General features: G+C 62.2%; 2 protein-coding genes across 2 annotated transcripts; one reads left to right on the forward strand and one right to left on the reverse strand.

Moving 5' to 3' along the window:
• The first annotated feature begins 705 nt into the window (after positions 1-705).
• Positions 706-31253, forward strand: ARHGAP23 (Rho GTPase activating protein 23). The gene is given in 25 exon segments (XM_050912073.1): positions 706-756; positions 14510-14689; positions 17957-17981; positions 18953-19045; positions 19459-19537; positions 19660-19714; positions 20581-21067; positions 21070-22044; positions 22797-22952; positions 23098-23209; positions 23301-23358; positions 23521-23658; positions 23759-24058; positions 25229-25290; positions 25659-25786; positions 25961-26079; positions 26161-26316; positions 26820-26898; positions 27313-27386; positions 27509-27598; positions 27768-27893; positions 28044-28085; positions 28202-28295; positions 29813-29844; positions 29958-31253. Coding segments are annotated over 25 exon segments (4743 nt in total). The 3' UTR covers positions 30990-31253.
• Positions 31254-35483: 4230 nt separating this feature from the next.
• Positions 35484-92860, reverse strand: SRCIN1 (SRC kinase signaling inhibitor 1). Its single transcript, XM_050911941.1, is given in 24 exon segments — positions 35484-36064; positions 38589-38726; positions 40705-41107; positions 41170-41605; positions 41608-41971; positions 43868-43996; positions 44738-44890; positions 45007-45161; positions 45383-45632; positions 45997-46309; positions 47188-47335; positions 48385-48515; positions 48789-48964; positions 49219-49397; positions 49749-49792; positions 49998-50090; positions 50468-50888; positions 50891-51296; positions 51725-51818; positions 52003-52201; positions 52577-52769; positions 67866-67889; positions 81743-82026; positions 92743-92860. Coding segments are annotated over 24 exon segments (4977 nt in total). The 3' UTR covers positions 35484-35938.
• Between the last annotated feature and the right edge of the window lie 21626 nt (positions 92861-114486).

Here is a 114486-nt window from a genome sequence, read left to right on the forward strand (position 1 = left end):
CCCGGTCCCTGGGTGTCCCATCCCTGTCCTGGTTTCTGGGTGTCCCTTGCCTGGTCCCGGTCCCTGGGTGTCCCCTGTCCATCCCTGTCCCAGTCTCTGAATGTCCCTTGCTTGGTCCTGGTCCCTGGGTGTCCCCTACCCATCCCTGGGTGTCCCTTGCCTGGTCCTGGTCCCTGGATGTCCCATCCCTGTCCTGATTTCTGGATGTCCCTTGCCCGGTCCCGGTCCCTGGGTGTCCCCTGTCCATCCCGGTCCCGGTCCCTGGGTGTCCCTTGCCCGGTCCCTGGGTGTCCCCTGCCCATCCCGGTCCCCGGGTGTCCCCCGTCTGTGCCTGCTCTGGTCCCTGTCCCGGTGCTCCACCAGTGCCGGTTCCAGTCCCGCTGTCCCGGTGCCGGTGCCCGCTCCGGTGCCCGCGGTCCCTCCCGCCGGGGCGGGCCGTGCCGTGCCGCGCCCCGCCCGCTCCCGCCCGCCGCCGCGGGCGCCCGGAGGAGGCGGAGCCGTAACCGGGGCCGGGGCCGCTGCCGGCCCAGCCCGAACCGAGCCGTGCCGAGCCGAGCCCGACCGGACCGGACCGTGCGGGGCCGGGCCGAACCGGACCGTGCCTTAACTGGGCTGAGCCAGGCTGATCCGAGCTAAGCCGAGCTGAACTGAGCCGAGCCTTACCAAGCCGGGCCGGACCGAGCCGAGCCCGGCCGCCGCGCCCCGATGAATGGGATCGCCTTCTGCCTGGTCGGGATCCCGCCGCCCACCCCCGCGGTGAGCGATACTGGGTGGACTGGGGAGGCTGCGGGCTCGGGGTGGGGAGTAGAGGCTGGGAGAACTGGGAGATACTGGGGGTGTGGGGAGCAGGGACTGAGGGTGCTGGCAGTGCGGGGATGTACATGGCGCCGAGGTCTGGCAGCGGGGCTGGGTGCTGGGCGATGCCTGGGCTCCCCGAGGCCCACGGGTGCCCTGGGAATGTGCCCGGGACCGGGGCAGAGCCGGCACCCTGGGGTCAGGGGCAGTGGGGCCAGAGGGGTCTGGCTGTTCACGCAGGGCTGCGTGCCACGGGCAACGCTGGCCGCGGCGGCTTGTCCCCGGTGCCCAGCCAGGGTGGTGTCGTGGCAGGGCGGTGGGGCTGAGGCGCATGGATCTGGCCACGGGGCTGAAGGCAAGACCCTGGGGCTGGGCTTCCCCTTCCCCGGGACAAGACCCGCAAACGCCCATGCGTGTTTCCTCTGAAACTCCCGGCTGGGCTGTCTCCTTGGTCTGGCTGCTCCATCCCTGCCAGCTCTCGGCACTGGGCAGGCAGCAAACCCCCCCCCCCCCCCCCCCCCCAACATGCCCATGGCCCCTCGAGGTCATGTCCTGCCCCTATGGCTGGCTCCCCCAGCTCTGAGCAGCCCCCCAGCCTCGAAGCAGCGTGGGTATTTACAGCACCGCTGACCCGCGCTGTGGATGCTCCTCCCGTGGCGTGGGCATCGGCATCGCCTGGCGGTGCTGGACCGGAGGGCGCTGGGGCGATTCCCGTCTCCCATGGGAGCAGCGTGGTGCCAAGGAAGGCCAGCCCAGCCGCCGGCTAAAACCCCATTTCCTGCCCGTTTCGTGCCAAATCCCGGCGAAGGCATTGGGTGGGGATGGGGACGGCGCTGGGGGACCTGGGGCTGGGGTCCGGTGGCGGGGGCCACGCCGGGGGTAGCGCCCGGGCGGGGATGCGGGCCGCGGTGTCGGACTGGCACAACGCCTGCTAATTTGAGCAGAGGTTGCACGTCCTCGCCCCAGAGCTGAATTCGGCCTCTGTTCCTCAGTTCCTGGTTATTTGAACTCGGCTTCCTCGGCCCGGCGATGGGGCTAATAACCAGCCTCAAAGGATTAATTGGGGTGTGCGAAATGGTTCAGATATGAGGAGTGCTGCTCGTTGCAGCGGCTGAGCATTAATCATGGTTTCTCTTCAGATTCCTCCCTGCTTACTCCGTACCGCTGAGTGCTGGCATTCAGATTTTCGGGGGGGGGGGGGGGGGGGGGGGGTGTCAAGTCTCTTGAAATCTGCTCTTCTGCTGCATTTTGGGGTGAAACGTGCCCTCTTGGGGAGCAGCACATGGAGCATGGAGGCTTCGCTCGGTGCTCGCCTGTGCCTCCCACTCGCTGGGTGACTTGGGGGGCACTGGGTGACTGGCGGGGGGGGGGGGGAGTTATTTAACCACTGCTGCCTCCTCCTGCGCGTCCGGGGAGGACGGTGGTGAGGAAGGCGCTTTGCAATCCTCCAGCGAGGATTTTGTGCTGCGTCAGCAGAAATCCCGCCCGACGGCCGCCCCCGGGGCTGCGTGGCAGGGGCTGCGCCCCATCGTCCCCGAGCCTTCGCCCGGCGGCTGCTGCCCTCGTCCCCGAGCCTTCGCCCGGCGGCTGCTGCCCTCGTCCCTGCATGGCTGCTGCCCCCCTCCCTATTTACTGGCGCTGCTCAGCAAATTGAGTTTCTGAACGCCTTCCCCCCCCCCCCCCCTTTTTTTTTTTCTGAACCCTGAACTTGAAAGACAGGAAAAGCCTGTGCTCGGGGCTGCTGCCGCAATCCTGCCTTGCAAGCGCGAAACCTGGCACCAGCGCCGGGTTGGGGCACGCAGCGTGATGCCATGCAGGGGTCCGGCTGGGCACGTCAGGGTTTTTGGAGCTGTGGGTCCCCAGTTGTGTGGAGGGCTCCGACCTCGCCGCCACTGTGGTTTTAACCTTGACGTGTATCACGCGCTGTGCCCGGCCGGCAGCTCTGGCATCCCTCTCTCGCGCCGCGGGGGAACTGATGGGTGATGTGTAGTGTCCTAAACCCTCCCCGGGGCTGGCAGCACTGCCCGGGCGCCGTCATCTGCAGCGTCAACTGCCAAGGAACCACTGCCGGGCGTTATTTAGGGCTTGGGGACCGTGGTCTCTAGGGGTTTGATGTTGCAAGTCTGGCAGGGGGGACATCTGGTGACAGCTCTTGGTTTGGGTTCCGAGTGTGGGGGCTGGCTGGCATGCCCCTCTGCAGGGTGTGGGTGCTGCTGGGGTGCGGGTGGGTGCTGCATGAGGGGGTACTGGGAGTGCTTGGAGCCGGCGACTGGGGCTTCTCCCCGGTTTGTGCGGAGCCACTCACTGGGAGAAAACATGGAGGGATGGGGAGGTCATCCTGGGAAGCCGCCAAGCCCTGGGGATGGTCTTTTATTCTCATTGAAGGGGAAAAAAAAAAAAAAGATTAAGTTTCAAGTCGGTGCTGTCCCATTAATAAGCCAAGTTTGTCTTCAGTAGGCAGCAAGACCTGATTTAAAAAGGAATGGAGATAGATGACCTATTTTAAGCTCTCAAGTTGGAAAATATCGACCTGGCTGCCTCGAGGCTGCGAGCGGCGGGGCCGGCTGCACGAGCTGTGCCATGCCATGCCATGCCGCGCCGCCTGCTCCCAAAACCTGTCTGGCTTTCCAGGAGCCGGCCTGGCTTGGGATGCCCCAGGTTGCAAACCAGAATGGCTGCTTTAAACCTGCCGCCGACCTCCTGGCCACGGCCCAGACGTCTCCGGCACTGCCTCAGAGCACCCGAAGCGGCTGACTCCTTTTCCGCGGCTGCTTATCCCCAGGATTTCATTAAGTCTCCCCTAATTGCCTTCTCGGGCCGCGCCGCAGCGAGCACACCTCCGCCGACGCGGCTGCGTGTTGCAAGACCCGTGGCGTCGCGGTCCAGCAGGTCGGTGCCGCTGCCTCGGTGGGAATCGGCCGCGTGCCCGGTGGGTTTGGTCTCTGCTGTGCAAAGCCCTGGGGTCCCCAGCCCCTGGAGCACATTGATTTCCTGGGATGGGAGGATGCTGGGACAGGGGGGGTCGGTCCCGCTCCCCAGCCGTGCTGGGAAAATGGGAGCTGGAGGGCTAAGCTGGAGCTGGGCCCTCCCCAGGGAAGAGGGGGGTTGAGAGTCATTGCAAAGTGGCCGAAATGAAACGCCGGTGACCGTGGGGACTGATCCTGCTCTCGCCCTGGGATGGGACCCAGCGGGGTCCCCTGGCCTGCGCCTGGAAGTGCTTTGCTTGCTTGAGACCCCATTGCAGCAGGAGGGAGCCGGGGCTGCGGTGAGCCGTGTCCGGCCCGGGGTAGGGAGTAGGTTCCTGCCATAATCCCCGAGCCCAGCCGCTGGCACAGCCCCAGGGGGCCGAGTCCCCCCACGATGGGCAGCCAGGCAGGTCCCGGCGCTCTGCGGCCCCCCTCTCCCCTGCCACGCATGGGGCAGGACCGGCTCTGCCGTAAAATATCCACCATCGGTGGCACCCCCAGGGCAGCACCCACAGACCTGCTGCCGCGCACCCCGGGGTACAAGCGTGGGAGTGCCCGCGGTTGCCATGCCCTCCCCTCTGCCAGCCACCCTGCCGGCAACAGTGGGTCCCTTGATGGGGCCGAGCGCGTGGGGCAGCCCCGGGGCGGGTAGGACAGAGCCCGGTGACTCCAGGGGACAATCGCGCTATTGTGGCACATAGTGAGCTCTTTTTCTGCCGTGCGAGGCGGGGGGCCGGGCTGCGAGTGCCAGCACTTTCGGGGTGAAGCGTGGTCCCCGCCGGGGCTGGCGGTGACTGGTGTGGTGCCAGCGGCGGGACGCTGATGTTCCTGGGTGGAGGGGGGCAGCGGCGGGGCGGGGAGGTGATGGAGGGGAAGACGGGCTGGCCAATTTGGCTTATGGACGCGTGTGGGCTCCGGAAAAATGTTGGGCTGCTCCTAATCTCAGGAAAACACCGTCGGGTGTCGGTGCCAGGGCTGCAGCGGGGCAGGAGGTGCTGCGGGAGCGCGACTGTCCCCAAAGCCGTGTCCCCAAAGCTGCCTCCTGTCCTCGCTGGGGCCGGAGGGAGGCTCAGGACCCCGCTCGCCTCTTTATTTTCACAGTCCAGCAAGCGATGCAGGATTTGGCACTTCTCCTGTGCATCCCCCCCCCAATCCGAGCATCGCCCACCCCTGTGCTCCCTCCCCAGCCCTCAGGCTGGCCCTTGTCTGCAGGCAGCACCCCAAGGAGGTGCAAAGGGGGTCCCCCACGTGTGTGAGGGGGTGCAGGGCCATGGCCCCCACCCTGGGCCCCCGGCCTTGAGCGGGGCAGAGGCTGGAAGGAGCAGGCAGCCTTCCCCTGACCTCCCCGGGTAGGATTTTCCGCCGTGGAGAAGCGGGAGCAGAGCGCAAGGTGCCTCTCGGAGCCGCCGGAGGAAATGGCTCATTGTTAGCCCTGCTGAAAAAAAAGAGACCCAAAAAATTGCAATAATGAGGCCAGCTTCTATTTGAGGGTTTCCATGGGAAAAACAGGAAACGGAATCCTGTTACTTTTCTAGGGCTTGCTGCCGATAACGCCGTTTTTAGGACAGGGCAGAGAATGAGGAGGAGGAGCTGGGGATGAAGGCAGCCCCAGCAGCGAGCCCTCTCGGTCCCGCTTCCTCGTGGGCTGGGATAAAACTCCTCCTTGGTGTTGCTCTGGCTCGATGTTTCCCAGCCTCTCCGGCGTAGGGGCCATCGGGCACGTTCCCGCTGAGCTCAGACCTGGTGTGGCTCCAGTGCGTGTCCCCAGCCCGCGTCCCCACCTCGGAGCCACTTTCCCTGCTGGTACTGTGTGTTAAGGACAAGGCGTGCGGGCTGGGGACCCATGGGACCCGGGGCGGGGGGCACGGAAGGGGCTGGCGCAGCCTGAGGAAGAGACCACAGGGCTTCGCCGCAGGGCGATGGCAGCACTGTAGGGAGCCGCTGCATTAGCAGGGGATGCAATGTCCCCAAAACTGCCTCTGGCTGGCAGAGCTGCCCCGGGATGCGGCCCTGGGAAGCTGTGAGCATCCCCTCAGCCCTGCGGGTCTGTCCCCTGTGGGTCCGTCCCCTGTGGGTCCCTCTGCTCTGGGGCTGGAGGTGCTGCAGTGGGCTCTCGCAGGCAGAGCGTGGTGCTGGGCATTCGGGAGGGCTGAGCCGGAGCCGCATCCTGCTCCGGCATCGTGACGTGGGGCCGTGAGCGGAGGTGGAACGTGAGCCAGCAGCGTGGGCAGGCTCCACGTGTACGCACTCGCATCGATGTGGTGGCATCAGCCTGCGTCACAGCTACCGGCACGTCTGTGAACGGGGACGATCCTGCCCCAGGAACTCAACCGGGGATGCCAGCAGTGGTGGGGACCGGCACAGGCAGAGCCATATGGCTGGAGAGCCACAGTGGGCACCGGGGCTGGCAGCCTGGTGAGGAGAGGTCGGAAAAGGGGATGAGGCTGTCTGGCCACATTCCCAAATTTCTCTCGATGTGGCACCAGGGACCCCTCGGCCGGGCGAGCCGGAGCCCTCTGGAGCTGCTGCTTTGAGACGTGGCAGGAATGAGAGCCCTGCGGAGCCGGGGCTGGCATCCCCGGCGCGGAGGCTGCCAGAAGGGAGCTCAGTTTGGTCACGATGCAGCCGGGAGGGGACGGAGCCAAGCGGGGACCCGTATGGGCTGACGACAGGGCTGTGAAGGAGACGCTGTCAAGATAAAAGTTTGTGTTGGGAAGGAACAAGGCGATTTCCTTCCCCACGTTAACACCCAAACTGGAGTGGGAGGAATGTCAGAGAGCCAGTTTGCAGCTCCTCCGGCCTCCTCACCACTCCGCTTCTCTTTGGTGCTTGGCTCGGTGTCACCCACGAAGCGTCGCCCCCCTCCTGGCTGCTTCGGATGATGGGGATGCAGGTGGGGGTCCCCAGCCGGGCAGGTGGCTCCGGCGTGGGGTGGGATTTGGCAGCAGGTCAAGCCGTACCCTTGGCAGCGCCCATCCAGCCGCTCAGTGCTGCCAGCCCGGCATCTCCTGCGAGACCCCTGTCCTGTGCCATTCCCGGGACTGGCTGTGAGGATGGGGAGCCCCACGCCTGCGCTTGAGCCGTGGGTCCCAGTGGCCGTCTCTGGTTCGTCCGCGGGGTTTGCCCAGGCACAGCGGTGCTGTGAGCGGCTTGGTGGGTGCTTGGGTGCTGCCGACAGCTGGGCGGTTGTGGAGCTGGTGGGAAAAGAGGACAGCGTCCGCTCGGCAACTTAGTAGGTGCTCAGAGCAAACCCTGCCGGCTTCACCCATCCCAACAGCCAAAAGCCATTTGTGGGGTTTCCTGCCCTGCCTACAGACAGTGCATCCATCCCGATAAATCCCTGCCCAGGCTGGGACATGGCACAGGGGCTGCCGGCAGCCCGGATGGGTACTGGGAGACATCTCTCCCAGTTTCTCTCCATCGCTGAGGTGTTGCTGCCTACTCTTCCCAGTGCTGCTGCTCCCGCATGGGATGTGCATCTGCTCCCCAGCAGCTCCCAGCCCACCTCCCTCCCACTCCTTGGGGGATGCAGCCGTGCCGTGCCGGAGCAGGGGCATATCCCAAGGGGCACGGGAGCATGCACCGGCTGTGTGCAAGCAAGCAAGCAAGCACGCCCCCAAATCCCCGCTGAGCTGCAAATCTTCTCAGCCCTGGTTTGGGTTAAAGAGAATTAAAATGCTTTCTCCTGTGGGGCAGTAATCCCGGAGGCTGGGGCATGGCCAGGCGGGCTGCCCGGCTGCTCCCGGCACGGTCACCTGGGTGCTGACCCCGTTCTCCTGCCACCACGTCCCCTGGGCCAGGTCCTGCTGCTGGAGCATCCCCACCTTGCCTGAGGTGCATGGGTGGGTGCAGGCAGCCCCTGCCCGCAGGGGAGCGTCGGTCTCTCCTCCCTTTGGGGGTGCTGCCTTCCTAAATGCCGCCTGAGCTGGCTGGTACCGAGGGGTGCGGGTGGGACCCCTGTCCCCCCTTCCCCACCGGGACCCGCTGCAGGTGGGAGCAGGCAGCAGCTTCGCCATATAAGGGCTGGAAATCGGTTATTGTCTCAACGTGGCTTTCTCCTCCCTGAAAATCCTATTAAAACCTCATTTTTCTGACCCTAATCTCAGCTCGCCGTTCGGGAGGGATTAGCGTTTGCCGCCCCCGGCCCTGTGCACTGCAGGCTCCGTGCTGGAGAAACCTTCCCGCGCGGAAAGCAGTGCCGGAGGAGGGAGGTTGGGGCCGAGCCCAGCACACCGTGGTGGCGGCAGGACCGGCAGCTGCCTGTCTCTCTGTCCTCTGTTCCTGCCTGAAGCGTGACGTTATCCTCGCTGCGTGCCAGGGGTTGCGATGGCCCCGCTGGCAGGGACCCACGGCCACAGCTGGCGGGGCCAGGACATGGGGTGGGGGGGGTGTCACCCCCAGCCGGGACCACCGGGTCCATCCTGCGGGTGTCACCGGGGCCCGAGCAGGGTGGGAGAGGTCTGGGAGCAGCAGCCATGGGGCAAGGGGATGGCATCGGTGCAAAATACAGAGAGCCCCCCCCCAGTAAAGGCAGCGCTGCCCGGGGTGCTCCCTGCTGCTGGTGCAAGGGAGGGCAGAGGCAGGCAGCGCTGCCTTTGCACGGCTCCTCCGTGCCTCAGTTTCCCGGCAGGTTTGGCTGGGGGTGCAGGCAGGGAGGCAATGCCGGCAGAGGGCCCTGGAGCCCACCGGCAGCGTGGGCGCGTGTCCCCACGCCTGCGCGCCTGCCCCAGCGTGCCGGCAGCGGCGGCGGTGCATGCCGGGAGCGTGTTGCCTTCCCCCTTGCTCCTGTTTGGCTGCATATTTAGGACACTCCTGTGCAAAACACAAGTATGTTGGAAGGCGTCCAGGCGCGCTCGCATTCCTCGGGGTGGAATCTGCCCCCGCGAACGCCGCCTGACCTTTCCCGCTTTGGGCTGCGGGAACAATCCTGGGGCCCGTCCTCCCCGCAACACCCCCCCCCCCCCGCCTCCGGGGGCTGGGGACCCCTTCTCCAGCCGGCCCCCGCACTCCTAGGCTGCTGGGGCAGCTCCTGCCCGCTTGCTCAGCGCTGCCAGGAAAGGCATGAGCAGAGGTGGCAGGATCAGAGCCGCCGTCCCCAGGGCAGCCGGTGCTGCTCCAGCTACCCCGGGACCCCCAGCCGGAGCCAGCCCGCCATGGCAAGCTGCTCTTTCCCCCCCCTTTCAGGTGGAAAGCGAAGCCCCCCAGGGCGGCTCCCGTGGGAGACCCCCAGCACACTCACTGGGTGACGTTGGGGTGGCCGGGGGAGGAAGGCGATGGCAGGGATTTGGCTCCCATGTTTCCCCGTCCCAATTTCTCCCTTGGTTGCCGGTGTGGAAACACCGGGACAGTGTCATGGGGTGCGCTGGGGGTGTGCAGCCGGGTCCCTGGGGACAGGGCTGCAACCAAGCCAGTCAAGCCAGCCCCCCGGCGGGGCTTGGGGCAGGCGCTGGGGCTGTTTTGGGGCAGAGCCATGGCACCTTGGCCAGGGTTGACACTGGGGATGTGCTGAACGCCGAAGCGCTGCCAGCATGCAGGGTGTCCATGTGGCATTGCACCCCGGGGACTGTCCCCTCGCTGGTGTCCGGTGCCAGCCTGGCTGGTGGCTGCGGGAAGCGGGTGCGTGGCATCGTACTGGTGGGCTGGTCGTGCTGATGGGGTGGAGGGGGGGCAGAGAAGAGGAGGGGGCCACAGCAAGTGGGGCGGCTGGCCCCGAGACTGCGGGCTGCAATCCCAGCAATGCCCGGCATTTCCCCGGCGTGGCCGCACGTGCCTCTCCTCGGCTTCCAGCACGGCAGGAATGCGGCGCGGGACCCCCTCATGTGGGGACGGGGACAGGCAGCGTGGGGGGAGGCAGGGCAGGGGGACGCTGCCCACCCACAGCCCCTGCCCGCGTTGGGTGTCCGCGGGTGCCGGGCTCACCGAGGTGCTGCTGTTTTCCTTATTCTTCCCATGTTTTGGCCGCTGCGGTGGAGAGCAACTTGGGGGGCATGAAGGAGGTGTGGGGTGGGCTGGGGAAGGGTGATTTGTCCCCCTGGAGCAGCGGGAGCCCCCAGGCACCGGTGACAAGGGCAGTTTGCCGTCCCTGCCTGTGGGCTCAACACTGGGGAGCCAGGAATGAACTGTGGGGGCTGGTGGCTCGGTGCCCAGGGGACAACAGGGACCCGCTGCGCCTGCAGCCCTGGGTGTCCCCCAAAATGGGAGATGGGGCTGGGGGGGACTCTTGGTTCGGCTCCTGGTGGGAAGTGTCCTTGGATCCACTGCCTTTTGCCACAGGCACTGAGCAGGGAGGTTGAGGGGCTGTGTCGGTCCCCGGGGGGCTTTGTCGGTCCCCAAGGGGCTGTGTCGGTCCCTGGGGTGCTGTGCCAGCAGAGCCTGGGGCTGGATACGTGTCTCTGCTGCGTGGACTCTGCTGGGTGCTGGGGACAGAGAGGGGACCAGGGGTGTCTTGGAGTCCCCAGTGGCTCCCCCCTTGCAGAGCCCCGGTGGTGGCTTGTCTGCTGACCGAGCAGGGGGGACACTTGCCATACCTGCAGGCTGTCCCCCTCCCTGTCCCCGGCATCGCCCAGTGCCCTGTGGAGAGCGAGTGGAGGAAGGAAGGAAGGGGCCGGGAGGAGGGAGAGGAGGAAGCGGGGAGGGTGGGATGCTGCCCGGGGTGATGGAGGAAGAAGGGGGCGGATTAAAAAAAAAAAAAACCAACAGAAGAAAGAAAGAAAAAAAGGGAAAGTCCGGGGGCAAAGTGACACCGCAGGCGGCGGGGGCTGGCTCGGCGTGGGGGGCGGTGGGCTGGGCACACTGATCCCTGCCAGCAGCTGGAGCCCCAGCCTGCCAGCCCAGCCGGGGCGTGTGGCCGCCTGCCCTCCCTCCCTCCATCCCACCCTCCCTCCATCCCGCCCTCCGTCCATCCTTCCATCCCTCCATCCCACCCTCCATCCATCCCTGCACAGCACGGGTGGCTGGGTGGGGGCCGGCTGCCGCCCATCGCGCCGGGGCTGCGTTGCTCGCAGGGGGTGTTCAGCGAGCAAGCGAGCAAGCGTGCGAGTGTGCGTGCAGCATCGCCGGGCTGGGAGCACCACACGTCGCCCGAGCCATGCGAGACGGTGCAGCCGGCCGCGCACCGCCGCCGGCAGCCGGCCCCCACCGCCACGCTACCCAACTCGGGGGCTGAAGCCAGAGAAGGAGACGGTGAGCCCATGGCTGTGCCGGCTGCCGGCTGAGAGCCCACGCTACTGCATCTTGCCTGCCGAAGCCAGGCCCGGACTGCGGCCGTATGGTGGAGGAGAGCACAGGTGGAGGGGAGCGGGGGTCCTGGCAGGTGCTGCGGGGCCCCCCCCGGCCCCCGCCAGCCCCCAGCCCCGTGGCGGTGGTGAGCAAGGGGCTGTGGAGTGTGGAGCGAGCCAGCAAGGGCTGGCGCTTCGAGCGTGCCGTCGGGGTGGATTGCAGCTTGCCCGAGCCCCGCTGCATCTGGCTGAGCAGCCTGCGCCGGCACGCTGCCGCCCCGGAGCACCGCTGGCCCCCGGCCCCCAGCCCGGCCGGGCACCCCCCCGCACCGACAAGTGTCGCCGGGTGAGAACCGCGTGCCGGAGACGCTGAGTGTCGCGCCTTGTTTTGGGGTGGGGGAATGCTTTGCAGGGGAGGGCAGGGGTTGGGGGGCTCCCCCCGGTGCAGGGGGGCTGGTGGAGCTGGGTGGGGTGAGGCTTGGGGCAGTGCTGGGGCTGTCATAGCTCCCAGGCAGCGATGTGTCCCCTTCGTCCCCTCCTGTGCTGGAGGAAGGGCTGGGGTTGGGGTCCAGGCTCGGGGGTCCGGGCTCCTGCCCTGCCGGTGGCTGCGAAGGGAGGGCTGGTAGCTGCTGGCAAGGGCAGGGCTGTGCCCGGGTGTTTTGCTCCTGCTGCCCTGCTCGCCATGTCCGGGAGGGGGGACAGATCCTGCCCCCCAGGAGGGTTCTGCAGGAGTGGGACACCGGCGGGAGCTACCTGTCCCATCGTGTCCCCATGGGGGGAGCAAGGTGGTGCGGTGATGTGGGGTACGGGGACCCCGTAACGCCTGTGCTGGGGGGCAAGGGACCTCGCAGGCATTAGGGCTGTCTGGGTGCAGGGCTCCGGGCGGGCAGCGTGCCCAGCCCTGGGCTGTCGCAGGCGCTTGCACGAGCCGTTCTTGCAAGGAGCAAGGGGCTCCCCCCCACCCTCGCTGCCCGCAGCCCTCATGGGACGGGGGCTTGGGGGAGCCAGGCTAACGAGCAGGACAGAGCTGGTGGGAGCACAGCGGACACCGCCGGGCTGAGGTTAAAATAAAGCCAAAAAGCCGGGAGGTAGCTGGTTCCCTGCGGGGAGAGGGGACGGGGCGCTGAGGACAAATGGCTGAGGTGACAAATCAGGTGTCAGCCCCGCTGCCAGGGGAGCTGGAGCATCTGCGGGGCCGTGAGCCTGCGTGGGGGATGTCCAAGCCCACAGCTGGGGGCTTTGCAGCCCAAAAAACTCCAAGCCAGGGTGGGTGAAGAGGGAAACTGAGGCACAGAGGTCCGGGATGGTTTGCTCTGCCCACCCCCTTGCAGGGCCCCTTGTAGGGTCTCTGGGTCTCTGCAGTGGGTGATTTCCCCTGTCAGGCTGGGGGGACAAGAGGGAGCTGGGATTCGGACGGGGAGAGGCACCACGTTGAGGCTGTAAAAATCCCAAAGGAGACTTAAATCAGGGCAAGTCGAACACCCGTCCTTGGCAGTGGGGTCAGGGTGCTGGGTCCCTGCGTGATGGGAGCATTCCCAAGTGATCCCTCCTCCACCGTGAGTTACGGGACCTTGGGATGGAGACGGAAAGCAGCCTGGGAGGGTTGTTTGCAATGCAGGTATCTCCTTTTGCTTGGCTATAAGGCCGGATTCAGGCTCACGGGACCAGGTTTGGGGGACCACCGATGCTGTAATGGGTACACCACAGCTGGGGACGTGTCCCCGTGTCACGGGCGCACCGGAGCCGTGGCTCCGGCTCTGATGCGCCTGTGACACGGGGACACGTCCCCATCCCTGTGGGTCGGTGCTGCTGTTGGTGTCTCCACCGATCCTACCCTCTCCGAGGCTTGTCTGTGCCGGTTAAAATCAGCAGGGCACATTCAGCTGTCAGCTTAAAAATAATCCAGCGAGCCGGCGGCCGACACAATGGAGGGCGCAGATGGGGACAGGCGCCGCGCCGGGATGCTCGTGGCCTCGGGGTGAAGGGACGGCGGTCCCCATGGGAGCGTGGGGCGCCCCTTGCCATCTGGTTTTGGGTCACCGGTTGGGGTGTGCACGGTGCAGGGAGGGCTTGGGGGCTCATGGGGAGCTTTGCCCCCTGTATGGTGCTGGTAGTGGGGTTTTCTGGCTCTCCCGTGACGGCGTTTGGAGCATTGCGGCTCTCTATGTTTTGGGGTATCTGTGGTGTCCGTGAGCACCCAAAGCCCTTGTACTCCCCTGGGTTTGCTCTCGGTGTGATGGAGCGGGTCCGCGGGTGCTGTGCCAGGGTGACGCCTTATGGGCTGCAGTGCCAGAGCCGTGCCCTCACCACAGGGACCCTGTCCCCAGGGGGACGGGACCCCCAGCCCCACCTGCAGCCGGGCCCCGTGCGGGACGTGCCGGCACAGGGCGTGCAGCCTGGCCCCGCTGAGCTGCCATCAGATTTCCCCACCGGCAGCGAAAAGGCCCACTCAGCACAGGCGCAGACAAAGGCTTTTTGTGCCTCGTCCCTTTGTGCGTCCCTCTCCCCTCCCCGCTCCCCGTCCATCGCTTCAACCGAGACGGCGCCTGAATTTTAACACCCTCGCCCCGGGATGGGCTGACTCCGGCTGCTGCAGCGGGGAAGGAGACGGCACTCGGGCAGGACCCCGGTGGATCCCCTCCCGCCCGGCTGCGGCTGCCCTGCCTGTCCCTACCCGCTCCCTAGTTGCCAATTTCTCCAGGTTTAACAGAGCTGGATGCTGCTGGGGCATCGGGCAGGGCTCTCTGCTCCCTTTGGCCATGGGGCTGCTCCTGCCTTAGCAGGGCTGGTGGACACGCAGCCAGATGTGCAGCCAGATGTGCAGCCACGGAGAGGAGCAACATCCCTCGCCGGGGCTGTGCTAAACCCTCCCGAACTCAGCCAAGGTGTCAGGGCTCCTGCTGTCTCTCCAAGCTCCCTGCCCAGGTGCCAGGCGAGGTGCCCACGGCTGCTCCGGCTCTGCCGTGGCCCCATTCCCCCTCCCAACACCGGCACCGGGGGCTGCGGGACGGAGCCGTGTCCCTCTTGGCCCCTTCCGCTGCTCCAGGCAGTGTCCCCTGCCAGGGCCTGATGCGGTGCCAGGTCCCTGCCCCATCTCGGGAAGCATCACTCATCCAGCCGCCTCCCGGGCGGCTCTTTCCGGCTTGCCCGAGGTTATTACCGCAGCGTCATCGGAAGGGGACCTTTTGTCCCTGGCCGCCCCCATCTCTCCTCCTGCCGCGCTGCCTCCTGGGTCCCATCCAGATCCCCCAGGCACAGCTTTCCCCCCCCCCCCCTTTTTTTTTTAATTTCCTTTCCATGCATCTTCTCCCAAAAGGTCCCATACGGGGAGTCTCGAGGGATGCTGGTGGGGTGGTTTTCGGGGGCTGGAATTTATTGCCGTGGGGCTGGGAGTAGGGAGGGGATTCTGAGGAGTGGAGCGGCTTTTCCAGCAGGTTTCAGCCCCCAGCATGGGGCTTTGAGGGGGCTGGGGGGGGCCTGACTGCCTACGCTCCCCCCCAGAAGTAACATCTTCCTCCTCATCCCCTACAGCCAACGCCGGGCCGGAGAGATGGGGCATCCCCAAATGCCAACGCACCCCCAGAGGGGCCCTTCCCCTGGGTGGGCCCGAAGACGGTGGTGCTGCGGAAGAGTTCGCAGGGGGGGTTCGGCTTCACCCTCCGCCACTTCATCGTCTACCCCCCGGAGTCGGCGGTGCACTCCACTGCCAAGGTAGGGCTGGGACCTGGGGGGGCTGGGCTGGGGGGGGGGGGGCTGTGGGGACCCCCGGGGCTGCTGGAGCAGGACTCCGAGGTGCCGTGGTTGGATGCAGGATGCTTGTGTACGAGCTGGGGGTGGGCAGGGGGGGGTGCGGGGAGCTGCGGAGCGGACCATCCATTGCCTGCTTTGTTGGGGTACCCGGGGCTGCCCCCAGCTATGGGTGGCCCTGAGATGGAGGAGCCCACGGAGCTGCTGGGAGACGTGCTTTGAGCGAGGAGTGAGTCGGCAGCGCCTCCGGAGACGTCCCAGAGCCTGTGTGGCGGGGGACAGGGCAGTCTGCGGGAACGGAGAGAATGCCTCAGCTCCGAATGACGGCTCTGGCATTCCCGGGAACAGCAGGAAAAGGCACTTCAGAGTCCCCGAGGCCAGGGAGAGGCTCGGCGCAGCGGGACGTTGCTTGAGCCGAAGCAAACCACACACGGCCACTGCAAAGCTGAGCCTGGGAGCGGGCGATTCAGAGGATGCTGTTTGAGCCCTTCATCGCAACCCTCCTGCTCTGACCAGCATCACCTCGTCCCCTCGGGCGCCGGGAAGTGCCAGCAGGCCCTCGCCCAGCGAGGGGCACATGCCGGGCCTCGCCGGTGCTCGCCGCCTCTAGCACAGCAGATTTACGGCTCCCAATTTCCTGGCTGTCAGCAGGAGGCTTTGGGCTGGATCTGCCCCGGGACCCGGCGGCTGCGATCGCATCTTGGCTCAGCTGCAGCCCGGACGCTTCCCAGGTGCTGCCTTTTGGGGGGAACCAGCCCCCAGGTTGGCCATCGCCTCCTGCCCGCTCTGAGCCGTCGAGAAACCCCAATCCGGGCAGCACCTTTTCCCTCCAGGATGGAGGGACCCTGCGAAACCACCCAGCAGCTTCCAGCGTGGACCGTGCCCTCTGCACCCGAAGGCGATGAGCCAGCTCTTCTGCCGTGCCGGCTCCAAGCCCCCAGGGTTTGAAATCCCCCTCTCGCCCCGTTTTCTGCAGCGGCAGCTTTGTGCAGATGAAGGGAGAAGCGTCTGGGAGCCGCGTGGTCCATCACAGCCCGTTCCCTGCTCCAGGGTGGGCAGACCTGGATGCTTCCATCACCCCCAGAGCTTCGCAGCTGCCTGCAGCCCCACAGCTCCGGCTGCCCCACAGCTCCGGCTGCCCCACGGCGCTGGCTGCCCCACTGGCTGGTGTTGGCTGCCTCCTCCCCGCAGGCAGGGAACTGCAGTGGGAAGTGAGTCACAGGGTGGGGAGAAGCAACTCGCCGGAGTCCCCGCTCAGTGTCCTCTGTCACAGCGCTTTTCCCAGGCTCCTGATTCTGCTTCCCCAAATCCTTCCTGCCTGTACTTTCCTGCCTGCACCGCGAACACGGACCTGACCCGTCTCCAGCAGCGTGACTCTGCAAAGGAGCTTTTGTCGTGGGGATGGCCCGAAGCTGCTCCGAACCAACCCCCTCGCTTCCACCTCTCCACCGTCCTCCTAAGGCATCTTCCAAGAGCGAGGGACTGATCCTGCCCTGTGGCGCTGGGCACCAGGGCTGAGCCCCGCCAGGGCGGGAGCACACAGGGCCGCGTGGGAAGCAGCCAGATCAGCACCGGGAGGCGGAGATGCTCTTGGAATGAGGCTGGGAATAGCTCCCGGCACCCGTCTGAGCCAAAGCCGGTGCTCCTGGGCTGGCGGGGCAAGGTGTGGTGCGGCTGGCTCAGCACCCGCGGGTGCCGGTGGGCAGCCAGGTCCAGGGGCTGAGTTTCGGTGGGGTTGACTCAGCAGGGAGGGTGACGGCAGAGCTGCGTTCACCACGCTGTGCTTTGGCACCGCCGTGCCCAGCCTCCGCCCCAGCCCTGGGACTGAGGCTGCCGGGCTGCCCCGGGGGCCGGGAAGGGCTCCGGGGTGCCGCAGGGCGAGGAGGGGCAGGGAGAGGGGTGAGTCCATGCCTCCAGGGGCCCTTGGTGGCCCCACGCTCCTGCCGTGGCACCGCGGCAGTGACTCGGTGCGTGGGCAGTGGTGCCGGCTGTGTGCCGAGGCGGCGGGATGTGGCTTTTCCTTCCCACCGTGCAATGGGCACTGTGGAGAGATGCCTCCAGTCCCCTCCTCCTCCTTGCTGGGAACGTCCCCCCATTGCACTGGGATGGAGACTGGTCCCTTCCCAGCACCCTGGAGGGACCTGCCCGCCCTGGGGACATCGGGGCTGTGTCCCCGCTGCCCTGCACCGGCTGGGGGCTGGGAAGGGAGCTGCGGCTGGCAAAGCCTCTTGGCTGGAGCCAAGCTTGTGGCCCCGCCACGGAGACGGCAGGATCCGGCACTTGCAAAGTGAGGAATCGCCTTCCAGGTGCCTGGGTCCCTCCTTGGGACCCGCGCGTGAGGCTGAGCAGCCCAGGGTGCAGCCGGCTCCGTGGCAGGGCTGGGGGCTCGGCAGTGTGGGTGCAACTCCACGTGGGTGCCAGCACCCTGTGCACTGCCCCAGCTTGGGCACCCCCTGGGCAGCGTGGCTCTGCAGAGGGGTCCCCACGGGAGGATGTGAGTGACAAGGGTGGGAGCCCACCGACGCAGTTTCCACCCCAAGGGACAGAGCCGCATGGCTCCCAGTGCTGTCCCCTGCCCGTGGCTGGGAAAGAGGGGGCTGGGACCCCTCTGCCATCGCCCCTGCAATGCCCACCGCAGCCCTGGCAGCCTGCCCCATGCAGCAGGAGGCTGCAGAGATGGCCCCCCCAAAGGGACACGCTCCCCCCACCGAATAATTGCAGGGCTAAATATAGCCCTGCCGGTGCTCCTCCAAGGACGCCTGCGGAAAGCCGTCCCCTTCCTGGGGATCCCTGCCACCGGGACCCGCTGCCCGGGTGCTGCGGTGGTGTGGGTGCCAGCGGGCACCTCCGTCCTTCCCCCAGGACCCCACTGCGGGGGCTCGAGTTCTCTCCAGCCAGGCTCGGTGGCCCGGGAGAAGGGTGAGATGCCACCACAGGGCTGGCTGGGCCCCTTCCCACTCCCCTGCCCCAAAACCGGCCCCTTCCCCAGCAGCTGGGTACGGGGGGCTGCGGCGGGTCCCGCTTCCCTGCCCGCCGGCGGGGCTGCGCGGGCAGCCTGGCTGGATCCGGTGTCAGGAGGTAATTTTAGCCGGGGGCGGCGGAGGGCAGAGGGACGTGCAGGTCCCGCAAGGGGCTTTGTGGGGCTGGCACCCCTCCGGTCCCCTCCCGGTCCCCCCACCATGGCTGCCCTGGCCTGGCCACCAAATAAGTGTTTTTCTCTTCTCTTGGCAGGAGGAGGAGAACGGGAACCGACCAGGTGAGCACCGGCGCTGTGCCGCTGTGGGGACCCCCCACGCGGGGGGATGTCGCCACCCGGATCCGTGGGCACAGGGGTCTGGGGGGCACACGGCTGTCACCGGTCACAGCGGGTGTTGCAGTCGGGGGATGCTGTCTGCTGTCTCCACTGGCTGGCACCGCGGCCCTGAATATCGGCTGGCGGTGAAGCGGTGCAGTGCTTCGGTGGCAGCTCGGTGGCACTTGACGCGGCAGACGGGCTCGGTGTCCCCAAAGCCCTTGGGGGGTTCGCTGGACCTCGTGCCCGAGGGGATCTGTCCCGAAGCCAGAGGGGCTGCGGCGTGGCCAGCACTGGCCCCCGCGGTGGGTGGCTTGGCCGAGCGCGGGGTGTTTGGAGACGGGGACATGGCCCTGCTCTCCTCCCAGAGGCTGATGGTGACATGAGTGAATGTGAAGGCGTCGGAACAGATCGGTGTGCCGGTGGGGTGACGAGGCGCTGGGGCTGCGCTCCCCAGAGAGCCAGTGCAGGCAGCGGTGACCAGACCTGGCACCCAGTGCAGGCAGCGGTGGCCAGACTTGGCACCCAGTGCCCATCGGGGCTGGGGGGACACTGGCCTCGCTCCGTGTGGTCCCTGGGGGATTCAGCATCCCTTGTTGGCACCGTCCCTCTGCCGTCCATCCACCGCCCCCCCAGCCCACCCACCCTCCGGTTTCTTGCAGCACCCGATGGCTTTTGCTCTTGCAAAGGAGCGTGGCTGTAGCCGCGCCGGGGAACAGCCACGGCTGGGGGAGACGGGTGCCGGGGGGCTGCCCTGAGAGGGGGGCTTTGCCCAGGGCAGGACCCGTGCTCTGCAGGTCCCGGGTGCAAGCAGGGCAGCCGTGCGTGGGCTTGGGGAGGCGAGGAGGTTACTGCGAGGGGCCAAGCATGCTTCTTGCCGTGGGACGGGCCTGGCTGTGCCGGCAGCTCCCTGACACTCTGTCCCCGGGGAGCAGGTCCCCCACGGAGCCGTCTGGAGCCCATGGACACCATCTTCGTGAAGAACGTGCGGGAGGACGGGCCGGCACACCAGGCTGGGCTGCGCACCGGTGAGCGGGGGCATGCGGGGCGGCTGGGCTGGCAGGCTCTCAGAGCTGGAGATGGCTCCAGGCTGCTCATGGGATGCATGCGATGCCCTGCCTCCTCTGCCAGGGGCTTTCTTGCTTGTTTTGCTCTTTTTCTTGCGTTCCTTCTTTTTGCTCCCCCTTCTCTGCTCCCTGGCACTATGGGGGCTCTGCTCTCTTGTCCCTGGCCTGGGATGCTCAAAGCAGCATTGGGGTCTCCATGGGTTAGGCTGGTTTTGGGGTCCCCACGGCTCCCCTTGCCACACAGGACCTGGCTCTGCCCCTGGCAAAAGCCCTGGCCATGTTCAAACCCTGCTGTGAGCGACCGTGGGGACAGCCAAGTGCCACTACCTCCCCACTGACTTGCAGTGACGCTGTCTTCTCCCCCTGCTCTGCAGGGGACCGGCTGGTCAAGGTAAATGGGGAGAGCATCATCGGGAAAACCTACTCGCAGGTCATCGCGCTGATCCAGAATAGGTGAGTCCCTTCCCGAGGCTGGGAGGAGCGTGGGGACGGGCAGAGCTGGGGAGGTGACATGAAGGGGACACGTGAAGGGCCGACCGCGGCCGGCCTGACCCCTCCGTCCCCTCTCCCCGCAGTGACGATGTGCTGGAGCTCTCCATCATGCCCAAGGACGAGGACATCCTCCAGCTGGTGAGTTTGCCGGGCGGGTGCCAGGGACCGGGGCTGGTGCCAGGGCTTGGGTTCCCTCCTGTGGTTTTCCCAGGCTGTGCCAGCATTCCCACCCCACCAAACCTGAGGAGCTGGTCTGTCCCTGCCCACACTCCTCCCGCGCCTTGGGTGAGGGTGGCCAAGTGCCCTTATCTTGCTGGGGACGCTTGGGGACAGTTGGGGACAGGGCCCCGCCAGCATCCCTGGAGGAGCAATGGGTGCAGAAATGGAGGTACTGGGGGTGGTCTGGGGCAGGAGGGATGGGGGACATGACCCATGTTTTTTTGGGGGGGCATCCTTGGGCATAGCTGGAGGGTGAGTTGCTCTGGGTCACAGGGTCTGGCTTATCCTTGGAGCACCCCAAGCAACCCACCCCAGGCTTGGCTATTAGGTGGCACCACTGCTTGGCCCCAGCCTGGGGGACCCGCTCCCATTGGGCTGGGGGGTCTTACAACCCTGGCAAGGGGTGGGGGGGGTCTCACGTCTGTGCCTGCCCCGGACTCTGAGGATCCCCTGGGCGTGGAGTCAGAGGCGCCTGTGAAAAGTGAGAAGGGAGAGCCGGGCCCGGCCAGCCGTGCCGGGATATTTTAGGAAGGAGGGGAGGGCAACCGGGCGCTGCGTGGCGGTGGGGAGAGCGGAAGGGCTGGTGTTGGTGGCAGCGTTGCTCAGTGCTGGGGGGACCCCGTGGGAAAGTGGGACCCGGGGGGGGCTGCAGCCAGCCCTGCCCAGCTCACCCCGACGGGGAGGTTTGCTCGCGGGTTGGGGAGGAGCAGAGAGCATCCCTGCGGTGGGAACGGGGGGTTGCGGCCCCGGCCCCCCCCACCCTGACCCCCCGTTCCCCCCCACAGGCGTATTCACAGGATGCCTACCTGAAGGGCAACGAGCCGTACTCCGGTGGGGCACAGAGCATCCCCGAGCCCCCTCCCATCTGCTACCCACGGAAGACATACCCCTTCCAGGCGCGGGGTGCCGAGCCCCCCCCGGGCCAGCCACCGGACACCCGTGCCCACCGCCCCGCTGCCACGGGCCCCTCGTCCCCGCTCAGCACGGCCACGCTCGCCAGCACCCGGAGTGAGGCGGGTGGCAGCCCCGCGCACCGCCCCGATGAGCCACAGCCCGGGGATCCCCCCCCGCGCCCCACTGCACCCCACGGGCACCCTGGCTCCTTCTCCCGCACCGGCTGCCCCAGCAATGTCGCATCCTCTCTGCCCGACCGCTATGGGATCCCCCCCGCCACCCCTTCCTGCTACGGGGTCCCCAAGCACCTCCTGGAGCACCGGACTCACTGCGGCTTCAAGGAGGGTGTCGGGGGGCTGGCGGGGGCCGGGCGGCCCCCCGGGAGGCAGCGGGCAGCCAGCGGGCACCCGGCCGGCAGGAGTGCCAGCAGGCTCTGTCCCGCTGGTTTTGTAGCCAGGAGCCGCGGCGGAGCGCCTCGGAAGAGCGACGGCATGCCATGCCGCCCCGCTACCGCAGCGTGTCCCAGGACCGGCTGGGGGGCTCGGCGGTGGCCCCCCGGGGCTGGCCCCACAGTGCCTCGCATGACACCCTGCTGCAGCCCTCCCGTGAGGGCTGGGCGCCCCGCGCCCGCTCCGACCACTACCTGGGCAGGTACGGGCACTCCATGGAGGCACTGGAGCCCAGCGCCCTGCTCTCCCCTCACCTCGACCGCTCCGCGTGGCCACCTGAGAGGGTTTGCCGGGCCACCGGCGCCGCCGTCAGGCAGCCCATCCCACATGGCTCCTTCGCACCTTCCTCCTCCTCCTCCTCCTCCTCCTCACGGGAGCCGGCGCCTGTGCAGAAGCACCCGTCGCAGCCCAACCTGCAGAGCGCGGATGATTCAGGCTACATCGGCTACCGGAGCTACAGCCCATCCTTCCAGCGCCGCACCGGGCTGTTGCATGCCCTCTCCTTCCGTGACCCGGCTTTCGGTGGCCTGCCCACCTTCAGCATCTCGCAGCGGCCGGCCGCCCCGCTCCCGGAGAGGGTGGTCCCCGCCGTCCTGCCACCCACCGGTCCCCCGCCGGTCCCCACCGTGCCCAGGGAGCAGCGGCCAGAGAGCAGCCGGGTGCCTGAGCAGCCGGAGGAGCGGAGGGAAGAGGTGGTTTTGCGGCAGAAGCCGCCCACGGGCCGCAAAATGCCACCCCCGCTGCGGCAGATGAACTTTGTCTTCCCCGAGGGGGTGAAGGAGACGGACATTTGCGACCCCCCGCCAGCCAGCGGCAAAGGGGAGAGGCCGGCGGCCGAGCGGCAAGGCCGGCGCGTGGCTCCCTTGGCGGCCCCCGAGGACTCGCTGGCGTCCATCCCCTTCATCGGTGAGTCGGGGTGGCACACCGGCGGGGGGGGGTGGCTGCCTCTGGGAGGGGGGTTTAGCAAGTCCCATGCCGGGGAGGGCATGTTTTGGGGGACAGGGCACGTTGCATGGTCTCAGAACATCCGTCCGTGGCCAGCACAGGGATGGGAAGGGGCCACACCAGCAGCACCCACCGTGCCCAGCACCCCAGAGTGTCCTGCACCCCTCTGGGCATGCTGTCCCCAAGCAGGGCTGCAGGCGTTGGCAATGGGGTGTCAGGCTTTGGGCTCAAGCAGCCTCATCCCTCCCTCTGTTGTCCTGCACCCGCTGCCCAGCCCCTGGTACCTCTTACTGGACACAGCTGGGTGTGAACTGGAGCCCTGCACGCTCCTGCCCTGCTCCAAAGTGGGGACAGGGATGCGTCCGGGATGACCCGCTCCGTGTCTCACTTGGGATCTCCCTGCCCGGCCACCTCTGCCCGTGGGGACCCAAATGGGTCTGGGGGAGCTGCCAGCTCTACCCCGTGCCTGCTCCCAGGGAGGGACCCCAGGGCCGGAGAGGGAGGGAGGGGATGGGGTGGGGATGGGGGGGCTGCGGGGTTGCTCTGCGCGAGGGTCCGGGTGCACCGGTGGCTCCTGGCTTTGCTGGGGGTGGGAGCATGTCCCCACCTGCAAACCCACCACCTACCAGAAGCGCTGGGGGGGTCCCAGCAGGGACTTCCCCTGCCCCGTCCTGCCCCAACCCCTCTCCCAACACTGCCCACCCCTCTCGCAGACGAACCCACCAGCCCCAGTATCGACCTGAAGGCCAAGCACGTCCCTGCCTCCTCGGTGGTCTCCAGCGCCATGAACTCAGCGCCCGCCGTTGCCACCAGCCCCTCCTCGCCCACCTTTGCCTTTGCCCTGAGCCGGCACTACTCCCAGGACTGCAGTAAGTGCTGGGGGGGGGGGGGATGAGAACCGTCCTGGGGGCCACAGTGGGGGGCAGGATGGGGAGGAGCAGCCCCTCGCCCTGGAGCTCTGCCCCATGCCCGCTGGGCTGAGCAGCGTGTGCTTTGCCCTTCTCCCCCTCACAGGCAGCATCAAGGCTGGCCGCCGCTCGTCCTACCTCCTGGCCATCACCACCGAGCGCTCCAAGTCCTGCGATGATGGTCTGAACACATTTCGGGACGAGGGGAAGATCCTAAGGTAGGGCTGGACCGCTGCCTCCCAGTCCCACCACCGCATGGCTCCTGTCCCCTCCCCACCGTCCCACTCACGGGGGCTGCTCTCCCCCCAGGAGGATGCCCAGCCGGGTCCCCAGCCTCCGCATGCTGAGGAGCTTCTTCACCGATGGGGTGAGTGTTGGGTGATGGCGAGGGCTGGGGGTCCTGGGGGTGCCCCCCGCCTGGGTACCCCTATAGCAGGGTGGCCCGGGGTTGCTCTGCCTGGCTGGGGCACCGGTGGAGCAGGGGGTGCCGATGGCATCACCCCAACGGTGCCCTCCGGTCCCCCCGTAGTCTCTGGACAGCCTCGGCACGTCCGAAGACGCCCGCTCCAAAAGACACTCAACCTCCGACCTCTCGGACATCCCGATCAGCACCGTGAGGAAGGAGGGCTGGCTCCACTGCAAGCAGATCCTCACCAAAAAGGGGAAGGTAGGCGGGTGCTCCCCCCCTCCTCAAGCCCGGCCGGCAACGCGGGGACCCCGCCACGAGCATCCCTGAGGTCCGTGCCCCATCTCCCTTCTCCCCGCAGAAGGTCGGTGGAGGCATCCGGCAGTGGAAGCGCGTCTTCGCCGTGCTGCGCACCCACTCGCTGTACCTGTGCAAGGACAGGCGGGAGGCGGTGACCTGCGCCCCGGCCCCAGGTGAGGAGGAGCCGCCGATCAGCATCCGAGCGTGCCTGGTGGACATCTCCTACAGCGAGACCAAGAGGAAGCACGTCTTCCGGCTGACGACCGCTGACTTCTGTGAATATCTCTTTCAGGCAGAGGATCGGGAAGACATGCTGGCCTGGATCAAAGTCATCAGGGAGAACAGCAAGGCCGAGGGCGAGGTGAGAGCCACATGGGGCTCCCGGCTGCCTCTGGCTCTCCCGGCACTAACCGCCTCGGCTCTCTCCGGCTCTTTGCCTTGTGCTGCTTCCCCAGGCCATGGCCGGCCCCTGCGTGGCCGGCCAGTGTGGGGCTCGCTGGTCCCGTGCCGTGCTCCCAGGGGTGCACGGGGGCTCGCGGGTGCTGCGGCGTCCAAGAAGAGCGCGGCTCTGCCAGCCTCGGCCGGGGCAGGGCGCGCCGGGGCACTCGGCAGCATGGCTCTCCGTGCGCCGCAGCGGCGCTTCCAGGCAGGGTCGGCACTGGATGCGCCGGCGGCATTTGGTCGTGCGGTGGGAGAGGAGCGTGCGTGGCTCTGCCGTGGTGTGTTGTGTCTCCTTTGGTGGAGAGAGATGTGGCAAGGAGCTCCCTGCCTGCGGTGGGCATGGTGCCCGAGTGGTGCTGCCGGGGCTGGCACCGGGTCGGGGCTGAGCTGTCGCTGGGCAGCCGTGGTCTGTGCAATGGGTCGCTCGGGTCTGAGATGGGGAGAGCGGCTCCCCGGGGCCGTGGGCTCCAGCGGAGGATCTGTGGGGCTGGATGTGCCGGCACTGGGCTGGCCACGCACCGTCTCCCTGCAGTGCCGGGATGGCCTTGTTTGGTTGCAGCAATCATGCCAGGGTTGTGGCAGGCTCCGGCCCTGGAGGGTGCGTTGAGCTTGGAGTGGTCTCTGGTTCTCTGTCGCACAGCCCCGCTCTGGAGGGTGCAGGGAGCTCGACGGGGCTGGCAGCACCAGCACAGGGAAGGTGCTGCCGGGTCGGAGCATGTGAAGCCGTCTGGGCACCCGCTGGGGCTGTGGTGCCGCTGGGTGTCTTTGGATGCTGCGTGGTACAGCGGCTGCGCCTGGCGCGGGCAGATGGAGGTGTGCGTGCCGTGAAGGGACGCGCCTGTCCCCGAGCCTCTGCGTCCGGCTCGGACCCCGTGTGCCGCCCCATGCTGTGGCAAGGAGCGCCTGAGACCACAGCAGGGTAGCGAGCGCTGGCGGGCACCGGCTGTTTCGGGGCAGCAGGGAGCCGGTCCTGCCCTTGCCTGGTCCTGCCTGGCCCCGCACGGCGCCCGGCAGAGCGTGGACTTGCCCGGGGCCTCCGGCGGACGCGCTGCTCAAGCTCTCCCTTCCCCTCTTCTCTCTGCCTCCCCAGGACCCCGGTTTTGCCAGCCAAGCGCTTATCAACAAGAAGTTAAACGACTACCGGAAAGTGAGGTATGGACCCAGGGGCGGTGGGCACCGAGACCCCCGAGAGCTTTATTCACCTCAATTTTAAAGTGATGGAGGAAAGCCAGTGCCTCCCTTGATGGGGCAGTGCCGGAGGTGCCAGCTGCACCCGGCTTCGCTCGGGGTGCTGGCGGGGTCCGGTTCAGCCAAACCGGCACTGAGCAAAGGGTTAAAGCGGCTCAGTGCTCCCCAGGGGCCCCCGTTACCCGGTGTGGGGTGCAACCCCATGGGCACGGGTAGGATGCCGGGCAGCCCAGGAGTGATGCCGGTGTTTGCCGGGAGGTTTTGCCTGGGGACCGTGCACCGGATTGGTGCCCCCGACTGTGCCCCGCCTGAGCCCTCCGCTCTCCCCGCAGCCCGGCGGGCACCAAGCCCGATTCCTCACCCAAGGGCTCTCGTGGGCTGGGGATCCGAGCCGAGTTCCTGAAGCAGACGGGAACCAGCGCGCCCCGGTCCCCCAGGCAGGATGCGGCCGTCACGAAAGGTAGGTTCCAACCCTGCGGCGTGGGGCACCCCGGCATGGCAAACCCGGGGGCTTTGCAAAGAGGGGGGCCTCACCCCAGGGCTGCCATCATGCTCGTCCCCGTAGGGCAGCACGGATGCTCTTCCCATTTATCCTGGCTCATTAGCAAGCAATCCTGTGGGTTTTTCTCCCCAGATGAGAGCTGCTCCCAAAAAGCCCCGTGGGGCATCAACATCATGAAGAAGAACAAGAAATCTGCCCCCCGGGCATTTGGCGTGAGGCTGGAGGACTGCCAGCCTGCCCTGGACAACAAGGTACGGCCGTGCCGGCGGTGCCAGCCCTCGGAGACCCCGCACGGCCCCGGCACCTCCATCATCCCCTTTCTGTCCCTGCAGAATGTCCCCCTGATCGTCGAAGCTTGCTGCAAGGTGGTGGAGGACCGAGGGCTGGAGTACATGGGCATCTACCGCGTACCCGGGAACAACGCGGTGGTGTCCAGCCTGCAGGAGCAGCTCAACAAGGGAGCCACCGAGATCAACCTGCAGGACGAGGTGAGGGCAGGGTGGGCTGCATGTCCCTGTCCCCATCCTTGTCCCCATCCCTATCCCCATGCCTCTGGGATGCTCTTGGGGCTGTTGTCCTGGTCCATGGCTCTGTCACCATCCCTGTCTCCATCATCATCCCTGTCTCCAACGTGATCATCATCCCCATCTCCATCATCATCCCTGTCTCCATTGTCATCCTCGTCTCCATCGCCGTGACCTTCCCTGGCGTGGCAGGGCCGCCTAGCGGTCGGTGGCAGCAGTGTAGGTGGCAGCTTGGGGACACATTTGTCCCCTTGCATCCCACCACATTGCTGCAGTGGCACAGAGCTTTCCCTGCCGGACACAGGGTGGGGACAGCCATCCTGCTGTCCTCATGGCCATGGTGGTGCTGGCTGGTGTCCCCCTCGGTGTCGGTGGCCTGGGACTCCCCTGGCTTGGGGTCTCTCTCCTCCTGGTGCCTGGGTTTGCCCGGCATGGTCCCTCTGAGCAGTCTCTTCTCTCCCCCGCAGCGGTGGCAGGATCTGAACGTCATCAGCAGCCTGTTGAAATCCTTCTTCCGAAAGCTGCCCGAGCCCCTCTTCACTGACGGTGAGTCGCTGCGCCCCAGCTGTGCGCTTCCCCTGGGGCCATCGGAGCCCCCAAAGTGGCCACAGATGACCCTGTGCCGATGGCCACGTGTCAGTGGCTGGTACCAGGCTGACCAGCAGCCCCAGAGCCCGTCCCACCCGTCCCTGTGTTAGGGACAGGTCCCCAGACCCTACGACAGAGCGAGCCAGTGCCCACCCGAGGTGGGGGGCTCTGCAGACCCCCTCTTCACTGAGTCCCCTGGGCCAGCCCTTGTCCTTTGTCCTTCCCTACCCCTCTGTGCCCTGTCCCAGGGGGACCCAAGCAGCACCCCCAGCCCCCTCCCCAGCGTCTCTGGCTGGTGCATCGGGGTCCCTGGCCCCAGGGGGTGCCCGCTCCCCTCTGCCTGGCTCTGACCCCGCCATGTCCCGCTTTCAGATAAGTACAATGACTTCATCGAGGCCAACCGGATCGAGGACGCTAGCGAGAGGATGAGGACACTGCGGAAGCTGGTAGGGAGATGGGGCAGGGGCTGGGGCCGGGGGCACAGCCTGGAGCCCCCCCTCAGGGGCTGGTGTGGGTGGGAAAGGCAGAGGGGGGTGAGCAGAGAGGTGACCCCCATGCCTCCCCGCAGATCCGGGACCTGCCAGGTCACTACTACGAGACACTCAAGTTCCTGGTGGGTCATCTGAAGACCATCGCTGACCACTCGGAGAAGAACAAGGTACCGTCCACCCACCCCGGGCTCTCCTGAACCCCTGCCCCACCTTGAGCCCCCCCAGCTTGGGCTGAGCCACGGCTCGTGGTGGGGTGGGGAGGGAGACGGTGCCTGATGGAGCGGCGAATGCTGAGGGGTGGCCACGGGCAGGCACTAACCCCGGCTCCGGTTGCAGATGGAGCCCCGAAACCTGGCTCTGGTGTTCGGCCCCACGCTGGTGCGGACATCCGAAGACAACATGACCGACATGGTGACGCACATGCCAGACCGCTACAAAATCGTGGAGACCCTCATCCAGCACGTAAGTGGCATTGGTGGGCGGGCGGGCATCGACGTGGCTGGAGGAGGGGACTGATCCGCACCCCAGGCATGGGGGACGGGGCTCCCCGGCCGCGCCAAGCTCCCACTGCTCCTCACTGGTCCGTAACCCCTCTCCCATCTCCCCCCACAGTCGGACTGGTTCTTCAGTGACAAAGAGGACAAGGGTGAGAAGGTGAGTCCCACCCCCGCCGGGGGGTCTCACCGTGGGGCAGGGGGGGTGCAGAGCCCCGGTCGGGAGCTGGGGTGCTGTCGGCAGCCACCTGACCGCTGTACCCCCTCCCCTTGCAGACCCCCGTGGATGAGAAGGAGGCTCAGTCTGTGCCCAACATCGAGTACCTGCTTCCCAACATCGGCAGGACTGCGGCGCCCGGCGATGCCGCAGGTGAGGAGCAGTGTCCGAGGCACCAGCCCCTCCGGTCCTGGCACCGGGGCACCCCGGGGCACCTCTCCAGCCGCTCCATCCCCCCGTGCTCACACCGCTGCGGGCAGCCAGCCCGGCTCGCCGTGGCCACGGCAAACCCGTGCCTGCTGGCGCGGGACGTCCCGGCGCCCTCCTCACTGGAAAGCGGGGACATCCCCCCTGGGGGTGCCAGCAGAGCCCCCTCCTCGCCCTCTCCCGTCACCCTTCTCTCCGGTGGCTGCTCCTCGTCCCTCTGCAAACCTGGCCGGCCACGGCACCCCGGCAGCCCGCGGGACCCCTGCCCGCGCCCGCTCCCCTGCGCCGGCCCACACTGCCAACCTGGAGACCGGGAGACTTTGATGTTCGACTGATTTCTTACGTTCTTTCCTTGAACTTCTCTGTGCTGTCCTCTTCCTCCTCCTCCTCCTCTTCCTCCTCCAGCGGACCTCCTCGAGAGCTAGAGCGGGTACAGTGTTGATCCTGGGTGCATTGCTCACGCACTAACTCCTCGGGGTGACCACGAGAGAGCGGGAGCCGGGGGTGGTGGTGGGAGGGATGGGGACCCTGTCCTGCCTGGCCATTGTCCCCAGGGTCCCCAGCATCAGGAGGGGCTGCCAAGCCCCTGGGGAAGCCCCAAATCATTTAACCCTGGTTCTCCCACATTGTTGGCCGGTGCCTCTGGTGGTGCTGGGGCTGCTGTTGGCAACCCCCAGCAGGGATAGGTGCTGGGTGTCCCGGGACCGGCACACTCAAATGCTGGCATATTGGGGGTCCCAATGCCCCAGGGAGGGTCAGCACCCCCTTTCTGCCTCCCCCTCTCTCGTCGTCAGCAGCTGCTAACCCCATCCCGGGGCGTGCGGGGCGGGAGAGGGTGTCTGTTGTCTTGTCCTTGTCCTTCACACCGCGGCAGCGGAGCCAGGGCTGCCTGTCACCCCCATGTCCCCACTTGCCCCCTAACCCCCCCCCCGGGAGCTGGGGCAGCCCCACGGCCTGTCCCAGCCCCCTCCAGCACAGCCCGTCCCAGACCCCGCTCCGAGGCTGGATGTGGTATCGAGCTGGCTCCCCATGCCCCGTCCCAGTGACGTGGCGGTGGCAGCGCCGTGCCCAGCCCCGGTCCCCTCTGTGCCCCATGGCCGTGGGAGGGTTGGGGTCCTGCTGCTGGGGTCCTGGCTGTGTTTCCCGGCTGTGTGTGCCTGCGTGTCCCCCCCTTACCCCCACTCCTCACCTTGGGGCTCTGCAACAGGCGAGCAGTGCCAGGGACCCCCATGCACCACCGGAGCCCCCCCAGCCTCCTGGCATCTCCTGCAGCCGCCGGCACACGAACCCGCTCGGCATTGGCGTCCCTGCCAGGGACCAGCCGGTCTGATGGCCTCGGCATATCCCCATCCTGGTTTGGGAGAATGGAGCAGCATCCCCCAGCTCTACCCACTGAACCCCCTCCCCAGCACACACCCACCCCGGGAACCTGGCTAACCCCCCCTCTCTGCTCTGCTTTACAGGCTCGACCCGCAGCGGCTCCGCCAAACCGAAGGTAAGAGGATCCCGGGCTGGGGGCTGGCAGGGAGGGACACAACGGCTGGGGCACAGAGCCCGGCCCTAACCCCGGCACCACCATCCCTAACCCCGGTGTCACCGTCTTCCCAGGGCACGTGGCCATCGCGAAAGGCGCCGCCGCACCGGGACCTCCTTGCCATCCCCTTCGTCTCGGCCGCCGCCCGCAAGAGGAAGAAGAGGAGAGAGGCCGAGGGCGTCGGGAGCAGCACTGACGACGATGCGGAGCGCAGGGACACCCCAGGTCAGGAGCAGGAGGATGAAGGGACCGTGGCCACCCCACCAGGACCTGGCAAAGCCCCCCATGGTACCGGCGCCGAGCCGGCGGCCCCCAGTCCGGCAGCCCCCAGCCCGGCTGGGATGGAGCGGGAGAGCTCCCTGGAGCCCGGGGGTGCCGGGTCCGATCCAGCGCCGGATGCCCGCTCCATCGTGTCGGGCTACTCCACCCTGTCCACCATGGACCGCAGCCTGTGCTCCGAGGTGCAGTCGGTCGCCGGGAGCCGCGGGGAGGAGGCGGACGACGAACGCAGCGAGCTCAGCCACATGGAGACGGACACGGAGAGCCGGGAGGGCACCCAGCCCCGGCCGGGGCAGGCGGATGGGGCGACCGGGGATGAGAACAAGGGGCCCCTCGGCCGCCCTTCCTTCAACTCCCACCGCCTGATCCAGTGTGACACGCTGGCCCGCAGGAAGCTGGGGCGGCCCCGGCCAGCCGGTGAGACCCCGGCACCCACTGGGGAGGACCAGGGCTGGGTTCCCCCCGGGCGACCCTCGCTGCGGGAGCAGCTCCGGCAGCGCCTGCGAGCCTCTGCCGACGACATGGGGGTCCGCTTGCGGCGAGCCCACTCCCCCGAGACCCGCCGCAAGAAGAGCAGCTGGCGCCGGCACACCGTGGTGGTGCCCGGCGGCCTCAAGGACCTCAACTTCAACGAGTGGAAGGAGCCGCGGGGGCTGGAGATGTCCCCGGGACCCTGCCGTGACAAGGACTCGGGGCTCAGCAGCCTGGAGTCCACCAAAGCCCGGCCCCCGGCACAGCCCGGTGCTGCCGGCGAGGTGCCGGGCACCAAGAGCCCCCCCGGCAGCCCCGGCCCCCCGGCCCCCCTACACTTTCCCCAGTGTCTCTGACCTCCTGAGATGCCCACCCCTGCAGCTTCCCCCCCCCAGCCAGTGTTTAATTTAAGGACTCGCCTTCGTTCTTGTATTTAATTGTGCTCTGGACAAGCTGCTGTTATTTAACGAGTCTCCGTGGCCCCTGCGCCGCGGGTGGGACAAAGCCACCTCGTCCCCCTTGCTTTGGGGAGCGGCAGGGTCCCGCGGCAGTTCCATGCCGCAGCCTGGCCCCATCCCATGGTCCCCCGGCCCCCGGGCAGTGCCAGGAGGGTTGGGTGACGGCGGGGGGGGGCTCATGGGGACTGTCCCCACCCCGGGCGGTGGGGGCCCTGCTGTCCCCGGCCGCAGCGGTGCGAAGTGCGGGCGCTTCCCTGGGTGCTGCTGCCGAGGCTGCCCTCGCCGGAGACCTTCCTCACGCTGGGGACCTCGGGGACCTCGGGGACCTCAGTGCCATCGCACTGACCTCGGCGTGCTCTGCGCCGCGTGCGCAGCGGGGTTTGGGCTCTGTGCCGGGGTGCGGCTGAGCCGGGGTGGCCCTTGGCACAAGAGACGGGGTCCCTTGGGCTGGGTGTTTGCATGGGAGCGGGTGTGACGGGAGGGGCTGGCACAGAGGGGCTCCCTGCAGCGGAGGTGGGGGGGACGGGACACCACACTGCTGTCCCCTGCAATGCCATGAGCCACAGCCATGATCTGGCAGCAGCTCAGGACCAGGCGTGCTGCCCGGCATGGCACGGCACGGCACGGCCCCCTCCCCAGCCCCGCTCCCCTTCCTACCCCTCCCAGGCCAGAAGCACTTTAGGAAGGGGGTGCGGTGCCGCTGCCCGGGGGGGGGAACACGTGGCTGCTGGGGGCACGGGGACCCCCAGCCTCGCCGTGCAGGCACACACGTGCCACGGGCTCAGGCGGCCGCTGCCGGGGCCGTGGGGGGGGTGTGAAGTCACGTCACTGTTTCTCCGTGTCGTTCTCATACGTTATGCAAATATTTGCTGTAAAGTTTTTTTCTTTTCTTTTCTTTTTTTTTTTTTGTAAATATTGTCTCTGACCGTGTAACATATTACAAAGGATTTATAAGGATTTTTTAAGAAGTTTTGCTCAGCTGAAAGGCCAGCCCCGACCAGGGGACGTGCTGGACCAGTGTTGACTTTTTAAACCCTCCTGCATGTGCCCCCCCACCCCCGGCGTGTTGTTTGAGTCGGCCGCGGAGCCGGTATCTGCAAAACTGCAAAAAAAAAAAAACCCCAAACAGACCCTCAACAAAAACACCCCGCTTCGGATGCTGCCCCCCCCCCCAGTCCCAGTCTATATATTGGAAATAAACTGGTTATTCAAGGAGGTGGTTTCCTACCGTTCTTGCTTCCCCTGCTTGGGGGGTTCAGTACATGGACCCCCGTTTCCCTGTGCCACGGGTCCTGAAGCACCGGCAGCATGCAGGGAAGGATTTATCCCGGCTTTTCTATGAGCCTGGGGGGGAAGGAGATGGATCCCCCCGCACCCGCTGACCCATCCCCAGGGGATGTGGGACTGGGGCGGTCTTGGGGATGTCCCACCCCATCACCAGCACAGCGACACAACAAGAGACCAAACCTGGGGGGAAAAAAGTGCCATAGAGGAAAAAAAAAAAAAGTAATTTTATTAAAGCCAGACACTCTGATATAGAAAAGAAAAGTAATAAAGGGAAAAGAAAAATAAAAAGCAACCCTTTGTCATCGGAGTTTGCAAGTTACAATGGTCACGTTGCGCACAGAACTACCCATGGCATCCACAGCGACACAGGGACAGCGATGGGCACAGGGCGGGGGCGGCGGGGGGGCCAGCCCCCCCCGGCCCCCGCCTCCGCCCTGTGCAAGGCCTTTTTTTTATTTTTTTAATTGTTTTTTTTTCTTTTAAAACAGTTCACAAGAAAATTCATGCTAAGAGACACACGACGTTGTAGAAACCCCAAAACAGCCTCTAAAGAGTATTAGGAAGTTTTTTTTTTTCTTTTTTTTTTTTTTTTTTTTGTCCTGTTAAAAGTCGTAGCCTTTTTTAAACAACATCCAGACGAGTAAAGCGGGGTGCGCATGCAGCGGGCGCCTCCGACACATGCACGATGCAGGCAGCGCTTGGTTGTTTCTTTTGTTTTGTTTTTTTGCCTTTTTTTGGATCATTTTTGCAACATTTTCCTTTTTTTTTTCATCCTTTTTTTTTACTTTTTTTCCTGGTTTAAACCAGAATCACGTTTTTTTTGTCCTCTTGCTTCAGCGAAGGCACCGGGGTCGGTGCTGATGGACGATTTGCATGATGCCATGAAAGGACGGACGCACACGCACGCAGAGACACACGCTCACGGAGAAACCAGCCTGATGGGCAGTGGGGTGGGGGGGGGGAAGAAATGGGTGCAAGCCAGCGCCGTGCACCCCCTCACCCAGCACTGTGCACCCTAGCACCCAGCACTGCCCTCCTGGTCTGGAGGTGGGGGTCCCACAGCGTGGCACCCACCAGCAGCGATGCCTGGGAGGGGGCTTCTGGCACCCGTGGCAAAGCAGGGGTGCAGCAAAGGGAATGGAACCCCCCCCCTCCCCGACAGCTGGAGCTTGCTCCCAGTGGGATGGGTGTCCCAGTACACCCACGGGTGCCACTGGGATGGGGCTGCACTAACTACAGCCCACTGACCCCTTTGCACCCACATGTCTGTGTCCCCAGGGGGCTCGGTGGCACTTGTCCCCCTCACACCCCCAGGACAGCAAGGTGATGGGGTGGGTGGGGGGCTGTCTGCAGGTCCCCCTCCATGGGTGCTGGCAGGATGGAGGGTGGCATGTCCAGCCCCGCGGGAGCACCGGGATGGGTGTGGGTCGGAGGGGCTGTGGAGGGGGGGACGGGGCTGGGGGAGAGGGGGGACCCCCCCACACACCCATCCCGGCCATAAGAAGCTGCGGCTTTGCTACAGTGTTTCACTTTGGTACCAAGAAAAAGAATTAAAAATTAAATAAAACGCATCAAGTGACTGCTATTGCTGCTGGGAGGTGGGTGCTGCAGCACCCCGGGAGCCGTCACCCATGGGAGTCAGCGTCCCCAGGGGCACCCAGCCCCTTCCACCCCCTGCTCCAGCGAGGGACAGGGACAGGGACGGGACAAGGAAGGTGCTGGACGGAGGATGCAAACTCAGCACGAGGGCTAAGAAGCCGCTAGGAACCGACCCTCTCAAAATCACAAGGAGCTATAGTCTAACCAGGGAAGAAAATCCACCCCCTAATATACCAGACGTGAAGAGATTTATTTCTTTTCTTTTCTCTTTAAATATTTATATATATATTTATATTACGTATATTATATATATATAATATGTAAATATATTTTTTAAAACAATATAAAATGTTAAGACACTTCACTTAAATGTAAAGAGTTGCTTTTTGCAATCCAAAGAAATTGCATCATGATTTTTTTTTGGTTTTTTTTTTTGTTTGTTTTTTTTCTCTTTGTTATTCAAAAAAGGCTCGTTCTTCTGTACAAAAATGATTGATATACAAAAAAAGAAAGGGGGGAAAAGAAGAAAAATAATAAAAAAAACCAACCCAAGGACGAACTAGCCAACGAAAGGAGTGATTCGATCTCGTGTTGCACTGCGGCTGGGCTGCGCTGGCGGCAGCGTTGGGTACAGGCACACGCAGCGCACACGCACACACACGCACACCCTGTGCACACCCGGTGCACACCCGGCTCGGCTGTGCTGATGGGTGGTGGACACGGGCAGGCATCACCTGGCCACGCACCCCGGGGACCCCCCAGGTCCCCCAGATTTGGCGGGGCTGGGGCTGCTCCCTCGGGGAAGGACCACGGGGTCACCGGCTGTGGCATGGGGTCCCCGTCCGGCACCTCTGCCGCAGCGGGGGGGGCTCCAGGGACCTGTCCTGCCTGCTTGTCCCCAAGGGTGTTTGGCGCTCGGGAAGGGGACAGAGGTCCGGCGGGGTGTCCCTGTGCGGTCGGAGCTCCCCGAGCATCACAGCATCCCTCTGCCCCGGCCACTGCGCTCACCCAGGCAACCATTTAAAGTGCTACGTTCCAACCGAGGGTGACGGGCAGCCCGACTCGACCCGTTTCCACCCCCTCCCCATTTTACATCCTCAGCCTTCGGCCCCTCCGGCACACCCGGGCACCCTGCGGTGCCGCTCCCGGCTCCCTCCTCCCCAGCCCTCGTACCGGCCCCCGTCCCCGAGGAGAGCCCGGGCTGACGGCTCGCGGGTGGCCGGCGGCAGCGACACCCCCCCGGGATGGCACCGACCCCTCGGCCAGCGAAGGATGCAGCCCGGCCGCAGTGCCACCCGCACCCACCGCCGAGACCTGGCTGGAGCACCGAGCATCCTCTCCTCCGGGCGGGTCGGCGTCACGGATGCCGGGATGCTCGGCGGCGGCGGGGGGCGAGCGGTCGGGTCGGGGGGTGTCGGGGACGTCTTCGGCAGCTGCTGTTTCCCACCTTTCGACGGTGGGATGGGTGCTGCCCGCGTGGGCAGCGGGGTCGGGCGCTGCCCGGCGTCCTCCTTGCTTGAAGCTGGTGAAACGGGTGGAGTGAAGCTCTGAGAGCTCTTAAATAAACAGAAAACGGCAGGGTGGGAGAGGGGAGGGAGGGAGAAAAACCAAACCAACAGCAACCCAAACGAACCGAAAAGAAAAGGAAAAAGTAAAGAAAAAGGGAGGAGAAAGAGAGAGAGAACAGAAAGTGGCTGGTTGGCCATTGCGGAGCGAGATGGGAGACAGAAGTCAGGCCGTGGCGGAGCAGAGGCGAGACACAAGTCGGGCCGTGGCGGAGCAGAGGCGAGACACGAGGTCGGCCACATTGGAGCAAGACATTGAAAAAACAGAAAGAGAGGGACGGGTGGCGATCCCTCCAGGTGCCTCAAGAAGACAAGTCCCAGGGAGGAGGAGCCCAAGGAAGAGAGAAGCCCGGCCCCAGGAGCAGGAGAGCGGTTGGGTGGAGCTGGCAAGGATGCTCAGAATGAGATGGAGGAGTTCCTTGCCCCAAAGGAAGTCAATACGGGGATGGATGTTCTGCCAGATGCGGGTTTTTCTGAGACCGCGGGGGAAGTCTCACTAGCCTCTTTAGATGGTCTAGCGGCCTAGAAAGAAAAGCAAGATTCAAGGAGGAGGAGGAGGAGGAGAAAGGGGAGGAAAGTCAAACAGTTTCTTAAAAAAAGACAAAAGAAAGGAAAAGGGGGGAAAAAAGGAAAGGAAAAAAAAAAAACAACCAAGAACCAAACAGGAGTTTGTTCAGAAGCAGCATTGATTTAGGCCTGAGGTCAAGCAGCTGGAAAAGGTCCACCACAAACAGAGCACGAGATGAGCTGGTCCCACGCGTTACTGGATGGGAAGGGGACGTCCCCGAGAGGAGGAGGAGAGAGACGAGAGAGAGACAGACGGACAGACGGACATGTGGACAGACAGGCACACACAGAGGCGGGTGGGCGGAGGGGAAGGGGAGAAAGGCGGAGGGGGGACAAGAAGGGCAGTGTTAGACCGGGCGTGCACGCCGCGCGGCACAGCGCCCAGCTCCGCCGGCCGGTGCCGGGGCTGCCGCGGAGGTGCCGTTCAGCCGAGCGGGGCAGAGCCTCAGCAGCCCCACGCCAGCCCCGGCTCCTCCGAGAGGTGACGGTGCCCACCCCGGCCCCCTGCGCCCACCGCGCTGGTGTGATCCCCACCAGCAGTGACGTGACCCAACCTTACTCATGCAAAAGCTGGTCCAAAGGGAGCCGGGGCGTGGGGAAGGAAGGATGCTCATAAACCCTCCCGGAATGGGGAAGAGGGCTCCTCCGGCCCCCCCCGCCCCCGCTGCAGGGGGGTGGGCTGCTGGGCAGGGGCACGGCCAAATCCTGCACAGGGAGGGCAGTGAGGACAAAAGTGCGGCAGAAAACTCCTGGTTTGGCCACCCCAGTGAGGGCAGCGGTGGGTGCCAGGGGCCGGGTGACCGATACTGCCACGGGATGCCCCGAGGCGGGGCGAGGAGGAGCGCGGTGACACTGGACAGCTGGACTGTGCTGGTGTGTGGCCTCCAGGGAAGGGGACTTGGTGGCCTCCCTGGGGTGCCCGGGGCCAGGAGATGCTTCCTGGCCCCTCGGGACTCCCGGCACAGCCCTTTCGGCCAGCGTTTCTCTGCTCCCCAGCCGCGGGCAGCCCTAGACAGGGGGCAGAGGGAACCCCCCCCGTCTCTCCCTGATTCTGCAGGGGTGTGAAAACCCACATGCACGCACGTATGCTGGGGGGGGCTGGCAGGGAGACCCTGACCTCAAGGATGGACCCTGCCCGGGGACATCTCGCCACTGCCCTGGGATCATCTCAGTTGCGGTCACGACAAACAGCACCCGCGCGGCTCCGACCCGGGGACGGAGCCGCCGAGGTGGGGACGGGAGGGGGCTGAGCCCTCTTGCTGGAGCCGGGGCGGGGGAGCGAGGTGCCCATTTTGCTCATGCAACATTTGCCAAAATTGCATGGAATCCCTCCCAACCCAGCTCCAGGCAGCTGGGAAAAACCTTCAGTTTATCCGACAGGGTTTATGGATCCAACAGAATGAGCAAAATCGGGTTTATTGGGTGGTTTGGTAACGCCAGGCCACGGAAGGGGATTGAGACACAGAGCGGGGAGCGGGGAGGAGAGGATGGGGTGAACCCACTCGTGGTGCTGCTGCCCACTGGGGGGCAGGAGGCGGAGGGGAGGGGGGAGAGGAGAGGCGAGCGGGGTGGAGGGCAGCGAACTGGCTGTGGTTACCTTGCCTGTGGCCTGAGCAAGCTGGAGAGCCACCGCCAGCACTGGGGTGTCAGCAAGAACAGAGGGGAGTGAGCCCCGCTGCCCGCGGCAGGAGCGGTCCCCGGGGACGGGAGAGGGGTGGGTGCTGGGCCGGGGGGGACACACACACCATCCCATCCCAAAGTGCTTCTCTTCCAGCTGCTGTGGCCCCCCCACCTCTCCCCACGCTGCCGGGTGCTCCGGTACCATCACCCTGCCCGCAACACCCCTCTCCCATGACGAGCTGCTTCTGCGGACGTGGTGTTCGGTGCATGGAGGGTTCCTGGCTCTCTGAAACCTCCCGGGATGGGTTGGGCAGCCCCAGCCCCGGGTACGTGAAGCCCCTTGGAGCCCCGGTGCCAAGCACACGACTCTGCAGCGCTCATCACCGTGACCAAAATGTTCTGCAAGGAGGTTTCGGGGTCCAAGTCGAGGGGACCAACGCTGGGGCTCAGCCCTGTCCATCAGGGCCGTGGTGGCACACAGGGCTGGGGGACAAATGACTCTGGCTTCAGCCTCACATCACACTGGTGATGAATTTGCCACTCTCAGCACAAAGTCGTGTCCCCATCCCCAGCAGCCAGCTATGGAAAACACCACGCTCGGCACAGACCAGGGCGAGAGCCCCTCCTGCAGCCCAACAGCCGGGTCCCCGCACCCCCAGCCCCACCGGGCTCAGCCAAGATGAACGGAGACACCAAGAGAGCCCAGTCCCTGAAAGCAGCACCCGCAGGGTCTCCCCTGCCCACCACCCACACCCTCGCCCCGTACGAGGCAGCAAGGGAGATGCCGGGGCCGTGGGCAGCCTGCGGCTTGCCCCTGCTGCTAGGAGAGCCGGCCAGGACGGTGCTAGAGATAGACTACCTGCTGCTGGCCCTGGATCCGCATGTACTCCATCCGCTGCTTTATGTGCTTGCTTTTGTCGGGGCTGCCCTGCTGGCTCTGCTTCAGCCGGGACGCCGGGTTCACCACCTTCATGGCTGGGATGGAAACGCCACCGCTCTGTCGCGAGAGAAAATTTGGGGAAAGGGGTTAAAACCAGCAGGTGAAAGCCCCCATCGGCACCGTTGGCAGCTGGGCACTGCCAGCGCTGGGTGTCGGATGCCTGGAGCTGTGCCGAGCCCCTGCGGCAACCACCGTGCCGTCCTGCCCAGACAGCCCACGGCGGCAAACCCAGGCAAGGACAGGGACACCGGCTCCACGTGCCAAAGGAGCCCTCATCGGGCAGCGCTTTGGCGAGCTCAGAAACCAGCCAGCACCGCTGCAAGGCAAAGAGGGAGTTAGGGGCAGACACGGCAAACACCGGGAGACCGAGGGCAGGAGGAGAGCATCCCCGCCGGGGCAGGGGTGCATGGCCAAGAGAAAGGAAAAGAGGCGATGGCAGGCAGAAGCAGATTCCAGGTGGAAACGGCGGCAGTGGGAATACAGGGTTTTTATTAACTAGCTGTGCACAGATGGAGATACAAAGACTTGCAAAAGCAGCAGCGAGGGAAGCGGTACCTGTACGCACGTTCCCTGGCACTGCAGGTCCCTAAAGCAGTGCCCGCACGGGAGCCCGGACAATGCCACACGCCGCAGGCTCGCCATGCGTCCCCCCACTGCCTGGGCACCCCAGATCCTCTCCCTGCCATCACTGCTGCCTCCTGCCTAACCCGTGCCGGGCCTGGACCAGCTGCTGCAGGCAGCAAAACTGGCAGTGCTGATGCTGCCCCAGAGACATGCAACTGCTGCCCAGCTTGCACCTCCGACAGACAGGCCAACAGGTTATCGCAGCCAGGCCAGGTTAATAAATCCGTGCAGGCAGAGCTCTCTGCGCTGCCTGTCCTGCCTGCCCTGCTCTGTGATCCTCAGTGGTCCCATGGATGGGACACAGGGACTCCTGTACCCCACCAGCACAAGGAAATCCAGTTCCTGCCTGCACCGCACCTTCTCCAGTGTCCCAGCATCCCTGGCACAAGCAGGCACTGGATCTCAGCCTTTGCAACCAACTCGCAGCATCTTGAAAGGCGGCACAAACCTGCCCTCTCCCGCTCTGCTTCAGGACCGACTAAGCCAGCCCCAGCTGTGCCGAACTCTGAGCTGAGCTTTGCTTTGTGCATACCCGTGCACGTGCCAGCCACGGCCATAAATCCATCCCACAGCTCCGCTTCTAGTTTGCCGGGCTCCGGCGGTGCAGCGGGAGCTGACAACAGGAGAAATGCAGCTACACCCGCTTGACGGCCCATTCACCCAGCGAGAGCACCGCAACGGGGCCGCGGCGTCGCTGAGAACCGAGGCTGAGATAATTGCTGCAAATGAAAAAGGAGATTTATTCCCCAGCGCTGACTGTTAATAAAGGAGCAGGCTGACGTCGGAGCGGCTGAGGGCATTTTCCCCCTCTTTTCCCAGCTATTCAGCCAGCCGAGCGGCTGCCGCGGATTCCAGCAGAAACCAATTTGGATGGCTTTGGGGAGCCCGCGCTGTGATTTAATTAGGAGAAACAGCTGCCACGCTCAAACTGCAGTTCGTTAGAAAAGTGCTTATTGCAAAACGGCAAAACAAGGGACGCTGCTTCGTCACCCGGCGCACCCAGCCCTCGCCGGCCCCATGGGATGCTCATCGCCGGCCCGTGCTCATCAGCAGCAGCGTGCTCAGCCCCAAAATCTGCCAGAGGAGAAGATACCAGATAGCCAGGGTCTAATTCGGTGCTATACACAGCAAGGGATGGGCACCCGGTGGCACCGGCACTGTGAGGGGCAGATGGCAGCACTGCCTGGCGCTGCCTGCCTTTACGCTGCCGACTCTGCTGCCTGCAGTCTCACTCCTGCCTGCCTGCACTTCCCAAACCCATTCAAGTGACAGGGAGAAAAGGAGATTTGTTTTCCACCTTGGCTCTGCCTGGAGGTAGAGTCACAGAGAGGGAGCAGGTAGAGGTGGAGGAAGAGAGACATCAGAGTGAGTCCGGGGCAGAGCACAGCAAGAGGGATAACAGAAAATAAACCTGCGGAGTGTCGAGGGGGAGCTGCGGCTTGGGTAGCAGAGGTGGCTTGGTCTTGCTTGGAGATGGAGCATCATCTTTGGCCTGACTGAGGTCCAGGGCAGTCCCATCGTCACAGCTACTGTGTTTGAGATCCCCCAGACCTTTCTTGGTCTCCTCGCTGGCATCCTTGGATCCCGCTTGTCCTAGCAGTTCTTTAGGGAATACAAATTCAACTGAGGGATGGCTGCTGATCTCACTGATCGTTATTTCCAGCTCACGGATAGTTTCTTCCAGGCTATCCAGTCTCTGGTATGTGCCTTCATAAATCTCCTTGCTGCGTGGAGTCATGGAGCGGTGAGGGGACAAGTGTCCCTTGCAGAGCCCCTCCGCCACCTTCCCCCCGCCCCGGTGTCCCCCGCGCCGCCTTCTCCCCCAGCAGCCGGAGCCTCGCCGCCCCGGCCCGGCGATGCTGCGCAATGGCTTGGCCTTGAGAAAGCAGCAACCTGCTCCTGGGGATGCTCAGCCTGGGACTGTCCGCTTCCCCGCGGGGCTGGATCCCTGCCCGGGAAGGCACTGGTATTTGGCACTGGGCAGGCTGGGGCTGGCGAGCTGTCCTCCCTCCGCGCTTGTTTGCAAGCCCCAGCAGAGTCTCCAGGAGGGAGCGATGCCTTCCGCACGCTCTGCCTGGCTCCTCCTTGGGGGTCCCCATCACCGGGAAGCTGGGGGACGGCACCGGGCCCTCTGCTGCCTGCACCGATGGAGGGGAGCGCTGCCTCTCCAGCTCCAGGACCCGTGCCTTCCCCCCGGGGACGAGGAGGCTGTGCAGCCAAGGGACCTCGGTGAGAAGTCTTGCTGCTGCCTTCTTGCCTGCCGGCAGCGTTCAGAGCAGCGTCCCCTCCTTCTCCCCTTGCGGGACAGCTGTTTTATGCTTTGAGAGAGACGGGACCTTGCTGGCTGCTAGAGGGAACCTCCAAGTTTCTCCTGCCGCATGGGCACAGCCCTGAGATGGGCTGCTCGGGGGCTGGGGGGCTGAGGCTGGAGGGTACCCAGCTGCGGACGGAGACTTTTCAGAGATGCCAGGAGACACATGGCATTTCCTTCCCCCCTCTGGTGTAAGCTCCCCTCCTGCTCCTCCGCTGCCGGCCGGGTCCCCGTGCTCCGAGCAGCCCGTTTCCACCCACACCTCCGGTTCGGCTTCGGGGGATGGCGGTTCAGACACCCACTCGGTGAGCACAATCTGCGGGAGGGAGAAAGCCCTGCTCCCCGGGGCTGCCAGGGCCAACGGCTCCTAGGTAGAGAATTCAGACAGATTAAGAGCCGGGGGAGAGCGGTGGGAGGAAGCGGGGAGCTGCTGGGGAGCACTACGTGTCCACTCACGCTATTGGGTCCCCATTGCTGGTGCCTCCGGGCATCGTAGTGCTGCAGGGAGGTGTTCAGCCAGAAAGGGAGATGCTCGGCTCCCTCCTGCCCAGCCCTGACATCCCATCGGTACCCACAGCAGGACAGGGACTGGTTTTCCACTGTGCTTAAGGCGACCTGGGTCTGTGAGATTTTGGCAATAACTTGCCTGGAGTTTTTAGCAAAAATGAGTCGGTGTTGCTGCACCTCCTGAATGCCTTTGGAAACCCAACTGCCACCGTCCGGCTCAGATTTCTCCCATGCTGGTATAAACTGGCATGGCACTGGTGCAAGAGCAGAGCCCAGCCCTCGCGGGCTGCTCGGCCCCACAGGACACCGCTGCTCCCAGCAGAGCTGAAGGTAGGGGACGAGCCATCGCAAATGAACTGCCAAAGGCACCAAACCCTTAAAACCCTGAGTAGCAAGAAGTCACCTAGAAAATGCTGTCCTTCCTCCCCCACCTCTCTGTTCCTGTCCCAAGGGAGATGCAACGAGCCGTACAATGCCCGGGGGAGTAGAGCCGGCCGTGCCCTCCACCGAGGTGAGGGAAGGCGAGCTGGAGAGATGCTCTGGCAGAAGAGGTGCCTCCCTGCAGCTGCAGCCATGGGGCCTCTGCCCGCACCCAAGCCCTGCCCTGGCCAGGGGGGCTGCTGCCTTCACAGCGGCTCCGCATGCAACTGGCACCGGCACCACGCCCTCACGGCAGAGCAGGGCAGTACGGTGGTTACACCATGCTGCTGGGTGACACAGGATAGGCAGTGGGGATGCATGCCCTGGGTCGGCATGTCTCACTCGTGCCCCAGCCCTGGGGGTCTGAGTAGCATCCGGGGCAGAGAGGGAAGGCGACATGAGCGCTGGGATGGCTCTGGAGCTCTGGGTCTGGAGCTGGACCCATTCGAGCTCTGGGGAGAGGCGTCCTTGCCCGCAGGGACAAGAGATGCTGCTCTGGGGCAGCAATGGTCGATTCAGCCCTGGTGCTGGGTCTCCCAGGAGAGGGGAGAGACCCAGCGGGACCCCTGCAACGTACCCAGACCCCCACCAGCAGCTGAGCTGCCCTGGATGAGGCAGAGCTCCCCTCACTTAGATGATTTCTGGTGAGGGGCTCAGCGGCACCCTCTGTCTTTGTTCCTTTGCCCCCTTGTTCCCCCACCCTGGGCATCCCCTGCTCCATCCCATCCACTCTCCGGGCACCTTCCTTTCCTCCTGCTCTCTCCACCCCAGAGCCCAGGGCAGGATGGAGGGCAGGAGGGCTGGGAGGGAGCCGGGCTGTGCCCGCTCAGCAGCCCAGCAGCTGGGAGGGATGATGGGGCCAAGCCCAAGTGGGTCCCAGCAGCCACCGGCCTCTGGTCAGCCCTTCACCATCCACCCACATCATGCACGTGGAGCGGGATCTCCCTGCGCAGGGCACGACATGCATCACCCGCCATGGCCCCCTTCCAGTGACACCCTCCCCGGGCACCCAGTGCGGCGTGAGAGCGGCGAGCCCTCCCTGTGCCCTGCCCGGTGCTGGGGTGGCCCCTTCCTTCCTCCCATCCGCGTGGCTGCAGGATCTGGCCCTCACGGGAGCTGCAGCAGCCCCGTGCTGCTGCTGCATGGGTTAGTGCTCGGTCCTGTGCCGTGTCAGTGCTGTACACGCAGTGGCGGTGAGCGAGGGAGTGGAGAGAAGCCATTAGTTTGTTAAATCAGAGAAAGAAGCAGAAGTGAGTTAAAAAGAGGCGGGAGAGGAGGTGGTTAAAGTGCAGCCCGTCGGCAGGAGAAGGGATCGTCGCTCGGAGTGAGCTGTTACCTTCCATCCTTCGGCTGCAACGGAGGCTCCGTTGGGCCACATGTCTGCGTGCCCAGGGGAGATGGCAGCCGCGAGCGGATCGTAACGGAGCTTGGGAAGGAAAGGGGAGGCAGAGCTTCTCTGAAACACCTAGGGAGTCAAACACGGGGGGTTGGAGGAGGGAGGCTTGGGGGTAACGACGACGCAAACCATGCCTGCAAGGATGCTTGCCAGGGTCATGCCAGGACCGGGGCTCGGCAGCCGTCGGCAGCGACCGAAGCATCGGCTGTTCTCATCAGCCGCGGAGGCAGCCCCGTCCCTCCACTGCCAGCAGCATCGCCGGTCCCCCTGCCTCCTGGGGGAAACCCAGCCAAGGAAAAACCATCCACTACCGACTTGGGCACCTCAACCGTAGCAAACAGGGGAAGGACGTGGGGCAGAGCCGGCCTGGGGGAGTTCAGAGCCTGAGGACGGCATCTCGGGTGGGATCTCTGCAGGGTGCCCTGTGCACAAAACCCAATGAACCTCCAGCTGAAGCTGCGTAGCGTTAAAAAACAAATGAGTTTGGTTTGAAGCCCAAGACGGGGTGGAAGTGCTGGAGAGAGACTGTGAACCAGGCACGCAGCACCTGGACCCAGCGAGGGGTCCGGCAGGATGCAACTGCTCCGTGCTGCCTGTCCCCCAGCACCGCGCTCCTGCTGGGAGACAGGCGGGGAGGGGGAAGCCCGCTGCTGTGCCGATGTGTGGGATATCATTCCCCAGACCCGATCCCAAGGTGTTCCCTGCAGGTGCCCGGAGCTGGGCACAGCCACGCGTGAACAGACAGGGCAGGGCGGGCATCGCCTCCGGTGCGGATAAGCTGGGACATGCCGCAGCCCCTCCCGTGCTCACCTCCAGCTCCGCAATGATGCGGTCCTCATCGTCGTCGTCTTTGATGGCAGAGGCGATGATGGGAGGGGTGGACGCTGGCCTGACCACCTCTGACACCGCCCGTCTCAGCTTCACCTGGGGCTTCTGGGTCTCCAGCTCCTCCGACTCGGCCTTCTGCAAGGTGGGGAGCGGGGCGGTGAGGGGTGGGGGCACCAGGAGCCGGGGCTGGTCTTGCCAACGGTGACCCGCTCAGTCCAGCCCAGCAGCCATCCCATGGCCCCGCTCCCTACCTTCATAAAACCAGGCTCCTTCTTGCTGGTGACGATGACTTCGCCGCTGCGGGTTGTGGTCAGCCCGTGGGACGAGGGAAAGCTCCGGCGTGGAGGGGGAGGTGGCGGTGATTTGGAGGGTTTCTCGGTCCGGTACCGCGGCACCGTCAGTTCGTCTGGGCACAAACGATGCTGTGAGGGCACGAGACCTTTCCCTGCCCTTCTAATACAACACCCGAGGCTCTCCCGCTGACTCCCCGGGCATAAACCTCCCTTCGGGGCAGCACGGCTCAGCCCAGGGAGACCCACCGGTGACGGCATGGCCAGGGCACACGCAGGATCAGGCAACCCCAGCCCCAGGATCCGGCGGTGGACCCCTGCCCTCCCCACGCCGTACCTGAACCCCTGCGGCCGTTGGGGTCCCCCTTGCCCCCCGACTTCGGTGCATGCTGCGGCTTGGAAGGTTTGTGCTCGGGCGTGGAGGCGGCGCTGCCGCTGCCTGTGGCTTGCTTGTGCTTGGCAGCGAACTCCAGGTCGGGGATGGCCTTCATCAGCTCGGCTTGCGTCTCCTCCAGGAGGCGGTTGATGTCCTTGGCACTGTACTGGGTCAGCGCCGCCCGCTTCTCCTCCCAGTCCCGCTCGGCAGCCTGCGGACAGCAGGCAGAGCCCGCTGCAGCCCCCATCCACGTGGCAGCTTCTCCTGCCCTCGCAGGCAGGACGTGACCCACGGCCCTGCTGCCACCCCTCCTCAAACCTGCTGCCAAGCCGGGGGGGGGGGGGGGCAGCGCTGCCCCCATCCCCAAGCTGCACACCCCCCTGCATGCAATTGGGGGTGCTCCCAAGTCTGCATCGCCTGGGGCTCCCCACCCTCCAGACACCCCATTGACTACAAACCCAGCAAGGAGGAGGATGGACCCAGTTCCTGTCCCCAGTTTCAACTGGGAGACATAGGGATAGACCCTCTAGAAGAGCTCCCCCCCCCCAGCTGAGGAACCCACCCCAGGCTCTCACCTCCACAGATACAGCTTTGTCCGCACTCTTCTTGCTGGGGGTCTCCGGGCCTGTCTGGGTCTTGGCGGGTACCATCTCCGGAGCTCGGGAAGGGTTATTGCTCTTGGAGGGGTGGGTTTGGGTTTGGGGGGGGCTATGCCCAAAGCTGGGCACGCCCAGGGTCTCGGTGACAGCCGTCAGGTGATGGAGGTTCACTGGAGGGCTGGTGGGCATCTCCAGGTCCAGCCCTTTGCTGAAGTCTGTCTCAGGGGCCACCTTCTTGGGGGACTGGCTGAGGTTGCTGGAGGAGGTCCACACGCCCTCGTCCACTTGCCTGCCAGGGACAGAGCGAAGGCACTGGGTGGCTGCACGGTACCGGGGGGGGGGGAGTTACTGCACCCTCTCCAAGCCACGCCACAAAAAACTTGCTCTCCTGCAGCTCTGCGTTACATGGCTGAAGGTTTAGGTTCTCTGATGCCTAGGAAGGGGTTGGAGTTGATGCTACAGCCTCTCTTGGGGGAGCACACGAATGAGCTCCTCTACCTGGCTGTCCATTTTCACGAACCTTGTAGGAAATTGGATCCCTCTGAATCCTGCCCCTCTGTCAGATCGGGCTGAAATCGCCCTTTGGATTCAGGAGTTATTAGGGCCAGGGAATGACAGGTAGGCAGATTCAGACACTGTGTGATCATACAAGCTCATTTCCGTAGAAAACCAGGCTAGCAATGAGCCCGAGGCAAGCCCGGTGCCGGAACACTCCTCCCGCAGCGTGGCCGAGCTGTAAGCCATCCCGAAAGGTCTTGTAATGGGAAGAGGCAGGCGGGCTCAGCCGCGGTGCACGGCCCAGCCCGCCACTATCATTAGATCGGGAAGATGATTTTTCTCCAGCAGAACATTTTTCTGCTCCTCAGGAAAGAGATTTCTGATCACGCTAAGGGTTGCCTTTCTACCTGGATATACGACCACGCTTTTTTCAAGGTGATAAGTAGAAGTCAGTTTAGAAAGAGGGGTTCCCACAGACACAGCGGAAAGGACCGAGGGCATTTTTTAGCTCCTTAGCAGAAAAATGAGACTTTTTTCAACAGTCCTTGGGATTTGCATCCGTAACGCAGAGAGGACACCGGCACACACACGGGGGGCACAGGGATAACTGAAGGGACTAGCTATGTCCTCCAAGGTGCTCCAGGGCTGGGGTCGGGGCTTGGTGCTCACCTGCGGATTTGGGCGAGGGTGTCCGTCACTGTCTTGCAGCGCTTGAGCAGACCATCGAGGCGGTTCGGCTCCTCCTTGAGGAACTTGACAGCTTCCACCTCCACCCGCAGCACCACCCGCATCTTGCTCTGCAGGCTGGGGAACTGGGCTGGAGTGGGAGAGTGGGGGGGTCACCAGGGCCCCATCGTGCTAGGGAGCTCCTCCCAGTGCCTAGCTGGCAGTGCCAGGGCACCCCACGCCCACCAAAACCACCATGGCCATCATACCCATGGCAAGGGCACCCTGCCAGACGGAGCAGGATGAATCCTGGGGAGCCTGGGCTGCTGTCTCTCCTGCTCCCCATGCCCAGCATCCCTTTTCCATCCACCCGCAGGCACCAATTTTAGTCCCTGAAGGTGCCCCCACCACATCCACGGGCACCAAACACTGCTCTGGAGCTGGGGGCTTGGTACCCAGGACCCTGGGGACTTGGTGACAGGGGCTGACGCAGAGCAGGTTGCTCCCGGCTCCCTGCCCGCTGCTCTGCTCGCCATCCCGGCTGCTCAGCATCAGCCCGACTTTACAGAAAGGCTGCAGGAAAGCAGAGCTGCTCCTACCTCTGCCCTGTGCCCCCCGGCCCTCCCCACAGCCCCCCCCAGCCCCCCTGTCTTGCAACCTCAGTGACTGCTGCCAAATCATCGTTTAGTGCCTGCCTTGGCTCTGGCAGGCAGGAGCTCTGCCACTTTGAATCGAGGCGCTGGGTGTCTGTCTGTGAAAGGCAGGATGGGGACAGCCTGGGCACGGGAGGCTGCAGGAGCAGCAAAACCAAGGGCAGCGTGCACGGGGATGGGCAAGTGCAAGGTCCCATGGGACAGGGGCGGGCAGGCAGCAGCTCCGAGCAACCGTGAGCTGTCAGGTGGACTCAGGCAGAGTCCACAGGACCGACTTGGACAGCTAGCAGAGCAAAGAGGGGCAGGCAGCAGGAGTGTGGGGTGCAGCCCTCACCCCTGCAGCAGCCCAAAGCCTGCAGGGCACACACAACGCCGACGGGCACCGGGGGAACCTGCCCTGGGGATGCAGGCGAACACACCGGCAGATGCAAACATGCAAACCCAGAGGCAAATGGGCAACCTGGAGCATCCCGCACGTGAGGATGGAGCAGGAACATGCAGGCAGGCTCCGCTTGCCACCCAGCCCTGGACCCAGCCACATCCTCACCCTTCAGGTCTGTCAGCGTCTCCCCCAGCTGCTTGAGCACCACCGCCTTCTCCTCCAGCTCCTGCACAGGGATGAGCCGGTGGTTGTGGGCCAAATCCTTCTGGATCTTCTCCACTGACTTCTCCAGGTCACTGTGAGCAAAGAGGCAGGGCAGGGGTGTCACTGCTGCTCCGGGATGCTGGAGAGCCCCAGGGGTGGCCAGCCTGGCAGGTCCCCACGCAGCAGCGGGGAGAGGACAACTGGGCTGGGGACCCCTCCTCAAGCTAGACATGCAGCCAAGGATGTGGCCTGGCACCGTGCAGAGCTGCTGATTTACACCCATGGAGGATCTTCCCCATTGAGGTCAGCGTGCAAGGACCCCCTCCCCACTTGCACGCCCAGCCCTGCCGCCAGCCCTGGCTCACTTGAGCTGCTGGGTGATCAGCTCCTCCTCGTTGAGGTAGCGGAGCCGCTCCTCTTCCACCAAGCTGCGCTGGCGCTGCAGGGGGTCCTCGTGCTTGCGCATGGTGTCCGTCACCCGCACGCTGATCTCCGTCTCTGTCCGCCGCAGCATTGTCTTCACTGTCTCCTGGTTCTGCAGCTGCGGGGACGAGGAGGGGGAATTCAGGCTGGGCAAGATCCTAACCCCCCCGCGACACGAACCGGTGCAGGGACAGGGCTGGCCACTTGTGGGCACAACTCTGAGCTCGCTGTTGGGAGGGATCCCCTCGCTTTCCCACACCCAGCCCCATGCAAAGTCACCAGGAAAGGGGGATTTTTCCTGCTCTGGGGCTGGAGCCACCCCAGTAAGAGCTGGACCAGGTTGGGGACAACCCGCCGCCTCCCAGTACCCACCTGCAGCTTCTTGAGCTGCTGCAGCTGGTTGCGGAGGTCGCTGGCGTTCTGCTGCAGGTCGTGGAGGTGCAGCTGCATGTGCAAGCGGGTGATGGCAGTGGGCTGCCCCGCTGGCGTGCTGGTGGCGGAGGGCGGCGGGGGTGCGGGCACCGGTGTCCCCATGCCGCTACGGCTGGTCGCTGCGGGGAGGGCAAGCAGAGGCTGCTGAGGGAAGATACCCCACCCCGGGGGAGGCTGCAGACTCCGCTCCTCTGCTTTCCCGGGAAAGACCTCTCTTTCCCCACCCCGTGCTTTGGTCCGGCAGTTCTGGATGGTCTCCAAAAGTACCCCATCCACACCACCCCCACGCTGGCTCCAAGGAGAGGTGACCCCAGAGCTGTCCCTTAGCGGGACGGGGGGTCCCGCTGGTTGCCAGCACGTGGTGCGGGCTGCAGAGCCCCCACTCCTGCACCCACCCTGGGACTCCCAGCGGCCGTGGGGCAGAGGGAGGGGGTGCTGCAGGGTGAGGGGCTGGCTCTCCAGTCACTTACACGCTGATGGGGGGGTCCCACCGTTGGTGGCTTCTGTCTTCTCGCTGCAATGAAAGAGAGGAGGGGAGCGAGCGTGGACCAGGCACCTCTGTCCTCACCGGCTCAGGGGGCTGCAGGGGCATGGCGAGGGCTGGCATCCCCCGGGAGGGGGGCAGGAGCCCCCAGCCTCGGCAGCAAACAGCCCAGCTGGAGGTGTCCCGCTCCCCGCAGCAGAGCCCAGGGTCCCACGCCTGCCCTCCCGCTCCTTACCTGGGGGTCTCGGCCTCGGAGCCGCGGAGCAGCGCGCTTTGTACCAGCCCCGTCAGGCTGGCGATCTGCTTCTCCATTGCTTCCATCCGCTCCCTGCCGTGGGGAAGGGAGAGGGGCCGGGTGAGGAGCCGGCTCCAGCACCGCGGACACCCTCAGGCTTGTCCTGGCCTCACCCGCACCCACCCACCACGTCCCTGCAAGTCCCAGGAGGGACATCGGGGAGGCAGCAGCGCTGCTGTCACCAGCTACATCCACCCCCTTCCTTCCCTCTCTCTTCTTGCCTCCAGCTACCCCCCATCGCTCCCCTCAGCCCTGCACAATTTGGTGCTTCATTACCTATCCTGGCACCTCTGCCGCAGTGGCGACGGGGCAAAGCCTTCCTCTGCTCTTCCTCTACCTCCCCAGCTGCACCGACGGATGATCACCCGAGTAGCAAAGCTCGTGGGGTTTTCTCCCGCACCCCATCTCACCTCGTTTCCGTATCCTTGGCCGGTCCAGGGGAGCCGAAGCCTGAGAGCGGACGATCGCCGGGGCCGGGAAACAGCTCCGGAGGGCCAGAGGAGCTGGGGTTGCGTGGCTTGTTGACGGGGCTTTCCATGAAGACAGAGGAGCAGGAGTCCTTGCGGAAGGACTGACGGATGGGTGAGGAGCGGCTTGGGGGTCCCGAGTAGGGGCTGTGCGGGCTCTGCCCCGGCTGCACATCCACCAGCCGGCCGTCAGCCATCTTCTGCGGGGAGGAGGGGGGCATGCGGAAGCCCAAGCCGGGTCCGTACGTGTCACTGTAAATGGGCGCGTTGGGCTTGTACAGGCTGTCCTCCAGCTCCGTCTGCAAGGCGGCCGCCGAATAGGTGCTGAGGGAGCGAACGGAGCCCCGCTTGTACAGCCCCCCGAGTAGCCAAAAGGGTCTCCCATGCCAGCCAGGGACTGGGTGGAGGTGATGCTGAGCCGACCCTCGTGCACCATGCCATAGGGATCGGCGTACAGCCCCTCGTTCTTCACCAGCACCACGTTCTTCCCGGCCAGGTCCTCGTCCGGCTTCACATCCCGGCGCTCCAGGATGGCGCTGGGGCTGGGCGAGACGCCCTGGGCGGGCGGTAGGTTGGAGAGACGCTCGCTGTGATGGACAGGGCTGCCGGCGTAGGAGGGCGGGCGGCCCCCGCTGTAGGACATGCGGGAACGGGACGGGGAGGAGGACTGGAGCACCGGTGGAGGAGAGCCGGAGGTGAGGTGAGAAGCCGGGGACATGTTGTTCAGCCGGCGGGTGGGAGACGACTCCCTGGAGGTGTACACCATCTCCCTCTGCGGAAAAGGGCAGGGGGGGGGTCAGCATCGCATCCCTGTGGGCAGGCCCCCTGCCCTTGCTCTGCCTGGCTGGGACCCTGCCTCGCTGCACCCCTCCGAGGACCAAGATCTGCAGCTCCTGTGTCTTCACCTGGCCTTGGCAAACAGCGGCTCCCTCATTCCCATCCAGGAGCGGGATGATTTATTCTGATGAATCCCCTAATTATCATGTTTATTACCCTGCTGTCAGGCCCCAAACATCCATTCTCTTAAAGTAACACTTAACAATGCTGGAACCGGGCAAGAAAAATCGCAGTCATTACTGCTTCCACAAACACACACAATTACCAGTCCCTGTCTCCATCACTTTGTCTCTTTACTGGTCCCAGCCTCCCCGGGTGCACCCACACTGCAGGCTCTCCCCATGACACCCCGTCCCCCCTTACCCTCAGGTCGCCGTTGGTGATGTGCGAGGCTGGGAACGAGGCATAGAGCGGCTCTTTCCGGTAGATTTTAATGATACTTCTGTCCTGGATATCCCTGAAAGGAGAGGTAGAGCCATGAGCATCCGGGACAGGCAGCCGCCGAGCCCCCAGCAAGTCCCAGCCACAGGACTGCACCCACACCCACCCTTCTGCTTTCATCCCACTAATCTCCTTGCTCTTGATGCTCCTAAAGAAAGGAAAATCAATCTGTGCCAGATTTCTGAGCCTCCCACCCTCACCGGACATCCTCCAGCTCATAGAAGACATTGCGCGACTCGTCCTTGATGAGGATAGCAGTGTTGGGAGACTTCAGCATCCCCATGGTGAGCTTCTGGGGGAACATGTGGACAATGAGGGCGTGCAGGGTGTCCATGCTGCTGATCTCGTGGGTGATGTGGACGCGCCTCGTCTCATCCCCAAACTGCAGGAAAAGGACCCCTGGAAGCAGAGGGAGCAGAAAGCGGTGAGGCGTGCCCGCACCTTCCCCATGCAATGCCGAAGACGTGCCGAGGCCAGCGATGCAGGTCTGCCTGCCTGCTTGGAGGTCTCTGTGCACGCCCGGCCGAGGGCTCAGGGACCTCTGGCCACCAAGCCTCACCCTGGAGCTGTGAGGCCGAAGGCAGCTCATCCCCCTCGGCCACCCTACACAGCATCCAGTGCCCCCCGTTCCTCCTGGGGTTATTTGGGCAGAGAGAAACCAAACCCACACCCGGCACACGCCAGCATCTGCCCGCAGAGGCAGGCAGAGATGTTTGGCAGTGGCCAGGCAGGTACGTGCTGCCCGTCCTGGGGGAGGCAGAGCCCCGAGGGTACCTGGCGATCGCAGCTTCGTCTGGCTGGTGGACCGGGACAAGGGCAAGCTCTGCCGGAACCGGTTCATCCTGTTGAACCCCAGGGGCAGCTCCGCTTCTGACATGGTTTCCAGGGATTCGGCTGAGGCGAAGGAGAGTTTGGCTTGATCGGCCAAGCCGGGCTGGGAGCCCTGGGAGTGTCGGGAGCTCCTCGTCTGGAAGGGGAGAGGGGGAAGGTCAGAGGAGAGCTGTGCTGGGTACCCCAGCCCCGGTCTGCTCCCCTGGATGCAGCGGTGTGTGGCTCCTGGGTTTCCTCCAGAGCCCAGTGCTGGGATGGAGCGGCTCGGGTGAGGCTGAGCCACATCCAGGAATGCTCAGTCCCGGATCCCCGGCTGAGTCAGCACACCGACGTGGTCCAGATACAGTGCCAGCTCGAGGCCTCCTCCATCTCCTGCTCTAAGCATGTACAACCATTTACAGTCCCCTTGCCTCCTGCAATTGCTTGCTCATGTTTTCTGCTTCAGGCTGGCAGCACGCTGCATTTCAAAGCCTCCCGGTGCCATTCCAGGCGCCTTTGAGTTCCCCCACCAGCAACCCACTCGAAATAAAACCAGCGCTAGCTAGCTGGTGACAGAGCCAGGGCTCGCATGTAAGCACTGGAATAACCTTAGCAATTACAGGAGGTTACACATCCATTACACCGATGAACCAGCTCCCGGGAAACATAAATGCCTGGCTTATTCTGGAAGCAAAGCAGCGGCAAGGTTTATGGCTGCCTGAGCCGGGGGAAAGTAATGGGTTTGGGTTTATAGCAGTAAAAATTTAATATGCCAGGAGTCCAATTTCACGTGGCCAAGCGTATATCCACTGCATAAAAGTTCAGGCTACAGACATGGGCTTTCTGCACAAACATCTCCAAACACGCAGCCAGCTCCCCTTGCCACAGGTACCCGGCCGGCAGCGGAGCGAACGCTGCCTGTCAATACCCTGAAATACAAGGCTTGATTTTCCAGACACATGTTTAACGTTGGCAAATGAAACAGAGAGAACAAACAGCTCCTGGGGTGTGGAAAAGGCGGCATGGAAGGGACAACAGCTCTATTTTAAGACCAAAAAGAAAAATCAATATGAAATGATAACAGCCATCATCATCATTTAAATTAGACATTAATTGGAAGATTTAATTAATACTGCGGGGCGGGGTTTTCTAGGACTTGAAATGTTCTCGCTGTAGCTAATTGCTGGAAAATTGACTGCTTAGTTTTGTTGTTGTTTTAGCACAAAGCACGCTGGCAGTGCAGATGCTTGAAGTCTTACATCAAGACAGGGAAGCGGGGCTGAGCCGAACCTGGGCCAGCACATCCACCAGCCCCATCCACGGGGGGCCGTGGGGGGCTTTGCAGCGGGTAAGGAAGCTGCAGTGAGCAGGAGGCGATGGAGAGACCCGATCTCTTCTCCCCCATGTTCATGGCGTGTGGGTGCTTGGGGCGTAGCGGCTGGTTTTTGGGGCTCCCTGCCCTTGCACAGCCCTTGGAAAACCTTGAGGGCCTGTGGTCCCTCATCTCCGGCTGTCTTGCTCTAGGTTTGCAGTGCTGTCCCCCAGCTCCGGACCCAGGATGGATCCTTGGCCACAGGGAAGCGCAGGAACGGGGCAGGCAGCACGTGGCCAGGATGCGACCCACGCTGCCAGGGCTGCACCTTAGCCTGGCTTTGCCCTCCTGGCAGCCCTCTCCTCTCTGCTCCTTCCCCTGCTCCGTGCCAGTGGGGTCTCACCCTGCACCATCTCCATCCACCCCTCTCTGCTCCCCTCACCCAAACCCCCCCCCAACCAGAGCCCACATCTGGGCTGGACTTTAAGAGCCCTCGAGCTTTCACGTGAGATGACAAAAGGCCGTTGGCTCACACACACACACCCCCACACCCCCCCAGGACGTGTTTTGTCTGGAGAAAATAATCATAAGAGAAGATTGATTTAGCTGAGGGGGGGATCGCTGCCTCCCCCTCCCCGTGGCACGACAGGATGGCTGAGACCGCGTTGCCATGTAGCATCCTTGTTGCTAAGGGCTGTTGCAGTGTGCGTGCCTCAGCACATCACCCCAACGCACCGCGGTCCCCACAGCCCCTATAGCACATCACCCCAACGCACCGCGGTCCCCACAGCCCCTATAGCACATCACCCCAATGCACCGCAGCCCCCACAGCCCCTATAGCACATCACCCCAATGCACCACAGCCCCTATAGCACAACACACAATGCACCATGGTCCCCACAGCCCCCCTATAGCACATCACCCCACTGCACCGCGGCCCCCACAGCCCCTATAGCACATCACCCCAATGCACCACAGCCCCTATAGCACAACACACAGTGCACCATGGTCCCCACAGCCCCTATAGCACATCACCCCAATGCACCACAGCCCCTATAGCACAACACACAGTGCACCATGGTCCCCACAGCCCCCCTATAGCACATCACCCCAATGCACCACGGCCCCCACAACCCCTATAGCACAACACACAATGCACCATGGTCCCCACAGCCCCTATAGCACAACACCCCAACGCACCATGGTCCCCACAGCCCTATAGCACAATGCCCCAATGCACTGCGATTCCTACAGCCTGTGGGATGGCTGCAGGAGCATGGCAGCAGGGAGAGCTGCTCTGCTCCAGGTGAGCCCGGACCCCTCCTGCCTTCTGCCTCTGCCCTGGGGTTGCAGCTGACCTCAAGTAATTAAGCTCATCTGATGGAGCTAATTATGGCATCAGTCAAAAAAAAAAAAAAAAAAAAAAAAGGAAAAAAAGGGCAAGATGGAAATTAATGGATTTTTAGCCCGGAAGGGACCGTTCTGGCCTGACGATCAGCGCAATGTGCTCAGGGAACGGCTCTCCTGGCCCGAGCAGGGACCCAGCGGCCCCGCAAAGCCCTCGCTGGCACCAGGGCGAGAGCCGCACACCCCCCTCCCCGGCACCCCTCGCTGCAGGGGCACCTCTGCGGGCACGGGACCCTCCGCTGCCGGGCACGGGGCACCCGCGTATCCCCGGACCAACGCAGGATGGTGGCGAGCAGGAAAGGACAGACCCTGCGGGGTGAGGGGGGGACTCCAAGCGCTATGGGGGGGGCAGGTCTCTGCCATTTCTTGCCTGCGGCCATTTCGGCAACACCGGCTTTGCCCGGGGGTGCAGCTGCGGGACCCGGGTGCCCGTGGAGCCTTGCAGCCGCAGCAGCAGCAGCGGGGAGCCGAGATGCCCGGCGAGGGGGGAGCGTGGCGGCTGCTCCGTCCTTGGCCTCCGGCAGACCATTAATGAGCTGACTCCGAGGGAATTGTTTTTTATTGCTCTGCCTCGCTAATGACTTATCCTGCTATAAGATAATACGTTAACTGACAACTCAGCCCCCACACATCCTGCCTCCCGCCCCTGCCACCGGCTGGTGCCGACGTGGCACGGCAGCCCCCGGGGTGGCTCCGCTTCCCCCCCAGCCCCATTCACAACACTCACAGCCCTCCCGGAGTAGGTGGGACCTGATCGCAGCCACCGAGGCCGTGGCTCACCCCAAGCATGTTGGGACCTGACACTTTCATGCAGCTTCATCCATCACCGTGGAGTCTGAACTGGGTGCCCAGATTGCTGCTGCGCCGGAGATGCTTGCGGGGGGCCCAATCCTGCCTTGCTAGGTGCCACCCTGGGATGAACAGTGCCTGGACCTGTCTGTGCCAGTGTCTGCATCGACAGGATGGATGTCCCCTCCTGTCACAGGGGAACACGCCACCCCGCTGAGCGCTGCCCCACTGCCCATCTGGAGGAGGGGGAGATGTGGGGCTGCGGGCACTGCCCCGCTCCTGGGGGCATGCAAGGCTCCGGCTCCCCGGGTGCCTGCTGGGGCCCATGGGCTGAGCTTTCAGTCCGATGCAGGATGAAAATAAACATCAAACCCTCGCCACCATCTCCGGAAGGGAAAGGGTATTCTCCGTCTGGCCCAGACCGTATCACACACCGCAGCCGAGGAGGAGATATCAAAGGCTGCAACAGTCAAGTACTGAGCACACAATAATGATGGTAATATCCCCCTGCTTCGGAGCACCTTCCATCCCAAAGGCCTCACCTTCCCGCCTGCCTGCTGCGTATCAAAGCCCCGAGAAACCAGACCGTGGCGAGGATCGATGCTGGCACCCACGCACCCACCCAGGGCACTGCTCTGCACGCTGCCGGCTGCGGCCATGCAGGATCCCACCCCACGCAGCACCCAGCTGGGGAAGGCTCTGGGGTTGCAGGATAAATCCCAGCTGCTGCAGCAGCGCTTTGCTGGGAGGTGACCAAAACCCACCCTGGACCGCCAGCCTGGGAGCAAAGGCGTTTTGCCCCCTGCTTCTCAGTTATGCCCCCCCAGGGGCAGTTTTGCCTGAGCCCAGACCCTCACACAAAGAGCTCGGTCTCCAAGAGCCCGATGTCCCCCATGGGCACCGAGATCTTTCCCCGTGGCATCTGAAACCCACCCGCAGCGGCAGCGAGGGGCCAGAGGGGAGGGGACGCAGCTCTCCCACTTGCTGTCCCTGCGCCACAGCGATGCCACGCTGGGAGATGACCCATTTCTTGCTGAACCAGCATCAAAGCACAGGGTTAATACAGTACCGGCTGATTTCTGCCATGGCAGCAGCGTGTGCTGGGACCCCAGCTCAGGGGCAGCAGCAGCAGCAGCAGCATCTCCCCCCGAGCCCGGGATCCCAGTGCCTGCCCTGCACCACGGCTCGGAGCGTGGGAAGCAGTGGGTGCGTGGGAAACAGCGGGTTCATGGGCAAAGCGTGCAGGGAAGGCGAAGGCGTGCAGCTGCCCAAAAGCAAAACAAAAGCCGCCCAAGGCCACGGGGCAGCGGTGTGGGAGCTCCGGCCCCAGCTGGCACCACGACGGGAAAAGTGTCGAGCAGCTCGCTTTTGGGAGGGCAGAGCTGTGGCGGATGGGGTGATGGGCACCAAGGTCAGGGTGACTGCAGCCTACCCTGGGGAAGAAACCTGCCTGCTATCTGCCAGGGAGCGATTTAAAGCCCCTGGGAGCCTCCTGCGTGCTAGAGCAGAGGAAATCTCGCTGGTGCAGAAGCATCAGCAAAGCTTTGCACCCTGGGAGTGCACCGTGGGTGCTCTTTTGGTGGTTCTCCCAGTGAAAACCCACTCACAAAGCACCCGGCTTCCCCCAGGCCCCTCCTGGGGAAGGCAGCAGGAACACCCCCCCACGCTGGCAGGGACAGGAGCATCCCCAGCCCCTCTGCACCTCCCTGGGAGTCTTATATAAAAGAGGTAGCATGGGGAATGGAGGAAGACTTGGGGGCTTTTGTCTTTTATCTCCCCAGAGCTAAAAAAAGATACAATTAAGTGATTCTTTTAGCTCCTAAAACTCCCAACAATCCCTTTACTGTCAGTGCTGAAGCAGCTTCATTATATCTGCCTGGCTAGATAAGGATGCTTCTCTCCTCCTTCTCTCCCCCCCCTTCTTCTTGTCCCCATCCTTTCCTCTCTTCTTCCACATCCCTCTCCCCTCTCCGATATTACCCTTCCCAGCTTTGCAGGCTGAATGCTTAGGGCTGGAGGGAGGGAGGGAGGGAAGGAGCCGAGGTGCCAGCGGTGTTTGGGGAACCCAGGCGAGGAGTGGGGCTGTCCCTCTGGACCCGGAGGTGATGGGTGCCGCAGTTATCCCACTGGAGTAGGGGCAAGCAGCAGAGCAGCTCGGTCTCGATGGAGAGCAGAGATGGCAGCAGGGAAGAAAGGGAGAGTTTAGGAGACGAGCGGAGGGACCAGGGGCACAGAGGAGGGTGGCAGAAGGAGTTTGGAGGGAGCGGAGCTGGGAGAGCTGGGGCAGAGGAGCGGCTCTGGACCTCCCGCAGAGCACTTAAAAGAAGACAGGAGAAAAAAAAAAACAAGAAAAAATGTGTGGGGAAAAGATCCTGCCGTGGGACGGAGCAGGGCACTCTGCAGCTGTTCCCATGCAAAACTCAAAGCCACCGGAGCTCATTAATATTTCCACTCACTTCCTAAGACAGGCAGCAAGCTTGACCCTGCAAAGGGACCCTCGGAGACAGAGCAAAGGGTTTGTCACAGCAGAGACAGTCAAGCCTCCACCAGCACCTTGCTCCTACCCACAGCGGGCTCCGAGGGCAGTGTCGGACTCGACCTGAGAAGAAAGCAGCCATTTCAGGCCCGTTTCTGCCTGACCCCTCTGTACCTCACACACACCAGCACTCAGCAACCTGTGGTGCTCGGGGGTGTTTCAGCCATGGTAAGAATATTATTTGCAACAAGGAGACCGGGCAGCAGAAGGAGGGTCCCTGCTGAGGTGTGCACAGGGTACACGGCTCCTCTTCCCTCTCCTCTTCCCTCTTCCCAGCTCAGCCCGAGCTCTGCAGCCTGTCCTGGCAGAGAGGCCAGCCCCTCTCCCCCCCAAAAACCAGCCGGGACAGCCAGAACACAGCCCACAAGCACCGATACAGACCTGTACTCGTAGCTGGGAAGGAGAAGCCCTCGCCGTGCTAATGCCACAGGCAGCGTCTGGCCCCAAGCTCAGCCTCTCCCCGGGACCCTGCCGTCACCAGGCGAAGCAGCCCGGGCTGTGAAGGGCAGCTGCTGCGGGGCTGGGTCGGGCAGCAGCCCCCAGACCCCCCCAGCTCACGCTCCATCCCCCTCCATCGGCAGGGACGATGCACTGGAGCGCGTTCGAGCTGGCCAGGCATCGCCCTTGCACGGGTGGATGGAGCCCTGCAAAGGTCCCGGGCAGCCGCGTTTGCTCTGCCACGCTCCCACCTTCGCAGCTCCTGTCTGTTTGCATCTCCTCTGCCGCGCCGCATGATGGGGATAAAGGCGAGGGGCCCCTAAAATCCACTCTGGCCAGCTTGGGAAACAGCTGGCATGGAGCTGGCAAGCCCAGCCCTGGGCAAAGCAATGCAACCGGTTATTTACCAAGTACATAAAACCCCGCTCCAGCCCCTGGTTGGACACTGATCTGGATTAATTCCTTATAATCCCCCTTTCATCGTTTAATCCAGCATCTGACTACAGGTCCCATCTGGTGGTGTGCTGAGCTCTCGGGATGGGCACTGGAGCTCAGTACCCCAACGGTGCGGGCTGTGCTGGGGACGAGGAGACCCCACCAGCCTCCAGCTGCAATGCTGGGAGCGGGGAAGGATGTTTCGGCATCGCTGCTGTGCGGATGCTCGAGCCATCGCTGAGCTGTGCTGGGAGTCACCCTGGGCTCTTGCTGTGGGACCAGGGTGAGCCGCTGCACCTTTCTGTGCCATCTCCTGGCACAGCATCCCTCGGAGCCGGTGCTGGAAGGAGCCATGGGAGGGGGGAACGGGACTCCTCATGTGGGGCTCCCACCCGATGCTTCTTGGACCCTTGCTCTCCATCACTCTTCTCCACTCCTGCCAGTCTCCCTATGTATATATATAAAAAAAAAAATCTATTTCTCTCAGCCAGCACCTGCATCCCTACCCCTGCTTGTGTGCACATCCCCTCGGGCTGGTGCTCGAGGCCTCCTCCCCTGAATTCCCAGACTTTGGCTCGCTGGAGCTAGAGGGGACCATCCCTCCTGGCAGTGCAGGGACCGTGACACCGCAGTGCACCCTCCGCAGGGCAGGGCCAGCGTGCCGGCAGCCGGACGGGACAGGCACTGGAGGACAAAACAGTCAATTTTTACAAGACAGAGCTGAAGGGGAGCATCTCTGAAAGCCTGGCCCAGACCACTGCTCCCAGCTCGCGCTATTGCCTGGGTAAATGGATCTCAGAAACAAAGGGATGGGGAAAAAACAGCAGACGTGGTCCCTTTGCCTTCCCCACACCTGGAAAAGCCTTTCCATGGACACTGCAGGTTTAACCCCCATCCCCAAACACACAGGCTCAGCGCTGCTTCACCAGGCTGCTCCAGGACAGAGCCAAGCCTCCTCCATCCCATCCTTTAGAAAAATGTGTCTGTGCTAGGGGAGCTCGACAGGGAAAGCCTCTCCCTGCAGAGCTGGGGATGCTCCCAAGGCCTGGGTGCTGGAAAAGTGGAGGATGCACCAGAGGGGGCTGGGGACCCCGGCCCCGCTGGGATCCCACCTGGGCAAGTGGTCCCTTAGGGCGTGCAGGGAAGCGGGGCCGGAGCCTCGGCCGCTCATCTCTGCGCTGCCAGCGAGGGTCAGCAGCGAATAAAGCTGTTAGCAAAGCTGGGAGAAAAACAACATCTGTCCCTCCTGCAGCTCTGCTTCTGTCAACATTTCCAAGGAAAATTTTAATTGAAATTTGAAACTTTTTTTTTTGAAGAAGCTCCGAGAGCTGTTAAAGAAACAGAGGCAGGGGAGGGAGGGAGGGATTTCCAGATACCTCTCCTGCAACGTTCCCCCCCCGCCCCATTTCTCTACCTGCCTGACTCTATCACAACATCGCTGGGGGGTTCAGCTGGGCCAACCTGGTCCCATCTGTTTGCTTGGGGGTCACTCAGCGCCTGTCTCAGCAAAGTGGTACCTGCCCTTCCCTCCCTCCCAGATGCTGGGATGAGAGCCCACCACCTCCGTCCCCCCCCTGGGCCCCAGTAATGGCTGGAGGGGCTCCTGGGGGGGGGAAGGCTGTGCCATCAGTGCTTCAGGGCGTGAGACAGTGGAGGCCTTGCAAAATGAACTCCAGTTGGTGTCTGGAGAACTCCTTTGAGACTCCCCAGCCTCCCCAGCTCTCACCATCAGGAGCCTGGTCACCACCCAACGCGGCGCTGACCCCTCTGCAAGCAAACCGATGCCAGCGCATCACAAACAACTGCTCCGTTCATTCACTCATTCATTCATCCCTAACGAACTCCACTCATCCTTAATTATTGATGCTCCCAGAGAGTGAGTCAGCGAAGAGCTGCCGGCTGTTTTGTAAGAGGAGCAGAGGCCAGGTAACGGGACACTTCCCCAGCAGATGCCTCCTCACCTCGAGTCTGGCTGCAAATCCCTCCTGGGGAGCATCCCCGACCAGAACGCAGCATCCCCGACCAGAACGCAGCATCCCCGACCAAACGCAGCATCCCCGACCGGGATGCAGCATCCCCGGCACCTGAGCATCACCTCTCCCGCCCCCTCAGCCCGGGTATCAGTTCTCGAGTTTCAAACCAGTTTCAGACAGGGCAGGCCAGCTGTCCCAGTACTGCATGCACAGGGCTGTGGTGCCACCCTCCTCCCGCACGTCCCAGCTCAGGCGCTTGATCCCAGCGAGCAGGGGCCGAGCGGATGCAACTGAACCCCTCTGCATCCTTGTGCAGCGTTTCACACCAGCTCCACCAGCCAGGAGCGCTGAACTTCAGCAAAGCCTCCATGCAGGGAGGGACTTCCAGCAGCCCAGCTCCTGCCTCCTGAGATGGAAGAGCCAGGAGATGCCCAGCTGGGAAGAAAAGGAGGAAAAACTGGAGGTAACTGGGGCTGCAGCAGCAAAGGTAGAAGAAATGAGAGGCCCAGGGTGCGCTCTGAGCATCATACAAAGGGATATACGACGAGTCTCCCCCATCCAAGGGGGTTGTGGCCTCTCCATCCCCCTCCACCGGCCCCCACCCCTCTCACCCCGCCTGGATCTTGCCGCCAAATTACAAGCGTACCGCTCACGGCAGCAATAATTCATCCAATGTCTAATGCTCAACATTTTGTCAGGATTATCCCGATTAACCCAGAATTAATCCTGATCTCAATGTTAACAGGATTAGCGTTAAAATCGGATTAGTTTTTTAAACCGGACCCCTTGACTAAAGAAAGGGGCCTTCCCCTCCAGATGTGCACAGCCTGCTACCGGCAGCCAGATGTGAGCGGGAGCCGGGCAGGAGCTCGCTACCCTGCGATGGGCCCCACGCATGGGTGAAACAGGGTACCCCTACAGCAAGCATCTCCGTGACACCAGCATCCGTCGTGCCTGCCCTGCAAAGCACACGAGCTGCCCAGCCTTCTGAAGGCGATCAGCAGGAGCCTGACACTCGGATGTCATTTTTCCAAGCAGAAAACACCCTTTTGCCCTTGGACATGGCCCGGCCGGCTCTGCGGGGGACATGGGTGGCTGCTTGCCCCCTCTCTGCATTTTTTCCCCTTCCTGCTGGCACCAACAGCCTCCCACCTTCGCCTGCCTGATGAATATTTAAAAGCCTGGATCCTCTGCAGCCTCATGAATATTGACGGCTGCTGGTTGCCCGCCACGGTGGCGGTCCCTCTCGGCCCCTCTCCAGGCACGGGCGGCAGGGTCGGCAGCGGTGGGGTCGGCATCAGCGGCGTTGTCGGCAGCACCTGCCCGGCGTGAGCGGATCGGGATGCCTGCATGGCAGTAGGCAGCTCCAAGGGCTGTCCCTGCTGCACCGCACCACGAGTCCAGCCATGCTGAGGACTCTGCGTTCAGTCCCCAAAACACTCCGTTTTCTTCCCAAAAGCGCAGGGGTGGAGCAGTCTCACCGCTAGCAGTGGCACCCAGGGCAGGGCTGGAGCTGGGATCACCCATGGGTGAGGGGACACGCCGTGGGTGCAACCTTGGCTCCTGCAGGGAGGGTAATCATTAACCTCCCAGCAAAGGCAGCCAGCCTTTTGTTCCTGGAGTTGTTTTCCCCATGCCTCGACCAGGCATGTCCAGCCTGGCATCCGTGGGGAGAGAAGCGTGCCTGCCGTGAGACCCTGGACAAATGGACAGGGGGGAGGTCCAGAAATAGGCCGGATCCGGCACCCTCCCTGAGGCTGAGGCGGTCCCAGGAGATGGATTATGGAGGGGTATGAGGCAGGAGATAGTTTTGGGGGTGAGGGTGCCAGTCCTGCCTCCATCCCTGCCACCTCGACCCCGCACGGACGTTCACCCCAGCCATCCCCTTCCTCGCTGGGGCTGAGCGACGGCCGCGTTCAGTCCCCGCTCTCTGGCAACACTGCCTTGTGTGACAGCATCTTCCAAAAATAAGCAAATTACTGCATCCTTCAGGGATGCTGGTGGATAGGAAGCAAAGCCAAGTGTGAGAAAGCAGCAGAAAGGGGATGGGGGGGGAGAAGGAACAAGCCCTTGCCGGGGGTCGCAGGGCTGCAGCCACCGAGGGAGGGGAGCCGGTACAGGCTGCAAATCGGCGGGGACACTCGGGTTAGCAGCATTAGTGACAGGGACTTCACAGTGACAGGTGACAAAGCTCAGCTCTTTGGCATCTGAGGCATGATTTGCTTTAACAGCTGGATACGGGGAGGCCGGGCTCTGGTTAACATGTGCGGGGGCCTCTTGGGAAAAAGGCTCGGAGGGGCTGGTTAGAAGTACAACAACAACAAAAAAACCCAAAACCCAACTTCAGCAACAGCTGTAGGTAAACAGCCCCGAATGTGGGACACGGGCCCAGACATGGCTGCAGGTCGTGCTGATGCATCTCCCCTGGGTACTCTCAAACAAGTCACCTAGTCCCACCGTGCCTCAGTTTCCCCATTCCTACACTTAAGGACGCTACTCTCATCCCTGCTGCGAGAATAAATAGCAACAACACCCAGGATCAACAGATAACTGAGCAGCTCCCGTGAACAGGTCAGAAAACCAGCAAGTGCCCCAAAAGCAGAGAGCAAGGAGGAGGTGGGAGCAGGTACTCAGCGGCTGCTCTCCCCTCCTGGGTACACCCCAATGCCCTCCTCCTGCAAGCAATAAAATATTACGCAGTAAACACTGGTCCCCGAGGAGCGCAGCGGATGCCAAGGCCACCGGGAGAGGATGGGGAGGAGGGCTGGTGCAGGAGCGGCAGGATTACAGGAGCTAAGCCTGCCTGGTATTTGCTCGTCTCCTGCAAGTAAATACCGCTGCCTGCCTATAATACCGGCTGGGCAAACGCCTTAAGTCCCCGGCCTGCCGGTGAGATGGAAATGGCTCCCGCTAACGAGACGAGGGGCTCCTGGGAAGCCCCGTGCCCTGGCCATGCTGCCGCAGCCCTGCCGGGGCGGAGGAAGCGGAGCCGCAGCCCGAAGCCCTGATCAAGCCATCGACTGCTGCTGGAGCAGGAGCTGTGCAGTTACAGCACAACGTGGGTGACCCAGCCCCAGACACTTGTTTTAAAGACAAATGTGTCCTGTCCCCCCTCATTTCTCCCTTCCACATCCTAGTCATTTGTTTCCCCCTAGCTTTTGCTTTAGTCCCTTTGATGTTCTTTTAAAGTTCTGGCACCAAAGGAGCTCTTCTGAGGCTCTGCCTTCGGTTGTTCCCGTTCCTCCTCCAAGCCCACAAGTGACATCAAGGAGCCAGCCCACCCCCTGCGTTAGCACAGCGGGAGCCCCCAGCCCTCGGTACTGCCTCGGCACTCTCCGCAGCGAAGCCCCCTCCCCACTGCGTCCCTGGGGAGGGATTTTCCCCCAGGCCAGATCCAGCGAGGGGTCCCTGGAGCCCCCGATCCCTGCAAACCATGGGGCTGAGATGCTCCTGCCCAGGAAAGGCTGACACCCAGAACATGGTTTTGAGTAACATGGTTTTGAGTAACCCCAAAACAGCAGGGATGGTGGCTATGAGCTGGGATGCGGTTTAGGTGATGGAAAGGTGGGTGGGTACCAGGCTGTCCCGGCCGAGGGACTTGGGCATCTGCCTGGGGACTCGGGGACCAGCAGCAGCATGACAATGGTCACGGAGCGGCTGGATCGATGGCTCCGTGCGAGCACACAGCCCAACCCAGCTGGCGGGAAGGGACATTCGTGAGACGAGCGGGGCTGGCTCAATCTAGAAGCGAGTGCAGAAATCCCAGGGATGTGCTGGGGCACGGGGAAGGAGGACGGAGCAGGGCAGAGGGCAGCGGCAGGACCCGCAGACACGAGGGGATGCGGAGGATGAAACGGCTGGGGGCAGCGGAATCTCCTGGACCCCTCTCCGCAATGACGGCACCGCCACCGACATACAAGAGCGTCTGCTCATCTGCAGCACTGCGGCCGACAAACACAGCAATGCAGGGCCCCCCTTCCCCCAAAGCCCACGCCTGGAGAGCCCCAAATCGCAGCCAGCACCTGCCATTGCCTCTCCCCAGGCAGATGGGGGATGCCAGGGCAGGAGGAGAGCAGGTCCTGCCCTGCGCACCCGTCAGCAGCAGCAGCAGCAGCAGCAGCAGCAGCACACCACGTCCCTGGGTGTCCCTGGGAATTTGGCACAGCCCTTCCCACCATCCGATCCCCTCTGTCCCCCATCAACTGGGGCTCTGGCTGCAGCCCCCCCTTTTTGGCCGAGGGACGGAGAAGGGCTGGCTCTGCACCCCCCAGCAGCAGAGGGTGGCAGCTGGACACGCACAGGGAACCTAAAGGGTCATGGAAGTTTTATTTTGGGGAGAGAGCAGGGGGGTGGGAGGCAGCTTTCCCAGCTGAAGGCCAAGCCTGCAGCTACAGAAGACCCCAGGGGACGCAGGTGGCTGCGGTGGCCTCGAGGAAGCCCCCAGCATCTGCTTGCTGGGATCAGCCTCCCCACAGGGCTCTCCCGGTGACAAGCCATCCCCAGCTGCCTCTGGCTCATGCCCCACTTGGTAGCGGGGTCAGGCAGCTGGGGGCCTCCCTCGGCCGGGAAGTGGAGGGGGATTTAACCCCTAACGCATTTCCACAGCACACACAGCCGGGGAAGATGCTCCGCTTGCAATGCAAAGTACTTCCAGGCTCGGGTGGAAAAATATGTAGTTATAGAAAACGCACCCTCTGTGGCTGGAAACCCCCAGCCGCTGCCGAGGAGGACCTCTCTGGGGTGGGTGGACTCCTAAAGTTCGTCCCCATTTTATTTCTTACTCACAAAAAATGGGGGGGGGAGCAGAATTGAGGCTTTTGTGCCTTCCCCGCCCCGTCCCAGGAATGTCCCCGAGAGCACGTGGCCAAAACCGGCCGGTGAGAACTCAGACAGCTGACTATTCAGGGAGCCACTGCTCGCACGCATTTTACGCTGCAAGTACTTCAAGAATGAAAACTCGGAACAAGTGCACATATTATGCATTTTACGACTCCTCCGCTCTCCGCTGCCAACCAAGGAAAGCGCCTGTTTTTTCCACAGGAAGAGCAAACCCACCGGGGACAATACGCCAAGGTCATCCAGCAACACGCCTGACCTTGAAGTGTTGCCACCGCATCCCTGGGCGAGGAGGAGGGAGGAAGGGGAGTTGCGATGACATGCGTACTTCACCCTGCCAGACAATAGGGCAACTGTTTGCAAGGTGCTGGCAGGAATCACCAGGCAGGCACAGACCCTCGGCGCTGCCAGGAGACTCCCGTCAGGGTCCCCTTTGTGTAGCCTGGAAGAGGTGGGTTTAGGCACAAAGATCCCGGTGCAATAAAGCAAACACTAATGATTTCTCCATTCTGCCGCTCCTGCAGCAGCCTCCTGACGAACAGGCCGGTACCGTAACGCCCAAGCGACAGAGCAGAGGATGGAGACAGAGATGCGATGGCCAACGCAGGACAGAGCTGCCCCTTCCCTTCCCGTGGGGCTCGACACCACCAGCCGAACAAATAACTTTGCTGTCTGATCTAGAGATCCCTCGACACGCCAAACACAAACCGGTCTCTGGGATCCGGCATGGCATTTGCATTGGAAAGCCCGTTCCTCCTCCCTCTCCACCAACCCCACCTCCTGCAAGGTGCAGGCACAGCCCAGCTTTAGGGAGCAGCACGCCAGCACCCACCAGCACCCTCCATCCCGAGACCCCTGAGCTCGTCTCCTGCCCATCAGCGTGGGCTCAGCCTGGGCTCTCCGGGGAACGAGGGGCTCAGGAGAGGGAGATGAGGAGCCCGAAGGCAGAAGTGGTGCTGGGCAAACGGTCAAGTGCAGATAAGTGACCAAAACACACCGTGAGATGGGAAGCACGGCAGGTCCCAGCACTCGGCAGGGCCACCGACGGGAGGGACGGGCTCTGCTCGGCAGCTCTCCTCCTCCTCCGACGAGGAGGCTGGAAATCAGAGCAACCCTTGTATCTTTGCCTGGGAGCAGGCACCTGGATGGACCTCTGCAGGTTGACCTCGGAGCCCATCCAGAACAGGCTCTTTTCTCTCCTTTTCCCAGAATTAAGGTCTCTGCTGCAATGAAATAACTCTAAAGCAGCAGGATTTGACTGTGGGGTGATAGTGGTCTAAATGAGGGCAGGACACAGATTCATCCCTCTCAGACAACAGGTTTGTATCTGCACGACAACTCGACCCAAACGCCTAAGATCCTTCTCACGGGCTTAAACTGCTGCTGAGCTGAGAACAAACTACTTTGGCACAGGAATCCTCAACAAAAAACCCAAGCTCCCACCCCCCTACACAGACACAGAGATGAGGCAAGGGTGGAAAAGTGCATGCATTTCAAACAGAGGCATGAAAAATCAGAAATACTGACCTTAAAGCTCCAGTAGTTGGGTTGCTAACAGAAAATAAAACAACAAAACAAAAGAAAACAAAAAATACCATTAAGATTCTGGTTTGACTTTTGTTTTCCTTTTGAGAATTGTTGACTTTAAACTGCGACATTAAACCTGCTCTCGTTTCTGCTTAAGGTCCCCTCCCAACGGGTTGCTTAAGTTTCATGCTGCTAAGGGCTGGCAAAGGGGAAGCAGGATCATGCAAGCAGGCAGGAACGGCGATGGGTATTGAATGCAGACCGGGGTGCAAGGTAACTGGAGCAGAGCAAAGGAGGGGAGCAGGACGGCAGCCCAGCATCACTACTGGAGTCACCGGTATGCCCACACCATCCTGGCACGTGCTGGTCAGGCTGCTGCCCTGGGAGTCGGTGCTGGAAGCCAGAATAATTTTCATTTTTAAAGGGATCTTCCAATCCCCCCTCTTTGCTCCTGCTACCTCCCTCTGTTGCTTCTTCGCAGCGTTTCCACCGGTGTCAAGCCAATGTGCTACAGCGAATGACAGGAGCTGGCATTGCTTACAGCCCAGCAAGCTGGAGAGCTCGGGAGCTTTCTTCTCCCAAGCCACCCACTGATAATCACCAGTGGGAGACTGCACCGAAAGTCTCGAGGATGCTCGGAGCTGCGGCTCACTGCAATACCCACCGTCGAGCAACGGAGCAGCGCGTGGGTGAGAGACTCGGGACCCCCTCCCAGGGCAGCACCGTGCTCGCACAGCCAGGACGGGGCTGCAGGAGCCCAGCAAGTCCTCAGAGGACAACGCCGGGACCAAGACCACACCAGGGCCGAGCATCCCCAGCACACCGTGCCACCGGACGGGGACAGGCGAGCTCCCCGCTGCTGCGGGCGAAGCGAAGCACTTCAGAGCAGGGCATGCACTTGGCACAGCAGCATCGCAAGCAGCTTCATCCCGCCCCGGGGCTGGGCCCCTAACGCCCGCACAGCCCAGCCCGGGCAGCAGCACCCCGGCTCCAGCGGTACCCTGAGCCCGTGCTGGGGGAGGCAGTGTACCCAGCAGGAGGGAAGTTAGACCTAGTGACAAGAAGTGTGATCCACCTTGCTGGAAGGGGAAGCATTTTGACATCACCGAGACGTGCAGATAATGGGTGGGGTGGGAGAAATGGGTGCAGAACAGGTTTTGTCCCAATGGTCTTTTTATTGGGATCAAAGTTCTTGACTGCTCTTTTCTCCCCTCTCACACCCACCTATCGCCTTGCTTTTTTACGGCATTTATTTTCCCACCGCAATCACCGAGGCTGCAAACCTAGTTTGCTACTTAGAGGATGATTTTTTAAAATTATTATTATTATTATTATTATTTTAAATAGGAAGCAAGCTCCCGCACCAAGCTCCCAGTCCCCTCCCGTCCCTGTAATGCCGGGTGGCTGCCAAGGAGTCTCCTATCGCAGTGCTCTGGGAGCAGAGGAAGAAGTTGCAATAACGTTAGACCATCACGGAGCATTTATCCAAGGACTGCAACAATCCAGTAGCAGATTTGCTGCTGGCGTATTAACGCTTGTGCTGACAAGGTAAACAGAGGTCTAGTCTATGTGTATAAACACAAATTCACTTGTTAGACTCATCTCAAGCATCAGCAGGACACTCTTATTCCAATTCAAGACTGACACAGAGGCAGTTTGCATTAATAGGCCATAAGACATCAGTACACTCAAACCAAGTTCTGCCCCAACCAAACCAAAACTGTTTTAAAAGTGATTTAAGTCAAACGAGTGCAATGTGCTCATGCAGACAAGCCTCAAGGCACAAAGGTCTTTTCCAAGGGCACACCGTGACTCAGAGGCAGAACCAGAAATAGCATTCCAGAGCCGTGATTACCAGGCACTATTAGATAACAACCAGCAGGATCCAAGCCTATCCTGGGCACATAAAGCTTTTCCAAAACACCAGGAGCTTGAAAGTGAGAAACCGCCTCAGAATGCCTTTCGGTACTAAACGAAGCCATTCATCCTGTCTAGCAATTAACACGCCAGCTGCCCCAGCAGCTCTTTGCAGCCTCAGCTCCCGGTGCAAGATGCTGGGCACAATGCAAGGCTGGCAGCACCGGTACCTGCCCGGCCATGCACAGGAGCAAAGCCCAAATTGCAGCACTGCCATGTGTCAAGCCAAAGCATCTGACCCTGGGTAGAAGCTCAGGCTGCTGCGGCTGCACGCCCGGCAGCGTGCTCCTCTTCGGCTAGAGGAGCTGCGGGAAACAACAGCCCATCTCGCTGTCTCCAGGAGGTGAGCAGGATTGCATCAGCTCCTGAAGGGTTTGACATGCCGTGCCTTGATTCGGAAACGTCTCGAGTTAAGCTGTGCAAGGCAGCAAGTTTTGTAACCGTGCTTCTGCTCGGCAGCCCTCATCCAAACTCCCCAAGGCCAGATTCAGATGCCGCCTGCCAGGAAAGGCTGTGCGAGGGACACTTAATAAATCACAGCCGATTTCAAATGGACAGGAGTAAATCCTTCATCCCCTTCCCTTGCCAGACTCGCCCCCTCTAGCAGCTAGTTCTCCTCACCTCACCACCAATACACCCAGGCAAGGAAGGGGGCAAGAGACCCCCCCCCCCCCCGGGGAGGGGTCCCCCCACCCGGGGAGGGCAGCACCAGAGATGCCCAGTCCCTGGAGGCATGGATATGCTGCCTTCCCACCGAGGGGATGCTCACCCCGCTCTTAACTCCTTTGTGCTTTCAACGGCTGCAATGGGCCTCCACAATGGGATCGGATATTTCAGCCAAATACTCCCAAGCACTGCTGGGAAGAGTTGTGGCCAAACCACTCTGTCCCAGTCCCCAAAGGGCCCCGACCCAGTCTGTGGCGGGAGGCGATGCTCCTGACTTTTTCCTCCTGCGACTTTTTTTTTCCCCCTCCATGCTCTTTATTTTGCTGTTGAAGAGTCTCAGCAATTTTCCTCAGACCCTGATATTACTGATCCTATCTCGTGCCAGCCCTTGGTATGTATTTTATTTATTATTTTAGGATGACTGGACAGGCTTATCACAAAGTCCATAAATTACATCCCCATCGCACACAGCCACTCCACATCAAACCGGTGATGAGCTTGTCTGAACCCCAAGTGCCATGGGAGGGAATCAAGAATATTCTGGAAGCGATTTGGGCTGGTTAGCATGACCCGGAGCACGCACCAGGACAGCATGGCATGGCACCCACCCTCTCCCAGGTCCCTGGATCCGGCCCCAGAAAAGCCCCTTCGCTGGCAGCCCCAGGAGCGGTGCGGGACCCCCCCCAAGCAGAGCTCTGCCTGCAGCGGGGCTGCTGCTGCTGGCCAGGCTATGGGCTGGATGGGGGATAGGGGATGTGCTGCCTGCCCTGCCTGTACCCTGCCAAGAGGCAGGGCTGTCCAGGGCTGACAATCTGGTGCTGCCTGCCAGGGCCAAGTGAGCGATGGACACCATCACGCAGACCTTTCGGGGGCTCCATCTGTCCTTGCAGGCACTGCTGCCGCACCGGCGCTTTGCCCAGCCCGTCCTTGCCTTTTGCTCATCCTCCACCCCCCCCAAATCTCCCAAAGCAAAGAGGACACGTTCCCCCGGCACAGGTACCCCGCTCCGGGCACAGGCTGTACCCAAGGAGATGGCAGTCACAGGGGACCAGGACAGCACAAGCAGCCACAGCCTTAAATGCAGCCACCTCCCACCAGCTCCCCCAAAGCCGGGGGACGGAGCAGGGACAGCCCCCCAAAGCCAGGGGATGGAGCAGGGACAGCCCGAGCTCCCCTGCGAGCACCACGGCAGCAGGCCAGGCTGGCAAGGGTGGATTTGTACAAAGAGAAGGGAAGAGGAGAGGGCCAAGGTAGAATTAACATATCGCTGGCTCTTCAAAAGCATCAAAGGGAGATAATGGTCTGAGAGAGGATTTGAAGCGACAGCCTTGTTACAACCGATAAAACAGGCAGCTCGCTTGCAGCAGAGCTGTGCAGAAGGTATGAAGAATTACAAAGGCTGAGATTATAATTACAATGAAAGTCATGACCATGATGCTGCAAAATGATGGACTAACTAGGACTGGGGGCCCCCCCAAAGCACAGACATGTGCACGCGTGTGCACAGGCGTGCGCTTAGGAGCTGGAGCACACGTGCAAGTGCAAAATGGGGGTTGAGATGCTCCTGTGAACCCATGGCCGTGAGGGAACCCATGCACACACAAATGCTCAGAGAGATGCACCCGCATACACACACATGCACGCTGCAGAAGAGAGGAAAACCAGCGCTGGGGGAGTGTAGTGAAGAACATTTTGGAGTTAAAAAAAAAAAAAAGTCTTTGTGATCATCCCAGAAGACCAGGAGGTAAATGAAATCCAAGTGAGTCACTGCCTTGACCAAGGCAGACTTCCTCTGGTTAGCAATTATAACACAAATCTCTTAGTGACGAACAAGGCAGGACCGAATGCGTCCCTCTAAAATGGACAGCAGCAGCATCCCCAGCACGCTCCACCAAAGGGAGGGACAGAGGCAGTTTCATTGGCTTTTTAATTAACTCATTTTCAGGAGTTCCAGTTTCTGATAGAGTCCCCCTCAGGCACAATGTCTTGACAAACAAAAATCTCCTTGAAAAATAACAGTAAAGTGAATTTATTATGTTTCTCCTTAATAAAGTTTTTTAATGCTTTTCAGCACAAGAGAAACTGAATTAACGTGAAAACAGCAAAATGACAAGATAGTCTCGAATGCAAACAGTAACCAGCTGGAGTGAAGAGCGACACCGACACTGTGCGTTGCAGATATTGTCATCTGAGGTCTCACAATTACTGCAAAAGGACCTCTCAAACCTGAGCATCCCAGCACGCAGGAGAGAGACCAGCGCGAGACAAGACGGGATGCAGGAGCGCTGGGGCTAGATCCCATCAGACCTGGGCTCCTAAGGGGCCTCGGTGAGTCACCCAACCCAGACCCCACCACGAAAAGAGCACCAAGACGCTTGCTTCGCGCTCCTCTTTCAGGCACAGGCATCTTTAGGCAGAGACGGATTTTACTACACCTCTCTCCAGTCCCCAGCCCAAAGAGGCTCTGATGGCCATTGAGAGATGTCATCAGAGATGCCTTAGCAGGTTGTCACAGCGACCTGATGGCAGGCATCACCGACAGACCCCCGGCCCGGCTGCACTGCTCAAAGTTTGCCTGCAGGACCGCACCGTCCCTCCGTCTGCCAACGCACCAGCCTCCTCTCCGAGAGAGGTTCATCAGCTCTCCAGCAGCAATTATAGCCTTGACCTACAACGCAGTGTCTCCGAGGCAGCCCAGGTGATATTAGAGCACAAACACCTTTGGACATCAGTGGATTTGCACTCCTGACCCTTACTCAAGCCCCCTCCTTTCCTGATGCCCATACAAAGCAAATCAGCAACGTCTGTTTATAGCAATGCACCCCCAAGTAGCGATGCATCAAGGCAAATGCTCTGCTGAGGATCAGCCATGCAACTGCCTGCTTGTGCTTTAAAATCTCCCTTCTGTGGCCTCCACGTTCAAGGTCAGGGACCCCTCTTGTGCTGCAGGTTCCCTGGGGCTTGGGCTTGGTGCTCAGCACATCCCCAGCCTGCTCATAATGGGGGGGGGGGTGTCTCTGCCCCATCGCTACCCGGCCCCTGCGCCAGCAGAAGCAGGCAGCAGCCGTGCACCCCAGCACAGGGGGTCTCCTCCACCCTCCTTCCTGCTCCTGGGGCATGGGGAGGGTGGCCAGGGAGCAGGGCCAAAGGTTTTGGGGGGAAGGCAGGGAAACCAGGCAGAAGTTGGGCAGATCAGATTGCAGAGTAGCTATGGCAACAGCACGGCGTAGGTGGACCAACACAATAGGGACGTGCAAGGTAAACTCGGCAGCAAGCAGGCAGCAAGCAGGCAGCAAGCATCCATCCGCTCCCCACTGCACACGGCCAGGGACCTGCCAGGGACAGCACCAGGGTCCGACCCCCGAAAGCTCTGGGGGTGACCTCCACCCTCCATCAGGTGCCCCCAAACCCAGGGAAGCTCATCCCTGCAGGCAAATCCCGAGAAACCCCACACCAAGGGCGAGGAGGGCCGGATCCTCCGCAGGGTCCCCTGGACCCCTAGGACCTGCAGATCTTTCAGCACTGCAACCCGCCGTGCCGCGAGCCCTGCCTCCCACCGCAGGGTCCCTGGGGGGTACCAGCACTGCAGGGTGCAGCGGAGGGTGCTGCCCCCCCCTGCCCACCCAGCAGCAAAGCTGAGGGGACAGAGGCAGAGGGCACCGACACGCAAGCCGCTGATGGAGACCGACCTGTTCGTCTCTGCTCCCTGCCTAACGCTGCCAGCACCACTGGAGCCAGGTCTGCATTAGCAGCGGGGACAGAAGAGCTGCCTTTCTGGCTGCTGCAGCTTTTTGGCGTTCTCTCTCCTAACCCTGCTCAGCACCAGCCCAGTGCCGTGACGCCGGGGGAGGCAGCAGCCCGAGGCCCTCTCACAAGGACCCCCGAGGCCGCTGGCAGAAGGAGCCAAATTTGGGTTAGGAACAGCAAGAAACTTTGGGCGGCGGGGCAGGGACGGATGCACACGTTCACGTCGTCGCATCCGTGTGTGCCGGAGAGGCGGGCGGCCCCGATGGCAGAGCCGGCACCGCGCTCCCCTGAACCGCGGTGAGGAACGGGGGAGTGCTGGGAGCCCGAGCGTGCCAGGCACATCCCATCTGCTGCTGGGATGGGGTTGGATCCAATTCCTGATGGGCGTCCACTGGGTATCTCCTTGCCAGACTATACTTTGGGCTCATTAATGCCCTCCCCAGGGCTGCCATCGCTGTCACCAACGCGGCCGTATTTATTACCCACTTCTCAGGCACTTCGAGATCTGCTTCCTCCCTGCTCCGTGCATAAAGCCCAAGGAGAAGTGGGGTGACCCACAGACTCCCAGCTCCCAGGGACCTGATTCCCAGCCAAACCGTGGGCCTGGTCTCTTTTAATCAGCCAGGAATTGCTCCCAGTAGGAGAAAAATAAGAGAATCAATAGAGACAGCTCTGGCTGCAGTCATAGGGACACACACACACATGCTCGTTCATGTTACTCCTGACAGCCACGCACGCTCTCCTCCACCATTACAGCAGTTTGCAACGGTTCACAACGCACTCCACCTCTGGAGACCAAGATCAGACCCCGGGAAGAGCAACGAAGGGCCCCGCTTCTCGCTCCCACTTCCCCAGCAAGCTCCCGCCAACCGGTTCACTTCGGGCAGCGTTCGCAAGCCACCATCACCACTGGTTTTGCAAAAACAAAGTGTCCAGGTACCCCATGCCCTGCCTGTGCGGGGGCACCCCCAGCCCGGCCAGGCACCCCATGAGGACAAGATGATGCCAACCTCACGCCAAGGCCACGGGCACCTCTCCGTGTGCCCAGCTCCACCGCCTCTCGGGGGGCTGGGGCGAGATGCTGTCAAGCTGCTCCTCCCGTCATGGAGGTCCTGCTCCCCAGCCGGGTTGGGTACGCACCCGGGTGCCGGCAGGTCCCCCGCGGGCAGGATGCTCGGCCAAGCGAGCTGGAGGCGAGACAAGCCCCCGCATGGCGCAGGGATGCTGCGTGCCCAGGCCACCATCTGCCCCTCTCCGGCTGCCCGCACCGCAGCCCAAGAAGAGCAGAGGGGAGCAGTGTCCCCTGCAGAGGGACAGGGACACGGGTGACAATGCGGGGGTGCCCTGGCAAGATGGGGGCTGCACAGAGGGGTTGGCACGGGCATCGCCGGGGGCTTTGCACGGCCCCGTGTGCACCCGGGGGGAGGAAGGTGAGCCCCCCCCCCCCAGGTGCTGCACCAAAGGGCAACGCAGGGACGATGGCACCCACAAGCAGCCACCCCCTCCCTGCTGCGAGCCTGGGAGTGGGGGGACTCCCAGGAAAGGGGAACGTAGGGGAGCCGGAGGGAAAGGGGCTGAGCTGGGGCTGAGCCCCGCGGCCAGGGGAAGGGCACGATCGGGGCATCGGCTGGTGATGGGGGTGGGAGAGGGGGACCGGGATCCCGGGGCCGGGGGGACGGGGACGTTTGAGGAGGGGGGATGCTGGGGTGGGGGGGAACACCAGGATGTCTGGGGAAGGGGAGGTCGGGGGACTGCAGTAGGGAGAGGCGGACACCGGGATACAGGAAGGGACCGCGACACCGGACCCGCACCCCGCGGAGGGATGCGCCCCGCTCCGCCCCGCCGGACTCCCCTCGCCCCGGTACCTGCGGCAGGTGAGCCCGGCCCGGGATCCGCAGCGCCGACGAGCCCCGCTCGGCGCGGCCGCTCGGCTCGGCTCGGCTCCGCTCGGCTCGGTTCGGCTCCGCTCGGCAGCGCGGGCCAGGGGAAGGCGGGGGGGGGGAGGGGGGGGCGGGGGGCGCGGGCGGGGCCGGGGCCGCTGCGCGCGGCGCGGAGCGGAGCCGCCACCTCCCGCCGCTGCGGCCGCCGCCGGCCCCGCGCGCCCGCCCTGATAGGGGCGCGGTCGCCATGGCAACCGCGACTCCACCTGCCGCCGCGCTGCGCCGGGCCGCCAGGCGGGGGCGCGCGCTCCCGGCGGGGGCGGAGCGGAGGTGGGGGGGGACACGGGTGGGTGCTGGGGGTGCAGTGGGGCAGGGGTGGGTGCTGGGGGTGCAGTGGGGCGGGGGTGGGTGCTGGGGGTGCAATGGGGCAGGGATGGGTGCTGAGGGGAACTGGGGGTGCAGTGGGGCAGGGGTGGGTGCTGGGGGTGCAATGGGGCAGGGATGGGTGCTGTGGGGAACTAGGGGTGCAGCGGGGCAGGGGTGAGTGCTGGGGGTGCAATGGGGCAGGGATGGGTGCTGGGGGGAACTGGGGGTGCAGCGGGGCAGGTGTGGGTGCTGGGGGGAATTGGGGGTGCAGTGGGGCATGGGTGGGTGCTGGGGGTGCAATGGGGCAGGGATGGGTGCTGGGGGGAACTGGGGGTGCGGTGGGGCAGGGGTGGGTGCTGGGGGTGCAATGGAGCAGGGGTGGGTGCTGGGGGGAACTGGGGGTGCAGCGGGGCAGGGGTGGGTGCTGGGGGTGCAATGGGGCAGGGGTGGGTGCTGGGGGCAGTGATGGTGCAATGGGGCAGTTGGAGCAGGGATGGGTGCTGGGGGCCAGGGGGTGCAGGGGTGAGAAAGGCAGCCCAGCCCTCCGGGCCCAGCAGCTTTGCAGCATATGCCCCCCCATGCACCCTGGCAGGGCCATAGAAGGTGGGCTCAGGACAGGCTGTGGGGTGGGCACAGGCAGCACAGTGCATGCACACACACGTGCACACACACATGCACACACACACCCCCGCATGCACACACACCCCCCCCATAAGACGCTGCTGCAGCACAGGGTGCTGTCAGGCTCCCCCCACCCCAGCACCCTCAGGGGCTTTGCAGCCCGTGCAGGAGCTGCGCGAGCCCCGGGGCCATCTTGTGCACAGCGCCCAGGCTGCCCACCCGCAAGGCCTTGGCACGGCCTTTGTCAGTGCCCCCGGCTCCCTGGGGTCCCGGGACCCCGAGTTCCCCAGGAGTTTTTCCTTCCTACAGTTACACAGAAATGCATCAGCACACGCTCCCCGAAAGGCTCGACAACTGCAAGGCCAATAAAAATAACCGGGATTTTTTAATATTCTTTTTAATCAGTGGGAGCTGGGTCCGAACATCTGCAGACGGGAGCGGGGGGCTGCAGCAGCCCCGTGATACCGGACCCAGGCATCCCGCCTGCCCCCCCCAGCCCTTGCTGCATACCTGGCCCGAGCCCCGGGAGCTGCTGAGCCGACAGCGCTACAGAGAAGGGCCAAGTACTGTTGAGAATAACCGATGCAAAAAATTGCTCCCAGCTGGGAGAGCACAATCATCGCTCCCCCTGCCCTGCCTGCGGACCTGGCTGCACAAACCCCCAGCCCCGAATTTCAGGCCCCCCCCCCCCCCAAAGGTCCCCAACGTGGCAGCACACCCTGCTGCAGAGCGGGGCAGCAGCCAAGACCCCCACTTTATTTGGGGAAACTGAGGCACAAAGCCAGCTGCAGCAAACCAGCACCTCCCCCGCCTGCCTGCATCCCTGCCTGCACCCCCTGCCTGTAGGATCGCTCCTGCCCTACGCACCACCAATGCACCCAACGGTGATGCTGTCAGAGCCCCTCGGCGAGGCAGGAAAGAGCAAGGGCCTGACTTCATGGGTATGTACATCTGCGCTGGCTGTTATTTATTTATTCCGAAGTCGGATTTATTCTGGGCAGCTGCAAATCTGCTGCTGTCAGGCAGCCACCGACACGTTAACACTCAGCTCGAGCCTTTTCCTCTTTTTTTTTTTCCTGCAGCAGAACTGGACAAGCTTAAATCCAAGCTTTTATATACTTTTATTTAGACCTGAAAGAGGCATGTTTCTGCTCCAGCTCTGCTGCGGTATTTAACCCCATGCTGCAGCTTACGAGCTGCGAGGCACCGGAGAAGACAGGGCTTAATTGTGATACAGCTGGCATGCATGCTTTTAACTGGTTATGGGCAAGGGAGGGTTTGTAATCCCTTATTTTCTGGGGTTTATAATTTGTCTGCGTAAACCCACGTGTTCCGGTTGGTATGCACCTCCTGAGCCCCGTGCAGAAAAGCACATCCAAAAGCAATGCGGCTATTAGTGAGAAACAGGGAGGGGTGGTGGGGTCACCCCCTTAAACCATCGTATTATTATTTTTCTAAATGTTCCTAACTTTCTATATGACAGCATTGGCCACCATGGGGTGGCCCCGGCCGAATCGCATGTCCCAGAGCACTGATGCACACGGAGATGAGAAACGTGGCCGTGCCATCCCTCTCCTGCTGGATTTACCCCTCCCAGGGCAGGATTTACCCCAAAAGCAGACCCAAAGTCGAGCAGAAGACGTGCTCCATCAGCCATCTCCTCCCGATTCCCATTCCTCTCTTTATTGTTAACATGCCCATTTAACGCGTTCTCCCATCTGGGTTTTAAATTAGCTAGCTGCCGCCTTGGACTTCTCCGTAGATTTGCTAGCAGTCTGTTGGGTGTTAGTACAATTATTTGCCTGGTTTTTTTTCTGCTCTGTTATATATACATATGATTAAAATTAATATTGCACTCGCTTTCCAATTCCTATGCATGAGTACAATGGCGTTTTGCTGCAGGCTTTGCCACGCTGAAAGGGATGTTGACATTTATGAAATGTTTCTATTCACCTCTGATTTTGCAAACTCATATGTAATTTTTTTTTTTTCAAAAACAAAATAGCAAAGCCTGTGATCTGAAATACCTGCCAGGATCCCCTAGAATAGCAAAGCAAGTTTCAAACATTTCAGGCAGGCCCAGAGTGTTGTATCCCAATGTCATTTAAAGGTTGGCACCCGGGGTTTCCAGTGTTTCTAGTTTCATTTTCTCCCTGTTATTATTTACCGCCTGTGGGGAAAATGAAGGGGAAAAAAAAAAAAGAGAGAAAAAATAGGATTTGGGGTTTGTTTATTTTTCTTTCTCCACCAGTTGCAAATAGGTGACGCTTGTGGCTGGGCTGATGGATGGAGCTGCGCCCCTGCCCAGCACCCTGCCCGGGGCGAGGAGGGACGGAGCCAGCCCGGGGCCATTGCCCTGCACAGCCACGCAGGGGAACCTTCACCCCTCTGCAACCGAGCCCCAAAAAGCCAGGCTGGGTTTGACTGGTGCCAATAGATGCCCAGACCCCCCGCCCCCGTCCCACTGGGTGCCCACGGTCCTGAGCGAGGGGGTACAGAAATAAAGAAGATAATTCCAGAATCCAGATCATCTGTCCTTCACCTTATAAAAATCCTCCAAAGCTTATCAGACCCTGAGTCAACACAAGCTGGATTTTTTTGTAGCTGCTGTTTATAAAAAAAAAAGAAAAGTCTTTAAATCAGTGTAATAATAGGGGAAAGATTCCTAGTTATTTACTGAGAAATGTCACTCTGCGGCTAGAAATGTCACTGCTCCATCTCGCAAGTGGCAGCGCAGATACGGACCGTGCACTGTGTGCGGCACCCAGCCCGGCTCGCGCTGATGCCGATGGCAAAGCCGCCATCAACAATTAGCCCTTAGCCAAAATCTGGATGCTCGGCTGGTGCAAATCACCGCCGCTCTGCAGGATTTGGCCACCCCCCTTTGCATCCAGCCACGAGCTTTTTGCAAGGAGAGGGGCTGCAGAGCGGGGACCCCCCCCTCGGTGCTCCCCGAAGCAGCCCCGCTGGGCGAGCTAGGGTGCCAGGCAGGCGGCAGCTCGGAGGATGCTGCTGCTGCCGCCTCGGCGCGGGCAGCACGCCGGGGCCTCGCCGGTTTTCCTTACAGAGCTGGATTTCTTTCCGCCGCGCTAGGTCTGGGAGCCGTCGCCTCCGTCCCTCGGGGAGGCGTCTAGTTGGAGATGATATAAGATTTCTTTCCAGCCACTTCCTCCGGCTGCTCCGCGCTCACCCTCCCCTGTGCCTTTTTATAACAGCGCCTGTTTAGGTGGGGATTTATTACTGCCCCGACAGCATCACTGGGGCATCACTGTTACCCGGAGGAGGAGCGGTTTGGGCTCCCCAGCACCCTGGGGTGCTGCCTGGCCCTGGGGGCACCCCTGGGCACGAGGGGTGGATATTGTCCCCAGGGACCGTTCAGCCCTTGGGCTCTGCTGCTTTCAGCAAGGGTGCCCAGATGCGTCACCCGCTGTCCTGCTCTGAGGACCGGCTGGTCCCTGGGGGACGATTGAGTCCCCGGGGAACAGGCAACCAAAGGACATCCCCACGTGGACGTGGCTACCAAACCCCAGGCACACCTTGCCCATCCGCATCCCGCACAGCACAGCAGTGCGTGCCGGGGCAGAGCCACGGCCCCTCGCTGCTTCTGCTCGTCCTGCCCCGCAGCCCCCCGAGCTCACCAGCCTCCCTGGCACCTTGCCGGGCAGCCGGGGGCAGATATCTGCCCCAGGAGCTCCACCGAACCCCCCTGGTTCCAAGAGCATCCCCATCCCGGCACTTGTGCTGCTCAGGTCAGGGCTGGCCACGGTTTTGCACCGATGTCCTCAGTTTGGGGGGATCCATAACACAGAGGAGAGCATTTGGGCTCGGCAGCCAGGCTGGGATTTAAGCCCGTGCTCACAGCAGCAGCCTGCCCAAACAACGATTAACGCTAAATCCTCACCCCCAGCACTACCGCACAGACACTCGGGGACGGGCTGTGCCGGGGCACCGCGGTTTGGCACAGGGACGTGCCGCAGAGCTGCAGCCAGGCTGGGGGCAAGGGCCGGGGCGAAGCTTTGCCTGGGCAAACTGTTTATTTAGGCCTTTTGTACCATGCGAACCAGGGCAGGGAGCAACTGCTTCAGAGCTGGGGGGGCTGCAGAGACGTGGGGAGCCCGGACAAGGCTTGCAGGGCCGTGCAGCGCCAGGCACGCAGCAGGGTTTGCAAACACCAGCCCGCGGCTCAGGCTGCCCCTTCCCCAGCAAGGATGGGGTTTGCAGCCCAGCAGAAACATGCAGAGACCTGGGCTGGGTGTCACCCCCCCCACAGGGCAAATCCACAGGCCAGCTGCCCCTCGTGGCCATCACACCCACCCCTCTGCATGTCCTCTACATGGGGAAACATCTCTCTCCTCCCCACGGCTGCCGACGGCCAGCGGGATCAAATCCACCCATATGGCAGGGTAAATCCGCCTGGGACCCCCCAGCCCTGAGGAGAGAGGGGTGTGCTCCCCCCCGGGGCTGGAGGCTGCTCCCCCCCAGGGCTGGAGGCTGCTCCCCTCCGGGGCTAGGGCGATGCTTTTCCTGAGACCTGGGGGATGCTCCCTCCCGGAGCTGCTGCAAGTGGCCACAGGTTTCATGCACCATCCAAGCTCCCGGTGAGTCCCTTCTCCTCCGGACAGCCCCAAAGGGCAAGATGGGGTCCCCGTCCCCCCTCTACCCCGAGAAGATGCCCCTTACCTGGTCCCGCATGCGCTCCTGCTGCCCCCGGAGCGCCAGCGCGTGCTGCGGGTACTTGTTCTTCAGGTGGTCCATGAAGGCGTCCCGCTTGCGCTCCATCTCCGACTTCTGGAGGCCGGTGAGGGCCTCCAGGCTCTGGGCGGCAATGACGGTGTGCCGGCGCTCCGAGGTGTGCACCAGCCCTACGTTGGAGAAGCGCCGGGTGCCGTTGCCCAAGGTCCGGTACTCCCGTGGGTACTCGGCATCATCCGCCGAGATCATGTGGGTGCTCGTCCTCTCGGGATCTGCACGGAGGGGAGAGCAGAACGGGGTCAGGGCCGGCTCTGGGGCGGCCCCACTGCTATGGGGCAGAGGTGGGGTGCTAAGATTTGGGGATGGGGAGGGGGTTTTAAGCTAGAAGTGATAGCTGAGCCTAGCTGGGAGCGGGGTCATCCCTCAATGGGATACAACTGGGAGGTTGGTGGGTGCAGGGTTTATCCCCGTGCGATGGCAGCGGTGTCCCTGCTCCTGGGCACTGGGCTGGTGGTGGCAGGAGATGGATGGGGCAGGGGGCAGCAGGAGGGATGGAGGGGCTAGGATGCCACCATCAAAGACCACGATGTTCAGACCAAAACATGAATAAAACAGCATTGGGTCATTAAAACAGCACAGACAAGACACAGGAGCCGGGCACTGCTCCGGAGCACAGACAGACAGGGGGACACGGACACACGGACAAACCAAAAAGAAAATGAAATGCGGGCCAGGGCGGGGGGAGGCTCATGTCTGCCCATCAGTGCCTGCACTGTGCTGCTGCCCACAGGGGCGGGCAGGACCCCCCCATGCCCTGCCTGCCAGGCCCTGCCGGAGACCCCCGCCGGAGGGTCAGCCCCCCATCCTGCAGCCACTGCTCCCAGGGGCCAGCCCAGCCCGCGGGCACCAAACCCGGCACCGCCGCCGGGCATTGCAGGGATGCTCTGCCCCATCCCAGCCCTCTCGCAGAGCTTCACCCCATCCCGGGTGGGCAGAGCGGGCAAGGAGTGCAGGCAGGGGGGCAGGCAGGTGATCACGCGTGCAGTGAGGCAAAAGCTCGTCCCTTAGCTAGTAATTCATTAGCTGCACGCTGTGATTTTAATTTCCAGGGAAGTTGTGCCGAGCACGCACAATGCGAGCGGTAATGAATGCCTGGAAGTCCCCGTACGCTGCCAGCGCCTGGCACCTCCTCGGTGGCTGCAGGACGAGGCCACCCCCCAGCCCCCAGCCCCTGCCCAGCCCCATGCCCACTGCAGAGCAGCCCAGGGGCACCAAACCCCACCCCAGAAAGCCACTTTTGAGGGTCTCATGCTGTCTGAGCCCGTGTCACACAGCCCTGGGCTGGTCCCAGCCGCCGCCGCCATGCCTGCACCGAGGCCACGAGCTGTCTTTGCCACTGCTAACTAGTTTGGCAACCTGCAGCATGTGTGTTGCAGGGATTCACCGCGTTCAGGCTTTCCTTTTTCGCTCATCATTTAACCTTGATCCATTATTCATCTCCCTCCTTGTCCTTTTTTTCCCCTCCCTTCCTTCCCAAGCTCCTGTTAAACAAATCATAGAGGATTTTTCCTTTTCCCTTAATTATTTATCAGCCCAACATATTAGCTTTATATCAACTGATTGTGTTATTAATGTAGGACAGGACTCCAGCGTGTGCTACAGACATAACTCCTCTGCTCAAGGTCATACGAGGGGGTTTGCTGTGAGCCAGGCGGGGACACCACGCTCTCAGCAAATGCCACAGGGACATCCTTACCCCCCGCCAAAGCTTGATCCCCCCTTTCCTCCTCCAAAAAACAACCGGTCCAGCTCCCTTCCCCCGCGGCTCCATCACCAAGCGTGACCTCAGGCCAGGGGACCGTCACCCCCGTACCCAGAAGACGGCGGCAGAATTTGAGCGAGAGCTGAAGCTCCTGGTCCCTCCCCACCTCGCTGCCTCGCTCAGCCGGGTCCCCACGTCACCGCTGCCCAGGGGAGGTCGTGGCGGTGCATCGGTCACGTGCAGAACACTCCGAGATCCCCCAGGAAAAGTGGCACAGGAGAGATGTCAGAGGGGACACCTCGCTCCTTTTGCTGGCAGAGGAGAAGGCAGCGCAGTACGGGGCTGAGAGCATCGTCCCGGGGTCCCCGGGCACCACCAGCTGAGGAGCCTCTGCTAAACTCCAGCGCTGATGGGAAATGCAGCCGGAGCAATTTCTCCTGTGCCACCCTGCTGAGCCCCCGGAGCTGCCTTCCCACCTCTCCTTTCACGTAACAGCCCCCCATGCCACATGCTTCTCACCCAGGATTTGCTGCTACTTGCTCTATGACAGCAAAGCAGTGGAGACATGCCGGCAGGGACCACATCCAGCACTCAGCACCCATCCCAGCCCCAGCATCGGGTGCCCATTGGCGGTGCCTGGACGCATCCTTGGAGCTCTCAGCTCTAGGGTGGAGGAGAGGGGGAGTGGGACCCCGGGCATCCCCCGGTGCGGGCAGGGCACCCAGCGTGTCCCGTTCCCACCGAACCAGCCCCTCTGCAGTGCTGGATCCTGGGTGCCACCACGACTCCCAGCCTCATTGCATCCCACGGGAATGACAAAGCCAGGAAGGCTGCAAAAGAGGGGTCATGGGGCACCCCGGAAGGCCCCAGCCACAGCAGCGACAGGACTGGGAGGAAGGAGCTGCAGCTCCTCTCCCTTGCTGGGGAGAGCAGCAGCGGGGCAGCGAGGAGGCCTCAAGCCGGAGGAAGGTGCAGGGACGAGGGCTTGGGGGGTGCAAGAGGGGCTGGTTCCCTGCAGCCGCCTCCCCAGTGCCTCCACCAGCCCTGGGTTTAGCAGCCCAGGGGTGAGGCTGCATTCCCGGCTCCTTCCCACCCTCCTCCTCCTCCTCCTCCTCTCGCTGCCGAGCCACGCATCAGCATGCAGCTCCCCGCTCCCTAATTACATGCTCCGGGAGTGGAACGCGCCAGCTCGCTGTCTCTCCGCCGACTACTAAAAAGGATGATTTGAAAAGCCCTGCACAATCTGCACAGGGGTCAGAGCAAAGCTGGATGCCGGCGGGGGCTCTTCCACCCCCGGCTGCACAGCATCCGCTCCCACATCCCTCGCCGGGCTCCAGAGCAAGTGGGGGGCAGGCAGCCCCAGCACCACGAACCCCATGATCCACAAACCCCGCTAAAGTGAGAGGAGGAAAAGCCACCACAGACACGCATGTACCTGGCCCCACGTCGGCCACCTTCCCCTCCAGATCCCAGCCTGGAGCGGGCAGAGACCATTTGATAAGGGAACAGCCAACAACCGGGGTATGAGGGCTCCCTCAGAAAGGGACCTTAAACCACCCATGCTCTTTTGTGCTTCCCTGGCACTATGCATGGAAAGAAGGTGTTAATCCTTCCCTCCTGGCCTCATCCCAAGGGAATAATTACATCCTGCCACCCAAAATCCCTCCACCAAATTGTTTCTCTTCCTCCCATCGTGCACGGATGCTGGAGCAGTGGTACCCACACACAGGCTGCCCCGCTGCCAGCGATGGCAGCAGCAGATCCCTGGAAAGTGCTTCCCGGGCTGCTTCCAAGTAGGTCACTGGGGTGGGAGAGCGGTGGCCGGAGCCTGCCCAGGGTCCCCATCTTGGCACTGCCCCAGCCCAAGCGGGGTACCCCTCCGGGACGTGTTCCCCTGCACAGGGACCATCCCATCGCTTACCCACGGGCACAGGACAGCTTCCACGGCGGCCGGCAAACTGCTTCGGCGGGACGGGGGAGGCAGCCCCCAGGTCTCCAGGGGCTGAAGGCAGCTCCTTGGCCCGGCGCAGGGCTCCCACGACAGCCAAAATCCCACGGTAAATCCTGGCAAGCCCCTCTCCAAGCAGCAGGGGGTTAAGGGAGCACGGCTCTCTTTGCCGATTCATCCATCCATCTTCCTTACCTGCCAGCAGAGGTGTCACCCGTGCCGGGGCCACAGCCCGGGCTCCTAGCAGGATGTGGCCATCACCTCCTTCCCTGGAGAGCAGCAGTACCAGAGGCACCGGAGCCCAACCGTGCTTTGGGCGATGCTCTTCAGGACCGGTGCTTTGCAGCCTGAGTAGCAGCTCTCCACCAGCTCCCTGCTCCCTCGCCGGGAGACGGTGGTGGGAGAGGCCCCCAAAAACCTGCCCAGTGCTGCGGGCGCTGCCCCACGAGAGCCACGCCAGGTCAGAGCGGCTGCAGGGTCGGCGGCACGGTCCGCTCGGATCCCCCCGCCAGCAGGTTGGCAGGGTTTTATCATAAAGAGGATCTTTCAAACACAGTTTATTACTGCAGTTTCATAAATCTTCATGAGGCAGCAAGGCTCACGCGGGCCGTGAAAGCAATGGCAGTTAGCAGAGCATGAAAAATAGTCCAAGAAAGCAATTGTACAAAAAGGGGCAAGGGGAGGGGAAGGAGAGAGTACATTTGGGGAGAAAGGGAGGCGAAAGAATAGAAGCCCCTCGGAGCGATGCGGCTCCTCCGCACCCAGCCATTAAGGCAGCGGGAAGAGCGGGATGCACTCGCCTCTCTCCCAAAGGCTGCGGCTGCCGCACCGCCAGCCCGCTGCCTGCACAGCACCCAAGGAGGCTGCCCAGCACCCAGAGCCCCGCTCGGCACTAACCCCTTCACCGCCACGCTGCCGCCAGGCCCCGGGGGACAGGAGCGATAGCTGGGAAGGGCAGGGAGAGCCTGCACGGCTCCTGCTCCGGCTGCACTTAACTCCTGTTGTGCTGCACAGCCGACCTCAGCGGGGGACCCCAGAAATATCTGCCCCTGCCTGAGCCGGGACCTGCTGGGGTAAAGGGATCTTCAGAGGCATTGCTGCACGGGGGGGTCCCTGTCCCTGGCTCAGCCACGCTCTATTTGCACTCATTTTGGGATGGGGGCACCGTGGTCAAGTGCCCTCCGGGACCTGCCCCAGGCTCCCAGCTCACCCCCACAACGGGGCCAGCAAACACAGCCAAAAAGCGCTGGGAGCCGCACAGCTGCCGGTGTTCTCCTACCGAAGCCGTGCCCAGGAGCAGGGACAAGGCACCCGACACGCCGGGGGTGACGCAAGCGCCCTTCGCCCACGCCACCACCGCATGCCGAACAGGTCCAACCATTGCCAGTGTTTTACGCAGCCAGATCTGTTCATTTAAAATCAATCTGCAGAGAAATGCATCCCTGTTTCGGGCCAAGCCCCTGGGCTGGGGATGCCCCTGTTCCGTGGGGATGCTGGGAGAGGGACAGACCCGGGGTCCATCCCAGCATGTGAGTGTTGAGGTGAGGGCGTCTGCACGCTCTCCCCATGCCTTGCAGAGCACCGAGCGAGCAACATGGGGAGTGAAAGCTGACGGGCGGCTGGGCTGAAGCTTCCCTCCCGTCCTCTTGCTCCTGGGCTGATGGACACCCGGCGCCGAACCGCCTGGGAAAAGCCAGGCGATGCCAAGGCCACCCATGAGGGACCATTGATATCCGTCCCGCGACAAACCTCCCCCATGCCCGTGCTATGCCCAGCAGCCCCCCGGGAGGTGGGGGACGCAGCTCTCCCATCTCCTCTCCCCATCCTCGAGGGTCCCTCCCCACAGCACCGAGCTGTGGCTTAGCCCGGGCTCAGCAGCAGGGAGCAGGCTCCCCGCCATGCCTTTCACTCCCAAATTCAAGTGGAACCAAGGAAAATAAAACACCACCCGCCGACCGTTTCATCGGGAACTTCGCAGCCGGGTTAGCGCAGACCCCACGGCCCCGCTCCACTGGCACTGCAGCCAGGACGCTGCTTGGCTCCTCGAAGGCGGGCAGGGGCACGGTGCCCGCACACGGTGGCAGTCCGGATGCGACCCTGCAGACCTGGCCCTGCCTGTCCCCAGCCTCTACGTGCCCTGGATGCTGCCTGCACCCTGCCTGCACCCCACTAGTGCCAGCCCTGCCGATGCCGCTGGAGCTGCGCAGGGACGAGGAGCCGGTCCGAAGCCACGCAATGTGTTGGTGCGCACTGGTTGCTCCCCGGCTGGAGCTCGGGGCGGTCCAGCTGGCATCTCTCCGCAACGCTGCCCTGACAAGCAGCTCCTTTATTTTGGAAGCAGAGAAACAACCTGATAAATTCCCATGTCATTGTCAAAACCCAAACTGAAGGAGAAATCCCATCTGGCCAGCCCTGTAAAAAGCGGCACCTACTTCCCACCTCGCTGGGTGTTATCACACCCACGCGTGCACATGGAAATGGGAGACGAGTTCACCTCCTAACTCCCATGGACGGCAGCGCCAAGTGCAGGGCCAGCACGCCCGGCTGCTCGCTTCGTGCTCAGGATCAGGACCAGCACCCGCCTGCCCAGAGCCCCATCCCCACATCCCTCCTTTGAGATGGGGCACACAAGCCAGGCTGGCCCCCATGCTGTCACCCAGGGAAGGGGGACCCGACACCCCGAGGAGCTCCTCCAGCTTTGCCCACCTCAGCCTGCAGCTCCCCTGTGGCTTGCTTTTGCAGGCAGGGCTCCCTGCCACCACGCTGCCTGTCCCCTGCCCGCTCATAGCACGGGCATCCCGCTGCAGCAGCAGCAGCTGAAAAGCATGAACTGTCCCCTGTCCTTCCTCCTCCTCGCACTGTCTCCTCGGCTCAGCATCTCCCTGGGATCTCCTGCCAGCTCCAAGCTGGGAGCCATCCCTACCCTCACCCAAGCATTTCCTCGCAGGAGGGCAGGGACCGGAGGGGACAGCACCGAGGCAGCCCCGTCCCTGCTCTCTCGCGCGGTGGCTGTCTGGCAGACGGCCGTGCGGGTCAGGAGGCGGCTGTGATGCTCAGGAGCAAGAACCCGGTGGGGTGGGCTCTGCTGACAAGGCAAGCGGGGGGTCTGTAAGTGGATAAACCTTGTGTGACTGATCGTATGGTGGCTAAGCGGCTCCGCTTTCACCTTGCAGCACCGAGCTCAGCAGCTGGTAGAGCTACAAATGCCAGGGTGAGCTCCGGGGCTCCCGGCCAGGGCTGACCCCCCTCCTCTGGTGGCAGGGGCTGGGTCACTTCGGATGCCTGCGGCAGCACAGATGGGACCTGACCTGTGCCAAGGGCCTGGTAAGCAGAGCTTGGTAGCATCGGGAGATGCTCTGGAGGCAGCCGGTGGGTGGGAATGCCCCCGCCATCCTGCGGGAAGGGCAGCATCCGAGTGAGGGCTTCTCCCTACCTGTCCCAGACCCCTCAGACACAGCATCGATCCCCACTGCAGTGGGAGGCAGAAAGGGGCTGCCCTCGCTTAGGCAAAGGAAAAAAAGATGGACAGAGGGCGAGCTCACAGAGGGCGAGGTGGTGTGGGAAGGATGGCTCACAACTGGGAGAGCCAGGGCAACTCTTCCCCCTGCCATCAGCTTCCTCCCCAGCCTTTGGCAGGAGGCCAAAGCCGGCGGCATCCTCTGTGCATGGAGAACATCCCTGCCCGGGGCAGAGCCTTCCCCGCCGGGGACCGGAGGAGAAAGGAGCCTCACGTGCCCTGGCAAGAGGCCGCGTCCTCAGCTGGCAGGGATGGCACAGTGGCTGGGGAGATGCCAGGGGCTCGGGGACGCCGGATAAAAATAAAGGAGAGGAGAGGATGGAAGGGGCCAGGCTCTTCACAGCATAAACACAAGCCACATTGTCGTCTCGTCTCCCACCCACGCGGCAGCAGTGATTCGAGGCAGCACAGCCAGCGGCCTGGCAACTGGGATGGGATTAGCCCGGGCAGCACCAGCCAGGTCCGAGCCTGGGGATCCCCCTTGGCCCCGGACGGGAGAGGGAAACTGAGGCATGGGGCTGGGAGAGGAAAGGGCCTGCCTTGGAGTGCATGAGTCCGGCTGCAGGTGGGGATGCTGAGACCCGAGGGGGTTGAACCCAGTGTCGGAGCAGGGGGAAAGCAGCAGCAGAGCCACATGCCGCCTTTGTGCCCAGCGCGGTGCCCTTGCTGGGCCAGTATTTAGCATCTCCCAAAAGGACTCGGAGTTTTCCCAGCATCTTGGCAGCGCCCGCTGACTCCCACCACCATGCTGAGACAGGCGAGCGCAGCGTCTGCCTCCGTGCAGGGCACGCATGGACGCGGGGCAGTGACTCACCCGCAGTCGTGCAGCGAAGCGGAGCCAAATCTCCCTGCAAAGCCGCGTCCCCCCTCATGTTCAGCCTGGGGGGAGAAGCCTTCGGGATGAGCCTGGGATGGCAGCAGGACCTGGGCCCTCGGAGCCCCCATCACCTGCAAAGCTGCCGTCTCCATCCCCCCTTCCCCTGCAGGGAGGTGAATCCATGCTGCTCTGAGAACCCACCCTGCCCTGCGAGTCTTGCTGGAGGATTCCCAGCACCGACCAGTGCCGCAATTTAGGAACAGCCCCAGAGATGCAGCCGTCCCCACCACGCTCCTGCAAAGCTGGGTCGCAGCATGGGTCCCGGGCACTCCTGCCTTGAGCTGCTCAGGCAAATTGCTCTGGAAATCAATTCCAATCTATCAAGCATCAGGAAAGCGATAAACTGCCCCCTCAAGACACCAAATCGATGGTCCTTCTTAGCCCAGAGCACAGAGAGGGAGGTGAGGAGAGGGACTGCGTGTGAGGGTGATGGTGGGGGGCCTGGGTGCTGCTGCAAGCGAGAGCTGGGTCCGGTTGGAAGGAAACAGCCCTCAAACCGGCTCTCGATGTGGCGGAGGGCAGGGAAGAAGCATGTCCGCATGCTGTGCAAAACCGGTCCAGGGATGGAGCAACGGGGAAAGCTCGGGAGAGCGGCTGCCGGCCCCTGGGAGCGGGAGGCTCAGGCTCCAGCCCTCACCGATAACCACGGCTGCACGTATTTGCTTGGTTGGAGGCAGGACCTCATCTGAGCCCTGCAGTCAGGGCTTCGGATTCGTTCCTTATTCTCATCTCTGCAAGCAGAGCAAGAGGGCAGAGGCGTGGGGAGGCTGTGGAGCCAGCTGGGGGGCAAGGGGGGGCCGGCAGAGAGGAGGAGGAGGAGGAGGAGAGTGGGCTGGAGGGGACACACACTGAGATCAAAAATAAATTCCCGGCAGGACCATTTCTTCCCCTAATGAGACACGGAGGGAAGTCACTGAAGAGAGCAAGGTCACCGCGATCGCTTCCATGACAGGAGAAATACAAAGGAGCAGCATGATCCGGCAGCAGGAGGGGGGCTGCGTCGGCAGGACCCTCCAGCCCGGCCCACGGCCACAGGCAACTGCGAGATTACAGCCAAGAGCCAGGCACGAGGCCGTTCGCAGGCTGCGTCCCGCTCTTGGGGACGACCACGAAGGATGCATGCCAGCAGGCCAGGCATTACCATGCCAGCTTAGAAACACAGGCAAGCTTTGCTTCGGAGAGCTTGAGATCAAAGGCAGAGACAAAATGCAACAAGTGGATGGAGAGGAAAGCTAAAGGATGAAACAAAAAGCTCCTGTGCAGGGGAAAGCATGCGAGCAGAGCGGCTCCGGGGCAGGCTGGCAGAGCGGGCGATGCCCCTGCCCGGCATGCAGCGATGCACCGCGCCAGCGCTGCGGTTTTGCTAAATGCACTTTGGTGCAATTTTTCAAGCAAGCTAATCACTTCCTCTCATCTCCTGCCATTAGTGCAGTCATGCTAACCGCTCGCTCGCTGGCAGGAGGCCGAAGCTGCCTGACAGGAGCTTTGACTATGCGCTGCACCTCATCAAAAGCAAATTCATCTGAAAGAGCATGGCAGGGCCGAGGGAGGGAACCACCCCTCCAGCATCCCTGCTGGGAGGGGGGCTCGCAAGAAAGCCACTAAGGGAAGAATTCAAGCCAAAACCATGGCTTCTCCAGCCCTTGCCCTGCAGCCTGGGATTAGAGCCTCTGGCTGGAGTCACCAAAGATCCCAGGTCCATGAGAAAGCACCCAGGAGGGGCATTTTCCCCAGCTCGGCATGTCGGGGACCGCAGTGATGCCGGCTGCTGCAGGGAGAGCCGCGCCGCGCTCAGCCCGGCACAACACTTGGCCCGTCGCTGCCTTGGCACGGGGGGACCCAACTCTTTCGAAGACTTGGCTCCCGCCACCATCGCAATGTGCTTGGACGCACAGCCCGGAGCTCGGCAGGTCTGGCCACAGCACCGAGCCCTGCTCCCGCAGCCTCCGGGCAGGAATTGGGGGGACACTGCCTTTTTGAGTGACTCCTGCCAGGAGATGGGGTGATGCTACACTCTGGCAGCTGCGGGGGAGAGGGTGGAAGAAGCTATTTTGGTGTTACGGAGGGGCTCAGGAGCCCAGGAATGTTGCAAACGGGGTGTGGAGAACAGACCCTATTTATAAGCGCACAGGTAGCATGTAGGCGGTTGGTCACAGCCTGCTGTGCCAGCCTGGTTAGTCACAGCTAGTTAAAAATCAAAAATGCTGAAAAAAATTGCTCAGATCCACGTCTAAAGCCTCTTAGATGCAGGAAAGCGCACTCACAATTTGAAAACACGGGGTAAGATCCAACGGGGCTCCACTGTCAGCCTGATCAGAGACCCCGGGTGCACTGACCATGGCACAGGGATGCTGCTGGGACATATCCCCCCTCCCCGGCTGCAGGGCACGAGGACACTGAGGTGCCCAGTCCCTGCAGGTCTCCCCAGCTGGCACTCCATCCCCCAATACAACCCACCTCAGAGCGGGATGCTGCGGGTGACACCAGGACAAGGCCACTGCACCGTCCCCGGCGGCAGATGCCATCCCTCTGCCCGTCCCTGCCAGCGCTGAGCAAACCCTCGTGCTCTCTCCTGCCCTTCCTAACCCTTCCCAGGGCCCATCAGAGGGAGAGCTACAGCCCCTCCACCCCACAGCCCTTCCACCAGCGCCAGTCAGAAGCTTGTCCAAGGCAGCGAGGTTTATTCAAGCAAAAGGAGGGCAGCAGCAGCTGCCTGCAGCCCTGCCTGCCTCCTCCCACCAGCACCGGGCATCCAGCCCAGCCCGCACCATCACCGCCCGGGGCTGAGCCCACCTGCGTGGGGCTGGGACCGTCCCCGAGTGGCCAGCATCACCCGGTGCCTCCGGAGCCTGTGTCCCCCTCCATGTCTCCCCCCAGTCCATACCCACGAGCAACGGAGTCAGCCGGTAGTCCCCGGGCTCGGCAGGTCTCTCCTGCTCCCGCAGCCTCGGCACGGCTCTAGGGGAAGCGCCAAAGGGATGCTTTGCCCAGCGAGGAAGCATGGTCGCACCCAGGCAGCCGAGAGGAACCAGGAGACAGCTCGGAGCACGGCTCCAAAATCTGTGCGACAAACACATGCATCTTATTGCATATGTTTAAACCAAATTAAATATGGTTTTACTAATCACTCGGCATTTAAAGCAACACGCCGTCTCTGTCAAATTAAATCTAAGGAGACGTATCGAGTTGCATTAGCTGTTTATGTTAATTAAATACAGAACCAGTTCATTATTAAACACGTATGCAGCGAAAGCAAGCAGCTAGGTGGATTGTTACCGACCTTATTACACGGCACTGACCTCGAGGAAGCGTACACGCAGCAATCGGTCGGCGCTCAACCGTGCGGCGACTGTCGCCTTACATCCAGAGCCGAATTCTCCGCACGCGGAAGCGGAGCTGGAGCGGTGCCGGTGCACGGGGCGGATGGACGCAGGAGCTCCCAAGCCGGCGGTCTGCTGCCACCCGGCTCCCGTCACCCGTCGGTCCCCCCTCCTGTCCCCGAGCTAGCGAGGGGCGCGCGGCCGGTGGGCTGGCGCGGGCGGTGGGGCTGTCTCCATGGCTGACAGTCGCTGCCCTGGTTTCTCTGCCAGCGGCCATCGCATCCTCCCGGCTCCAAGCCAGCACTTCTGCTCACATCCTTTCCCTGCCCCGGCAACTTTTCCCCCCTGCCCGGTTTTATTCCTCCGCTCCGTGCGGACGTCTGTCTCTCTTGCTCTCTTTCCTGGCTCAGGCGTTTCAGAGCTCCCTGTGGGTCTCTGGGTATTTTTTTTTTTTTTTTTTCTTCCTCTTGAAATGTCAGTGTGCCCCCTCAAACACATCACATGGGCTGGGAGCCAGGAGCCAGTGCACAGCCATGCACAGCCGTCAGCGCCTGCAGATTGCCGCGCTGCCCCCTCCCTGCCCTGCCAAAGCAAGGGCCCGCCGGCGGCGTGCCACGGGCTGCCGGCATGCCGTGGGCTGCTGGTGTGCCACGGGCTGCCGGCGTGCCACAGGCTGCCGGTGCCGCTCAAGGAGCCCGTCCCATGCTCCTGCCCCGGCCCCGGGTGCAAGCCTGGAGGGTGCAACGTGTACAGGGCAGCAGGGCTGCTCGGTGCTGGGGACACGAGAGCCTGTTTGCCTCCCCGATGGCACTGAGCTGCCCAGCCCCAGCCACAGCCACCCCGAGTCCCGCGCTGTCTGCAAGGGCTGGCCCGTGGCTGCTCCCACGCCGGCCCTGGGGGAGCTCGGGTGAAGGAAAACCTGCAGCTGCCTCCCAGGGCTCACAGGAGAGCCTCTCCGCAAAGGTCTTGTCCCCAGGACGTGACGCTGGATCCGACCCTTGAGCACGCTGAGCCAAGGCAGGTCACAACCTGCTGCTGGGTGGGTCTTGTACAGGTTGGAGTGACCCTTCCCGAAGCTGCCCAGAAACTTCCCCGGCCAGGCTGGCCCTGGCAGGGGCTGACGAGGTTACCCTGAAGGAGGGAGGAACAGGCAGTGAAGACCTGAGAGACGCCGGAGGCACAAGCCAGCTCCTCTTGGTCCATCCAAGCTAATGAAGACCGTTGCTGTGCCTGCATTTCAGGGGCTGTTTGCATGCCTCTTCCTCCAAGGTCCTGGGGAGATGCTGACCCAGCCACAGGTACCCCAAAACTCAGTCTTACCCCAACCCAAGGCAGTCCTGCAGGACCATGACACCCCAGTGCAGCCCTGACCTGTCCTGCAGGGACCCCCTTCAGTCCAGCTGCCACCGAGCAGCACCCAAACGCTGATGCAATGCAATTAAGAGCAAACTCCAGCTGCCCCCCGGGCAGTAGCGATGCCAGCAGCACCCCGACACCACCTGCACACGCACTTACGGGGACGTTTGCACCCTGGTGTCCGGCCACAATTACAGGAGAGCCAAGAGGTGCATTTCTACCTGCCGAAAGTATTAAATATCCAGCTGAAAGCACGGTGGCCTCAGCATCCCTCTGAGAAACCCGATTCGCACAGATTTAAAAACCCACCAAAGGGCACTTTGCTCATCAACTAGATGGAAGCCAGTTAAACCACCTTGTTTGGAGAGAAATGGCTCACCTGCTCAGAGGATGGCTCTCTGTTGCCTGCACGCTGCCTGCACGCTGCCTGCACGCTGCCTGTCTGCACGGGGAGTTTCTCCCGACATCTGTGGCAGAGCAATCCCAGCTAACGACAGCGTGTGCTCTGCCCAGCTCCGGTCTCTCGTGCCATAAAGCCCCACCTGCCTCAGTCCTTCCCACCTTTCCAGGTCTCTTCCCTCTTTTCCAGTGCTGGGAAGAGGCTTTGCAAACTCACCCCTTTTTTCTCCGTCCCCCATTCCCGCTGTTTCTCCCCAGCCAGTCTGCCCTGCTGCACCAGCTCATTTTGGCATCCTAAGGGTTATCTCGTGGCCTTACAACCACTTGAGTCTTGAAACCGCAGCCCAGACAGCCCCGGGAAGGAAGGGCTGTAGAGCCCAGGAAACCTCACACCAAAGACCCGCAGGTAGGCTTTATCCCCATTTTGCAGATGGGGAAACTGAGGCAGAGATGGAGGCGGGGACAGGAGCACTCCTGGCTCAGAGCCCAGCGGTGGCAGGGCAAGAAGGGAGAAACTCGGGAGCGCTGTGCTCCTGGCTGGAGCCCTTCCAGGCTCTCGAACAGCCGCAGCCGTGAGTCACGGCTGGCACAGGCAGGCAGGCAGGATTCATTGCACACTCTGCCATGACGACCCCCCCAAAAAATCATGCTCCTCTTTGCGGAGCACTTCTGGAGAACGCTGAGTGAGGAGGCTGGGCTGGCTCCTGCACAGCACACACACAGGGCGGGCTTTTTCCCCTCCCTCTCTTAGTTTGGGGCCAAGGGCCTCTCTGCCTCCGCGTTTATATCGTGACTGTATTATCTGTAGCCTGTGTGTTATTTGTATTGGCGCACCGCCTGTGCTTACCGTGCTGGGCCAACGCCGTGGGGAAGAGGTAGGACTTGCTCCAAAGAGCTTTGAGTCAATACGGGCAATGCAGCTGGGAGGTGAGAGGTGAGGAGACATGACCAAGGGCAAACGGCAGATCAGTGGCAGGGCTGGAAAGCTTGCCCAGCCCTCCTGCGTGCCAGGACCCAGAGCAGCAGGGAAGATGCACTGTGCTCCCTGCCACAGGGACAGCACGGGGATGCTAGAGCTGAAGCTGGAGGTTTGGGGGCACGAGGAGCGTGTAGCAATGGGAGGATGCTATGCTGGAAAAGCAAACACGATTACTGCTGGCAGCAAGGATTAATTGTCCTTCCTGCTGATCCCTGAAAGCTGGCTCACTCCTGCAGTCCCGCTGCAGGGAGGGCCAGAAGATGGGGTGACCTTTTAATTCTGATTGCTCTGCCGATGAGGAGTAAATAAGCATTATTGCAGTTTAAGAGCCGCTCAGAAGGGCCTGCCTGCAGATCTATTGCTGTCCCACATCCATCGCACTGATGGTCCCCACGCTCCTGGGGGGCAGAGCAGCACCCGCCCCCCATTTCACAGGGCACTGAGCTGCCGCAGGACGGGGGCAGGAGCCGAGGGCAGCGCCGAGCACCCAGGTTTACCCCAGGACCCTTCCACCACCTCCCTCGCCGCAGGGGCGGCGGGTGCCAGGCACCATCCCAGGTCCCACCAGCATCACCTGCGCCTGGCACTGCTGCACCAACACCACGGGGACAGTCCCCAGGAGAGTCCTGCCATCACTGTGGGAAGGGGCACCATTCCCTACCCCTGCACCCTGGAAGCCCACCTAGACTTGCTCAGTAACGGAGGCAAACACCTGTTTTTAAATCCAAACGTAGGTCTTCCCGCTTTGGGGATTTCCAAGGCTCCGACTTCTCTGCAGCGCAAACCTGAGCTGGCAGGGTGGTGGCAAGAGCCACTTGTGCGTGCAAAAAGCCCATTGCTAGGTGACGCCTCGCCCTCACCGGGGCCGGGATCGGCCGGGCAGAGCAGCTCTGTTTCAGCAAGGCAATTCCCAGGGAGAGGCTGGTAAAAGCAGGTAACACATCGGGGTAAGACATCTGCATTTACACCTGCAACACCAGACATGGTTTTGCTCTCAGCAGCAACCCAAGGACCTGTTTCCAGACAGCACCAGCACCTGACCTGCCTGCGGGGGAGAAGGATGCCTGATGCCCTGCTCCGTGCCCCGTCTCCGGTCACTGGTGCTGGCTCCAGGGAGGAGCACGGTCTCTGCACCGGGCAGTGCTCTCCCCTCCACAGACCAGCCAATTCTTCCACGTTATCTCTCCTTGCTCCTATTTAATCTGTAAGCTCTTCAGAACCACGATTGCTTCTCACAATGCCTGTGTACAGCCCCGAGCACAATGAAGCCTCGCTCTGCCTTGGCTCCACTCGTTGCCGTTGCAATCCGAACAGTAAGACAGTCATCGGGTGGGAATACAGCCGCCTTCCCCCCGAGCCGGGACAGACAGCGCAGCTTTGTGTCTGCTCACAACTGGGCTCAGCACACGCAGTCTATACAGCAATATTCATGCATGCGGTGCCCTAACACGCCACACACAGTGGGTCTATTGTACCTCATTCAAACGACAAGATATCGGGGACTAACCGAGCATTCCGCTCCTGGGGCTGGCGATGCTGCTCAGGAGCAGGCAGCGATGCCGAGCTCCAGCGCTGGAGGAGGAGCGGGGACCTGCCACGCCAAGCAGCCAAGGATGCTCGGAGAGGCAAAGAAGAGTTAACCAGGAGTGGATTGACACTGAAAGCCTTGCAAAAAAATCGACCATGCTGCAGGCGGTTTGATCTGCCTGTGCGATCAACGCGCAGCGTTGCCTGCACGCCCTGTGCTGGGCTGCTGGACCCAGGTCCGCCCCGTGTGAATGGACATGCCCCATTCCCGGTGGCTGGGGTGAATGAGATGCAGGATCGGAGCTTTTCCTGCAGCACACGGTCTGCCCGTCCTCAGGAGCACGGGCACGGACAGACAGACAGCCTTTCCTTGCTTGTACCCAGGCGTTTGAAGCATCAGGTGGCCGGAGAAGGAGCCTCTGCTAACAGCACCCACCCAAGCACGACACGGAGCTGCTGAGCCAGGCAGTGGGGATCTGATGGGAAATCAGTGTCTCATGGGGAAACGCTTTCCCGTGCCTGAATTCCCCTGCTCACACGACAACGCCCATTGCTGGGCCAAAAAAGGCCACGTCAGGACCCGAGCTCTGCCTCAAACCAGAGGGGTCGGATGGCCAGTGGCTGTGGGGACTGGGACTGCGGGTCTGGCTGTTTAGACCAGACCTTATCCCAGTCCTCGGGATGTCACAAGCAGGAAAAAGACCCTCGCCCAGGCACGATGGAGCACCGGCCTTGGGGCAGCTTAGAGCTCGGTGGACGGAAAGGCCTTTTCCATTTCAGAGGTCGGTGATTGTACCACATGGGCAGACGTATTGTATCTGTTACTATCAGAAATGGGGAGGAAGTCAAATTTAAAAAAAAAAAATCCATTGGAGACCTTTGGACGTCACACGGCTAAACGCATTTCACAGTTGAAGGGCCAGGGAGCGTAATTTCTTATTAAACTCAGCCAACTGATGGCTGATAAGTTCTCAAGTAATAAAAACTCCATAAACCCCAGCAAGAACCTGGAGGTGTCAAGGCAGCTCCGAAGATGGCTCAGCTTCCTCGGAGGAGCAAAGGGAACAGATCTGCGGGAGAGAAACCAGGGCCACGTGGCTGCTTCGCCTGTCGAGGCTGCAGGCAACATCTGCCGAGGCTGGCATCACCCGGGAGTGCTGGCAAGGGCTGGCAGGACCCGTCACAGATCCGAGCCGGGATCTGCCAAGTGGTGGCAGGTGGAGCCGAGGGGAGGACTTGGCACCGGGAGGGACCCACCGCACGCTCCCCTTCCCAGCCCCGCCAGCCTCCCACGGGGACCGGTGCCGCCGTGCATCGGGGGCTCGGCTCCTCTTGCAGCCCAAGCTGTTCCTGCAGCCGCCCCGGCACCCGCTCGGTGAGCCCATGGGGCTGGGGCTTTGCTCCCCATCTGGTGAGGAAGCCAAAACCCGCCTGGAGAAGCGGCAAGCGAGAATTTGTTCCCCAAACGGCACAACCTGAGCGATGCCTGGCAGCGCAGCCCGGCCCCGAGCTGCTGCAGCAACACCTCCAGGGCCAGGCTGGCACCCGCAGCACCCGGCTCCCACCCGGCGCCGTGGCACGGCACCAAGTCCTTCTGCACTCGCAGTACTTCAGCACCCTTCTCCCTTTGCTCACTTGCTGAGCGCAGACGCAGCAAATCCCTCTCCCCGCGACAGGATTCGGAGCTGAGCTTTGTCCCATGCCAGGCGGGGGGGTTACAGGAGATGTGCCCTGTTCTGCATTAAAATAGCCTCCACCCTGACACATGAAATATGAAGGAACGCATGCCAGGACCAGCTGCAGCAGCAGTTGATGCAGGTCCAGGTCCTGGTCCAGGTCCCTGGAAGGAGATTTCAATTTTAGCTCTGCAGAGAGAAAGCAATCCCCTGCGCGGTGAAGGCCTCGGCAAGGGCAGCGCTGGGTTTTGGGGGGCCACAAGCTCCCTCCTCCCCAGTGCTTTAGGGGGGGAGGCAGATTCCCCGAGCGCCACAGATGCCTAAAACCTTTTGGCATTGACAAGCTGTGCCACTGCCAAACCATTCGTGTCTTGTGCTTCGAGCGCCCGGGGGCAAATCTGCAGGATGGGGTAAATCAGGGTGGTTGTACCAACACCCGGCAGCTGCACCCAGCCAGACCGGCTGACGCTGCTGCTGCTGCTGACCTGCCTGGAGAGCCAAACCTCTCCAGGACAGCCGTGCCGGAGGGGAAGCAGTCACCTGGCTTGAACCCAGAGGAAAGATAGAGGTTTTTTAACAATTACTTCGCAGGGCATAGAAAAAACCACAAGCGAGCATCCCTGGCATGGTGGCTCAGCAATCCCGGGGCTGCCCAGGCGTTTTGGCAGCCCCCGGCTCCTCGTCCCGTGGCAGCATCACACCCTTGACACCCCCGCGCCGGGTCCCCCATCACCTGGGGACCGCTGCTCCCCGGTTGATCTCTCTTTAAAAAAGGCCCTGGTTTACTCTGATTTAAATCAAAGCGCTGTTAGCTACAGTGCTATTACCACTGCCAAAAACGGTAACTAAATGGCATTTCCCCACCGCTCCATTTATATTTCTGTGCTCTTTACCCATTTGTAAACTGCAGGAGGGAACAATTTAAGGCATCTGAGTGAAATGCTTAAATTAACAATTTACAAATAGCTTAATTGAGGTCCTGGTCTCTCTCTTCCTGAGCAGAAGCTGCTAAATGATTCTGAATCATTCCCATTTATTGGTTCTTGTGCTGTGAATTACAGGCCCTGGACTACGATAAAGGCTTTAATACCTTGGCGCAGGCTGGGGGTACCCGTCACTTACGCCGAGCACGGCTGGCGACAGACGGCCAGAGCCACAGACGGGAGCTGAGAAGCCAGAAACCGCGGCGAGGAATGGGTGAGCGATGCAGGTGGTCGACAGAACTGCCTCGAGCTGAGGGATGCTACAGGGCGTGCAGCGGTCCCGGGGGCTTTACACGGCTCCGAATAAGGGGCTGAGGGGTTTGCACCGATGAAACGCTGGGGAACAGTTGGCGCTCGGATGCGGTTTGGAGGATGGGGAAGTTCAGCCCCGCGGTTTGGGCTGAGTGCCGGGAAGAGGCATGCCTGCTCTGCCCGACGGCGTGGCTCAGCCAGCCTCTGTCACGGTGGCGAGCTGGGGTTTCGCGCACCACCCGACGAAACAGCCGGTTGAATGCAACAGCCCGTTCCCCAGCAGCAGCCTCAAGCCCTCCGGCCACCACTGCAAACCCCGGGCACGGGGCTGCACCCCGCTCCTCGCCCATCCTTCCCAAAAGCTGGTTCCTGGCCGGGGAGGAGAGCGGCCGTGGGCAGCTGTGCCCAGGGAGGGATGGGGGGGGATCTGCTCTGCCCGCAGCCTCGCGCTTGTTAAACCTCTCACTGGCAGCCAAGGACACTCACGTCTGCATCAAACTACTCAGCTCCCAGTCTAATTCTGGCACATCAGACAGTAATTATAGGTACATCACCGGCACTGACAAGTCTGGAGCTCGTCAGCACGGCACTGCAGACGCCCCGTGGGGAGCCCAGACCGGCTGCATCCTCTCCCACCCGCTCCCGGCTCTATTTTGGGGATTGCTCTGCGCTGCCCGGCCCCCAGGCACCCCCCGTTATACCGGGGCTCATCCTGCCACCACCAGCCCCATCCCTCTCTGGGTGCTGTTTGGAAACGGGGCTCCTGTGGGTTTCTACAGCCCCAGACCATGCTCAGGAGGCTGCTCCTGCATCTGCTGGGTTTGACACCGAGATTTCACTGGCACTGGGTGAAGAACGGGCATCTGCTACTTGTCCCCAGCATCTAGGAGAAGGCTGCCCATGGTCCACGCACTGATCCTGGCAACGCTGCCCGACCTTTGCCTGGTGTAAATCACCGTGGCTCTGCTTATTGCAGTAGATCAGCCCTGATTTACACCAGTGAAGGGTATTGGTGCATCTATTTCCATTGCTCTTTTTTTTGTTTGTTTTTGTTTTTTGTTTCTTTTTTTAACAAATAAAGCAGGCAGGAAACCAGAGACGAGAACATCCCCGGCTACCGGCGAGCCGGAGCTGCGGCTGCACAGCAACGAGGGGCAAGAGTCAATAAGGCTCCAGCCCAGGAGCAGCCTGTGGTTGGGAAGCTCAGACAGCACCAGCGAGGATGAGGAGGGGGAGGCAGGCTGGCTGTTTGCTGATTTTAAAAGGAAGGATGAAGACGCATGTGGGGGGAGAAGCAATAATTTTAATTAAAAGGCAAATGACTGCACTGAAAATTGACTTGAAGCACAGAGATATTAAAAAGCCGTTGACTCTGTGAATTATTCCTCCCTGGGCTGCTTGACAGGGAAAAGTATTTAGACAGCACGGGCTGGTTTAGCATCCTAACTTCGGGAGCCTGGGCAAGGGGAGAGGCGAGTGGGAACTGCTGGGCAGTGGATGGGGACAGCTCCTTTCCCCGTCCCAGGGGGACACCATGGCAGCCGGGACCCCCTGCCCTCTGGTCTGTATGAGCCAGCATCGTTCCTGCCCATAGCTACTGCCGCTTCACCTGGGCAAGCAACGAACCAAGCATCCCCAGCCTCCGGGCTGCACGGCCCTTCCCGGCTCAGCCCCATCACAGATGATCCCTTGCTTCTCCCCGCTCGGTCCCGGGGCTCAGCTCCATCTAACGAGTCCCCATTGCATCCTGTTGGCTTGCAGTGAGACTCGGGAAACAACAGCCAAGCCTCCACGCCGCTGAGACACCTCAAAAACCTCCCTGGCTGCCTCCAGGGTTACCCCGAGTTACGTCGCTGCCGGAACCCGAGATGGGATGAAAGAGCGGTGCTGATTTCCGTCGCCGAGCCGCAGCTCTGTCAGCCTAAGCAGCTGCTAGCAACCTTTCTAGGGGTCAAAAACACCTTTTTTCCATGGGAGACAAGCTCATTAACTGGCATCGTTACACGGCTGTGGGATGACCTTATAACTATCTATATGTTCACATCCGCAAGGATGCAGCTTCTGAGAGCGGGGACTCTTTAATCTTGTTCAGACAAAGGCAGAACAAGATCTGATAGCTGGAAGCTGAAGCGTCAGAAACACAGACAAGAGAGAAGGCAAATGTGCTGAACGGGGCCGGGGAGAGCCTGCGCCGAGCAGGGTGGCTTCTCCGTCATTGCCTACCTTGGAACCAAGGCAGGGCGTCCTTCTGAAAGATAAACGCCCGCTCAGCCAGAAGTTCGGGGCTTGATGCAGGAGTTACTGCCGAGACTCTGTGGCCTCTCTCAGGCAGCTGGGGTCAAACTGGGTGATCAGAAGAATCTTTTCTGGTCTTAAAAAGACCCCACAAACCCAACTAATCCCACAAACCCTATCCATTACCTTCACCCCCTCCCCTCAGCCTTCCTTGGTGGGCTGATTTTAACGCTTTCAGGTGCTGCCCGACCCATTCAAGAGCTTGAATCCCAACAAAGCATCACCATTATGCTACTTTCCCCCCCCAACAGGTTGAGGTTCAGCATCAGCAGGACCTGCAGCCCTCCCCACAAACACCAGCGATGAAACTACCAGGGCTGGCTGTGCCTCCCAGTCCAGAGAGCCAACTCCCAGCTCCCGCGAAGAGCGACAGAAGCCATGGCCACGAGCACAGCCTCCAAGCCTTCCTTCCCGCACGGCCCCAAGGAAGCAGCCGTGCAATCTGCTCTCCAGCTGAGGGGCAAGCGTGCACGCCTTTTGGAGCCAGAAACTTAATTGCATGTGTAATTCTGGGATGGCAAACGAGCTAGAACAGCGTTCGGCACCCCAGGGCAGATCCCCATATGGATGCACGGCCCGGCCGTGGGCTGCTGTCTTCATCTTGCTTCCCCACTCCCATTTCGGGATAATGTGTTCATTACAACTCAACAAGGCGTTTGCAGGAAACGCAATTAAATTACAGCGCACTGTTCCGGCGCCTTGGTTTTACACCGAGAAGGCTCTCGTGTCGGGAGGCCTGGCACACCCCACATATTACAAGCTTGATTTCCTCCACCTCCAGGCTGTCCTCCCCGGCACAGCCCTGCCTGTGCTGGGACTCCAGCTGCCTGACAGCCACGCACATCGCGTAAGACAGACAGACCATGCCGGTGCAGCTCCTCTTACCTTCAAGCTGGCACCAGCACAGAAAATCCACCTGCTCCAAGGCAGGAGGCCATCAAAGTCCCAGATAAATAAGCCTAAAGCAGAAGGAAATGGGATGGTGCGGACCGGTGTCCCTCCAGGGATGCTGCGTGATGCCTGCGGCTCTCAGCCCTGGGGAATGGCTACGGGATGGGCTTTTGGAGAGCACGGATGTTGCTGGAGGAAAAGGAGGTTTTTCTGAAGGCAGGTGGTTTTCTGATCACCTGGACCGGGACTGACCGGTGCTGCTGCTGCTGCTCTTGGGATTATTTTAGCTCGGAGCTGCTGCCCTGATTGCCAGGGCTCTGGTGCACTCCTCAGCCTCCCCAAAAAGAAATGTTGAAATCTTTGCTGAGACACTGGAACCATCTCTGGCAACATGAACACCCAGCCCATTAGAGGCCAACAGATGCCACAGAAATAACATCTATTATTATGGCAGACCCAGCAGGGGTTGCTACTGAACAGATTCCACTGCATTTCCCCTCTCACAGCTTTTCTAAACCAGCCACACTTCCACAGCCAGCTCCTAGATAAGGCACCTGCCTCTCCACCTAACCCCCAGAGAGCCCACATCTTCCTCCCTTTCCCCTTTGAAAGCTTTCCCCAAACCTCAAACCTAGCAAGTTCCAGCGTTTGGTGGAGAGAAAGCTGGTCCCTCCAGGAGCAACAGTGATGCCTCCAGCTGCAGACACCATGCCCAGCCTCAAAACCCCTCCCTCCCCTGCAAAAAGGGTGGGAGCTGATGCCTTCATCATCAATGCAAACCAGAAACCAGGCAGCACCCTCCTATAAACACCCAGAAAAACGAGCCACAGGTGCTGCCCTCACCCACAACAGTCCCTGCACCCGGGAGAGGGTCGGGGAAGGAGCGAACATCAAACATGAAACAAGCAGGGTGGGGAGGAGCACGCTGCTGGCCCCCGGCCCCGGTACTGACCTGGAGACTTTAAACAGAGGGAACAGAGTCCTGGCTTCTTCCCTCCTGCAATTCGATCGAGCCCTGGTTAGGGACAGGAAAGGAGGAGATTCATGAATGAATGCAATCCAGGCGGGAAAGTTTGCCGGGGATGGAGGGGGAATAAACAAATAAATCAGAGCAAGCAAACACATAATAAATCTGAAACAAAAGAGGAGCAGCAGAAAGCATCGGAGAATGAAACACGGCGCGGAGAGCGATGGGGAGCCAGGCTGTGCCCCACCGCGAGGGCACGAGAGCGGCAGCCGCCTTCTATCCCGTGCCCGCAGTGCCGGACACGGCCCTCCCTGGGCATGTGGGGTTTGCTCCCAGGCACAGGGAGGCAGATGCACACACAGACTGCAAACGGACCCCGAAACACCCCCCTCGGATGGGTGCTCTGCAGCTACTGCGGGGTCTCACCAAGGGGACCCTCTCTGGCTCAGCCTCCCAACCCAAGCGCGGGACTCTTGTTGGGAAGAGGAGTTATGGGCATGGAAGAGCAAGGGAGAATCAGAGTATGTGGGTTTACTGTGGGTTTTTTTCTGGCAAATACTCAGGTTGGACCTTTCTATCGTGAGTGAAGCTGCACAACCTTGTTGTGCCCTGATGTGCGCAGCAGCACAGCCTGTCCTGGGGACCTGCCAGCTCCCCGCCTGGGCAACGTCGGCTCCAAAATCCCAGCACCGAAAAGCACAGCGGGGCTTGAACCTGCTGACGGGTATGGGCCAGCCTCACACTGCCATGCTCCCTGCAAGTGAGCACGATGGCGAAAACCGAGATGGGTGAGTATGGGGAGGGGAGAGGCACTGCACAGGGCTCCCCCACCCTCTGCCCCACGGGTCCGGACCCCCCAAGCATCCTGCCCGCAGGCAGCTGAGCCCGGGCAGTGCCTGGCTCCCAGCAAAACAGCCCAGAGCTGCCTTGAGCCTCTGTTTTTCGGGACACGGGGTGGTTTTCTCCTCCCCTCTGCAAGCCCCTGTGCCTGGAGGAGCGGGGTGACAAGGGCAGGGGCAGGCAGGGGACAGCCGAGCCGGCGAGACCTCGGCGCCCACAAGGACTTCTTTCTTTGCCGGCGAGCCGGCAAAGCTGCACCCGGTGCCGGGAGGCAGCTCGGCTCATCCATCACGCCCACGGCCACGGGACATCTGTCCCCTTGCCCCAAGCCCGGCTCTGCTCTGCGTGTTCTTGCTCGTGTGTCAGTTCTTCCATTGCTGCCCTCTAGGTTCAGCCACAGGGCAAGCCCAGGCAGCTCAGGGGGGGCTCTGCGGGGCCCCCCTTGCCCAGCAAGGAGGAGGAGGAGAAGGGTAGCAGGGCGATGAATGCCGTTTCTAACCCCTGCATGGCTGCAACCCCAATAAATGGCAGTGAAGGGCTCAGCAACCCTGCGAACGCTGCTGAAGCTCTGCCGTGCCATGCTCAGGATGCTTCCAGGGCGGCCTGGGGCTCAGCCAAGCCCCGTTGTCCCTGGCTTTGCGGTGGGTTTTCACCCTCAGACCCAAGTGGGGGGGTTCGGTTGCGATATGCAGCTCCCCACCCCCCCCCCGTCGCTGGGACTGGCTGGGGCCGCACGCATCCCTGCGGATCAGGGTGTGGATTCAAAGGCTCGTGGTTCAGGAATGGATTTCACACCCAGAATGAGTAAATAATCTTAAAGGCATAATGGGAGAGAAACAAGAAGCACGAAATAAAAGTGGAAAATCCTTCCTAAATGTGCTTTATTCATTTGTCTTGATAATTGCAGTTCAGGTTTAATTATTTATGCCATGTTTTGTAATATGCCAGGAAACACTCCAGAGCAAATTTGCTGCTGTTGGTGGCTGTGGTACCCGGCAGCCCTCGGCGAGGGCAGGGTGCTCGGCCGCCGGTGCCCAGAGGGACCCGGGGACCCCAGCCAGCCCTGCCAGCCTGCCCAGACACGGGCAGCAGAGCCCGGAGGCAGGAGGCAACCTGCCTAACCTGGCGCAAGGGGCGATGCTCCCGCTCCCAAAGGTAGGTCTTACCTGCAAGAAGAACATCCTTCCTCTCCCCGGCTTGCAATGAGACCTCAGTGACAAAATACAGCTTTTCTAGTGGAAATTAGAAAAAGGAGGGGGACAAACGTGGCTCCTCTTACACAACATTTTCCATGGAGAAAGACCGAGCTCTCCAACCTCATCCTCAGGATTTTCTTGGTGTTGGGGGGAGGAAAAGGCTGGGGGTGTTTCCAGCGGGCAGCGCTGCCCCTGCTGCTGAGCCGCCCAAGCTGAGACCCTGGCAGCAGGTCCTGGCTCCTGGATTCGGTCTCCACTTCAACCCTACGTGACCTTGGGCCAAGGACTTGCCCTAGGAGCACCTTGGCTTCCCCACATGTGGAGGGGAGATAACAGACTTGCTTCTATGAAGAGCTGGGACTGACAGCTGAAAAGAGCTAATTATTATCTGCAGAGCACCACAACCTCCCCGGAGTTATTTTGGCTGAGATACCGAGTCGCGGGGTGGCTGAGGAATTCGCTCATGGTCCTGCCGCATCCTGGGGATGGAGACCCTGGCAGTGCCCAGACCGAAGCCATCCTGCCCCAAGCCACCCGCGTGTGCTGGTTCCCCGGGGTTCAGCAGGAGCAGGGGCCCTTGTTTGCTTTTGCACCCTCGTGTAAGCCTCGAGGGAGCAGCACAGGTCCCTGTCCAAGGACTCCAGTGGCCAGCTGGCCCTGAGGGACCTCAGGCATGGAGAAGGTGCTGCTTCACACTGCTGAGCCTGGGCAGCTCACACGGGGGGAACAAAACGGAGGCACAGATGGAGCCAGGAGCTGCGGCGGAGCAGTCCAGCCAAGCTCTGGCCGTGCCACAGGCGGTTCTCCGGGGCAGGTTCAGCGGGGCAGGAGCAGGGCATTGCTTTCTGCCAAGGAGGAAGAGGAGGAGGGCAGGGAGAGGAGTGGGGAAGGTGCCATCTCAGTGTCCTTGAGTGTCCTTTAGAGGCTTTGCTTTTCACGCAGTGCAGCGGATGAGGAAGGACTGAAAATCCCAAACTGCTCTCCTCTTTGATTCCCCCCACCACAGAGAGAGTTGAAAGGAAGCAGTGAAGGCGAGAGAAAGGAGGAGGCGTGCGGGAAGGGAGGAGGGAGAAACGGAGCAGGTATGGGGCGAAGGAGACACACTCCCAGTCCCCTTTGCCCTGTGAAGCCCTGGAAATCAGGTCCCATTTGAAGGGACAAGGGCTCCCCGGGAGCCTCCCATGCTCGCCCAGGGCTTGGCAGCTCCATGTGCCACGGAGGGGAGGCAAGGGCAGAGGATGCTCTGAACAGCCGTGCACTGATGTCTTTTCCCCAAATCACACCCACACCTCGGCATCACCAAAAAATCCCAAGGGGACACCGTGCCCGACCTGGCTGGCTGCCCTGAGTGCTCCCAGAAGCCGCTGGAGGAGGAAGGGAAGGCGGACGGCTGCCCCGCATGCACCCGGCCAGGCACGATCCGCATGTGGTAAGCACAGCCTTCGGCCTCGCCATCATCCCCTGCAGCCCAGCAGGCAGAGGGCGGATGCCACGGGCTGGCACGGGGAGGTGAGCTGGCAGGGCTGGAAACACGCAACTACTCTGTGTTTGGTCTGGGCAATGTGTTTTTAATGAGCCATATAATGTTTTTCAAATTACGCCGGAATCATTAATCCTCCTGAAATGAGACAGATTCTGCAGCCCACAGGCAGCGCTGGGGCTGCCTGTTGCACGGCCGAGCAGGCAGGCGCTGCCTCTGCTCCGCTGCTTTCTGGTGGCAGTGGGGCCATTGAGATGTGACCCCCATAGCCTTGTCCCCCACTTCTACAAGGGACCCAGCGCGGGGCCGGCCAGACCCCTGGGCCACGGGCGCTCGGCTGCAGCAGGCACGCGCGGCGTGGTCGGCCGGAGGAGGACCACAGCTCTGCGGCTCTCACTGCATCTCCTCTCCGCTTCACGCTCCTTTGGTGATACCCACTGATCCGAGCTGGATCTGGCCAGCACCAGGCTCGTGCTCCTCCTCGCCCCACGATGTACCCACGGGCTGCTGGTCCCCAGGGCTGCCAGGCGCTGGAGGTCCCTTCCTACTGGAGATGCTCCACAGGGGCAAAAATGATTTGGGAAGCAAGAAATTATCTGGGAAGCAAAAATGATCAAAACCAGCCCCGCAGCACCAGGGAGGAGGTCATGTCATCCAAAACCACGCTGCCCTCCTCTCTCCTGAAAGCATCACAGTCTCCCGAGGTCGGGAGCTGCCAGGATCCAGCGCTGCCCTTCCAGCCCTCCCGAGAGGCAGAGCACTTTGGGACGGTCTCATCCATGTGATGCGGGAAGAGGAGCAAACACGGGCTCTTTGGGCCTCCCCCCTGGGTGGGTCTAGCAAGACCACTGCAAACGGGATATTGAAGCCAGAAAAAGGCACGTGCTGGCCAAAGCGGGGCAGGAGACGGCCGCAGCGGGCTCAGCCGACGGCTGCCTCGGCGGAGGCAGACGCCCATGTCTCCAGCCTTGCCTGCCTCCCCATGCGCTTTCCCGGAGATCCGACTCTAATTGCGGGAGGGAGGTGCTGTATTTTTCCATGCGTGAAGATCCAAAGTGACACTTTTCCCCTTCTCTTTTCGGAGCGCGAGAGAGCTGGTTCATTAACATAAAACCACCGAGCCAAATAAAAACCCTGAGTGCCGTGACAGCATCCCTCCAAATAACACGGGAGCGCAGAGTTTATTCATCTCCAGCTCTGCCCTTGCCAAGCGCCATAGCAGCCGCAGAAGGAAAGTCAACTGACAGGTGGTTGTTTCACACCCTATTACTGTGCCACTCAGCTCGGCCGAGCCGCCTCCGAGCCGCTGACAGATGGATGGGATTGCGAGCCCCGGCTCCAGCCCGTGGAGCCAGCAGCGAGCGAAGGGATGCTCGGGAAGAGGAGCATGACTCGAGCTCCTTGGCGAGGCCAGGAGAGGGGTCGGCAAGCCCAGATGTTGGGCAGCCGGAGCAAGGATTTCTCTCTAAGGCAGCCTTGTCTCCAGGTATCCAAAAATATTGGGAGCCTGGTGCACACAGGGTCGCTAAGGAGCTTCCAGGCAGAGCAGGAGATGGGCAAGGTGGTGCCGTGAGGCCGACTACAGGCCTGCAAGATGCATATGCTTTATGCACACCAATTCTGTAGGAATTTGGCTTCTGAAACATGCCAGCGCTTTAGAAATGCATGTGGCCTGCGGTGCCGTGCCTGGTATCCAGCTGGAGATCTGTGTCAGAGCAAAAGATCAAAGCCAGGGCACCCCGGCTGCCCCGGGCACCCAGCGCCGCAGCCCCTGGGCCAGGTCCCTGTGCAGCCCTTTCCTCCCTGCACGTCGTTGGATTCGCCTCTCCATTTTCATCCCTTTCCTCTCCTTCCTCCCCTGCCTGCACCACAGGCAGGACGGAGGGATCCTACACTGGGCAACGCACCCCCCCGAAATCCCATCCCAGCGCTCCATCCCTCCCTCCCGCTCCCACGGCAAGCTGCCAGCTCCCTCCGAGCTCAGGCGGGCACAGGATCTGAGCCTCTGTCATTCTGCACTTGGTCCCATTTCAGCTCAAAATATCCCCTTAAAAAGAAAACCACGAAAACCAGACCAGATGCCACAACCACTTTTCAAAACCATCTCTCTGGGAGTGAAGCTACTGAGCTGGGAGTTACAGCATCCCTTCCCCACCTTGGGTATCCCTGCCTCCCAAGGGTAATTAAGCCAATTAATGAGAGCCAGTGACCGTAAGATTTTGATGCCTGTAATCCCAGGGTGCTCACAGGGAAAACATCGGGCACTTTGGGAAAGGGGAGATCGGGGGAAATTCTGGCAGGTCAGGAGCCAAACGCTGTTTCCCATCGTTGTGGCTGCAGCGAGGTGGGTGAGAGCTCGCGGAGCAGCGAGAGCCGGGCAGGGGGCTGGGGGCTGACCCACAGCCCCCCAGTGCTCTGTGGGGCTGCAGCCCCAGAGCAAGAGGTGCAGCTCAGGGAAAGGCAGGAGGATGCCGGGGCTGGCCACAGGACAGGAGCCATAAATCTGGGCAGCTCCTGAAACATGGAGGCTTTTAACGGGCTGTAATTGAAATATATGAACTTGAGGTGGCGGAGATCCGACAACGCCAGCCAAAGCGGCCGTTCGCAGGCTCGGCTGGAGCAGAGAAGCACCCGTGGGCGAGGAGGAGCAGCGCCGGCACCCACAGCCCGGGGAGCCCTCGCCTCCACCCACGGCCATGGCCCAGCCTTTTTCAGATGTCCCTTTCCAAGGTCTGAGCGCTGAGACGGGATGGGGTGACCTGAGCAAGGGGCTATGGGGGTGGGACTGGAAGAGAGGCTGCTCTTTGACTCTCCTTTCCCCGCTATGCTGGAACACTGGTTCCCAGTTTAGGACTGGAGTGCAGATGCTACATTTCCCAGCCTGGAGCTATTAGCTGTACTAGAAGCACAAATGCATCATCTTTCTTCACCCTCCCCTTTGCAATCAGAACATTTCAGCATAGGAGGGGGGGGAAAAACAAACAAACCATAAGTGTTTGTCCCCCCGCTTCCTCTTCCTCCCGCCCCCACCCAGCCCTCTCCATCAGCCCTTCTGTTGGAGATGAATTTAAAAAAAAAAGAATTCTTCATTTGCATTTATTCTGAAAGTGGAAACCATGCAGGGGGAGGGAAAAAAATAAAAACAGCTGACAGCAAAGTTTTATTATCCCCATTGGGTGGCGAGGAGCAAATCAGTAATTTTTTTAACAAGCATTTAAGCTCCTTTGCTGAGTGCCTCCGAGCCTTGGTGCACCTGCAGCCTGGCACAGCCAGGAGGGGGGTTAATGAGGACCTTTGATGGGGAGCAAGCACAGCTGATGGGTAACAGCACACGCTCTCCCATCTCGAGCTGAAGATCCTTGCGGTGATGAGCTGGGACCTCCCCAGATCCACACGCGTTGCTGCGGCTGCTGGAGATGGAGCCTGTCTGGTGGGTAAGACCCATTCGCATGGACCCATCGCGGGCTCCAGACCTCCCCAGATGATGCTAACAAAATTGCTCGCTGCTTTTTGAATCCAATAATTCTGCAAAGCTTGGCCAAGCAGCCTCTACACTCCATCCTGGGGACCTCGGACCAGGCATCTCTCGCCTCCACCTAGAGATGTTTTAATAATAAGTCACAAGACTTGACCACAGCTGCTGGGAAAGAGCCAAGTGAGCAAAGCGCTGGCAATGGAAGAACTTCACAGCCACAGAGCTGGCACAAAAGGGAGTCTCCGTCCTTCTCATACCTCCCCACCAACTCCTGTCCAGCCCCACGCCAGCGCTGCCCCTTCCCGAGCACAGCCCCCCAGGACTGTGGGTGCCAGCCCCCATCACGCTGCTTTGCTGGAGGTCCAGCACCTCCAAGCCAAGAGCTGCAGGGCCGGAGCAAGTGGCAATTTGTGCTTCACAATTGCAAGTGATAGCAAGCCAGAGACGCTACCCCAGCGCTGGGGGCAGAGCAAAATGCTGGAGAAGTGATTCCTCCCCAGAAGCGGGGACCACGGCACAGCACCCTTCCTCCTCCCCATTTGCACACCGCAGCTTCCCAATGCCCAGTTCAAACCCCACTCTGCTGCACCCTCGAGCCTCTCCGAAACACCCCTGCAGCCTGCAGCCTCCCTCTTTCCTCCCCAACATGCTTGGAAAGAAAATCTTAACAGCAGGAGCCTCAATGAACTCGTCCATGCACGCAGCACCCTGGGGACACCCGTACCCGTTTGCCTCCTTTTCTGACCCCGAGACAGACCGCAGCCAGGCTGGCCCCGTCCCCCTCCCCGGGCACCGAGCCCCGGCTGCGTGGGGATGCTCCCTGCAGCCCCGGGCCATGCTCCACGCCGTGGGACATCGTCTGTGCGTGCCAGGCATGTCCCTGGGGAGCAGAGGCAGCCACCATGCACCCTGGCTGGGATCGATGCATGGCAACGAGGAGAATCGATTTCTATAATTAAACTCTGCACTGCTGGGCTATGTCCCCCCGGCCCTGCTCCCCCCGGCAGACGTGGTAGTGGGGTCTTTTAGCCCCATGGCAGCGGCCCGTGGGGACCGCTGGTTCCAGCCGGTGCCAAGGCAGCACCCACCTGGGTCCCTGCAACAGCAAAGGGCACCCAGGGCCTCCCTGCTCCCACGGCAAGGCTTCGGTACGGAGAATTTCTTGGTGGAAAAAGAAAGCAGAGGCAGGCACGGGTGGGTGTTTCCCACCAGGCTGGGCCTCTGCTGCGAGGCTGATGCTGTGAGCACCAGGGAAGGGAAGGAGGGAGAGGGGAGGAGGACAACGGGGGGGGACAGACATGCCCTCCCCACCGGGGTGGAGGTGTCCAGCCAGGATGGAGCAGGTTCATGCCCCAGGCTCACACCCACCCCAACACAGCAGAGAGGTGCCTTTATCCCCCTTTCCCTAAAGGGAAAAACCACATTTTGGGAGAGCTATGCGGCTTTCCTGCGTGGGGAACCAGGACTGAGCCTGGCACCCACGCTACCCCCCCCCCACCAGCGCTAACCCCACTACCTCCCAGTCCAGTGCAATCGCCACGCCAGTTCTCAGCATCACCTCCCTCATCAGAGCCACCCAGGCTGCCCCCCACCCTCTCCCATTCCAGCCCACCTCCCCAGGAGGGGGACGAGCATCTCCCAGACCATGAGCAGGACATTCCAGAAAAAAAGAACGGGGCGAGCATCCCTCCCTGCCCATCCTGCTGGGAGGGGAGGGACGGCTCCTGACAAAGACTAAAGCTCCCTTTGCACAAAGACACCAGCCCTTTGGCAGCCCTGCCAGGGCCTGTGGCTCCTCATTTGCTTCCCCGCCACCCTGAACCCTCCCAGCCCCCCCGGGGGGGGGAAATCACAGCCCCCCAGCAGCTCCCTGGGGAAACAGGGTGCCTGTCAGAAGGAGCACAGAGCCTTTTCCACGGGCATGTGAACCCTGGCAGCTTCAGGGGCAGTCTGGTGGGAAATAATTAGCACATTGGAAATGTATTCCTCATTAAAATGAGGGGAGAGCCACCGCTGGGGCTGGAGCGACCTTCGGGCAGCTTCGGTGGGGGCACTGCCCTGAACCCCAGGCTGGGTTTGCCGGGGCCGGGGGTGGGGGGGGAGGTGGATCCTGCACAGCAGCCCCCGCACCAGCGGCGGTGTGAAAGCCATGGAGCAACCAGAGGGGCTGAAAGGCATCTGCACCCCAAGGATCCAGGTGCTAGCAGACCTTGAGCAAGTTTGGGGTCCCTGGGACTGACCCAGCTATAGGGAAGGGCTGAATTCCCTGCCTGATGTCAGGGTAGGGGACACCCACCCCCTGCCTGGACCGGCTGAGCAGAGGGACCCCTTCCATCTCCATCCTTAAGTGAGAGGTGGCTGGATGTGACCCCCCCTACCACCCCTCGAGACACCTGTGAAGGAGCACAGCTCCCGAGGGCCCCGTGGCCGATGCCGGGTGCATTCCCGGGGCCAAGCACAGACAAAACCAACTTCCCCGGTAGTTGGGTGCTGGCACCCACGCAGCAGCGGGTGGGCGGGCGCGGGGGCCGAAGCATCGCCACTCCCCAGCCTGTCTCACCACAGCCAGGGCGAAAAAAAGGAGAGAACAAAGAGGGGAGAGGCTGCAGGGCGAAGGCTGGGTGCTCCCAGCGGCGAGGGCGGACAAAGGGACCCCCACCCACGGGCAGCACAGCCTCTGACAGCATCCCTGCCAACCACCGGGGCTGGCACGGGGCAGGGCAGCGCTGGTGGCCACAGCACACCGTGCACACGCGTGCACACTCACACGCACACTCACCCACCCCTGCTCCTGCATGCACACACGGCGGGGGGAGCAGACCCCGCCGTGGCTCTCCTTTACCCCCTCGAACACGCGGGGAGCAGCCAGCCGTGGCACAGGGCAGGGGGAGGGCAGGCAGCCTTTGGAGTTATTTTAAGTTTCCCTCCCCGCCGCCTCCCCCCACGCCCAAGCCCAGCCCGGGATGCACCAGATTTTTTCCTCCTCCTGCAA

Source organism: Gymnogyps californianus, chromosome 28 (genome assembly GCF_018139145.2).
Source record: "Gymnogyps californianus isolate 813 chromosome 28, ASM1813914v2, whole genome shotgun sequence".
NCBI classification, from domain to species: domain Eukaryota; kingdom Metazoa; phylum Chordata; class Aves; order Accipitriformes; family Cathartidae; genus Gymnogyps; species Gymnogyps californianus.